At 44.0% G+C, this 143,294-nt stretch overlaps 5 protein-coding genes across 6 annotated transcripts; 2 read left to right on the top strand and 3 right to left on the bottom strand.

The window, feature by feature from the left end:
- Positions 1-49,545: 49,545 nt before the first annotated feature.
- On the bottom strand, positions 49,546-66,373 carry prdm10 (PR domain containing 10). The gene is made up of 23 exons (XM_080845243.1): positions 66,344-66,373; positions 63,209-63,368; positions 62,716-62,880; positions 62,361-62,420; positions 62,139-62,243; positions 61,707-61,911; positions 59,999-60,240; positions 58,693-58,893; positions 58,433-58,505; positions 57,974-58,091; positions 57,771-57,888; positions 57,108-57,395; positions 56,256-56,600; positions 55,783-55,938; positions 55,383-55,562; positions 55,017-55,127; positions 54,443-54,643; positions 53,884-54,027; positions 53,270-53,437; positions 52,553-52,693; positions 51,963-52,125; positions 51,353-51,450; positions 49,546-51,091 (listed from the first exon to the last, which is right to left on the bottom strand). Exons 2-23 carry the CDS (start codon positions 63,275-63,277, stop codon positions 50,921-50,923), a joined length of 3,522 nt encoding a protein of 1,173 aa, XP_080701369.1. The 5' UTR covers positions 63,278-63,368; positions 66,344-66,373; the 3' UTR covers positions 49,546-50,920.
- A 1,216-nt stretch (positions 66,374-67,589) lies between these two features.
- Positions 67,590-111,617, bottom strand: aplp2 (amyloid beta (A4) precursor-like protein 2). 2 transcript variants are annotated; one of them, XM_080845244.1, is made up of 17 exons: positions 111,310-111,617; positions 91,666-91,839; positions 91,025-91,157; positions 83,082-83,194; positions 82,027-82,244; positions 81,570-81,805; positions 81,075-81,242; positions 78,471-78,604; positions 78,304-78,378; positions 77,953-78,111; positions 77,299-77,427; positions 75,983-76,082; positions 74,831-75,004; positions 71,871-71,956; positions 70,638-70,715; positions 69,588-69,743; positions 67,590-69,474 (listed from the first exon to the last, which is right to left on the bottom strand). In XM_080845244.1, exons 1-17 carry the CDS (start codon positions 111,382-111,384, stop codon positions 69,373-69,375), a joined length of 2,310 nt encoding a protein of 769 aa, XP_080701370.1. In that variant the 5' UTR covers positions 111,385-111,617; the 3' UTR covers positions 67,590-69,372. The 2 variants fall into 2 exon arrangements, with proteins under 2 accessions (XP_080701370.1, XP_080701371.1); XM_080845245.1 differs by lacking the exon at positions 81,075-81,242.
- A 7,412-nt stretch (positions 111,618-119,029) lies between these two features.
- st14a (ST14 transmembrane serine protease matriptase a) lies at positions 119,030-126,281 on the top strand (the record flags this gene model as incomplete). Its single annotated transcript, XM_080844657.1, has 19 exons — positions 119,030-119,074; positions 120,773-120,932; positions 121,031-121,161; positions 121,244-121,314; positions 121,548-121,723; positions 121,803-121,835; positions 121,925-122,156; positions 122,479-122,618; positions 122,739-122,842; positions 122,951-123,063; positions 123,175-123,305; positions 123,508-123,612; positions 123,800-123,907; positions 124,219-124,335; positions 124,535-124,657; positions 124,768-124,951; positions 125,171-125,469; positions 125,649-125,785; positions 126,117-126,281. 19 exons carry the CDS (start codon positions 119,030-119,032, stop codon positions 126,279-126,281), a joined length of 2,574 nt encoding a protein of 857 aa, XP_080700783.1.
- A 3,272-nt stretch (positions 126,282-129,553) lies between these two features.
- dhx34 (DEAH (Asp-Glu-Ala-His) box polypeptide 34) lies at positions 129,554-137,382 on the top strand. The gene is made up of 16 exons (XM_080845329.1): positions 129,554-130,385; positions 130,496-130,807; positions 131,033-131,287; positions 131,793-131,895; positions 132,157-132,374; positions 132,541-132,715; positions 133,154-133,347; positions 133,515-133,616; positions 133,922-134,182; positions 134,306-134,479; positions 135,002-135,107; positions 135,211-135,317; positions 135,447-135,689; positions 136,620-136,805; positions 136,890-137,043; positions 137,222-137,382. The coding sequence occupies exons 1-16, from the start codon at positions 129,693-129,695 to the stop codon at positions 137,359-137,361; spliced, it is 3,423 nt and encodes a 1,140-aa protein (XP_080701455.1). The 5' UTR covers positions 129,554-129,692; the 3' UTR covers positions 137,362-137,382.
- Positions 137,383-140,366: 2,984 nt separating this feature from the next.
- Positions 140,367-141,701, bottom strand: spred3 (sprouty related EVH1 domain containing 3; the record flags this gene model as incomplete). Its single annotated transcript, XM_080844334.1, has 2 exons — positions 140,367-141,329; positions 141,516-141,701. 2 exons carry the CDS (start codon positions 141,699-141,701, stop codon positions 140,367-140,369), a joined length of 1,149 nt encoding a protein of 382 aa, XP_080700460.1.
- Between the last annotated feature and the right edge of the window lie 1,593 nt (positions 141,702-143,294).

Below are 143,294 nucleotides of genomic sequence, written 5' to 3'. Positions count from 1 at the left end.
ACACTTATAGATGTACACACAAACACCAATGCCTGGAAGCACATACATATATCTGCACGCACACATGTACACACACACACACACACACACACACACACACGCACACACACACACACACACACACACACACACACACACACACATACACACACACATACACACACACACACACACACACACACACACACACACACACACACACACACACACACACACACACACACACACACACACACACAAACACACACACACACACACATGTACACACACACACACACACACACACACGCACACACACACACACACACACACATACACACACACACACACACACACACACACACACACACACACGCACACGCACACACGCACACATACACACACACACACACACTCACAGACACACACACAGACACAGACACATACACACATCCTGTCGCGAGGTCCCCTTCAGATGTCATATGATAGTCAGTGTAGAACCAGAGTAAAACCAACTCACCGGCAAACACAAACACCCAGTGTATGTGAATGTCTGTGGCGTATGATGTCCACCTCTTAAATATGCATCTTTGAGCTATCATGCATGTTTTGAGATCTGTCTCCCGGAGGCCGTTCCATGTTTTGTTTGATCTAATCTCACGTGTCAGGCGGTAGGGAGCTGAGATGCCCATGGGGTAGGGTATTCCCCTGACAGCACACACTGGAGAAATCAGGCACAGATGTGAGAGTGCGGCGTCGGACACTGATGTCTTCATAATAATCTCACGTCTTTCCGCCGGCGCTATCACTCCACATACCCTCCCTTTCTCCATCCCTCATGCCACGGAGAGCAGCTCAACCCGTGAACAATCGGCTCCATCCTGCAGGCCTCGTCTCTCTCTTAGGCCTATTATCCTTGCCTGTTCCAGAGGCATAAATTGCAGCTCCTTAGGGGAAAGATGGATAGAGAGAGTGAGAGAGGGAGGAAGACTGAAAGGAGGGGGGAAAAAAGATGAGATGAAGCCATCAGAGAGGGCTCCCGTTACATATAAGCTCTCTTGGACAAAAGTCACCAAGAAAAGAAAAACAACCCTGTTGTTGAGCCGTTCTCATTCAGTTTAAACCACGGATGGCAGATTACGTTACAAAAGCCTCTTGTTGGCCAGACTCTCCTGACCAGCGCCTTGTACGGCTCCTCAGGCTGGTGTGGTGACCAGTCAGCAGTCTGTTAGTGTCACGGGCCCGTGAGCTCCTCATCAGGAGGCACGGTGGGGCCATTTATAGGCCAATTAAAGCAGAATAAAAGCGTTCTCCACAGAGGCCCATATTTTACAGTGTGGGGCTTGCTCCCTTCTTTAGCGCCCACCCAGCAGCAGCTTCTGTGGCCTCGCGCCACCTCTGTGCTCCCGTTTGCCCTCTCAGCACTGCGCCTGAATCTGTTCTTCTCTCTCGTCTTCTCATCCTCTCGCATCTTCTCTTGTTCCTCACACACCCAGCCTCTTCAGGAAAATCTATTGTGAGATGTCAACATGTGAGATACTTTACGGTTACTGAGTTAAACAGAAGCTCAGTCAATCTCTTTGTAAAAGAACTTTACGTTGGATACTTCATAAATGACTTAATATCAGATGTTGTGACATTTTAATGACGATAGAATTAACTTATTTTGTCATATGCTTTATAACAAGAGAGGAGAAAGATTGAAGAATTGGTAAAGACTGAATTGCTTGGGACTGACCTACTAAAAAACAACAAAAAAAAGCAAAGGGAATTTGAACATGCGGGACTAATTGAGCAGAGAAGGGCAGAGGTGGATGTGAATGCTCCCATCTGCTGGGTGACGGCAATGGACAGATTGATGACACCAAGGGGAGCATTGAAGAATATCAGGTTATTAAGGATCATCTTGGCCTTCTAGTAGGAAATATTTGCTTAAAGAAGGTTACAGAAGATCACAAAGTGCCAGGTTTTTTTTCTCCAGCTAGTCTTAAACACAAGCCTCATGCCCATCAATCAAAAGCAGAACTGGGTTTTTCATGGGAAGATCTTTTAGGCTGTGTATTTGAGAGGCTTAAGGTAGAAGATGAATGAAGCAAATGACCTTTGTCCTCGATTCAATTGATTCCCTCCACATTTGGTTTGGTCCAGACACTGTGACTGTCAAAACAGCATCCACTCTGACCCTGCTATGGGCCCAGAACTCTATACCTTGACCATGAGTCCATCTCTGACATCCATGTAGACACCAGAAAATACACCTAACTTTCCATCTAGAGGTTAACTTGAGGGTGAAAGGTCTTCAGTCAGGTTAAGGACAGTACATCAATGAAATTGTCTATCTGTCTCACAATATTGACCATCACATTGCTTTTAAAGGAGATTGCCACAGCACCTGAGATTCCTTCAGTGTCCCAGTGTGGCAGCCATGGAGCTGCCTGGTGAGGGGCCCTTGTGGAATTCTCCCGGCCTGTGCCTGAGTGACTTAACTAATCTCTTTTCTTTTAATGGCAGACGGATATTAATTCCAGCCTCTCTGGCCCCAGTCCCGCCACCTCTGACCCGCACAGTAATCCTCCTGTCCCATCGGCTCATTAACTCGGTGGGGTTCACACCTCTGCCCATGTTGGGTCCAGCTGTGTGCTTTGCCCAGCACAGTCCGAGGTTTGTGGGGAAGACTGTCACAGGCCTCCGTCTCTGATCTCAGGCCAGAGTGCGGTAAATTATCACTGTGGAGGTACCAGTGAAAAAAAGAGCCTCATTAAAACAGCCAGTAATGAATGGGGAGTGCATGAGGGGCTCCCCAGGCTTGTTCCTCTGCCCGAGTTAATGAGCCTGACCTCGTACCATCTAAATCAGCAAATGCTATGGATGTTGGATGAAAGTGTGGCAGTTTGCTGCCCTTTTCATTGTTCAACTGGTTTCTCTTTACATTCTCTCTGTATCATTGACACTGAAATAGACGGCTACTAGACTAGAAAGCTCAGGCTTTTATGACACCCTCTGATATTAGATGGAATGTGGAAAGAGGAGTTGGGATCAAATAGGATAGAACATGAGATTTAATTTTTTGAATCATCCAATGAACAGATGTCATGCATGTTCAGTTTCATTAACAGTATTTACTGGAAATGATTTCAGATGATGTACTTAACTCCCCAGTCATACAAAGGTCATTCAGAGTTCAGAGCATCACTGCTAGGATGCACACACCCAAATGTACACAGGCACACAGTCAGGGGCACACGAATTCAACATATCAACCTGCCCACAGAAATGTGGAGCCCCGCAAACACAATCTAACAAACATGCTCATATTCATTAGGGCAGAGCTGGATCTCGCTGCAGGAAAGCTAATATTGGGCTTGGTGGTTTGGCCGTCACGGAGGATTAGGAGACGGTGCGTGGTGTGAAAGAGCCTACTCTTCAGAGCCTTATCACTGAGAAGAATCAGTCCTCTGGGATGGGGGTAGCCATCGGCGTTTGAGAAAGACCACATTCACAGGGGGAGTTTTTGGAAGAGAGCAATTCTCATGCTTGTGCCTCAGCTTCTTCCATCCCACACGACATGAGCCAGTAGCACTCAGGAGCCCTGGCCTCCACCACAGCCCGCCTCGTAGTGTGGAAGACCCAGGGCTCCACCACAGCCCGCCTCGTAGTGTGGAAGACCCTGGGCTCCACCACAGCCCGCCTCCTAGTGTGGAAGACCCTGGGCTCCACCACAGCCCGCCTCGTAGTGTGGAAGATCATATCCATCTCTCAGTCTTCCTGTCCTCTCACATCCTATCCAAACCATCAAGATGGACTCCCTTGCATGATAAGATATCCTTCACAGAGTGTGATGTTGTGGTCTTGAAGAATTTAGGAAGATACTCATCTTACTCTGTCAAGTAGGATAAAAGTGAAGGAATATACTTGAACAGCACGTTACAGCATTTACCTTGGGCGTATTTTATATGTGTCTCAGTGACTTATGGCACACCTAAAGAGAAAAAGAAACTTAAGTAGAGTTCTCTTTCAGACTTCTGACTGAATGCCTCAATCATTAGAGAAAATTGCAACTGAAACGGTTTGATTTGTTTCATCTAGTAAATGGAGAGAGACAGAGGAGGAGGGAGGGAAGAGGAGGGAGAGCAGAGCGGTGGCCGGGTTAGAAGCAGAGTCTGTTGTTCCTCCACATGTCCACAGAGCCCCGCACCAGGCTAGATAGATAGTGACGGCTTGGCAGTTGGTTTTCATTAGGTGCTCTGCACTTCAGACTCAAACATTACTTCTCCTTCATGACAAAAAAAAAACCTCCCCCCCCTACAGTCTCACAACCAGGCGGACTCTGTGAAGGAAAGGTACAAAATTGTTCTTGAAAGTGAAAAAAAAAAAGAAAATGGCCACAGGGAACAGGTTTTTTCCTATGTATTTTTTTAATATCCTCTTCAGACTTGTAGTCTCCCCTGCTTTCTTTTTTCCTTTTAAATAAAAACCCTGTTGTCTGCCCCGTGGGGGCTTCACAGGAATGCTCTCCCTATATAGGATATGTGCCTTTATATTCTGTTTAATGTGTGCCTATGGGCCTTGAACTGCGTCTCAGAACCAGGGGGATAGGGATACGAGGGGGACTGGGGAAGGGGGTGAGGGTGAGGGTTGCATCCAAGAAAAGGGAAATGGGTGGAAATGTGCCATGTTTGTTGCCCTGTGCGCATACCGCCACACTATTGAACACCAATGAAATAAGGCCCAGATGTGTTTTATTGGCTTATACTTCGGTCGTCCGTGACCCGGGTGGAGTGCTTGGTCATGTGCCATTAGGAGATGTATAGGCTCTTTCCCTGGCCCGAAAACGTGCTGTTGTATCTCAGGCATGGTGGGGTTGTGGGGCGCTGCCAGCCCACTCCCCAACCCATAAACACCAACAGACTATCAATGTGCTCGCGGGCCTCTGCTCTCTTCCTGTGCATTGGAAGTCAAGGCATGCAGTCACCTAGGGCAGCACCGCACTTCAAAGCCAGGCTGCAGTCACTCTGGCCTGATCCTCACGGAGGAAGACAAGGCCTGTCTGTTCTGTGGAAGGTGTTGACCTCTCCCCTCTGGCTTTAGCTCTGCCAATGTTCATTACTTTGATCAGGAAGAGGAAAATAGTCTCGAGACCATTCCTCTTGTGTCTGTATGCCTTGTATGACTCATACAGTTATTGTTGCTGGAAAGCTGTCATCTCTGAAAATGTTAGTCCGGTTTAAACGAAAGAAAACAGGATGAAGACAGGCCTCCAGATGTCAATCAGTATTTAGTTGACCAAGTCATTTATGAACAAGGACACACTGTATGCTGTACTCACTGCCCTCTCTTTACATTGGAAATGCTCTGACACTCGGACTGTTTCTGCATTTTTTTCTGCGTCTGCGTTTATTAATAATAACATCTACCGTCATGTCAAACTTCTATCTGATATGTATCTGGAAAAGGGAAATAACATAATACTAAAAAATCGAACTATGAATCTTGCAGGTTGCTTAGATGAATGTCACAATCTCTTTTTTTTTTCTCTCTCTCTCTCTCTCTCTCTCTCTCTCTCTCTCTCTCTCTCTCTCTCTCTCTCTCTCTCGCTCTCTCTCTCTCTCTCTCCTTCTCTGTGTATGTGTGTGTGTGTACCTGGGTGCATTCTTGCATCTTCGTCTGTTTTGTGTGTGTCTGTGCCTAAGACTCCAAAACCCTTGCTTCCTAAAGACACAAACAGAAACTGACATGCTAACTCTTTTAGCAGACACTGTGCTATCAGATAAGTGCGATAGCCGATACATTTCTCTGGAGCCAGAAAGCTGTCCTTTTATCTAACAATCTGCAGAATGAAAATAGAGAAACAGTAACTCCACAAATACCAACTTGCTTGCACTTCTGTTTGTAGTTCATTTAGTGAAATTTGATTCCCCCAAGGTAATAAACAGAACTACATTTTTTTCTGTGTACCTTGGCAATAGATATGTCTTGTAGGCCGATGCCCTGTAGTCCTGGAATTCATAAAAGTAAACACAAAACAATATTGAAAGACAAAACTGAGGTTCACACACTGTACTGTACATGAACATCAGTGATAGCTATCCTGAGGAATAATTTGGTTTGTAATGCTTAAAATTAAAGTCTCCTTAATCGATAAAGCATTATCTACATTAAATAACTAATTATTTTGGCAATGCTAAGTTCATGGTTTGTGCCAATGTCATGACTAATGCCAGTTATGTGGTAATACAGCTGCACAGCACTAAAAAAGTTTGTGAAATTTGATTTAAACCGGTTGTAATGAGACTAACATGAACATACTAAATATCTCATGGCACATACTAGATCTATTGACTGTTTGATAGTTAGTATGTCATGACAGCCCCTTGAATTTCTCACATTAAGTCACACACTAATAAGCTGTCATAGTATCAAACATTGTGAGTTCGGCCTATTTCTTTAATGAAGACAAGACCCCTGTCGTGTTACTGGACACTAACTGTCAAGATGAAATCAAAATGGATGACATCATCGACTCTGACATGTTTATAACTACTAGCCTTATGACAGAAAGAATTACTAAAATGTTCCCTACATTTACACATACGTTTGTATATCTGTTCTGTAACATGCGCACATGCTCGCATCTGCGTCTAAGTAAGCTCTTTTTGAAGGGTACAGATTTATTTCTCAGATTTATGACAAACCTGCTTTTCCAAGGACAGACTGTGCTCTAACTGCAAGCAGGATGTAGCAGAGGCCAAGCTTCATTTTCTCATGCATTGCACTAAACATTCAGAAAAATGCAACTAACAGGAGAGGTTCTGTCTAATTTCCTGCCTGTTTGTAATAAGGAGAAGCTCCTCTATCCTGTGGGAGACGAAGGAAAGGCTACTTCTCACTGCTGAGCACCTAAACTGTCACTGGCTGAACACAGAGTTCAGAGAGCAGAGTTTGGCTTAATGTCTTCTTATTTCTCATGCTTTTGTTGTCAAATGCTTTGCTGATCTTTTTGTAGCTGTTGACTTTTCATTGAACTGCTTTACATAGCTGTTTAGCTATTATTTCCTTTCTGTTTTTGGTGCTACTTTGTCACAGTTAAGTCACTAATAAAGCCCCACGTGAAATGATAGTTATGTTAAAGTGTGTGATGGCTAGCATGTGTTTTACAATGGCAATGACTGCAAGCTACAACTCCAACTTGCTCCTTTATATGCTTTATTAGTTCATATAAGGGTGTTGGAGACAGAGAGAGAGACAAGAGAAAGAAAGAGAGAGAGAGAGAGAGAGAGAGAGAGAGAGAGAGACAGGAAGGGAGGGAAAGAGTGAGAGAAAGGGAGGGACAGTTATGAGACCATCTTGCAGTGTGTGAGTTGGGAGCTGGAATCAATCGCACCCCCTGCTGCAGCCGCAACATCTGCCTGTTCAGCGGAACCAATCAGAGGCGAGAGCCTGAAGGCATGACGAATCAGGCTGCTCGCTGATCTTTTCATGGAATCCTGAGGTGGAGCTAGAACAAAGACCTGTCCTCTCCCCTCCATCCTCTGCTCTCTGGCCACCCCACACCCTTCCGGCTTTGATATCTTAGACCCCCACATGGGGAAATAACCTTCCCCCATTCCTACACACACACACACACACACACACACACACACACACACACACACACACACACACACACACACACACACACAAACACACACACACACACAATCTCCCCCTGTGCATAATCCTGCGAATCATGACAGAAAAATGATGGCCTCAGTGTCCTGACCTTGATGGCACATGTGAAACGAGGTCTTTTGTGTTCATAGCTCTATCCCCCTGTGTTGACTGAGCTACTCTTTGATATCCATCCACACTGGGATGACATGACAGCGGGAGGAGCTTTTTTTTTCAAGAAAGGTCATCTTCAAGAGGCCCCTGACCCAAACATGTCTGAAATAGGCAAGTGGATCTAAATTACATACTTCAGCTTAAGGCAGCACTTGTTTTTTATTCCATGTTTACTGCCTATGGTGCAAAGATACAATGAGGGCCATTAAAAAGATGCAGGTCAAAAATAGACAGAGAAGTCTTCTTACTCACAGAGTCATGCCACATGCCAGAATTGCAGTGAGGAGCAGATAAAATCAAAAGTGGGATGTAATGACAGATTGGCACGCAGTCATTAAGGAGGAGTCAATAAGATCTATAGACAGACAGAGGGGACAGATAGGTGGCACAATCAGCAGTCACTCCACAAGTCAGACTGAAGTAATGCCACGACTCTCAATGACCAAGCTAGGATCTGGAAAGTAGTGAAATCAGCAAGGTAGTTATAAGATGGATGACAGGAGGGGGAGATCCTGGGGAGAGACAGGAGCCAGGAGAAGTGGGAGTCGAGGTGGTGCTGACGGAAGGGGTCCTGGAGAATGTGGCACGGCTCCCAGTGACGGTGAATGCCTGCGCAGTGGTTGCTCCCAGTCAGAGAGTAGGTTAGACCTCAAGGGGGGATAGTATAACACACCACAGAAAATAAGTTAGTGTTCCGGCCTAACAGCATCACTGCACCTTTTCACCAAGTGTTAAGGATGCCAAGGAGGGTCAGAAAGGGGAAAGTTGGAAGACAAGGCAAAACAAGACAAGACAAATGAGCTGTTTTCCATTTAGGCGCTCGTGTCTATTCACTCACACACGGACACTCATGCTCTCCCTTTCTTACGTATCCTTCTTTCCATTTTCTCTCTCTATTTGATTACAGCTCTCTGTGCCAGTTGTTGTGAGGCCCTAATGGCTTATTACTGAGGCCCTAATGGCGTATTACTGGACTAAGTGTGCAAAATGTTTAACATTGATGAGTTAGACCCCTGATTCAAGCCCACAACACTTCTTCACAAATAGACGCTGAGCAGATAAAGAGACCAAAGCTGAGAAGGAAAACGGAAGAAAACACTGACAGGCAGGCCTCTCGTTTCAGATCAAATGTTCTTGGAGGCCGGGGGCATCACCCAGGACCAATGTGCCCTCACCTTCCGACCAGCTGCACTTGGTTCACAGATGCCTAATGGGTGTAAAATCAGGGCCCTCTCCTGCTTGTTGTTAGCACTCGGCCCGCTCTCATTAGCCAATCGGCTGGCCTTTCATCCGCCCACATCTGTCAGCTCCAATTAACCTAATTGGTGTTTCTGGGGAAGAGCCACTGGCCCGCCGCTACTTCTGGCCCCTCTCTGGCTGCACTTCCCCCGGGACTCAGGCCCGCTGTGCATCCCTCGGCCCGACAGATAGCGGATTCCTCCCTTTGTTCTACACCTGTGATGAACTTCACGTGACCCCAAATGAGCTTAGCATAGCCAGGCTGGCTGTTAGTCCCCACTGTCAGAAAGCACAAGACTATCACTAACACTAGCACACACTCGGGGATTAGAGGGTACATCTGCACTGCGAGTGTTGGAAAAAGGAGAAGAGCTGAGAATTAGGGAAGGAAATGAGGGAGAAAGAGAGAGGATGAAACAGATAGATAAACAGAGCAAGAGATAGAGGGAAGAGGGACTGAGTTAGAGGTCGGAGTTCTACGTTGCCACAACAGCAAGGAGGGAATCAGACAGAGAGAGAGAGCAAGGAAGAAGGGAGAGGGGTGGGGAGGAGTTGAGTGTCTGTGAAACCAAAACTGGCTCACTGAGGAACTTCAGTCAGGAAGGCAGGGTGGCTGCTGGGTAATTTATAGCACAGAAAGGCTTGTAGGGTGAAAAACATTATTTTAGCGGCCCCCACATCCTAATAGAAGCCAGATGTGCTTGGATTAACAAAGACCATTCTCTCTCTCTCTCTCTCTCTCTCTCTCTCTCTCTCTCTCTCTCTCTCTCTCTCTCTCTCTCTCTCTCTTTCTCTCTCTCTGTCTATCTTCTCTTTCCCAAGTTCTGTCCTCATTATGTTTCTACACAGCATGCTGTACAAGCTCAATAATCCTACAGATTTCTCATATATTCCACACATTCCCTCCTCCGTATCTCAGATTCGACAAGAATACTTGTCTTGTCGTCACCCCAAACTCCATTTGCTTGTGAAGTCAAATCAGAAAGGCTGTTGGGAATGTTCCTAAATAAATGTGTCCTAACTGCAAGAGACCATTGTTACAGCACAGCACGACACACTGTTGCTGTCCACATTGCACCATTTGATCTATGTTCCAATTAAATGCCCTCAACTTTTGACAATTCAGTGCGAGAGGGACTGTATGTCAAGTCACAAAATAGAGAAGGGCCGTCCGTCAATGCTTGGGTCAAAATAATTGGAATGCTTTGCTCTTTGATGCACGCTGCTAGTAAGGACAGCTTCATTGATATGAATGGGAATGATTATATACTTTTGTTGTTGTCTCTTGCTTGCGACGCCGGCAATTAGGACATGGAGTAAATAGAATCTCTGTCCCGGTTACTGTCACTGATGTCACCTTGTTCCACAAGCTGACATCATCTTCACCATTGAATGAAGGCATAACAGATGTCACATAATGTTGACACAACGAACCATGAATAGTGCATACAAAACTGTTTAAATATGTATGTAAACATTATGTATGAAAATACACACGTTAAACATAAATAAACTGTATTGATTTGATTCCAGACATATGTTGTGTTTTTTTTTATTTGTGAAAGGCAGACTAAGCGGTAGTAGTTATTTCATGACGTCCCTACTCCTGAGTAATCTACAGACACAACCACAGGGTCTCTGCATGGGAGAGGAGGGCAGCTGGCGTAGGTCTGTTTAAATCAATGAAACAGCACCTAGTGCTGCTGATTTCCAAAATCAACATATTATGTATTTTCCTTTTTTCGTTTCACTTCTATTAGGTCTCTTGTGAAAAGCTTGTTGGAGTAGACCTACTTTACATATTTCTAGGAAACTGGCTACTACCGGTCTTCTGTGGGGATTACACACATCCCCATGAAGTGTTTCAGCACCTGTTTAAAAGCTGTTTTGATTCACTGGTATTCACAATCACACGGTTTCGCTTTTTGTTTCTGAAAACGTTTTCATGAACGAGCACTTTGATTTATCTCTGACGTCCTGTCTCTTCATTCCACTTCCCATTCTCCCAGGTCCTCAGACCAATCATTCTTCTCCATCCCAGCGTCTCCACTGAAAGGCAAAGGTGAATGTGCCTCCTTTTCCCCAGTGCAATTCCCAGACGGTGTAACGGTCTTCCAGTCCACATGAGGCCATCCCCACCATGTCCGCGGTTAGCTTTTGGGTCTGTCTGCTGAACTTTTGGTCTTGTCTCTGGATTATGTTTTGTTAATTGTAATTGATCCTGTTTTTCATTTGGTACAGCACTTTGGTACATTTGTTAGTTTAAAAAATGCTTCATAAATATACATAACTCGACAGTGTGTGTGTGTGTGGGTTTTGCATGTGCATATTCGTGTGTGTGTGTGTGTGTGTGTGTGTGTGTGTGTGTGTGTGTGTGTGTGTGTGTGTGTGTGTGTGTGTGTGTGTGTGTATGACAGTATGGTGCAGCAGACGAGAGAAAGAGTGGCACTGCGTCTGCGGCGGGTGAAACCCTAGCCCTCTGATCTCCACACTGCATCTCCTACAACCCAGCTGTCACTGTGCCTCTGGCATCCGACTCACCCTCACACCCCCTCCCTCCGCCTTTGAAGACTGCTACCCAGGAAATTGAAGGCTGCCTTCAAACAAAGAGAGAGAGAAAGGGAGGTGAAAATAAGTCAGAGGCAAAGAGAGAGAGAGAGAGAAAGAGCAAGGGAAAGAGAGAGCGAGAGAGAGAGAGCAAGGGAAAGAGAGCAAGGAAAAGAGAGAGTGAGAGAGAATGGAGAACAGTGGTGGGTGGGGTAAGAGAGACATTTGAAAGAGAAAATATGAATCAGTCTCTTTCGTGTTTACACAACACTCTTCTATTCCACACCATGCTCTTTTGTTGACATAGTGATATGTTTTATGCTATGTGACGTCACTATTCAGTTCACGTTGAACACTTAACTCACACCACAAGCACACTCACACACTTTACATCCAAAGGAAACCCTCCAGAGAGAGAGAGAGAGCACAATATGTAACTTCCTGTCATAAACTGAGGGACAGCCCATAAATTAATTAAATTCATGTATGTTCATAATTACAGTATTTCTCTGTTCCTAAAACACATTTTTTCAAAGCATGCCTCGGTTTCTCTTAGCTCTAAACACAGAACAGGATGCAGTCTAGTTTTTTTGTCCTTTTATTATTTTGCATTTTTCTTTCATTTTTGAGTTAAAACATTATACAGTTACAATATTTTACAACAGAAGAAAGCGTACAGTAACACTGGAGATGAAAATGCATAATACTCCTGATAAGGCCTTCATACTAGTGTTTTCCCATTTCATTAGTGTTTTCCATTGAGCACATCAGTATTCAATCAATGCTTAGAATGTCTACTCAAATAATGGTCTGTGTTTGTTGTTTGAAAACAAAATGCCCTTTTGAGGTGATATAATAGTGTTTTGAAACCAAAGTGTCATTTTGCAAGAGATATAAAGGGTTTTGCATTTTGTGTGAGTGGTTTTGGGATTTGTGTTTAGAGCTAAGAGAAACCGAGGCATGCTTTGAAAAAATGTGTTACAGGAACAGAGAAATACTGTAATACAGTATTTCTCTGTTCCTAAAACACATTTTTTCAAAACATGCCTCGGTTTCTCTGAACACTAAACCCAAGTGCCAACTCCCTAAACCAATTCTGCTAAACTTTAAGCACAATTCTCTGCTTTAAACACAGATTTCAATTGTTAACCGCACTTTCTTCAAACCACAACACACAATTCTCTGCTTTAGACACAGTTTTCAATTGTTAACCACATTTTCTTCAAAACACTAAACACCATCCTCTCTACTTTGCATGCTTCATCAATGCCAAAACCTCCTTGTGTTCAAACAGAAAACACTGCTAATCAAATGACAAAACTTCCATTTCCAAAGCTGTTGTGCAATTTGAAATCAACTTTAGCTCCTATTTTGGAGAACAATTTATGGCAACATTGAAGTGAGTGGTGATCAGAGGGGCAGAGGAGTGAGAGTAAGAGGAGGAGGAGGAGGAAAATGATGAAGAGGAAGAGCAAGACGGAGAGCCATTACTGTATCTCTGATGAGATTCAGGCCAATGTGTTCAACCATGTGGTCAACATGGGTTTGACCATGCAGGAGGCTGGCAAGGCTGGCCAGAGGGTTCAACCAAACATAAGCCGCTTCTCAGTTGCACCGATTCTCCGGACATTCAGAAGAGAGAATGGGTAAGAAACACTACTATGACAGTAAAACACTAGTTTGAATGCCTTACTGTATCAGGAGCATAGTATTCTTGTATTTGTATCTGTAGAATATTTTACATTGTACTGTATTTGTAAAATTACAGTATACGCAAACAAATACAAAGTGCAACCATTGATGACCAAGACATATTCCTAAACATCAATACAAAGAGCCTAGCCACAGTGGACCATGTTCTAAGGCAGAACATCTCGAGAATGAAGCAGGTGTACAGGGTGCCTTTTGACAGAAACTCTGATAGAGTCAAACAATTACAGTATGATATGACTATGTGCAAGTAAGTCATATACGTTTCCACAACTGATTACGTCCTATCAGCACAGAAACATTACTGTACTGTATTGTAATCCAATCAAATGTTCAAATCAAACTGTATTTTCAGATGTTTCACAACACAACAATTGTCGATATTGTCTTGAGCAAGAGCAGGATGCAGTCTAGTTTTTTTGTCCTTTTATTATTTTACATTTTTCTTTCATTTTTGAGTTAAAACATTATACAGTTACAATATTTTACAACAGAAGAAAGCGTACAGTAACACTGGAGATGAAAAGGCATAATACTCCTGATAAGGCCTTCATACTAGTGTTTTCCCATTTCATAGTAGTTTTCCATTGAGCACATCAGTGTTCAATCAATGCTTAGAATGTCTACTCAAATAATGGTCTGTGTTTGTTGTTTGAAAACAAAATGCCCTTTTGAGGTGATATAATAGTGTTTTGAAACCAAAGTGTCATTTTGCAAGAGATATAAAGGGTTTTGCATTTTGTGTGAGTGGTTTTGGGATTTGTGTTTAGAGCTAAGAGAAACCGAGGCAAGCTTTGAAAAAATGTGTTTTAGGAACAGAGAAATACTGTAAAAGGACAAAAAAACTAGACTGCATCCTGTTCTTTCTCAAGACAATATCGACATTTGTTGTGTTGTGAAACATCTGAAAATACAGTTTGATTTGAACATTTGATTGGATTACAATACAGTACAGTAATGTTTCTGTGCTGATAGGACGTTCAGTTGTGGAAACGTATATGACTTACTTGCACATAGTCATATCATACTGTAATTGTTTGACTCTATCAGAGTTTCTGTCAAAAGGCACCCTGTACACCTGCTTCATTCTCGAGATGTTCTGCCTTAGAACATGGTCCACTGTGGCTAGGCTCTTTGTATTGATGTTTAGGAATATGTCTTGGTCATCAATGGTTGCACTTTGTATTTGTTTACGTATACTGTAATTTTACAAATACAGTACAATGTAAAATATTCTACAGTAAAATACAACAATACTATGCTCCTGATACAGTAAGGCATTCAAACTAGTGTTTTACTGTCATAGTAGTGTTTCTTACCCATTCTCTCTTCTGAATGTCCTGAGAATCGGTGCAACTGAGAAGCGGCTTATGTTTGGTTGAACCCTCTGGCCAGCCTTGCCAGCCTCCTGCATGGTCAAACCCATGTTGACCACATGGTTGAACACATTGGCCTGAATCTCATCAGAGATACAGTAATGGCTCTCCGTCTTGCTCTTCCTCTTCATCATTTTCCTCCTCCTCCTCCTCCTCTTACTCTCACTCCTCTGCCCCTCTGATCACCACTCACTTCAATGTTGCCATAAATTGTTCTCCAAACTAGGATCTAAAGTTTTGATTTCAAATTGCACAACAGCTTTGGAAATGGAAGTTTTGTCATTTGATTACAGTTTTTCTCAATCGTTTTGCCGAATTTTTTCATTCACTGTTTACGTTTTCAAAACAGCTCACACACAGCCCGTAACAGAAGCTGAAATGACCAAAACACTGTATGATGTTTGCAGAATGACACTACATTCTCCAAAACTTATCACACACCCATCAAAACCAAACATTTCCTTCAAAACCTACAATTTGGGCTCAATTGAAAATGTATGTTTTCTCATTTATTTAACAACGGATAGCAAAACTCAAAATACAGCTTTCAATATCAACCTCTAAAACCATCACTTCAACTTTTGTGCAACACCCTCACAGTATTGACTATTTTACCACTGACAACGTACTTCAACTTGGGATTTGTACTGAGCACTCTTACTTAGGGAATATACTGTCAGAAAGTATTTGAAATCTGAAAATTTGTATACAGAAAAATATTGTAGTTCTATTTTTGTATTGCTGAATACTGTAAAAGGTTTTGTAAACAAGGTCCTGACAACACCATTGATTTACTTTTGTTCTGTGTACAAAATGGCAAAGATTGTGACAAAAAAAGATTTACTGTATTGCAGTAATTTTTTACAGTAACATTTTCCACAAAGAAAGAAATCAAAATGACAGGCTGCAATATGCAAAAAAAAGTCAAATATCAAACAAAAAGATCCATAAAGCAAATGAAAAGCCTGTAAATATTGCATTTTTAGGGATTGTCTAGGTGGGCCTGACGATAAGGCCACATGTTTTCATCCACATCACAATTACTGTAACATGGTCAATTACGGTTGCCCTAATTTCATTTGAGCACCTTCTAGGAGCATGTCCCCTCACAGGGGCCCCTCTACCTCGACCACGACCACGACCTCAACCTCTTCCTTGTCCTTGTCCCCGTCCTCGTCCTCGTCCTTGATCCATGGTTGCTTTCAACTTCAATCTATTGACCTCTTTTATAGTTTGAGAACAACTTGATATGTTGTGCACAGAGAGTTTACACAGGTGCTGACGATATTTAGAATTGAGAGGGTAGTTTCAATTGGCGGCTACTAAGTGTCTTCAATGTGTTGACATGGTTATTCAATTAGGTTTTGTGTCTTTCTCTGAGAAGTGTTTAAACTGTTTTGAAAAGTGTGTTGAAACTCAAAGAAATTTGCGTGAAAGCAATGAGAAATGGTAAACCCATTTGCCAGAGAAGACTCTTGCTGTGCAAAGAAGATGTGAGCATTAGATGAAGTTGACCCATGATTCGCTAAATGCCAGAAAACGATTGGGAAAAACTGTAGCAGTGTTTTCTGTTTGAACACAATGAGGTTTTGGCATTGATGAAGCATGCAAAGTAGAGAGGATGGTGTTTAGTGTTTTGAAGAAAATGTGGTTAACAATTGAAAACTGTGTCTAAAGCAGAGAATTGTGTGTTGTGGTTTGAAGAAAGTGCGGTTAACAATTGAAATCTGTGTTTAAAGCAGAGAATTGTGCTTAAAGTTTAGCAGAATTGGTTTAGGGAGTTGGCACTTGGGTTTAGTGTTCAGAGAAACCGAGGCATGTTTTGAAAAAGTGTGTTTTAGGAACAGAGAAATACTGTAATATGTATTAATTAATATGTATTATTGTTCCCACTTCTCCCTTTCCCCTTCTGATGTACCCTGTATATAGATATATGTATTGTATTGTCTATGTAATCACTTATATATGTATTGTTTATGTAATCACTTTTATATATCCAGACCAAATGCTTTGGCAATACTGTAGAACGTTATGGACATGCCAATAAAGCTTCTTTTGAATTTTAATTTTAATTTGAGAGAGAGAGAGAGAGAGAGAGAGAGAGCGAGAGAGAGAGAGAGCGAGAGAGAGAGAGAGAGAGAGAGAGAGAGAGCGAGAGAGAGAGAGAGAGAGAGAGAGAGGAACAGCAGGCATCCCATCACAGGGAGGAGTTGGTGTGTGAAGCCCATCCTCAGGATGACATCCTCTCTACTCAAGATCTGTTTTGTTAGTAACCCCTGTGCATGACCTCTGACCCCAGTCAGGTCTTGTCCAAAGGGTCCAGGCCAGTCCTGTTGTGTTTGTATGATTTGCCAGTGATAACGGCAGTCAGCAGTTGTGTAAAAGAATCATTTGAATTACCAAGCTCCTGTGTGCAGCAAAGCTATCAGAGAGTACATTTCACAGGCAGAGTTTTTGGGGGTTTTTTACGCAGAAAGATTTAAAGACATTATTAAGAAGTAAAGTGACCATCTACATGTTGTCTGAGGGACCAAATAGACCAAGTGGAAAAAAGAAAGTCAATGCTTCTGTGTGTGTGTGTGTGTGTGTGTGTGTGTGTGTGTGTGTGTGTGTGTGTGTGTGTGTTTGGTGTGTGTGTGTGTGTGTGTGTGTGTGTGTGTGTGTGTGTGTGTGTGTGTGTGTGTGTGTGTATGTGTGTGTGTGTGTGTGTGTGTGTGTGTATGTGTGTGTGTGTCTGCCTGTCTGTCTGTACACAGGCATGCATGCCTATATGTGTGTACTCTGTTGGAACCGAGTGCAGATGGTGACATTGAGTAAGTGAAGCCCAGCATGGGCAGATGGGCACAGGAGGAAAGGTGGGGGACCGAGAGCGGAGCCAGGACCTGGCTGGTGTCTGGCACTGACACACCAGCAGCCTGCCATGTCCTGGTCATCAGATGTCTTTTTACTGGCTTCCAAATCCCTCTATAGAGCTGGTCTGAAATCAGTCCCAAAGTCATTTACCCTCATTGTCACCATCACTGGGAAGCACAGTATGTAAACAATCCCTTTGGTCACTCTTTGGTCTCTAAAACCCAACACTAAAATGATATTTACCATAAAAACTATATTCTATTTGCAAAAGGGAAATGATGTGTGCACAGCTAACAGTTGCTCATTGCCATGTTGTCTGTCCATGGAGCTGGCTGGGTGAATGGCGGTGTCTGTCCCTGGAGCTGGGTGGATGGACGGGGTAAGGACCTGTTGTCTGTCCCTGGAGCTGGCTGGGTGGTTCGATGGCGGTAGTGACAGTGGCTTAGATCACAGTTACATGAACTAACTTTCAATAATGAACATGAAACAGAAAACCATAAATAGGGGAGAGGAGCAGAAGTGTGACAGTAAATCTATGTATGAATATGTGACTGTGTGCCAAGAAAAAGAGGAGGAGGAGGTGAGAGAGGGTGACAGAGAGAGAGAAAGAGAGAGAAAGAGAGAGAGAGAGAAAGACTATTTTTGTGGCACTAGCTAAAGGAGAAAGCTGTGAAGATAAACCATTTTAAGACCACTGAGGAAGGGAGAAAATAATTGTTGGGAATTGTTGGAAGGGGGAAGGTGTTTTCAAACTTAAATACACCAGACTACATCAGTGCCTCTTACACTTCTCCTCCTTTCTTGCCCTCCATCAACAGATGGATCACTTTTACCAGTAACAGTAGCAGCTGCAGTACAGTCTGCCCTCAGGGCCCACGCAGAGAGAGAGCGAGAGAGAGAGAGAGAGAGAGAGAGAGAGAGAGAGAGAGAGAGAGAGAGAGAGAGAGAGAGAGAGAGAGAGAGAGAGAGAGAGAGCAGCAACAGCGCTAAACGCCCCTACAGTCAGGGACAGCAGAAACTGAATACTGCCCTGTAGTGTAAAGTTAGTGTGTGTGTGTGTGTGTGTGTGTGTGTGTGTGTGTGTGTGTGTGTGTGTGTGTGTGTTTGTGTGTGTGTGTCTGTGTGTCTGTGTGTCTGAGTGTCTGTGTGTCTGTGTGTGTGTCTGTGTGTCTGTGTGTGTCTTTGTGTGTCTGTGTGTGTCTGTGTGTGTCTGTGTGTGTGTGTCGGTGTGGCTGACTGTTTGGCTGGCAGTCTGACAGTGTAAGGTCTTGAGTTCAAAACTGGGGTGCCAATAGCCACGTCCCCAATCCCACAGACACACAAACACACAGACACACAGACACACAGACGCACACAAACACGCACGCACGCACGCACGCACGCACGCACGCACGCACGCACGCACACACACACACACACACACACACACACACACACACACACACACACACAGGCACTACTCTTTTAATGCAGCGTTACAATATACAGAAATACACATTTCTGAAGTGGTGTTGGATTCTGACTCTCTGGCAAACTCAATCACAAACACAACCACAACCACAAACACAAACACAAACACAAACACAAACACAAACACAAACACAAACACATACACATACACATACACATACACATACACATACACACCCACACGCAAGGAAACACCTTCATACAAACAAACAGAAAATCCCAGAGGAACCCCAGGTATCTGAGTGGAGGTAATTCTCCCTCTTCTTCCTTCATTCCTTTAATTCTCTCTCTCCCACTTTGCCGTGACTGGTTGCGTCTCCAGGTGCCTGGGTCAAAGGTCGAGGACAGCGGGATGGAGGGTCAGGACCTGCTCTCTGTGGAATTCAGGTGTCGCTGTAGCGATCACAATGAAGCAGGGCGGCTGACAGGCAGGCAACCCCTGAGGGCCATAAAGCAGAGCTGCCGGTGGGGAAGGGGGACGGGGAAGGATGGTGGGGAAGGAGAGCAAAAACACTGAAATGGGATACAGGTTGGAGCGCTCACACACAGACACACACACACACACACACACACACACACACACACAAACTGACCCTCTTGACTCCCAGGCTGTGGTTCACGCATACACTGGCATTCTATCCTCAGGGGGTCTGTTGCTGCAGCTTGTCGAGGGGAGGACACCGACGGGAGATGTGGGGCCTCTCGTTATTTTTCATCCAGGTGCCTAAAAGGATGAGAGGAGAAGTGTTGGACTATGGAAGAGGCTTGACTACAAGGTCCTCTTGACCAGCACTGACTATATGTTGGGACAGCAGTAATGGAGACCACACTGCATGGTCCAGCGACTTTGCCTGGATCAGTATCATTGTTTTTTGTTTCCAGTTTGCTGTTCTCACCCACCCAGCATGACATAACATGGTCTTGAAGGTCCTTCCTTTCTGTGGTATGTGTTGAAGACCTACAGACTCAGATTTGTGTGTGTGTGTGTGTGTGTGTGTGTGTGTGTGTGTGTGTGTGTTGAAGACCTACAGACTCAGATGTCAGTGCTATTGGGATTGCTTCAGAGGCGAACACAAGCAAGCGCAATGTCAAATGAAAAAAAAAAAAGTTTTATTTCTCATCTGTGATTTCATCGTTACATCATTTATTTTCATTTTACACCTCCACTCAGGCAATGACTTAAGACCATTACATCATGGATATTTTCTGACTTTTTTCTGTTCGTTTCCAATGTCCAGCTCAGTTGTTAACCTTCTGGGTGCCGAGAGTGCTGAGAGAGCTGAGCGGTGGAATGTCTCCGCTCCGTCAGGTGATCTATGGGGACGCAGGGGGCTCAGGTGTGTACTAAATAAAGGCTTGGCTAAGCACACACCCCTCTGTAGGGGGGACATGTGGAGAGGGATTTGGCTCTTAGCCTTGGGGAGGGTCACAGTCTCTGACTTCTGACCCTGCTCTGAAAGAAGGGAATTTGGGGTGGGATGATGTGCCCCTGGTAGACTGGTTCCAGACAGAGACTCTCTCTCTCTCTCTCTCTCTCTCTCTCTCTCTCTCTCTTTTTTTTTTCTCTACCTCTCTCTCTCTCTCTCTCTCTCTCTCTCTCATACACACACACATTCAACACATACAGAGGGAGAGAGAGAAAAAGTAAGCCAAAAAAGTTAGCCAAAAAAGAAAGCCAAAAAAGAAAGCCAAAAAAAACATCAGCATATAAAATGCTGCTAACAACATGTAACCCAAAAAAAGAGGCTAAAAACATTTTGCCATCCGTGACATTCAAGTGAAACACTCCCACGGTGACGGCTGCTGAGGTCAGTGGTGTCAGCCGCACCTCACCCCTGGCCAGAGCCTGACGCCGCCTGCCCTCTCCTGCCCACCTCTGGGCAGCTGCATCCGGCCGGCGCTTTTTCTGCTTTCATGAAACAGACGGTTCAGCTCTCGCTTTCTGCTCTTTCCGGCCCTGCGTCTTGTCTCTGCTCTCTAACGCAAACAGGCTCAGGCAGACGTGCCTCAGTCTGAATGCCGATTGCAATCTGGGCCCCATGCCGCTCTGGAGCCGCTACAGGCGTTTGTTCATCTCGTTGCTGTTGTTCACTTTCTTCTCCAATCTCCAGTTAAGGGCCCAGATGACCCGCCGACCCCTCCCACATCTGTCTCTGCCATGTGCCCTCCAGATGTGTGCATGCCTGAGCCGGTGGGGAGCGGTTTCCGTGCCAGCACATCTCTCACCAGAAGGGGTCACTGCACCCAGCATTGCCCCTACCAGCTGAGCACAAAGACATCAGGACGTCGGTTGTCCTTTTTACTAAATTAAGTTTTATTTCACTGTTTGTTACAGTGGAAAACATGGCTGTAAACGTCCATCGGTCAAACTCATCAGGACAGCAAGACAGACGGAGGAGATGGGACATATGGCATTGAGCACATCAGAGGGGCTTTCAGGAAATACTTTTTCTCCATGGCTCTTTTAAAACATGACCCATCATCATGCGTTACACACACATGCTGCCTAGAGAACAAAGAGGAAATATAAAGTGGATAGTTGACTCTAGACATGAGTACACATGAAATAAATAGTCACTGAGGGTTCATCAAGTTCTTGTTTTAGTTCTTGTTTATGTACCGTGAAGACAATGTGACTAAAAGAGACGTACTCCTTTCTCTTCTTCCCTCTTGCTCCGTCTCCCTTCATAACTGCCAGAAGCCCCTTCCCATCTGAACGTTCAATGTCGGTAAAAAAAAAAAAAAAAAATTGAAAACTTTTTTTTTTCAGGGGTCCTCACTGGTTCTGGCAGAGGTCCAGGCAGCAGCCACTCGAGAAAGTATTACATAAATATTGTTTGTCTTTTAATGTGTTAAAATAAACCCTTCCCACATGGGAAAGGCAGACGCTCTCTTAATGATAATAATCATTTTAGCGGCTGACTGTGAGGCATGCTGAGCTCCCTGTCCAAATACACACACCACACCACACACATATACACACACACACACACACACACACACACACACACGCACACACGCACACACACACACACACACACCCGCACCACACACACACACACACACACACACGCACGCACATACACACACACACACGTACACACACGCATACACTCACATATAAACACAGGCACACTCTCACAGGCCTCTGTGCTGTGACCTCCCATTCCTTTTGGACCACTTCAAAAGTAACTGCCTTTTTGATCAACTGCACTCTCCACAATACTTCCACAATTTTAAAACACTATGATCTCTGTACGACATCTCTTAGCCTCATAGCTTTCTCTCCCTTTCTCTCTCTCTCTCTCTCACACACACACACACACACACTCACACACTCCTTTACCCCTCTACTTTTTCTTCCTTTCTCTTTCTTGCCCCCTTCCCACATAGTTATGCTCCAGCACACATTGCCTCACACCCTGCGCTCTCGCTAGCCGAACACACTCTCTCCCTGTCCAATTAAGTATGCTTAACAAGCTTAGCCTCTCTGTGAAAGGCAGGTCTACTGCTTCTCTGTTGTACTGGCAATTATTGGTCAAGTCTTCTGAAACAATTTGTGCTTATAACTGCTTACCACTTTGTCATGGATCAGCTCCTCCATGCCTCCGCCTCACTGTGCCCTCTGTCATGTCCCCCCCCCCCCCCACCCTTTTCTTTCTTTCACTCTCTTTCTCCCTCTATCCCTTTCTCTTGCCCTGTCACTTGCTGCCTTGTTTTAAGCCGAGTGAAAGAGCTAAGAGTCTGAGGGAAAGAGAATGAGTGAAAGAGAGAGAAAGTTCTCTTCATGAAGTGTTGTGGCGGGGGTGGTGAGGGGGGTGGGGCGCTGCGAACAAGCCAGCGTTAGAAAGGGGGCCATTGTGGGAGGCTGGCCCGCAGACAAGCTGGTCATTCAGACGCGGCCAGCCGTGTACAATGGTTAAACTAACATCATTGACATTTGGAGTTGCCCAGGCTTTCATGTGAGAGAGTGGAGGGGTTGATGAGAGGAGGGGGCGGGAAAGGCTAGCTAGCGAGAGGAGCAGTATTGGGGAAGGCTACTCCACCGGCTCCACTGATCAGAAATGAATGTCACAGGCTTCGGGGATCACCAGTGCCTGCCCTCTGGGCTTTCACGAGAGGCTAGAAGAGGGGGTTCTGTCAGTCGGAGGTGACAGTGGGTCGGGCGCGGAGTGACACACGAGATGACCATTCACCCCTTAAGAGTCTCCACAGGCCAGGGGCGACACCACGAGCCCTGCAGGCCACCCAGGGCCAACAGACACAGTGTCTGAATGATGAATAGGCAATATGATCAAAACTATGGGATGGGTTGGAACGATGTTTCATTCCAAGACAGGAAAAGAATGAAAGATTAAAGATTAGTGATCCTAACACTAACCCTAATCCTAGGTGAGTACAGTCCTGAGACTAATGCCCTCTGGACCCTGATTTGAGGAAAATCTACTTTCAAAATACTTGACAGGACAGAAACATTTATATAATTTTTTTTTTTGCATTTGTTTGCGAGCTCTCTCTCACCCTCCCTTTCACACGCACGCACATGGGGACACACAGGGACACACACACACACACACACACACACACACACACACAAACACGCATGCATATGCAGAGTCTGAAGGGAAGCTTATTATGGTGGCCAGTTTGTTTAAACAAGCCTGGCCAGCGTATGAGGTAAATAAGGCAGGACCACCTAGCCTGCACTCTCTTGGCAGGAGTGAGCAGGAGCCCCTGAAGCAGGTACAGCCCTCATCGCCATTCTCCATCCAGCTCCATTGCCTAACAAGGACACTGCTGTGTGGAGGGATAGACTGCTCTGTCACACTCACACATGCATATTCATATACAGATGCACACATATGTGGGCACACACACACACACACACAAATACAGACATGTAATACATGTTCACAATCACACCCCACCACAAGATATGGATATACACACAAGTGCAAAATGATACTCTAACACATTAGCAAAATGAAGGCTAATTGCACAGGCTATGCACTCGGTCTGTGGTCTCAGGGTGGACCACCCCGCGTAAATAAGAAATGTTTTCCACTGGACTCGAACATGAATTACCATGACTCCTTTGTGTTTGTTTGGGAAACTTGTTAAAACATTTGTTAAATAAAAATACGCTATGAGAATCATCTTCATTGTGAATCCAGTTGGGCCCCAGACTGAGGAAGATATCACTACCTGTTGGTCACCTGGTGTGCTGATCCCTCTGCTGCCAATTCCATGTATGACACACATTCATCAATACATGTCAGGTTCCTCTCCCACATACTTTCTCTTACATAGCGTCAGCACGTAAAGATTAAAATGGAGACAGCCTCAAGTTAAAACCCCCAGACAACATAGCTGCTTGTTTCTTTAAGCTTCCATGCTCTTGCTTCATAACGTTATCCACAGCAGCCAGGCCAGGTTGTCCCAGACTAGCCTGTTAGGATGATTGCATTTTTCATGGTCAGCCTCCGGCTTACCTCCAGCCCTGCCGGAAGAGCACAGAGCTGAGATATATTGGTTACTTAGAAATGCAGTGTTCTCCTGTGTTTGATGACAGAAAAGGTCCAGATTAACTGTGCCACAGTAAATAGCTAAAACATCTTTGTCCTTCAAAAAGAGTTTTTCCCATCCTCTCTACATCTGGCAGAGACATTTCTGCAGGATGAGACGGCGGTTTGGAGGGGGGGAGGGATGGAGAGAAAGGAAAAATCATTTTTATAGGAAATCCAGTGGCTGAGCCATGAAGGCTGCGGTTCCAAGACAATGGTTATGATTCTCATAGTCTCATGAAAAAACTGCTCAGCATAATGCCAGGAACCTTTAAAAGACATTGCATAGTTTAACCGCTGTCAAGATAATCCTTCAACTCAATTTGTAATCAGTCATATCAGAATGTTTTGACTGCGCAACCCTGTGAGAGGGGTGTGAAATGAATCAGAGATATGCTGTGTTGTATTTTTCCATTATCAGCCGACTTTAATTTCACATGGGGATAATTTTCCTGGGGCTGTCGAGTTTCTCATTTCAACGTGACAGATGAGACAGCACTGCGGAGGCATACTAAGAGCACCGCTGCCATGTTGATCATTTAAGGTGTAGGAGAACTTTATAAGGTTTACATGTTTTTTAAGGGGCAGGATGTTACAAAAAAAGCTAAATTAAAGTACTATGCAAATAAGATAAATACCCATAAGAAAATAATCTAAAAAGAGAAGTAATTATTATCTCCTTAGATTTTTACAATAAAGTTTCTCATCTCATTTTTGTGGCAAAATGTTTCTCAACATGATTCTAGGGGAAATATCTATGATGAAACTAATACATAAATTAAACAATAATGAGAGTCACATCTAGGCTCCTGAGCTGTCAAAATTCTACCTTTTAGAACAAAAATGTTCCGAGTAGAAAAAGGCAATATAAATACTAACTTTGGCATTTCATAGCCAAACTTGTCAAACAGAAGATTAGATCCATATTTATGTACATATTTAGACAAAACAACCTGTTTTTCACAGAGTAGTTTAAAAGACTCACACTGGGCCCATATGAGAGTCCTGTAAGCTAACACTCATGGTCCATACTTCTGAAACACTCATGGGCCAGCCCAAGGTTAGCCTTTAGAAAAGGTGCAGATGGTCCGGCATGAGATGGCTTACAGTGAACCCATGTGGGATTTCTAAGGGTTTCCCCCAAATCATTTTGACCACAGTAATACCACAATGGCTAACATACCATAGAGGTGCTCTGGACCCAGAACATACCAATGCAGCAAGTGGGATTTGTTTGGGTTTTCTGTATCCCACAGTCCCCACAGGACACCTTCAGTGGGTCTACAGCATGTCTGCTGGCTGGAATTCTCCTAATGATTCATCACATGGCATATTGTGCAGTTGGAAAAAGAATGTAGTCCAGATACATCTTACAATATGACATGTAGTTAACTTTTACGGCTGCTGTCACACAGTTTGTACAAGGCTTAAGGGCTCTGGAAAGTATATCTGCTCCCTCAAACTGGCCATAACTCAGGTTCACCTTTAAAACTGAATAATTAAATTGTCTTCTTTTTTGTGAGCAATATTCTTAGTGAGCTAAACGACAGGTGGATGGTCTTTTTGGGCTGGGAAGAAGTGTTCTTACTGACCCAGAGGGCTCTATTCCATCCCCTGCACGAATCACTGACAACAGGTCAAACTTTATAGAGAAAAACTCTATTTACTCAAACTGTTGGAAGCTCTGCCCAGTGAAGATTAAAAAAAACCTTTATCCGATTTACTTACCTCAGTGACCCAATTGTTTTCTTTTTGCCCCTTGTTTACCACATTTCCAAGTCTCTTTTAATATTCTCCCCAAATGTCAATGCTTTGTTTAGGCTTATTATTTATTCTCTGTCTCTCTCCTTCTATATCTTGTTCTCCTTCTCACTCACTCTCTCTCTCGCTCTCTCTCTCTCTCTCTCTCTCTCTCTCTCTCTCTCTCTCTCTGTCCTTCTATATCTCTCTCTCGGTGATGAATCCTGAGGAGCTGTCAGTGGAGTGGCTCTGGTCGTGATGAACTATGGGCCACTGGGCCGGAGGAGGCCTGTCTGTTGTCTGCAGCAGATGTTACTGTTTTGTCAGAATAATTTGGTGGGAATTTTCATGAGCTGCACTAAGGCTGCAGCTGGGATACAGGTGGAGGGGGAGAGGGTAGGGGCAGAGTCCGGAAACCCCCCCTCCCCCTGGGGAGACCTATGGGTGAGTTGTGACAGAGCTCTGCACAGGTCTAGAGTCAACTGGAGTGGGGTCAACAGACAGAGAGAAAGACAGAAAAGAGAAAGGTGGACAAAACATGGACACATCAGCTATTTCACAACTATTTTCCCATTGTCAGACTTCTTGGCAGGACAATTTTATAAGTGCATAGTCCAATGTGTTTTTCATTTTTGTGTGTGAGAGGCAGGCAAAAAATGGGGAGTGTGATCCAGAAACCGTCTCAACTCTGAATAGTGCAGGGGAACAGGTTAAAGTACAATCAGCTATTGGGAAGAATTCAAAAAAAGAAGAAGGAGGAAAAAGGAAAGGAAAGAAAGCATGATTAAATTAATGAATTAATAAATGAATGGATGAAAGAAAGACAATAAGGAAAAAGTGAAAAGGGAGAAAAGAGAAAGAAAGAAAAGTAAAGAAAAGAAAAGAAGAGAAAAGAAAGAAAGAAAGACACACTGAGCGGCAATTACCTCAGCTCTTGGCAGGGGCTCTAATTAAAACCAAACTTGTTTCCCTCAGTGAACAAACACGACAGACGCTAAGCAGAGGACGTTTTTTTCCACCCTGCCAAAATATTAAGTGAGTGCAGGTGCCTCAGGAATGCCAGAGAGGGTTGGGGCAAAAGGGAGGTGACCTTTCTCTTTTCTCTCCCTCGGCACTCTCAACATCACCCACATGCAGCCTGTTTGGTACCGTACTCTTTGGATATTTAGTACAGTTCCTTATTGAAATTTGAGTATTGGCATGCATTGTCAGCATGTATTCGATTTTTTTTCTTTTTCCATTCTATGTTCTGCATGTACCTGATTTGCTGCAGTCCCAGTTTCAGATAGTTATGAGGAACAGACAAAGAGGTAATTTACGAACAGACATTCATCCTACACACACGTGCATATGTACCGACCCTTTGATTTGTAGGCTTTCTTGGGTTGTGAATCTGAACTAAATGATAGTGAAAGCAGCAGGGAGAAGAGGATGGGGGTTAGGCAGCCATAAGCAGGACCAGATGCAGGGGTCCTCAGTGCTCCAGGGCCTAGGATGAAGGACAGTCAGAAACTCACCAAAGCCCCTCACGGGAACAAGAAGAGGCTTGGCAGTGCAACCCAATTTCCTATGCTGTGGCCTCTACAAAGACAGACGCCACCCCCCCCTTCAGTCTTTATCCAACCCCCCATCACACATATTTCCCCAAAAGACAGTTCTGAATCTTATACACAACAGAAATGCTCTCTCAGTGGAGGCCTCAACAACACAGCTCCTGAGGTTATCCCCTCACAGACCTGAAATGGACAGGGGACACCTGATGACAGTGGCCACTCAGCAGCCTGGCCCGAACTTCTGCCCCTTCTGTTTCTGTTTGAGAGAGAAATTCTTCACTAGCTCACTGATTGTGCAGTGGTGTTACTACGGCAATCTGAATTCGGTGAGAATCTAACTTTGCATTTGCCCTGAGTTTAAGGGAGTCTTATTTCCCCTCCCCGGCTGTACTCAGCCTCGTTTCGCCCTGGGCCCAGCCCACCTGGCACAGGGTAGCAGAGGAATTTTCCACAGGTGGGCTAGGCTGGGGGCAGACACAGGCCCACCTTTGTCTGCCTGCCAGCTGCCGTGCCCTGGCCGAAGCTTTGAAGCCACCATGCTCATGAGGGCTTACTACCGGTTGTCCATGTGCAACAGTGACCTAAGGCAGACCGGGCCACTGTGGGATCACTGTTGGCACATCCATGATGAGGACAGGCACACAGAAATCACACACTACTGCGGGTTAATACATGCTGGGTCCTCGGTGCCTTCTGAGTGTGCAAACATGGTAGTTTTTTTTTAAGTCTATGGAGTTGCTTTCTTGTAGGGTAGACTGAACTGAATTAATAGAAAACTTCTGCTAGGCCAGAAAGCTGATCTATCCTGAAGAAAATCCCGTTTCTCTACATTTGGGACAGGATAAAGGGCAAGAGACTGATTTTAAGGGACGTGTGTTTAGAATGTGAAAGGAAGGTGGGGAGAGGATGCTCAAAGGGATCCACAGTGGCCTACCGACACAGAGCCATCATTCACATCCAAAGAGGCCAGTGGGAGGGACTCGTGCCCCAAGCCCAAAGGGTTCCACTGTGGGAAGCTGACGTAGGGCTCCTGCCCCAAAGAGGTCCCTCTTGGGAAGCTGTCATTAGACCCAAGCTGTGGTGAACATGGTCTTCCAACATTAAAGCCCTCTTTGACCCGTGGTGGGTTGATGTGACCACGTTTTAAGCACACTTACTGGTCACAGGCCTGTATGCTTAAAGAGGTGGGCTTTTTAGTAGCTCTTCTGCACTCCAGAATCAAATACTGTTAAAAGAATGAAGCAAATCTTTCCACCTAGAGCTGTGAGGGAGTCTGTACAATCTAAACCTTTGATTTCCTTCTCAAAGTACAGTATACCAATGTCTCATGACAAGGAAATGCATTGTGGTGTTTGGAACACAGTAGTATAAACCAGTTCAAATTCAAGCAGCAATAATCCCATTGAATAATCCCCAGCACTGTCCCATGCTCCAGACGCTATCATTCACTTCTGTATACGTCAATAGATTGTTTTTCTATGTTTAGGGAAAATGAGCGGCTGCCACTTAGTGGTGGCACAACTTTTTGATTGTGTGTACCATGGCCGAGCTTCTTGGGGGCGCTCCTGGGTCCCGATCTCAGAACAGACATTGTGAACGCAGACAAAGTATCAACAGAGCATTCTAACTGGAAAGTTGTGTGGGCTTTACAGTTAGGAACTACATTTGGTATGTGGTATATATGGTATATGGTCCCTGACTGCTTTTTAGGTTGCCATTATAGCATGGCAAGTGTCTGGTGCCAAACAAACTCTATGGTTCACATTATTGCAGTTCATTGAGACCAACACAGATTGAGCTAACCAACTGCAGAAAGAAGTCATCTTACCTCACAAGAATGAAATTTCAGAAGACCCAGATGGCCGACACACTTTGGAAGTGGTATGGAAATCATCTTTACCAAGTGTGCAGTCAATTGAGCTATGCTGGGATCCAAACCCAGCGCTTTAGGTGAGAACTCCCTTAAAAAACCCATATTTTATAGACTTCATCTAGCAAAAGTACTGAGACTATATTTTTCCACAGAGAGCTGCATTAAGGTTCAGCTATACCCATCGCCACAGGCCCAATGAGCATTGTGTGCCCCCCCCAAACACAATCCACTCAAATGCCAAGCGCCCCCCTCCCCTCCCAAATTGATTAGCCAAGGAAAAAATACTTAAAACTCTTGCTCTTGTGAAGAAAGGTACGCACCGTTACTGATTTTGTAATATCACGGATCAGGAGATTCCACTCTATGACTCATCTTCTGCTTTTCCAGTGGTGAGTGAGTCCACATGTCCAGAAAACACATTACTGTGCTATTATAGTTTATAGTTATAGTTTAGCTATTCAGCAGACACTTCTGTCTAAAGCGACTTTCAAAACAAAACAGGCGAACCCTTACAAAACAAAAGTATCAGGGTAACCCTTTAGTTGACAGCCTAGAAATGTAACTACTGTGCAACACATAGTCCCACCAATAGGCCTCAAGTGTTATTTGTATAAATAAAACAATGTCTATAACGGTATAGCCTATACGCCCTAAGGTCCAATTTTATTCATACTGCTAACGTTGTGTGTGTGAATAATGAATGTTCGTTATGTGTGTGTGTGTGCATAATGAAGGTACATAATTGGGTTAGCAGTAACTTAGGAAAACCAAATGCCACCCTGCTTTGGGTCGGCTTGGGCTCGGTTTTGAGTTCCCTGCAGTGGTAAAGTGTCTCAGTAGATGAGGATCTGAAGGTCCAGAATAGGCCAAAAAACAGGATCTATTTCTGAGTGTGGCTTTGTTGTACTGTCTACAAAAGCAGTGGACAGGATCTGTTTGTGTTTTCCCCTCGGCCACTGTACTCTTGTGAATGAAGTACACATGCTTGTTAGGACTTAAGTATCATAGTGTGTGGAAAATACAGTGTTGCTGACTCTTTTAAATCATCTAGACTTCTAGTGTAAATAATGGGTTTCATGTCCTCGGTTACCTCAACATCTCAGATGACAAAAACCACATAACCCAGGAAAAGAGGAAACTAATGAGGGTATTCCATCCTACCACTTAAAAGTGCATTGACGTTACAAAATAACAATAGAGCTCAAACAGCCAGAACAAAATCATAACCTTCTTGTTCATGTCACATGGAGAAACTTAATGGCAATCTAAATCTTCTGCTGTCCCCACATATTCTAGGTCAAGGTCATCAGGTCAGACAATCTTGTGGGAACTCCAAGGAACTGAGCTGAAATATTTTAGCCAACAGTACAATGGCTAATGTCTGCGTGTAGAAATAGAATCAATCTGCATCAGCATATGGCCATGAGAACTGTAAGCATAGCTGAGAATTTGGACGAATAGTTTTGAAAGGAACCCTGAGCAAAGCCATTGTGCTGTTGAGCGTTGGGGAGAGCTTGGCCTTCAGCTCTCGGCTTGGTGCCAAGCCCCTGGAACCCGAGAGTGTGAGGCGGCGGCGGCGGCGGCCGGCAGGGTTACGGATGGTTGTCTATGCTAAGTACAGTTTGACCTGATGGGAGCGGCTGGGGGATTATTCCTGCGTCGAGAGAGAGAGAGGCTTTACCCCCCCATCCTGAAGCTGGAGCTGGCCTCTTGCTCCCTGCTGGTGAGGTAATTAAAGCACCACAGCAGTGGCACGGTCACACCCACGCACCCAAATCCTGCCAGAATGAGCCGATACCCGGGTCTCCGTAATCCTGTTTGTGACCATCGTGAACCACTGGAACCCTGGCCGGAAGACAGGGGAGGAGGGCAGAGCTGGACAATAACACAGCAGAGAGAAAGGGGGACAAGGGAGGCGGAGAGGGAGTGAGAGAAAGCAAGAGGGAGGAGAACAGCATTCTTGCGTTCTCCCTCTCTCCATTTGTCTCTCCTTTCTCTCTTTATGTTAAGCCAAGCCTCAGTCTTAAGTTTTTTTAATTAGGTTTTTAATTATGGTCCTTTCTGGATTTGTAGATTTCATTTTTTTCACCTGCATGTATAGTATACAGTACCGTGCAAATGTTTTAGACACCTAAATGCTGTAATGTGAGGATGCTTTAAAATTACATGAATAGTTTTTACTATAACAACATAGGAGGGGCAGTAAACCAAAAAACAATATTTGGTGCCCCTTTGGTCACTTTGTCTTCAAACCAAGATCAGTTGGCCTAAAGGTATACTAGGACAGTGTTTTAAGATATCTGGCAGGTAGGCTGTTTCAAGCATTTCAGAGAACTTGTCAAATTGGATTTAGTCTATCGTGATTCTTTCTGTCTCCTCATGTAATCCAAAATTACACTTGAATCTTGGTTTCACTGTATACTTCACTATTTAAAAAAAGACTGTTTGAAAATATAAAATGCAATATTATCTATTGATGTTTGCACAGTACTGTATATGTGAGTGATCGAAGGAATACTGGTATTTGTGAATTAATCAAACTATTCATTAATAATACTTTTCTAAACAAGATCAAGTTTCGTTTGATTATCCTGCTTATGGGATTTTGAGACTTTATGTCCAAAAGCACAAATGTACATTTTCATCAAAGGCTACACGGCAAAATATCCCACAGTTCAATAACAGGAAAAATCTCTGCAGGTTTCTCGTACTTTTGCGTGACCTGAAGTTAAACAAGGCAAAGTTTATTAAATGTTCACCCGAGTCCCTTCAGATGCACACACATACACATACACACACACACACACTAATCCTCCACCTCAGGGGGATGGAGCAGGAGAATAGGGCGCAGTTGTCGTCTGTCTCCCAGTATCGTCCCCCGCATCTCCTTAAGCCTCAGGGGTTCCGCCTGGACTCGGCGTGTTCTGGACCCCGCTTTCCGGCTGTGCAATCCAATTAGCCCCCTTCATTAAAACGCACAGTGGGAGAGTTAGGAACAGTGGACTCTGCACATTCACACACACATAGACTGCAGACACAGAGTTACACCACCCAATTTCTCTCTCTCACACACACTCACACACACACACACACACACAACTATAAATCAACAACCCCATGCACCTGCACGTTATGACATGCTTGAGGTGAAAAAAAAAAAATTGAAGATACATTGTTTGCTTGACCACCACAGGGCTCATTTGTTGACGTATTTCCAAAATGTCTACCTCATGCAATTAACACTAGCACACGGGCATCGGAAAAAGAGAACTCACTTGAACAGGGCTGTGTTTCCATGATGTGATGTCCCCACTGGATGTGGCAACAGAGCTCCCCACTGTCATCCCATTACAGTACAAGCACTACCTCAGCCTGTTGGAACTCAGAAGCAGATCCACGCCACCCAGACCCTGCCTTTCTCGACGCAGGCCCACGCCGGGATGAGGACAGCCTGGTCCAGCCCAGGGCCTGTGCAGGCAGAGCGAGGCCCGTGACCTTCAGACATGGTGAGACGGAGTGAGAAGTCACAGGAGGAGAGGGGGGGGAGGTTGTTGGCAGAAATTCCTAATTTGCACTCTCGCCAGGATAAATACTCCTCAAACCTCCCATCTCCCCATGTCTGGTCCTCAGGCCTCCAATAGCCTGACTTCAGCTGTCTCTGAGAGAGGTGGAAAACATGCGCTCAGCACACACTCGGACATGTGCATACACATTAAATACACACATGCACCATTAAATATGTTCAAGGGGAAGGTACACAAGGACGACTCCTTCCAGCGAGACAGACTGAGTTTTTCTCTGTTTTCCCTCGCTGTGCAAATTCTACACGACCCAGAAAAGAAATCATAAAGGCGAGCCAGAGTGCTGGACACAATGAACTTTTTTTCAGCACTTAAACAATGGACAGCATCTGTATGCGTGTGTGTGTGTGTGTGTATAAATATTGAACTTCACGCTGAGTCTTCATGTTTGTGTAGGTGACAAAAGAGAAAGGAGCAAAAGTACACAGAACTGCATACCATGTTTTAGAGAGGGAATACAATATCCAAATCGTTCTTTTTTTTTCAACTGCAGCACTGAAATTGAGGAAAGCCATTCCCAGTTTCACATACAGTATATGATTAAATTCAGGTGTGTATACTATGGAACCCAAGTACTTTTTAATGTTTATTATTTTTTGACAGATGAAGAACAATGTTTTAATGCAGTTTTTTTTCTTTTTAATGCAGTTGGCCTGGCACATTTCCTGAAACACTGTTGACATTTTCAGAAAAGTAAGTGCATTTCCAAATCCAAAACCATACGTTTTGGTTATGTGGAACTGCATTCCTTTTTCCAAATATGTCACATTACTTGTCAGTGCCATATAATCAGTGTCAGTGATAGATTTAATCACATATTTGGAAAAAAGAATACACTGCCATAACGACATAATGTCTTGGCACTTTAAATGTTTGACTTTGATGGTTCTAAACAAGGACAAAAGGACATTCTAGGCACTCCTTTATTCATTAACACTATTTACAACTATTTACTACTGAAACCTAAACTAAGAGTTATGACTTACTATTAACAGTGGTGCTTTGTAAACCACATGAAGTGTTTGGGGAAATTTGAAAATGTCAAGATTGGTTCAAGTAATGTGCTAAACCACAAAAACTGCAATGCTGTCGCTCTCAGTCTGTCTCACTCCTCTCTTTTCTCCAGCAGAATGCTGCGTGTGGCTCTCAGTCTGTCTCACTCCTCTCTTTTCTCCAGCAGAATGCTGCGTTTCACTCTCAGTCTGTCTCACTCCTCTCTTCTCTCCAGCAGAATGCTGCGTGTGGCTCTCAGTCTGTCTCACTCCTCTCTTTTCTCCAGCAGAATGCTGCGTTTCACTCTCAGTCTGTCTCACTCCTCTCTTTTCTCCAGCAGAATGCTGCGTGTGGCTCTCAGTCTGTCTCACTCCTCTCTTTTCTCCAGCAGAGTGTTGCGTTTCACTCTCTGTCTGTTTTACTCTTCTCTTCTCTCCACTCCACTAGAGTGCTGCGTGTGGCTCTCAGTCTGTCTCACTCCTCTCTTCTCTCCAGCAGAGTGTTGCGTTTCACTCTCTGTCTGTTTTACTCTTCTCTTCTCTCCACTCCACTAGAGTGCTGAGTGTCGTTCTCAGTCCGTCTCACTCCTTTCTTCTCCAGAGTGCTGCGTGCGCCACAACAGGAAAGGGTTACACTGCTCCCCTGCATTCCAGCTGAAATCACAGAATCAACAGGCATGAAATTCATTTCTCACATGGTTGCATCTGCGCCTCCTAATCATAACCTGGGCTGACAATTCAATCACCTCCTCCCTCTCTCCCTCTCAGCTCATCCTGCCCTCTCTGCTCCCCTCCCCAGCCCGACCCCGGTGACTCCCCCTCTCCGTCTTATTACATAGGCAAGGGCCTTCCACTCATTAGAGCCAACCAAGAACAATTAACAACGCCAGACATAATTACAGTAATGGCTGTAAGGGAGTCGCTGACCTGGTTCTCCACCTCACCCCCCAACCTCCAAACCTCCCACACAGGAAGAGGGGGGCAGGGAGGGGAGAGTGGGAAAGGATATGGTTTCAGGAGGTTTGAACACAAGCGTACTGGCCAGTGAGCGCCCTGATTAAAAAGAAAGACAAAATGAAAAAACAAAGCATGTGCCTGCGAGGGGTTTGGGGGGGTGGGGGGGGGGATGAAAAAAACTAAACTTTTTATACACCCAGATGGTCCAAGTACTCAGTGCTGGCAAAACCTTGGGGCTCTAAGATCACTTCAATCCATCAGAAACAGGCTGGAAGGCAGTGCGAGTGATGAATGTGTAGTCAGGTAAATGGCTGCATTAGAGTAACGGCTGATTACAGCAATTTACTGTGAGTCATGCCAGGTCATACTTTCTAGGCCGCCGGGCTCTGAGGATGGTAATCCCTGGGAGGGGAGAGGGGCCCAGAGGAGACGTGCTCCTCGTGAGGGCTGGAGCAGGGCTGAGGGAGGCACCCCTGAGGGTGTGATGGTGAGGGACGCCCCGGGAAGCAGGTTGCAGGCCAGGGGTGAGCAGGGCCTTGGCAGTCTGGCAGCAGTGAGCTCGAGGCCCCGCTGTCCCTGGATTAATGCCGATCATTTGGGAATGAATCTGAACTCAGACCACACAAGCAGCAAGATGGGGAGGGGGGGGGGCTATAGCAGGGGAGAATGAAAGTGAGAGAAGCCGTGTCCTGAGCAACATTGCTTCCATGCTCATAGACTTTGGCTTTTGAGAGAGGCCTCTCTTTCTCTCTCTCTCTCTCTCTCTCTTTTCTCTCTCTTTCTTTCTTTCTTTTTTTTCTCTCGCTCTCTTATTTCTTGTCCCATGGTCAGGATTAATTGTTGCTTCTTTAGGTCAGTCCTTTACTTGTCTTAGCATTGGGGTGACACACTGTCCAGTCTTAAAAGTATAAAGAGGGGGGGCACTGTGGCGCAACCAGTAGCCCCGACCACATCTGGGCTTGATGCCCATGGAGGACACAGGTTCGATTCGGGCCATTTCTTGTCCCACTCTTCACTTCAAGTATTGAAAATAAATCTTTAAAAACATTTTTAAAAAAAGTATAAAGAGAGTGAGAAGACATTCAGGACAAGACATTCAGGACAAGTCCTCGCCAAACTCGAAAAGCCTACATGACTGTGTCCTGTCATAGCATATGTGCTATGAAGAATTCTGTTGTCTTACAGTTTCTTTTATCTATGGAGCTGTCATGCCCATAAATGCATTCCTGAAGGTTACCCAGAGACTGTGGAACTTCCTTATCATGTCGTTTCCATGCACATGAGTCTAAGCACTGGAATAGAGTGATCCCACCCCAAACAAAGTTCACCAGTGAGCAAGTGAACTCTAGGAGACGGTCGGTTTGAACACTGATAGACTTGTCTGCTTAGTGCTGTGAGGAGAGGCTGGCGGATTGAGTAATGGTAAATGAATCACAGGAGCAGGTCAAGGTAGGGGGGTGCGCTGACCAGCCAAAGTGCAGTTTGAAATGCTTGTAATGCTGGTGCATCCACTGACATACTAACGTACTACTAACACAATACTAACGATTCTGGGTGATTTCCCTGGGATAGTGTGTTAAGTGATAATGAATACAGGGGCTCATCCCTCCCAATCAGATGACACAGAACCAGGTCTCCCCATTCAGCCCCAGAAGGGGGGGTGTCCGGCCCATGCTATGTTGTAGTATGGGGAGTGGACAACAGCGGATTACTCTCCTCCATCACAAAGCCTGAGTGACACACTGACTTACATTCACAAAGAAGCACACGGAGCCTTGAGTGACAGGAGCCAGCCCCTTCTCTAAGCGAGTCAGCTCGCACAAGACTGAAAAAAAAGAACTGATATGTCAACCGTTTTTTTTTTTTTTTTTTTACTTTTCCTCTCCCTCCATTTTAGTTCTACTGCTGGTCCAGTTAGTTCCTTCATAGCTAGGTAATACATACAAAGACCTCTCTCTTTCTTTCCTGTTTTTCATTTCTCTCTCTCTCTCTCTCTCTCTCTCTCCCAGCCGCCCCCTTGCACACAGTGACTCCTCGGGTCCAGCAGCCTGCCTCTCTCCACAGCAGCTGCCAAGAATAAGTCAGGCAGCCGTGGGGCCCCAGGGGGAGCCCCCTCTATGCAGCGCTAGCGCTCCTCCAGCCCCAGCACTTACCCGACTCAGTTCAGCCACTTGGCTCTGTTTATTTAATACTCAGTCAGCTGTGGGGAGTGGGGTTAGCCACAGCTTATAAAACTCAGTCAGCGTGACCGAGATATACACCCCTCCCCCCTCACACAAAACACACTTACTCATACTCACACACACACACACACACACACATATACCTTCATACACAGAGAGACATGCTTCTTCTATCACACAAAAACAATATCCTAAAAAGCACTTCGGACGTGTGAACAAGGTATACAGTGCAACCTCAAGTTAGTTAGTATGCAAGTATGCAAGGAATATGCATGTATGTCTACAGGCATTTTGGAGATCGTTTGTGTATACATTGTTTGCCAATTTTCTGATGCTTGATTATAGAGGTGAACAATGAAAAACCTTTTAAGCAGCCTAAAATGGCAACTATTAGTTTAAACCTTTACAGGAGGCCGAGTAGTTTGAACATTTGATCCTTAATATTTGTCGAAAACTTGTGAAGAATGAGAACAATGTCTACAACTGTAGAGCACAGTCAAACACCACCTGTCAAACAAAAAGTTAAAAAATCTGAGATGCACAAACAACAGTGGATACGAGCTACCACAGGATACCAGCCTCACTCCAAACATTCCAGAGCTGAGGAATCAAGGCCTGGAAGAGCATGTTGCAAGAGGGGGGGAGGGGGGCTCTCATTTTCACTGCACCCCACTGACACCCCAGCATGCTCCATCTCTGCCCTGACTGGCAGACTCCATGGCAACCCCGAGGGTCGGAGGTCACATGGAAGGTTGCTTTTATCTGCTAATGAAGTCGGTACCTGGGGGCTCTCTGTCTCTCTCTGTCTCTGGCCCTGTCCATCCCTGCAGGCTTCACGCTCATGGGAGGACAGAGAGGCACCACAGATGAATGAGGCAGTGCGACACAAATGCCATCTTCACTCATCTCCGAGTACACTCACATGGAGAACTCACGCAGGGGGCTGGGGGGTGTTTCATACCAAATTGTGTTGCCTGTTTTTTTTCAAGTGTTCACATGCAAATCAATCAACAATCTCTCTGTGAACTACATTGTGGATTGAAAGGAACAATTGTCTCTCCAGTTGAATTGAGGTGCACGTTAAGTATCTGGATTGTTTTTGCCCACTGGTTAATGTGCTAATAGTGTTTTTATGGTTAACTTGTGATGGACAAGTTGACAGCACCATGTTAATTCGTCTGTGTGAGCAGAATTTCTCCACTGCCCCCTGTGCACTCATGACTGACAACAACACCAACATTTTTACCACTCAAACATTTTCTCCAAAACCAATTTTTTTCCTTCAATTTTTCAGCCCCAATTTTTCCCCTTCCTTTGCAAAATAAGAACAAAAACTAAAAAAGGCAACAAAAACTTTGAAACTTCCCCTGATACTAAGCACACATTCATCCTCTCATTCCAACTCACGCACACACTCATGTTCTTGCACACACTCACGCGCACAGTCATGGACTCACGGCACGCCCCCTGTCATGTTCGCCGTGCTTAGAAAAAAAGTCCATTAGCTCCTGATTTAGTGGCGGTGTCATGCAGTCCCCTTTGTGAGCCGGTGACACGCACTGAATAGGCATCAGTGTTGGCCACCCCCCCCCCCATCCTCTGAGACTCCGCTCTGGGGGGAAATGAAGGAGTTGGGAGGCTCAAGGGTGAAGGGGGCAGGGATGGGGACTGAAGGGGGGGGATTTGCTTCCACATGTGTCAGTGTGGTGCAGTCTTTGTCGTGGACCTGCCTGTTTGTTTAGCCTTTCCTGAAGCATGGCCCTTACACACTGGCATACCGCAAGTATCTTTTGAGTGTGAGTGTGTGTGTGTGTGTGTGTGTGTGTGTGTGTGTGTGTGTGTGTGTGTGTGTGTGTGTGTGTGTGTGTGTGTGTGTGTGTGTGTGTGTGTGTGTGTGTGTGTGTATATGTGTGTGTGTGTGTGTGTGTGTGTGTGTGTAGAGGGGTGGAGATGGATAAGAATAGGTGCATGCCATTACAGAGGGGAAAAAGTCAATATAATGGGAGTAGTTTGAACAGAGCAGAAAGAAGGCTACGTCAATAAAAGGAACTGACTTTTGTCCATTTTTCAAAGTCTCTTCCTGTTTAACTGTCCTAGAGCAATATACAAATTCTGATAGAAGCACTGGTGTGGGATCAGTTGTTAACAATCAATTTAGGGTTAAGTATTCTCAACGGGTGAAAGTATGTGTTACTTGGGGTCAAAGGCCAGGGCTTGACTGTTCTTGCCGGCTACATGAAAAACAAAGCTACACAAATATTTAGGTTACCCAAAGAGTGCTTCCTTGTGATCTGAACCGCCAGCAGCCCTCTGTTTCCTTAATGGTTTGTAGACTCCAATCTATAAAGACATGCTGTCAGACGTATCTTGTTTCCTCATTGATGCGCAGGCTATGACATAAGAACATAAATCTTGCTAAAACCTGTTCTGCTCGTGAACTGCATTGTACTGACATCTTTACAACAGCAAAACAGACAGACAGTATATTTGCAAATTGATTGGCCTATTATTAAGATGATGGGCAAAGTGCTCTTATATATCCTAATGATCGGAACAACTTAATTTGCAACGCTGGCCTTCCTAAAATTCATAAAACATTTTACTGAGCTTTTTAGGGACTTCCCCAGGAAAGGCATGAGTGGCAGAACCACATCGACATATCACCCATTAACCAATCATCATAGTCATACTAATATAATTGCCTATAAACATTCACGGACACATTAATAAACTCTTCTTCTACCACCATCTGTTCATGCATAGGCCCAAAAAGTGAAGGTTACTCCTAATGGACAGAAACTACTGGTCCATTCATGTTTTGTTTGAAAAGGTGATGATCAAATGGCACCAAGTAGCCCAGTTTAACACCTATGACTCCATAAAGAAGCAGTTATGACCACATGTTGGGTCCTTGTGATGGTGCCAGATCAATCACGAGAGGAAATGGGGTTATGGCCCTTGGCGAACTACATTTCAAATCATTTTGCTAATTGCAGACATCTGCACCTTGCATTTTTCACTTCGGCTCGCTGAGTGCAGCTCTCCGTTCTGTATCCAAGAATCTCTCTTAATGAGCACGCGACAGTCATCTGGTCTTCTACCAAGTCCAAAATCACTTCGCTTCAATGCTCTAGGAGGCCTTCACATGGCAAGGCTCTCTAGTTGTGAGAAATGTGAAAAAGAGTAAAAAACTACAATTTCCACTGAATCTACTTATGTATGTTCATCTGTGCTCTCGAAGTAGCCCAGCTAAACACAAACTACGTTCTTACAATATTCTCAAACTAGATCAATGTTTAGTGAAGCAAAAAAAAACTAAAACAATAAGCTGCGGTGAGGTAATTTGTGAACTGCACTAAGCAAATGATATTTGTCGTTCTCCTTTTCTCCTCTATATGACGGCGTTTGTGAGCTGCTCCCATGAAGTCTCTGCCGTTCTCTCAGTAGTAGATAACCCAGGGATGACATCAGAGCAGAGCAATGCCTGGCATGAGTATTTGGGGTGTTTCTCTCTTCCTCTGCCTGTCGCATGAGAAGTCGAACAGTCCGTTAGGAGTTACTTTATTTGAATGGACTTCGGCAACATTTGCTAGAACACTACTGTGTAATCTTTTCAGAGAGGATAGGTCGGCGTTTAGCTCCCATGGTTTTAAATGGTGGGCCCACAAGCTCAAATATATGAGATTTGCAGATTTCAGTGACTGGAAATGTGGAAAGAAAAACAACACTGCAGCACACACATACACACACACACACAAACACACACACACACTCACACACACACACCTCTCTTTGCACAGAATGGTATGTTTGTGTCCTTGGTGTTGTGACAGCTTCTGTCCTAGGGCGCTTTTGCACACATTCCATTCAGCCCCACTGCCCCATGGGTGATGTCCAACCTTTTCAATTAGTTCCCAATATGATGGAACCCAACAGGTGCAGTCCCCAAAACCGCTTTCAATTAGGCAGGGGGCCAACAGAGCCAGTGGCACTCAAGCCACACTCACGCATGCACACACAAACAACCACACACACGCACACACAACCACACACACATGCACACGCAAACAACCACACACAAGCACACACACCCACACACATAAGCACACACAAGCACACCCACGCACACACATGCACACATTGTATTCACACTCTTGTACATTTGTCAGTGTAAAGGTTTTGGTGAAGGTCTGGAATGTGTGTTGCCTGAGGCTATGGCCAACCCGCCTCATCCACCTCATTCTTCTCTTCTGTTCCTCATTATTTCACATCAAGCCTTTCAGTAAATGAGTCAGTGCAGCCTTCATAAGGACCTGGATAAGGAGATGTCTCTTCTGCAGATGCATGAGCATATTTGTGCTTTTACCCACCAGCTGGGATTAGAAGCCATACAAACTAAAAAAAAAAAACATACTGGGGAGGCATTGGCAAGGAAAGGTCAAGCAGAAATCATACAGAAATAATTGTAATTTGTTCAGAGGGGCTGAAGACTCAGCACATCTCACTGATCACGTACTGGAAGAGGAACTGAGTCACATGTGCATGATCTCTCAGAGTCGGCAGATGGGGTTGCAATTAAATTTAGATCAAAGAGTTTTTCATTCTCAAGAGCAGTCAGGAGGTTTGCTCAGTTTTGAGCAATAACAGATATACTTGCCCCTTCGACCTTCCATGGTCCTCTCCCCCTCTAGGTGCATCAGAGTGGCATCGTTACTGAAAGACAGGGAGCGGGAGCATCTGATAATACCTCTCATCCACACCTACAATAATCACAAGGCTTAATCCAACCTCTCAATGTAACGGTTCCTCATGGCCTTATCTATACATAACTCCATATGTGATGCTACTCACTTGGAGTACATGAGAAAAAATTCATAAGAGAGACTGAAAAATATTAGGTCAGAAAAAAGGAGAGTAAAAAGAACACCTCATCCCATACATTCTCAGAGGAACAGTTAAAGAAAGCATATGTTTTAACCATGAGCAGATTTTTTCCCCCCAATAAACACTTGACACGGTGGAAAAGCTCTGCGCTATGATCTGTGATATCACAAAGGAAGGAGAGAGATGATCGCAGGATAATAGCAATGCCTTGGAACTGCCAAGCGTGAGGGCTCATATAAATTGTTCAATGTCGCCTCCTAGTGGTTAGTATAAACCTTACTTCAGGTGTAATAAAAGTGAAAGTGATAAATAATAAATTATAATGGGCCTACCTGCTTCATCATACTGTATATCTAAATAGATTGATTAAATGGCATGTTATATGGTATTATGAAATGTACTTCTGTGCCATTTAGTTTGGGTATTAAAGCTACAATCAGTTCAATCAGTTTGGTTATGTTTGGTCATGTTTGATTCAGCTTTAGCAGGTTGAAAGCATTTTCCTTCTATCAGCATACAACATATATTCCACTGTGTTTGCAGGAACACCTTTGGCAGTTCTGAAATACCAAATCTGGTTCCTTTCTATCTTTTCATCTCCCTTCTCTGCACTCATCCTTTTCCTCGTTACTTCTCTGAACCACACCCAAGTTATGAAGGCACACCTTTTCTCACAGAAATCAGAGAAACAAAAACAATGTACATTAAAAATATATATTTTAATTAAATACAATTTACCCGAGACTTTCCTGACTTACAAAATAGTTATCATCACAAAAAAATAAGACTTCCATTGCACAGTTAAACATTATGTAATTTCTTCATATAAAAGCGTCTTGTAGAAACATACAAGATCCCTTATTCAAGTATCCATGCATTTTGTCCTGTGTGCACACAAAAGACTGCAAAGTTCAAAGTTCACCTCCTTCTTCTTCTCAGACCACATAATCCACCAGATTTCATTCTGAGGAGGTGCTTGGCTGATTTTTCATCAGTGATTTCACTCTGAAGACTGGGATCCTTCACAGAGCCGTTGACATGCTGGGAGCCAGTGGTCAAGCTATGAGAGTTGGCAGTCTGCTTATTGTCTAAACGTATTGCTTTCTCAAGTCCTTTCAAATGAGCCACAAATGTAGATGTCTGCTGCTCCACAGACGTTAAGCTCTGAAGGACTTCATTAAACTGTGGGAAAGGGAAATGAGATTCAAGAATAGAGATTTAAAACAGTATGATAAAATGTTTTATCTCTGTACAAAAGTGTATTTCAGACTTTTAAAATATGATTAAATAAATGCAAACACTCTCAATGTGTATCTGCTCCAGTCCAAAGCACTGGTGTGTACCTCGTCATTGTTAGCTTGCAGTAGATCTGATGTCCAGCTTGAATGCAGCAGCTCTGAGTGCATCGTCTTACTCAGCTCAAGCCAACTATGGTCTAATTCCTGTGATGGCAAGCCATAAAAGCAATCAAAACCAAACACTGTTAACATCAAAAAGTCTTTTGCACACTAATGCAATGTGTGAGTGTCTGTGTGTGTGTGTGTGTGTGTGTGTGTGTGTGTGTGTGTGTGTGTGTGTGTGTGAGTGTGAGTCTGTGTATGTGTGTGTGTCTATGTGAGTGTGAGTGTGAGTGTGTGTGTGAGTGTGTGTGTGTGTGTGTGTGTGTGTGTGTGTGTGTGTGTGTGTGTGTGTGTGTGTGTGTGTGTGTGTTAGTGTGTGTGTATGTGTGTGTGTGTTTAAATGTGTAGTTCACCTTAAGGATCTTTGAGTTGGCTGCCAGGCATGTCTGACACTGATGAACCCTGCTCGTGGAATGGTCCAGTTCTGAACACAAACACTGTCCCCCCACAAGCATATTAGCAGCGTGTCATAAAGGAAAGAGAGACAAAAGAGCACTGGGCAAGATACATGACCACAGAGCAGCTGATACACAGGTGAATAGAACAGAATATATTTATTTGTCATTGCACGCAGTGCAACGAAATTGGGGTGGCAGCTCTCAGACTTCAGTGCAATTGAAAAGTAAAAAAACTAAAACAATAAAAATATATACAATATAACTATACAGATTTACACTATAAATACTCAGTTCAAGTAAAAACAAGTAAAACAACACAAGACATATTACACAACAGAGAGACAAATACAGGTCAGTTTTGTGCATTGTAGCTCTTGGATAGAAGCTGTTTCTCAGCCTGTCTGTTTTTGCTTTGATGGTCCGAAAGCGCATCCCTGAGGGCAACAGTTCAAACAGGTGGTGACCAGGGTGTGTTGAGACTCTGAGGATGCTGTGGGCCTCCCTGAGGCAGCGTGTTCTATAGATGTCCTCAAGAGGTGGAAGAGAGCAGCCAATGACTTTTTGTGCGGTGTTAATGACCCTCTTGAGTACCTTTCTTTCTGCTGCTGTGTAGCTTACAAACCACAGCGAGATGCCATAACTCAACACTGACTTCACAGAGCAGCGGTAAAAGGACACTAACAGTTCCTGTTTTAATGTATTCTTCCTCAGGAAATAATTTAGAAACCTCAGGAAATACAGTCCCTGTTGTGCCTTTTTCAGAAGTGCAGTAGTGTTATTTTTCCAGGAAAAGTCCTCCTCAATGTGAGTGCCCAGGAAGCTGAAGTCCGATACCCTCTCCACTAGCTCCCCATTTTTGGCTGCATGTCCGATTTTTTCTTCCTAAAGTCGACTAACAGCTCTTTTGTTTTGGAGGTGTTAAGGACAAGATTGTTCAAGGTGCACCATGTCGACAGCCTTTGCACCTCCTCCCTGTATGCAGTCTCATCTCCTCCTGAGATGAGCCCCACCACAGTTGTATCATCTGCAAACTTAATGATGGCATTGCTTGGGTGGGTGGGGGTGCAGTCATGGGTATAGATGGTGTAGAGTAGGGGGCTCAACACGCAGCCCTGTGGGGAGCCGGTGCTGATGCTGAGAGCTGAGGAGAGATGGGATCCTACTCTAACCCTCTGGGAGCGGTCTGTCAGGAGGTTTTTGATCCAAGTCCATCAATTTTGTGACCAGTCTGCTTGGTATGATCTATTGAAAGCAGAGCTGAAGTCTATGAAGGGCAGCCTGGTGTAGTTCCCTCTCAGTTCCACTTGTGTAAGGTGTGTAAGGTGTGGAGAGCCGTGGCAATAGCATCTTCAGTAGCCCTGTTTGCTCTGTATGCAAACTGGTGGGTGTCAAAAGTGGGTGACAGGATGTGATGTGACTCCGGACCAGTTTCTCAAAACACTTCATGATGATAGGTGTCAGTGCCATTGGGCGGTAGTCGTTAGGGGTGCTGGTAGTGGTCTTTTTTGGTAGAGGAATCAAGCACTGGGATAGGTGGAGGCCAACTCCAAGACACAATGTACACCTAATAATACATTAACTCTCCCTTACGCTGCGTGTGTGTGAGTTGCTGTGAGGGCCTCTTACCTGGATGTCCCTGAGCACCAGGCTGGGGTCTGGGGGGCCGCTTGTTTGCTTGGGGCTGAGGGTGACCCTGATGTGCAGCTCCTCTAGCTGGAGCCACTGTTTCTGAAGCTGGGCTCGTGTGTCCCGCACGCACGCCTCAAACTCAGTCTGTAACCGCTGTAGGCAGTGAAGGGCCTCAGTCCTGCACACACACCACACACGCAAACAATGTTGTCCACCCAGATAGAGAGGAAATAACAGCCACACAATCGCGGTCATTGTCAATACTGTGCTAAAAAGGGGAGTGGTCAAGATTTTTGTGGAGCTCAGTGGAGATAAAGTAGAGTAGATTTATAGCCTTTTTTAAGTACATAATGTGTGGTCATCAGTGGTCACAAAAACAGGACTCAAGTCTGGACTGCATCTGACTATGAATATAACAACTCACATTTAATTTGCATTACATAGGAATTCTACCTTAAAAAATAGTTGCCCGCATTGTTCAATCCTGCCTAACCTGAAGATGTGGCTGGCACTGGCTGCAATACTTCACACACCCATGACCTTAACCGCTAATCATGTACTAAAAGCCAATTACATGAAAAGGTAAGTTCCTAAATATAAAGGCATTCATTCACTCTCTATACAGCGCAAGGGACAGTACCAGAGGAGACGGAACAGTTCATGAAAAATCAACACCAGAGACCCTAATACAAAGCATGACAGAACTATGACTGTCCTTTACTGGAAAAGACTGTTTGTTTTCACTGTTGCCACAGAAACGTTAAAATGGTCAATTTACGCAATTTCCAATAGTCTAATAAATGTAGTCTAATACATGTTTTAAGTTATGCAAGTTCACAATGTATTTGTCATATTTAAAGTTGAATGAGCCTAGATGTTTGTTTTAAAGTAGGCTTGACCACGCAATGTGAAGTTATATGGCCTCCTCCTATTCATGAAGACAGGACACTAATCTTTTAGGATCAAAATAACTGCCCAAGAGCGGTGCCAAAATCCCTTCCAAGTGAACAGACTCGCCTCTGACGGTTTTGGAAAAGATACATAAAATGATCAAATAAAAAGTAAAACAAATTACTTGTCATTTTAGCACAGTATTAAATGTACTTACATGCTGCCACCTAAATTTAAGTAAAAATATATCTACTCAACAATTTGAGAGCAAAGGAGGGGTAGGGGTACAAATTATTAGAAAGCGATGTCTGAAAACGATATGCCATCAGGATGTAAATAAGGATGCAGGTGTTCAACAAACATGAGGAGGAACACTGAATAATCCCATTCTAACTACCCTAACAGCACACGGAACACTGAATAATCTCATCCTAACTACCCTAACAGCTCAAGGAGGGGTGACTTTTAAAGGGAAACCAACTGGTCAGGTTTAAAAAGTAAGATCATAATCTTTACCTTCCTTCTAGGTATATCTTTATATCTTTGATCCTATCTCGTATGGCATCCTCCTTGTTCTCTTCCTGTTCATGGTTCTCTTGCAACAGCGGGTCCCAAAGGATATCTGCCGTCTGGATTGCTTTTGATATTCTCTGTCCAAAACAGTAACATAACGCAGGGCACAGTATGTGATGGAAGTCACCAGTGAGAAGGTGTCTTGCCCACAAAAAAGTCTGATTGACTGCCAACAAGTGACTAATGACTGCATTACAAATCAGCTTCTGCCACATTCCATTATCCAACCTCACAGCATTACCAAGCAGTGCTTACAAGGAAGTGATAAGAGCCAGGATGGGAGTGGTGTCACTCTCAGTCCCATGCCCTTTTCTGGGCAGGATGGTGAAACTGACCTCCAGCCTGGAGATGAGGGGGAGCATGCTGAAGGAGGCATAGGTGTGCTGGGGCTCATGGAGCAGGGAGAGCACCAGGCAGTCAGTAAGGGCCTGGACCGCAGGGACTGGGTGCCCTGCAGCTCCCCATCCAGGCACACTGAAGTTTAGGAATTTAAGTCAGACATTTGTTTATTTTCAGTTATTAGAGAAGAATAAGGTCATTTTAGAATACGCTGCAATATAATACAATACATTCCCATATACCAGATTCACATTTTAATTCAACAGTATTTTGAGGCTCACCATCTCTGTGTATTAGTGGCACTCTTTGTTTCCATCACTATGTGATTGTGCGCTGAAGGAAGGATTTCTTCCTGCAGGTCATCTGGTGACTGGCAGGGAAATGTACATGGCAATTAATAGAATTATTAGTAGGGATAGGCGCGCTCTACTTCAAAAAATATATATAAATACGTTTTCGGGTGCGAGTAAAAGAATGTTAACTATTAGTAGAATAAAAACCGCACTCTCAAGCTTTTCTCTTTAGAAATAAGACCAGTTTATTTTCGTACAGACGCGTTTCGGCCTTACGCCATCGTCAGTGTGTGAACACTGTACGCGTCTGTACGAAAATAAACTGGTCTTATTTCTAAAGAGAAAAGCTTGAGAGTGCGGTTTTTATTCTACTAATAATTAATAGAATTATGTCACAAAAAAATAACAACAGGAAAAAACACACCCTCCACATGTGTAATAAATAAAAAAACAGGATGTATGCTGTGGCAGAGGCTCACCTGGTATTCCTGGGGTTTGACACTGGAGTTACTGACCCTAAGAGCCAGGATCCAAACGCCCACAGCTAGGCACAGACCTGCAGCCAGCAGCACCCTGCCCCCCACCTCAGCCAGGCCCAAGTAGGGGTGCAGGGGAGACTCCTCTTGCACCACCAGCCACAGAGCGGCTACGGGGACAAGGCAGGACCACGCTGGCCTCCACCCCCTGGGTCCAGTCGGACGTGAACACAAACGAGAACCAGGTAGGAGGAAATGAGTAGAGGCATTTTTCAATGAGCATTGAAGTTTGATGGCTTATGAAGATTTCTGCATTAGCGATGTCTTCTTAGAATTATGCATTTCACCATCACACAGAATCACCTAAACTCAACTTACAACACACTGTACTAAGCATATGCTGTGTATTTGCTAATGGGGTGTGTGTATGTTATCTGAGAACAGCCACGAACGCTGTTGTAGGATGTAGGACACAAAACGGACAGTGTTTTACTCACTCGATCTGCGCCGTCATTCGTCCTCCCTGTGCTTATCCTCTTTAACGTCAATCCGATATTTAGCACTTCACCTCCTCACCTCCATCTGCCATTGACTGTGTCCAGGTGAGGCATTAGTGTGGTGTACCTGACTAGAACTACTGCTTTGCTTAACAGATCCTCCTCCGATTAAGTGAAGGAGCTGGACCGGCCCAGCTAGCACAACCTGTTCTGTTGGTTGATTAAATCCATTGTGGCTAAATGTTGTCTTTTATTCCTTTGTTTTCTTCATTCCTGTGCTCAGGAGTGTCTGGAATGCACACACATGCCAAACCGGTCCCTCACACTTCACCAAGTTATTTTAAGAGGTGGCACCTAAATCACAAATATAGACGTCAATCACAACTGTACATACAGTACTGTAAGTGCTTGGTTATCAGGACTTTGATCTGGTACAAGTAGTACTGATGAGGTTTTAAACTGTGTACAAATTGCTCATTTAAAAGTTTTTTTGCAGATTATCCACTGGTATGTTAAAATGGAATAAATTACCTGTATTGTTCAATTTAAATTAATATATTCAACAGAGTTTAGAATCCCAATTAAATCCATCACGATCAGTATTCCATTTCGTCTTCCCTGTGACATTCAAAATACAAAAACCATGAAAACGCCAAGCAGCTGAGACAACCCGTGTTTCTAAAAAAACATCTGTTTAATTTTCAACACAAATTACAACAAGGATGAGTTGACTTGGAAACAAGGACAGAAGTACCTGTACAGGGAATTCATAATACAGCTATTTCTTATTTTTACATTGTACAAGTCCTTTCTGACAAACTGTCTTTTTATAAATATTCAACAGGAGTTTCCCTTTTGGGTAGCAAGGAGATGGGCATTTGAAGATGGCACCAGCAGTCAAGTGCATCCAACCAAGTCATTTCAGAATATCAAGACAAGGTGTACACTACCCTGGGAAAAAAACAATATGCCCTCCAGCGTTAATTGAGACTCAAACTGAAATGAAGAAAATCTCTTTCATCAGTGCAGATAAACCTTGTAGTCGGTGTGCTGTCTTCCACTCTTTTGATGGGTGGGACGTGTGAGTCTGATCGGTGGTGACTGATTTCTAAAAGCTTCCATCAGATACTACATCAGAATTCCCCTTGACTCTTCTAAGAGAGCAAGCTCCACATCCGTCCTGCCAACTGCAGGTCCTTGGCAGAGGAGGAATTATAATTTATGGTTGTTATCATTTATAGCAGGAGCAAAAAAAAGGAAGTTTGGCCTTTCATGCAAGCATTTGCTTCCAATGCTCAGTGATCTCCTGAATACCCATAAACAAAATTACATGCCCATGATCAGTCTTTTTGGATTTAAATCTAGGAGGAGATTATCGTAAAGGAGGGAGAATGGAACCACAAACAGCTTGCATTTCCTGTCAGACCTTCTGCCTTCTTTGTGCCCAAAGATGCCATCGGAGAACCGGCCAGTGCGACATGTTGTCTGGTATTGGCATGATGTTGAGTTCAACAGCACCCGGGGCCTGATGAACAGCAGGTCAGAGGATCAGAGGATAGGTCCAAAAGAGCCGGTGAAGAGTTGCCTTTGGAACCGCTCTGCCAGAGCCCCACCAGATCAGGGCGGGATCCATCCCATTAAGCGGCCATCAAGGGTGTCGCTGCGGCCATCAAGGGTGTTGCTGCTGCACCTGTCATCATATGAGTCACCTGGCACCTGTGCAAGTTTAACTACCAGCTCATCCACTGGCCACTTTGCCCTCTTCCAGTTAGGCAGCTTGCATCTCAGGATTCCTTGGAGAGCTAAGAGCGCTCTGGATATCCAAGGGACTTCAGGCCCACGCAACTGTGTGTCAGTGTGTCTGTCCACCTCTCTCCACTTCTGTTCGGTTCAGGGAAGGAGCGTTTCTGTGGTTACCGCTGCATGCTGGAGACGCGGTCAGTCTTACGGTCTGACGGCTTATGTGGATGTGGTTTAGGTGTGTGTTTGGGCTCTCAGTCTTTCTGTGCATTTGATGCAATTCGATTCCTTGGGGAGGAACACTCTGTGCGTTGTGTGTGCGTGTGTGTGTGTGTGTGTGTGTGTAGGTCCGTGTGCGTAGATCAAGGTTTGGTGATGTGGACCTCGTTGGAGCCGTTGGTAGTGGTTGTGATGATGTACTGCGTGGTGGCCGGCTGCTCCAGCGACTCTTGGTGCCCCTGAGCCCCACCGGCAGCCGCACCGCTTGGCTTCCCCTCCAGCTCTGCCTGGCCCTCGGAGATCACATAGCGAGTCTGCACACACACACACACACACACACACACACACACACACACACACACACACCCACACACACACACACACACACACACACACACACACAGCGCACCAATGAAATAGGGAATACGTCAACCATGTGTATTTACTTTCTCAAATCAAAACGTGAGACACCAGTCCCCTGGCAATCCCGTGGAACAATGGCACTGCGTCAGTGGTCTGTTGTATTGTGCCACCGTGATTAGAAGTTAAAAGTATAAGATCACACTTTCACTTACCGTCTTCACCTGACCGCTGTTCACACCAGTCCCTGGGGTACTGGCCTCTGCTATCACATACTGCGCATGAGGCAGCGCCATCATCTGAATCTCTGAGGCTGAAAACACCCACACAAACACACACGCAATTAGAAATGTCACCCACCTGAAAGGTCCAGTACGATCTAATATAAATTGCTTTTGCACAAATGCATCAATCACAGTATAACATCCATGCACCTTGTGTCTTTTTGTTTCATGTCATGATATCTGTATGACAAAAGGACTATTTCCCCTATTTAGTCCTCACCTTAATCCTTTACTTGTGGCATTGCATCTCCCTGACCTTGAACTCTGGTATCCAACATACAGCAATCGTAACAATTCAATATTGCTGTAGTTGTAACAGGCCTAACAACTTCACTCATTAAACCTTACCAAGTGATTTACGTGAGACCACATGTAATAGAATCGGTCATGCTAGCATTCTGTAGCTATGGCAGTTTAGTTTATCATGGTTCATGTTACCAATTCAAAATCATATGGTGAAACTGGAAAGAGGTCTATAATTACGATCCTAGACTCCATTGAACTTCAGGATATGGTTATCATTAAGGGTAGTTAAACTTACGATAACTCCTGTAGTTCCAGTTGCTGGGTAGATAAGTATGCTGAACAGTCCCTTGCACCTGATTTGAGGAGGTCTGTAGCGTGTGACTCTGGGCCAGGGTCACAGGGGTCAGCTGGGTGGGGCTAAGCTCTTGAGTGGTCTGCTGAGAGGAGGGGCTAAGAGGCTGCCCAGATACCGGCTATCAGTATAGGTTGACAGAACAAACAAGTTGCCAGCAGGTATTTGTGTGAGAAGAACATAACTCAAATTTTAATTACACTGATAAGATGATGAGCTTTGAACTTTAACAGTAGTAAACTATCTGTTTCAAAGGGGATATCAGAGAAAACAGCGCACAATCACTAAAGATACCGTGCTAGATTCTGGACACACGAATGAGAAAATACACTTGCTCATTATTTGCCAAGTTCCAGCTGTTTTATCTAATGCTAATCTGACAGAATGGCATGCTGGAGCTTTAGATTGTAATGTCCTTTAGAAAGGTGCATAGTGAAACTAGACAAAGCATGTACATGGTGTGAATAGCTGATGCAGTGCCGTGTGATTCAGAGATGAGCTTGATCAGTGTGAGACGTGACTGTGTGGCTCACCTGGTTGCCTCCCTGCACAGGGCCACCCGTGGGCTCACCCACCTGGATGTGCTGCACCTGGATGGAGTGCTGGCTGTAGCCATGGGGGTCGTGCAGCTGACTCACATCCACCGTGGAATGCTGGGAGTGGGGAGAAGATGCCTGGACAGGAAGAAAAAAAAACATGTTAAATGTTAAAAAATTTAAAATTTCTGCAAAGAATTTAAGGGGTGTCTATTTCTGTTGTGTGAAAGGAAGGAAAAAAAAAAGGACCTTTGCTTTATATCTCTAACTGAAGAAAGAGAAAGAGTGAGAGAGAGAGAGTGAGTGTGTGAGCGAGAGAGTGAGTGTGTGACTGAGAGAGTGAGTGAGTGAGTGAGTTTGAGAGCGAGAGAGAGAGAGAGTGAGTGTGTGAGCGAGAGAGAGAGAGAGAGAGAGAGAGAGAGAGAGTGAGTGAGTGAGTGAGTGAGTGAGTGAGTGAGTGAGTGAGTGAGTGAGTGAGTGAGTGAGTGAGTGAGTGAGTGAGTGAGTGAGTGAGTGAGTGAGTGAGTGAGTGAGTGAGTGAGTGAGTGAGTGAGTGAGTGAGTGAGTGAGTGAGTGAGTGAAAGAGAGAGAGAGAGAGAGAGAGAGAGAGAGTGTGAGTGAGTGAGTGAGTGAGTGAGTGAGTGAGTGAGTGAGTGAGTGAGTGAGTGAGTGAGTGAGTGAGTGAGTGAGTGAGTGAGTGAGTGTCATACATACCGGGGCCACCTGCACCACTTGCAGTTGGATATGCTGTGGCTGTCCTCCTGCACCGGACTGAGACACAGGGATGTACTGGATGCGCTGGTAATCCCCCTGTCCCGGCCGGTAGTCTGAGCCCAGCGTCTGAGACAGCTCCGTCATGGCCTGGGTCAGCAGGTCTGTGGTCTGGAACACATACATACAACCAAGCGGAGTTATTCATTATTCAGCACAATCCATTTCAGGCTAAGCTTAAGAAAATGTAAACCAATGCTGGTAGGAGACCTCAAGCGCAAATAAACATAAATAAAAGTAAAGCAAAAAACTACAAAACAGTATAGATCATGATTCAAAACGTATGTGTGTGTGTGTGTAAATAAACTCTTTTTCATAAGACTAACAACACCGTCATAATCATGCCATGTACTTAAGTCTTCTTCATTCATTATTTCCAATAATACCTGTCATACTCTCAGTAATTGTTATGACCGCTCATAAAGTTTGAAGGTAGGAATAGCTTTTTGGCACGTGACATAGGTTATGAGTATATCTTCCATTATGAGAGCCGTCTTCATCATTACCATCAACGATAAAATGACACAATTAAATCATTGCATGTTAGCGTGTCTCACCACAACGGCCTCTGCGGTGGTGCTGTCGGTGGTGATGACTGCAGGGGTGCTGCTGATGACAGCCGTGGTCATGGGGGCCTGGATGCTGTTGGCCATCTGGGCAAACTCTGGGTGCTTCTTACGGATGTGCTGAACCATCTTAGTCTGCAGAACAAACAAACAAACAAAAACAAAATCACATACACAGATAGAACAAATATCTCCCATAGTAACGGCACCAACCTGGGCCTTTTTCCTGTCCTTTTGGGTCTGTCTTTTTATTTGGGACAAAAATAATCTAAATCTGTCTAATTTAATCCTATGGAGCAAGCAGCAGCATCAAAGCAAACTGCTTGTTTTCGCCACTGACAGGCCCATAATGTTATTAAAACTGTCTGGCAATCTACAGTCACCAGTTTATCTTTCTCTTCTTATTGTCTGGTCCGGAAGAGCTAATAAATGATTTTTTCTACAGTTCCTTTAGCTATTGAGGTAAACAGACACAGGTCTATTGTCTTAGTGATCCTTTCCATGTTGTCAGATGTGCATCCAGATGTATGAGATTACAATGACAACTCACTTTACTGCTGTACTGCTTGGCACAGTGTGGGCAGCAGACGGGTGCCGTGGCGATGGTGCCCGTCAGCTGGGTGTGTGTGCTTAGCATGGGGTCAGGCTCTCCTGGGCCGGCTGGGCGGAGCTTGCGTATACTGGGCGGGAGCTCCGCCCCTGGGTGGTTCTTCAGGATATGTGCTTTTCTCTTACTAGCACTTTTATACACCTGCAGCAGAACACACACACACACACACACACACACACACACACACACACACACACACACACACAAAATGCACAAAGATGATGATCAACACTCTGAGGGATGAGGCATTTAGCTGTGGTACTTGGTACAATTATTTTTTATATCAGATCAATTAATTTCACATGATGGCAGGTCTGGTTATGGATTAACATTTACGCAGCCATGCAACATTTTAAAGCTGCACTCTTTATAGTTTTTATCCATTCAATTATTCAATTCATTTTAAAATATCGAGTTCAACTGCAAACAGATTGCTGGTATCTTGCTGGACTACACTGATGTTTTTTAACTGGGTTATTGATGTGCTCAATATGGAAGGGTGGGTGTGTCTGACCTTGTCACAGTACTGGCAGAAGTAGTCCCTGTTGGGCTTAATGATGGGCAGTGTGAGTTCAGGCACCTCCTCAATCCGCATCTCTGGGTGACGTTTGGACAGGTGATTAACCTAAACCGATGCGCGTACACACACACACACACACACAGACACACACACACACACACACACACACACACACACACACACACACACACACACACACACACACACACACACACACACACACACACACACACACACACACACACACAGATTGAACGCTCAGCACACAGAGCAGAGAGACCATATTGACCCATGCCTAAGCGCTGAGGGCCACTGGGACACAGGGGCGGAGGAGAGGGTGGAGTGAGTCGAGTGCTTTACCAGCATGCCCCGGCGACGGAAGCCCATCATGCAGAGCCGACACTTGAACATGAAGCTCTCAAAGTCGGTGGTTGGCACCTTCTGCTTAAGGGCCTTGGAGCGGTGACTGCGGTCCGCTTTCTTGGCCTCGCGCTCGGGGTTGTGCATGCGCTGCATGTGTTCACGGAGTTTATCTTTCCTCTGACAGAGAGAGAGAAAGAAAGAGAGAGAAAGAGAGAGAGAGAAATACAGTGAGACATTCCAATCTCATTCTTCTCATCAATTCCACCTATTGACATCAACATCTACTAAGTACCCACTCTGTCTGAAGAGTCTTAAGTTTTTATTTTGAATAATTTACACAACATGCAAGGATTTGTGTGTCCTGATTCAGATATTAGAGAAGAGAGCTGCTCTGCACCTTGAACTGCTTGCCACAGACGGAGCACAAGAAGTCCTTGCGGTCGGAGTGGCGGAGCATGTGCAGCCGCAGCTTGTCGGGCCGGCAGAAGGCCTTGTCACACTCGGTGCACTGGAAGATCTTCTCGGAATGGAAGCTGCGCACGTGCTTTTTCACCTGAATAGGGAGAGGAACGCACAGTTCAGATTGGAGCAGATGTGACAGCTCAACAGCGAAGGGTCAACTGGTGTACCTTTTCCCACACCAGAAACGAGTTCAAATGGTGAACCAAAATCATCAAGTCATTAGAGATCACCATTACAGATCAAAATCAAGATGGTTAGCTGAACACAGAAGATAGTAAGTGTCCGCTGCTGGGTTTTGAAATGTTTTCCACAACTAATTTATCGGCATTGATTGGCAGTGATGTGACTCCATGTGATAATAACAGAAAGTGTGTGTATTCGATCAGTAGCCTATGTTTGTTGGTATACCTGAATGAAGTCGGTGAAGCTCTTCTTGCACGAGGGGCAGAAGAAGCATCCATCCACCATATGGATCCTGACGTGGTCTTTGAGCAGGTCCAGTCGGTCGAAGGAGTCGGTGCAGAAGAGGCATGCGTAGGTGCGCTGCTCCGCATGCAGCTGCAGGTGGTCGTCCAGCGCCCCGCTGCTCAGGAAGCCCTTGTTGCAGACGTGACAGGTGAGCGCGCAGGAGTCGCGCCCGTGGAAGCGCATGTGCTGGTCCAGCTTGTCCTTGTCTCGGAAGGCCTTACCGCACTGGGAGCACTTAAAGGGCCGGAACGACTTCCTGATGAACAGGTGCTGAAGCGCAGCATTCTGCAAAAAAAGAGTCGGAGTCAGTCTCCCGGGAAAAACACCAAAAGCCTGCCAATGGGTGAGGAAAAAGGGGCACTACAGACTAGCTTGTGGGAGAGTGTAAGGGGTTCCAATTGTTCACGGCCCTTAGTTTTCAGAGAAAGTAATGGTTTAGCATCCCAAAGGCAACTGTGTGCTGACATTTGCCTAAAATCTGGACAAATACATGAAGCACAGACTACATTCCACGGAGATGGAGGAGAAAACAGATGCGATGGAGAATGGAGGGGAAGCCAATGTACAGTCAAATGTCACGCGGACAAAAATCACATCGTGCCGTGACACCAACATTGCCTCTCTGACCCCCTCCAGGCATTTCGTACCTGCAAGTCCATCTTTTAGGAGAGCCATTTTTGAGAGAGAAACACACACACACATACATACAACATTGTGAAATAACTCTAAGTCACTAGCTAAGACAGGCTATTTCAGAGTGATAGCATGACACAGCGGGCAGAAAGTTCATACCCGTATCCTACGGGCTCGCCGCATGTCCTGGGATGTGAGGTGGGGGTCTGGCTTGATTACAGGAGTCGGGTCCTCCTTGAGGGGCTCCAGAGGGTCGTCTGGTGGGGGCACTGTCTGGTCACTTTCCCCATCTGTTGGGGGCTCAGCGCTCGGCGTCTGTGGCTCCAGCCTGCCTTCCAACTCTGAGTCAATGGCTTCTGACTCAAGTTCCACCACCTTCAGACCATTCAAGGCTCCATCTGTCCTGTCCTCATAGGACAGCTTACTTTCCGGGAACACCAGCATATCCTGCCACAACAAAGTATTAAACACGTCAACAAACACTAAGAAATAGGGATAGACAGAAGGGATAGACAAGAGATAGATAAGGGATAGACAGAGAGTGATATACAGAAAAAGAACACCTCAAAGAGCATCACTTTTATGCAACCTGACACAAAGATACCAAAGGTCTATTTATTAGCTTAGAGAAGCACTTCCTCCAACCACTGATTAAGTTTTCAGAATGGCTACAGCTCAATCTGCATTAGCTAGATCATTGAAAAAATTGAAGTGCTACAAAGTTCCACCAAATGATAAATGACATAAAACAAGACATATTTATGGTAGAGTATTTAAGTCATAGCATGTTTTAAAACTGTTTAACACTTTAAAGTTTGATACCCTTGTCTTCTCCACACTCTCTGCAGGGGTCTCCAGGCGGATGAATTTGGGCGGTCGCCCCGGTCTTCTGCCAGTGCCAAATCGCTTTCGACCCCTCCCTCGACTGCGTCCCTTTGGCCTGCAACACAGAAAAAGGATGAAGAAAGGCCAGGACTCCAGCTGATCTAAATATAAGTACGTATCATATCCTGAGGCCAGTTTACCTATTGACGAGGTCCAGCTTGTCGTCGTGCATGTTGAGGTGCTGCTGGAGTTGCTCAGAGCTCATAAAGCGACGGTTGCACTCGTAGCACGGCCAGTTCTTCTCCTGCTCCCGCAACACTGAGCCACAAAGACAACAGCTCACGCTCACACGAAGTACCACAGCTCACGCTCACACATAGTGCAACAGCTCACGCTCACACATAGTGCAACAGCTCACGCTCACACGTAGTGCAACAGCTCACGCTCACACATAGTGCCACAGCTCACGCTCACACATAGTGCAACAGCTCTAGCACACACATAGTGCAACAGCTCACGCTTGCACATAGTGCCACAGCTCACACTCACACATAGTGACAAAGCTCACCCTCACACAAAGTGCAGCGACAAAGCAAAAATCCACTCCTCCGATTCTCTCCACACACACACACACACACACACCAAAAAAAAAGTCTCACCTTTTCTTTCCTCTTCGGTAACATCATGAATTTTCTGATTAACAAACTCTGCATATGAAGCAGCATACCACACCTAGCAATGAAGAAGGTATCAGTCAGTGACAAAAGGAGCACCCAGGATGGAAACATTACAGGCAGAACTAGGGTGTACCAATCACAGTAGGTTTTAACCATTATTAGGCAGTTTACCCCTAACATAACAGTTTAAAACATCTAGCTTTGGTCTGCTGGTGTCATTCTTAACCAACTGAACCTCTGACCTTGAGCTCCTGTTTGGGCTGGATGTTCTTGATGGTGATGTAAAAGATCTCGGAGCCATACTGGTAGGCCACCAGGTTCTGCTCCAGATGATTGAGGGCTGGTCTGACAAACATCATCCAGTTACTGTGGTCCTCATCTGACAGGTCCAGCCATACGTCCTCACTTTTGTCTCCACCTTTATCAGAGTCCACTGCGTACATCTGAGGGTTGATGGAGGGCAAAGAATGTGAGGTATTTAATTTGAGTTCTCTACTCCACAGACAGACCTCTGTCTATCAAACATAACATATTCAAGCCATAATATCTTCAGTGTGCCCCACATCAAATCAAAACATTTCATTCAACAATAATAATAATGAATAATATCATCTGTTTTAACTGCAGCATGCAAGAACAGATGATATAGTTCAAACATACAGCGCGAGGACACTGCCTGTTTTCGCTGCAAGTCTCCTCAAGTACCGATAAGAGGCTGCTGCCACACTCAAGTCAAGGTTGAGGCTAGATGTGATGTCAGCACTTGATGGTATTTGTTTTTAGTAACAAAACTTGGTGGAGACTCAGCCTGAGAATGCTCAAAAGATTCATTTATATCTCTGATAAAACATGGAATCAGTCCAAGTTAAAGTATCCTACATAGCATAAGGAGCTTCACCCCATAGCTCTGACCTGCCATTAATATGTAGAAGTCTGCTACCTCTGAGAATGTCACACAGTTGGTTTCACAGGGGAACTTGTTGATTAGCATATGTCTCAGAGGACTGTATTCATGGGGGTGGGGACATAAGGAATTCACATGTAGCAGGACATTTTAACCTAAGTCCAATTAAAAGCAACAAACACAAATGGATTGGATTGATTATTGATTATAGTCAATCATTATTAACTCTGATCCTTAATTCTGATTTGCAACTCCTTCACACTTAAAGACAACTGGTGTAAGTTTGGTTTTGTAGTGTGGTGATGGTCAAGCTATCAAGGCTGGCTTCCCTCTTAAAACCTAACAACTTGTCATCCTTCCTACTCATCTTTGGGATTTTCTAGATGAATCAGCTTTGTGAGTGTGGGTTTTTGCCCTCAAGCAGCCTTGTACTGGTTTCTAATCGTTCTTGCCTACGTCAACACAAAATTCTCCCATGGTTATCTTGAGATGTGTTTAGTCATATAGGTCTGGCCTTGTGTGACTAAGGTGGGTCAACTAGCAAATACAGACAGTCAGACACCGTCAGTCAGACAGGGCCGGACAATACAGGGTAACTTTAAATGTGAAATGGAGGTGAGTGAACTGCGGAGGGGATGTCTTACCTTGAGGTGGATGTGAGAGTCCTTCAGCTGGTTCTGCCGCCTCAGAGGGCCCTCCACCGGCCCAAACTGGGTGCGCTTAGGGATGCGGCGCTTGGAGAAGACCCCGCCGACAAACCGGTCGATGTAGAGCACCAGGGGCAGGCTGGCACGAGCTCTCGACAGGACAGGCCGGTTGGGGATAGGGTGCAAGGGACCATGCTTCAAACACACTGAGGGGTTTGCCTTGTTACACTCTTCACACCCTGTTCATGGACATAAAGAAGGAGATGCATTAATGTCGGATTTGTGTTTCTCTTTTCAACGCAAACCTAGGCACTCTGCCATGTCTGTAATGACAATGAAGAAAAACATATTAACAGAGGTGTTTGTTCCAAATTAGTCTGTTATACTGATAAGCTAGGCTAAAACCAAAATGCCAAGGTATCCATCTCAACTGGAACATCATCAGAAACAAAATATAAATCTTCTGCGAGGAAGACCAGTTTTGGTTAAACAGCTAAAATGCCATTTTGAAGGCAAGGGACCATACTTTGTGCCTCATATTACAATACTCAACTAATAATAATTGCTCTCACTTGACATAAAAGAGAATCGGATCTCTAAACTAGTACCAGAAATACAAGTTTAATTTAATGGAAATACCAAACAATTACAGTAAAGCACCACTGAATTATTTGTGGCTTTATAGAGCTATTCAATCACACACAAGCTTTCTGCCACTCTGGATGTCATCTGGATAACACATACTCTGAAGTCTGAATACTGGAAAAATCTACATGACAGAGGCTCCATTCCTCTGAGCTGAAAGTGTGCAAAATGTCATGTGAATTTCACAATTTTTGTGGAACATTTTTAGAGGTCTAAATGTCTATGGCAGTAAAATTCCAAAAACCTCACAAGGCCCACTCACACTGACAAGATCTAATAAATAAGTCTTGAATAAAGTCAATGCCTTGAAGATGAATTATGCACATAAATGCATGAGGAGAATAATGATAAAAGGAATGAGGGATTTTAACACGACTCACTGCTTTGTAAAACAATTCATCACAGAGGTACTGGGACAACACTTTAACCCATTACTATGATGATGAAATATAAGACAGTTAAGCCCCATCAAATATAATACAATTAAGCCCCATCAAGAGCATCAAATACATTTTCAATGAGGTAATGGCCGTCACTGTTTAATCTTACAGTAATTCCTCACAGTACAATGACTGCAGCTGCAGGCCCTTACCACTCTATTTGGCATGCAGCTCGCTCATGACCCTGACCACTCTATTGGGCATGCAGCTCGCTCATGACCATGACCACTCTATTGGGCATGCAGACGCTCATGACCCTGACCACTCTATTGGGCATGCAGACGCTCATGACCCTGACCACTCTATTGGGCATGCAGCCGCTCATGACCCTGACCACTCTATTGGGCATGCAGCCCGCTCATGTCCACTCTATTGGGCATGCAGCCGCTCATGACCCTGACCACTCTATTGGGCATGCAGCCCGCTCATGTCCACTCTATTGGGCATGCAGCCGCTCATGACCCTGACCACTCTATTGGGCATGCAGCCGCTCATGACCCTGACCACTCTATTGGGCATGCAGCCGCTCATGACCCTGACCACTCTATTGGGCATGCAGCCGCTCATGACCCTGACCACTCTATTGGGCATGCAGCCCGCTCAAGGCGCTAGGCACTCACAGAGGCTCTGAGGAGTGAACGGCTGCGGAGGTCCAGGCTCCCAGTCGTCAAGGTCTGAATCGTTTCCATCGTCGTCGTCGTCATCATCATCGTCATCGTCGTCTTCAGAATCCACCGTGGAGTCTGTTGCCGCAAGAGGACTGGCGGCGGAGTCTTCCACACTCGTCATGGAGGGCAGGGAGGGATGAGAATCATCCATCTGTCCCTTGGATTGCAAATACAAACAAAACAATAAAACAATGAAAAAAGGCAAACCGCAAAATAGATCAGCAAGTTTGATATGTTTGACTGTTCAAATATTCTACACAGCTGTCTTTTTTTACGCACAGTAGTTCATGAATCAGTGCTGGCTCCGATTTCACTACTCAAGTCCATTTTGAGTCCATTGTGAAGAATTTGTGGACGGGGACTGCAATTTAGGAGCACCCTCACCTGTGCCACAGGCTCCAGGATCGCCTGAGGACCATCAGCTACATTGCTTAAGACATGCAGGTTGGCTGTGTTCATATTTTGACCACTTGGAAGCAGGACTGTCACCTTTAACAAGAAAAATACATTCAACATGCAAATTCAAATAACACATTTTCAAGGTCAAGAAAGGTTTATCTAAACAGGTCATGTGGATGCTGCATTCAACTGTCAAGGCTGAGTCACCTGCTGGGTGGTTCCATCCTGCTGGATGTAAGCCACTTGAGGCTGGTCAGCAAACACTGCCTGGAAAACCAAATGTATGATATGGTATGAAAAGAAGCCTGTATGGAGTGCATTCACACATTAGAATAGGAGAGTACAACTCCTGCTCATGATGTAAATCCATTTTTTTTAGACAATCCAGAGAAGCCAGGGGCTATATTGAGGTTAAGTCCACTTTTTTCTTTGACTTTGCTCTACATTCCCATCCTTATTCCACGCAATGGGAATCCCAGAAACTGCCCATCTATACCTGTATCCCAAAATATGGTGAATGCATGATTGACTTTACATATGGCCAAAGTCCTCTGAGTCGTACCTGTGCCGTTCCATCCACTGGGTGGATATACACCAGCGTGTGTTCCGCTGACTCCACAGAAGTGTAAGAGCTTCCATCTGCAGTATACACCACCTGCTGCTGGCCCCTGTCCTGCTGGTCCCCACTGTACACAATCTGGGCCACTGTGCCACCTTCAAAGTGCACCTGGATATATCCACCAATGGACATTTTGGGGGGCAAAAAGCTTTCAATAACAACACTTTAATGTTATGTGGATATTGCACATGAGATCAGTTGGTATGAAAAATGTATCAAATTCAAATATATCAAATACATGTGTGTGTGTGTGTGTGTTTTCAAGCACAAATGTAGGCTTCATGGTTGTAAAATACACAGTGGAAAAGACTGCACCTCCACCATACAGTCAGTCTAAATCTTGTTGCATTTTTATTCAACTTTTTTGTCACCAGAAACTACTTATTGCTGAGCCTTTAAGTGTAACAGTGTTGATGCTCCGGACATGGACACAGACCTGAGTGGCGTTGCCAGATTCAGCATTAGAGGTCTGACTCCACATAGATGACTCCTGCTTGGTTTCCATGACGACACTGTTGGAGGTTTTTGTGGGTTCCTTTTCACCCTCACCTAATTATGGCACACCTGGAGTAGGACACCATCCAGGTTGCAGATGGCTGAAAGAGACGCCTAGGTCAGAACAGATCTCCTTTCTTGAAGGGCTGTTGTTGTAACGTTACATATTCAGTCTATCAACGTATAGGAAGTGCGGCGTAGATAAGGGGGTTGCAACAAATGTAGCTTGTAAAACAGAGAATACACAGTGAACGGATTATGCATTGGGTGAGAATCTGATAGGGATATCGTGTTTGGTTCCAGTGAGGCCATCATAAATGTCTACCGATGTGACAACGTGGGTCAATTATACATGGCATTTTGTCTGACGCTACAGGACAGCGAAAAAGGTGCTCAATGCGACCATTGTCTTAAACAGGCATGAAAACGGGTAAGGGGTGAAAAAGGTGAGGAGGATATTACCCCTCTGGGGGGGTCCGGGGGCGTGCCCCCCCTGTAAGTAAAATTTAAATATTCCATATTTTAAAGCGTCAATCTGATGAAGTTTGAGATGCTTTTTTTCCAACCTGGGGAGAGCTGGAGAAACTTAGCTTCAGCCATGAGTCAAAAAATATTTTGGCCTCCTTACTTAGTATTATGCAAGCCATTTCATGCCAGCCTGTCACTGGGTCTATCATTTACAGTATATGAGGCACAATGTGGTAAGGGCACCACAAATGGCTTAATGCATAGCCCCCACGAGAGATGCCGTAACTTAACTTGTCTACTCTTCCATCATGATTGACAGCCAATACAATGTTATGTAATTCAGATTTCAATACATTTTATTGGCGAGGCCCTTCGCGTTAATATTTCCATGCACTCGCATCATCCAGTTATTCAACATAATAAATCAGCAGCGAAAAAAACAATACAATCATATATTCTTTAGAAGTACTAAATGATGCAAAATGTAAGGATCTCTTTTCATTTATGGAATTCTTGTCAAGAAAATATGATTCTATTGTTTTTTTAGCCGCTGATTTATTATGTTGAATAACTGGATATATATATTTAAAAATATGTTAAGCTCCTATTAAAGTATCCATCTATCTACTTCCAGTGGCACTTGCTCTTGACTGCTTTGCCTCATAGCTTGGCGACTTGGCCTTTTTGAGCAGAGCATCACTGAAGCCTTCCATGTGACAAGAGTCCCCTTTGCAGCCATGCTCACCTTTCTTGTCACCAAAGTGCTTATCATGTCAGTGCTCAGGGTTGCACTGTATTGGGTCTTGTTTATGGTAACGAGACTGAAAATGGTCATCTGACGTCATGATTTGTTTTATACCTGCAAGGCTTGTAAGTTGACTGGCTGAAATAGTAGGAATTATTTGAACAGTCTGTAGTCAAACACCTTTGCAATGGTCACTTTGCCCCAACAGAGCGATTCAAAGTTAGAACAGGGAGTCTCCGTGGCGTTTGAGTTAATGTAGCTAAATTATCTTACTCCATCAGTTATTCACACCGTAGCCGTCTCGTAACCAGGCTAATCACATCATTGCTAACTTTTTCATACTTGTATCTGAAGGTTATGCCCCTTGAAATGAATCATCCCGTTAAGTTACCGAACACATGTTTTAACGTTTTATATGGTAACATTACGGTCACACCAAAAAAATGCGTCCAGCAGGGGTTCCAAAATTGTCCGGGATTTTGCCTCGTCGGATATTATTGTTTCTCTGGGTCTTTCACAAATGAGTTATTACGTCTTTACACGTTTTGGAAAGGGTATCACTTACGTTCCACCTTCTTGCGCGAGCTCTGTCATTGGTCAAACTTTCCCAGTGTTGACAGATATAATTCATTATCCTCCAAATACGATCATTTTGAGCCTTTGATATGATACACAATTTACAATCTGGCAACACTGAGCACCTTGCCGCCGCCAGCACTAGTTCAGTACAAATGTACATGTCATCTGAATATGAAAAATATGTCCAACCCCCCCCCCCACACACACAAAAACAAAACTCATCGAATCTACACGATTCACGTAGGTCACCTATTTTGTTTTCAAAACGGCGAATTTCGCTGAAAGGTGAGTGATTCTCATGCCTGCTTAAATAAATCATATGGTTTTAAGAAGCACAATCTGAGTAAGTTGATATGCTAGCTGCTACTTGCTTTTCGTTTGACTTGGACCGGTATAGGTTGGTCACCACCGGTTTAGCTAGCCAGCTAGCTTGTTAAAGGCTAATCTATCTAGCTAGGTAGAGAGTGGTTGGGCTCTGACACTGAAAATAACATGAAACTGACAAGTCACCACAGAACATTTTGCAGTGGAGAAGTCAACAACCTCACTTGTCAACCAAATGTACAAGCTCGGCACTGTTCGCAAGGAACGGTCAGTCTAATAATTCTATGGGGGTAAACGACAAACGCGGACGAAAATGTGCGTTGGGGCGCAGGATAAAAAATGGAGTCAAAAGTGCTGCATCAAAGCTCGGTTGTAATGATACCGTCGATAATTTAAACAGCAATACAAATGATTTTAGTTGTACATTGGGTGTTTTTAGTCTACCCCCCTATATTGACCCCTAAGGTTCTGAGTTCCAAACGGACTATACCACAAAAATCTACGTCGCTTAAACACGGGCATTTGAGGCGTCCCTATACCCACATTATCGCACATAACACAGGCGAGAGAGACAGCGAGTCGGGACATATTTGCAGCAAACCTATACAACGCGACCAGTATCATGTAATAATTTGGTGAGACACCAATTACATTTTCGTGGGACCCAAATATTGAGAATAGACCCTCCCGTCCCCCCTTGTAGGCTACTTGGGCCCAGCCCTGTCTATGCTGTAGAACAAGGAAGGATAGTCTCCATTTTGGGTGGGACTAAACAACAACAACCACATTTGAACAGATCTATAGAAAGCTACATCTTTCCATCGATACGAACACAACAGAAGACTACCAAGTCTAAACAAATACTTACAGAAAGATTAACTGGTGACGGTAGTTTAAAGTTGGTTTGGTAATATTACCGCGTTTTGATTAATTTTATGAAAACGTACAAGTGGATCTTACCTCAGAATGGTAGCTGCAGAGATGGCTGCATTGCATATATTAACATAATCTTCCTAGCAACACATGTGGACCTAGCGGCTGGTTGGTGGTCTGTCGTGCTTCTACCTTCAGCAACGTATGGAGTTCTACCTGCCGTGCTTTTAATCGACCATCATAGAAAATTAAACTTTAAAAATGTATTTTGATTTTTTTTTTAGACTAACAACGATATTTGCTGGTAAAAACAATGTGCGCCTCGAAAGACCGGTCACGCTGATGACCAATGGGGAAAAATCCGCCATTTCTCTTAGACCAATCGGAAAAAATGTGCACAAACACTATCCAATAGAAAACCGAGGTTCTTGACGATTGCGCAGGTGGTTCTTCTAAATCAGAACTGTAACTTTATTATGAGAAATAAATACAGCAATGTAAAGGTCCCGTTGATCTGGCTATATAAAAGTCCTTCTGGCCACATGCACACCTTTGGAATTACTGTTACTTACTTCTTCTATCTGAAAGTATACTTGAATATGCGTTCTGAATAACTCGAACATCATGACGCAAAAGCCTGTAGATTATTAGATTATCAGAACATAATAAAATCAAGTAAATACAAGTGTCTACAGTTTTAAACAAGCTTGAATCAAACTTTCATTTTTATTTTATGGAAATGTATACTTACCCACCACATAGGCCTAGGCTACCATTCATTGCAACAGAAACCATAGCCAGTAGATGGTCAGAGCCATGTCAGTTTCTCTCCATTTTATACGTTCTATTAAAGAACTCCAGCATCTTCTGATTTGCACCACAGCATCTATTTTTTCTTCTCCCTTCTGGTTCTTTTCTGGTCCTGGCTGGATCCAGTTTACCCTCTTGTCTCGTCTTCAGTTTCTTGCCAGTCTGATGCATCAAACAACCTTCATGTAAACGTACATGCTTTATTAAAAATAATGTTTTTTTTTTTTAGGTATACTTATATGCTAACACTTTATTCTAAACGTCTTTTGTTTGTTTGTTAGTATACAGTATATTTTTTAATTTTAAAAGCTTACCTTTAGGCTACTTAAGTATTGGTTGCCAAAAATTGGGGTTGAATCATTCATTTCCATCAGTGATAGCCATTTTCAATATTAGTTATGTCTTCACAACATAAGTAAGTTTAATGCAACCTTGGTGATGTATTTGGTTCTGAAGAGGTCATTGGAATGTGTGGAGTGTGAGACTTCATTCGAGGTAATAATGAACACACGCCACTCCTAAATGGAAGTAGTGAGTTTATTGATGTGTTTCCCCCCTGCAACCAAATCAATTTCAACTGGAGTCAACCTACTTCTCAACTGATGTATTCCACTTATTAGTTGTTGTCACCTCTTAAGCCAATCCACCATCAAACAGGCAATTAACAAGATTCAAGATTTTGAAGCCATTTTGGGTGCATAGTCGGACAGTTACATACAGAGATACTGTCACAGGAAGAGAAAAAATAGAAAAAAGAGAACAAACTTAAAAATATATATCATTTCATATAAGAACAATGCACACCACAGGTTGTCCTCCATAAAAGTCATGATTGCAACATCAACTATACAAGCATACAAAGACATTACTAGGAGAGGAAAAAATGATTTAATGATTATAACTCTTTCTGTGCATCCTTGAACTGCATAAATATACACACTTGCAATCGTTCAGAACAATCAGTAAAGCTCTGATCTTGTCCAGGCCTCCAGCTTCTATCATCTTTTTGAGGTGCATTTAAGTTGATATAGATGAACAAAGTGTGAAACATGAAATATTACTTCAATTTTGAATAGTATGTTTATATCTAATTTATGCTCAAGGCATTTCTTCATTTGGATGGGGCAAATTACACATTGTCTCTGTCCTCACATTCAGTAAAGCAGAGTGGAGAAAACGATGTGGAGTCACCACTTCACCAGCGACTCCGGCAAACATCTAACAAGCAAATGTTGTATGTACACTTGACATTTAGGTATATGTGTGCATGCTTTTGTGTATGCATGTATGTTTATGGAATAATACCATACCAAAATACAAATTCCTGTCTCATTAGGGAAAATACACAAATTGATTGGTATGTTTGCACAAAGGTTTGTTCCAAATGATCTCAGGACACAGTGTCTGGCTGTGAGTTAGTGACACGAGGAGTGATCTTATTCATAAAGTTAAAAATAACGTTTGAAAAGGTGTTTGTCCCTATGGAAGACTGGAGGCCTGAACCCTTATGCATAAACCTCTCATGGCTTTTCACCTTCAGAAACCATGTGACCATCAGTACTTAGGTCACACCACTTGAAATCAGTACCTCAGCCCTCACATTAGCTCTGCGAAACAAGAACCATGTTGAAGAAAACACCTACTTTTTCATATATATGTATAGACAGACAGATAGATAGATTTGTTTATAATAATAAAAAACAAAGTAAATTAATTCAGTGATTTTCTTATCATATTTTCTCATTTCTTTCACTATACATTTAGGTCGGTACAAAGAATCTTCATATACAAGCAATCTATCGAAAAGGAAAAGGACCGTCTGAATGAGTGGACCATCAGCGGGACATCGGAGGAGTTTTTTTTTTTTTTACAGAGAACAGGCAATGTCTTGCTGTTGATTGTTTCTCATTTAGTCATATTTCACTATTTCAAATCGGTTTAGTCTGATTTGCCTTTTTACAAATGAGAGAAAAACATTTAAAAACAAGATAGTAATGCATCTAACTCTCAGATACTTGTGTGTAAATACAGAGAATTTTGCAGAATCACATTTTCCAAAAAATTAAAATCTCAGATACAGCGGCTTTGAAAAGATAAAATAAAAAGAGTAAAACATAGCTCAATGATACAACAGTAGAAGTAGTAGCATTATCTAAGAATTGTTTTTAATGGACCAGAATAGTCATTTCTGATGCATGAAATGATTTTGACAAGAGCAGTTGTGTTATTGGTCAGTAGTATGTTCCCCCTTTCCCCAGCCTCACTCTCCTTCTCTCCATCTACACCGCGCCACACGTTCTCCCAGATTAAATCTGCATCTGCTCCAGGTATTTGTAGGTTGGGTTCTCATACCCATGGTTCTGCATCTTGCTAAGGTGACGTTCCTCAGGAGTGAGCATTGGATCAACCTGCGAGAGTGAAGAATAAATCAGTTCAAGCTAAACTGAATACTGCTTGACAACTAATATTGTATATTCCCATGTTTTAAGTTCCAGTCTTCCAGCAATGACTGGTGGCTCACCTCAACAATACCATGGCTTATGGTGCCATACTGCCTCTTCCTAAGCAGAACCAGGCTGATCACAATCACAGTTGCTATGGCCACTGCGATAACAAGCAGGCCAATGAGAGCGCTGCTCCCAAAGCTGAAGTCCTCTCCCAGAGGACGGAAGGTTTCCTATTACAGAGGAGTCAGAAGAAAATAAACATGAAATGGAGAAATTACACAATTGAGCCATCATAATTCTAAGTCATCGATTTACTTATTGTTTATTGAGGTTTTGAAGTGGGACAACTGTCTTGAAATAACGCTCAAAAGATTTAGATCTGAAAAGACTCTATGACAATGCAATATTTCATGAACTAGAATCAGAATATTCATCTCTTTATCTTGGGTGAAGTCACAGATGGATTACTTAAGCAATGCTGACAACGTTAATGCCAAAAGCCGAAAGAAAATGACTACATCCCATAATACTCCCATAATAATACACAAAACATGTTTTATAATATAAACACAGCCATTTTTACACATGCATGACAGACAACACTAAGAAAGTTAAGCATGCAGCAGTCTTTGGTTTTATATGGACATCGTTGACTTACTATTTTATTTTTTAACCTTACACTGATATACTGATAATTACATATGACGTTATATTCCTTCAAACATATGATGTCAGGCGAGACCTATTGCCATGCCTGTTCTTTGACGCACAAAGGTTGTTAGCATAAAAACAGATGTGGAACACACGTATAGAGGAAATTAACTCATAACCACATCCATCCACAACAGACCCAAATAAGGAAAACAAAAACACACACACATACACTCACAAACAAACATCTACATATCAACACTCACAAACACATGCAGTGAAAAGGCAGTCAGACATTTGAACCATGATGGAAAACTTGTGGTAATGAGGGTGCAAGTTGCCGTCTTGTCTGCTCAAGCCGTGGCTGGTACACGGCGCCAGCAGAGGACACAAGCAGGATTCCCCCATTAACTCTAAAAACACAAATCTGTCTGCAGTTCCCAAGAGAGACCACTGGGGGGCACTGTACTCACCATCTCATCATCATGCATAACGCTGATTTTCTCTGCACTGTAAATCACTTCTTTAACATCCAGAGTCTCATCAATCACCTGTCGACACAGACAGGGCAGGCCAAGTTAAACTTGTCAAAGTAAGTAAATGCATGTGTGTGTGTGTCTGTGTGTGTGTGTGTGTGTGTGTGCGTGTGTGTGTGCGTGTGTGTGTGTGCGTGTGTGTGCATGTGAGTATATGAGATATGAGTGTTGTTGGTTTAGGTGACATCAAATTGTGCTTTTTCTTCCCTTTGAGTAGGATACATGGGCAGATTTGCAAAAAAACGGTTGTAAGAGATGTTAAACTGTCGTGAATTACAGAGAGAGAAAGAGAGAGAGAGAGAGAGAGAGAGAAAGAGAGAAGGGGCTATTGAAAATGTTTACATTTTTTCTCCCTTCTCACTGGAGGTCTGAAATGAACTGTTTGTATCATTGACTTAATGAAACACTTTTTAACTAAGCTATGAAATATCTTTAAGACTAAAAATAGGTGACTAACAACAACAACTGTGATACTGTGAGACGGGGAAAACCATTTTTTAAATAAATATGAATCTTGCCACCCATTTTACTGCACAGGATTCAGCATTTAGCCGCTCGGATGCTTCTACCAATGCTTGTGTGACTTGTGACAAGGTAAATGCTGACATGCTGACAAAAATATGCTGCATCAACAACACACATACAAGCAAACACACACACACATTCATTTACACACACACTCACTCACAGCATGCAAATTACAATAATTTTTGCCCGTCATTCAACTACCCTCAACAAGCATTTGGGCACAGAAACATGCAAATGGCTGCTGGGCTTTAGAAACAAGACCACAGAAATTCTGAGAGAGGAGGTCATTCCAGCGAACACAGCGGCCCATGGCTCCAGGAGCCATTTAACTCATTAAAAGCTTAACCCATAGGGCGCAGGAGGACAACCTAGTGCCAAGATTTAGATCAATCGTAAAGCGTTTGAATGTGATAGAACAAGCACACTGTGTGGGTTATTTTGTTTCTCCTTGCAGTGGTTTCATTGGAGTTGGGTGTCAGATTAGTATTTCAATTTAATTGACTTAGCCAGCTCTCAGATGCAGAAAAATGGGTGCAGGAGTAAGAGGTGACACCAGAGGTAAGACGGGCTGGCGTGTCTGACCAACGGTGTTGCAGACGCCACGACGGGCAGGCAGGCGGGCGGGAAAGGAAAAGCACTCACCACTTTGTCGCTCCCCTTGCTTCCCTTGCTGTTGATGATTCTCTCTTCTGCGCCGATCAGTCCATTTAGCCCAGACATGCCAGAACCTGTGGGGATCACCAGAACTCAGTCACACACGCACAAATATCGTTTTCTGACTGCCAGCTGTCAAGCTGAGGTGCAAGTGGCATCCTGTGTATTTATAAGTGAATGTGCCGGACGCACAGACACACAGAGACTAAAACCTCCTAGAAAAGTCTCGAATTGAACAAAATATGCATTGAGATATCAAATATTTGTAGATATCATTTGTTTCTTTTTGTGAATCCATAAATGTGCTCATCAAGCTGAGGCCTTCATTCATAACGCAGGATCCATTAATCTGTTTTGAAAAATCAAAGGTCCAGGCCACAGTCCTCCTGCACAAGGCCTAGCAGCATTGTAAAACCAACAGCACACACTCACCGACTCACACAGGGGTCCTTGGATCTGTACATGAGCTTGTTTTAATACCAATATTGCATGGTGGTCTGGGTTGTTACAATACATTGCTATTTATCAGGGCAACTTTTCCAAATCTTCCTCTTAGTCATGATAAAAATGGATGCTACTGTTCTGCAATGCATAAACCTTTACTCCTACAAATACTACCAATAATGAAGATGAAAATAGGACACCTTTGATGACCACTAATTCACAATTCACCCCGAAAAGAAAAATGCAGTCTTAATCAAGCCGACTTTTTTAAACACACAAGCGAAAACACACACATCTACTATAGTAAGGTTCTGGATTTATAGATGAGAGCAGATTTCCCAAGAAGAAAAAGAAAAGTCTAACTAGGAATCAGCAGGTTTCCCATGGATTTCCACTCACACAGGAAAAACCAGGATAAGTCAAAGGGTTGTGCTTCAGCACTGCAGGAAACAAATTGGACCAGCTTAAACTTGGCTTCAGGTCAATGAAATCGTGCAGCCCTCCAACAGGGCCGGCTCATTTAAAGGAGTTCTATCTAGGTAGGGAAGCGGGGCAGGACTGGGGCAGTAATAATTAGATAAAACACGGCAGAAAATGAAGTGAGAAGCTGAGGACAGAAGCCTGGAAAGCAACCCTCAGGCTTATCCAACCCTCAGGCCTATACCGAGTGCAGTGAGCTGGATTTCTAACCTTGAGCCAGTAATCTACTGCAATTTTTTTCCTCTCGTCACATTTAATAGAAACGAACCCCCCCCACCCGATGAATGACTGTACGAATGAGTGAGCATGTGAGGCATCACAGGAGGCTAACTAGACAAAACATGGGAGAGGGAGGAGAGCAAAGAGGGGTATGAGGAAGTTGATGACACCACAACATAAAAAGAGCCATTTTGAGAGGCAGTGGAGAGGCACAGGTGACAAACGGGATGGGAGGAAAAAAGAAGAGAAGCAGCAAAGCCACCAACCTTTCTTGAAGGCACGAGGGGGTTCAGACAGATCACCTAGGCATTGAGAGTGAGCAAACGAAGAGAAAAAAATGGGGGGGAAGAAGAGAGAAGAAAAAAGAGAAACTCAGGTGAGCAAAGAAGAAGGCAGTTTTGTCAAGCTGTGCCAAATGACTGAAGATAAGTCCTACAGGGCAGCTTCCGGAAAACAAAGGTAAAAAGATAACCCAAAAAGAGAGAGGGGGGGGGGGGGGGGGGATTTCAGTGTGGGCTTGCTGGAATCAAAGTCCTTTAGGGCATTAATGTTTGTTTCATGCTCTGCTTGTGATGTTCTGATAAACACCAGCCTACATTTCCCCCGCTGGCAGTCAGGGTTTCACTTTGTTCCCCTCTGTGTGTTTTTTTCAAAGCTCTTCTACTCGGCGTGGACACGGGGAACAGGCTGAGAAAATGGAGTATTGCGATGTGAGAGGGCCATTTTCAAAGCAGTTGGCCCCAGCTAGGCACCAGAGCCTAGGGGCCTTGTGATTTTAGTTGAACCTTAAATGATGTCGTGTTACAGGCAAAGCCACTGGGACTCATGTTAGCTCCGACAAGAACAGGCCCATGGCTCCCTTCCACAAGCCAGCAGATCTCTGCACACTTAGTGCCCCTCTTAGCAAACATTACAGCTCATGGCTCTCTCTGCTCCCAGCTCTACCATTACCTGACTTGTCCTAAGAGACCAGCAGTTCCCCCACACTATCAGAGGAGAGAAACTGCCAAGTGTCCATGGCTACAGGCAGAAAAACCTGCTTAACAGGGTTTTGAAAACAAAATGTTCAGAAATATAGTGGATTATTTCCTCAACTGTCCATGTGTTTGTAAAATGTGGTGTTAGCAAAAACAGCCAAAATCATTCATTGAACTATAGCTTCGTATACATTTTTTGTACAGTTTTGTACAGTACATCTTCTTAAATACTGGCATGTTAGAGCAATGAATGCTCATATAATCCATGGACTTTGGACAACTAACATTTGAGCTCGTTGTCCATGAATCCCATATTTCTGTTTTAAAGGCGACTTTTATGGCACCTGGAATAATTACATTGGGTGGTACTGTAAAGTTTGGGATACGGTATACTCACAACTATGTCTGACGGACGCTGAATGAAAACGGTTAACCATGTCTGGTGTGACATACTTCAAACAAGCTTTGTTTAATTTGACTCCATGGTGCTAAATGGCTGGGCATGATGCTAAGGTGGCTCAAAAATATACTTCCATGCATTGCCCTGCATCTATCTAGATCAGCTCCTGGTTTTTCTGGCTATTTCGCACCATGAACTGAAGTACATTTGCTTGCCTTTGGAATATCTGCATGGTCTGTCAGACAGAGGGGGATAACCCTGCCTATGTTTACCTCAAAAGGGTTCATGACTATCAGTTGTGGTTATATGTGCAACTGTCTGAAATAATAATGAACTCTAAAAGAAGGTGAACGGTTCACCCTTTCTGTCAGCTGTGACAGAACCAACAATGTATGGGCATCATCCCCAGCCTCAGACAAACAACTCACCCTCTGGCTCAGGATGGGACCCCAGAGAGTTGACCTGGAAGGGTCGGAAGGGCTTGCTATCAAAGGTGGGGACCTCCACACTCTCCTCCGATGACATGGTCACATCTGGCTGAGACTCGGAGATGGAGGACAGGAACTGGTCCATGTCAGCCTTCTGCTCTTGAAGCAGTTCATCTAGGGGTCCAGGAAATGAGGAGAGCAAGAGGAAGCCAGTCAGAGAGAAGGAGAGAGAGAAAGGAGGAGAGTGAGAAAGAGAGAAGGAGGAAAAGAAAGGATAAGTCTTTCATAAGCAGACTAAACAGTTACCAGATTATTTGAAATGACAATTACAAACATCTTTCTCCCCGATACCCTTTCATAACCTGCCAAAATATCTCTTGAAATATAACAACAGGTTCTCATAGTCATAGTATATGATATGAACAACTACTTTCTTCCAAAAACTCTACATAATTTCCCCTCTCTCTCCTGTGGTATGAAATAGACATGACCCAGTTCTGTCAGAGCCTCCATGTCTCTTTAATCTAGAGTTCCCTCAACCTCACAGTTTCTTTTCTAACAGAAGAAAGCGAGATGGAAAGAGAGTGAGAAACGAAGACAGTAGTTTTGGCAGCTCACTCCCTCTCAAATGAACCTCAGGCCCCAGAGACAGAGACAGAGACAGAGACTGGCTGGGGTGGTTGTTGCAGCAGCAGCAGCAGCAGCAGCGCAGCTTGTTTCGGTTTAATTGCACTGAATGTTGTGTGGAGGGGCTCTGTGCGGTTGGGATAAAGGCATCTCTGCTGAGACACGCACAGTGCCAGGCTGCCCTCAACCTCACTTAGGCAAGGGAGAGGAGGAAACGGGGCTTCATTTAGTCTCCAGCTGCTGCTCTGCTAATTGATTCACAGGAACAGCAGTGGAGCTATAGATTTTCATAATGGAATTATGCCCTCTATCCATAACTGGGTGTAAAAAAATGTCCCAACCTCCCAAAGTCAGAAAATTGTGTAGCCCACTTTGGCTTGCTCTGAAAATGTCCCCAGCGAGTGGAGCAGTGGAACTTGACTGATATTCAGAATACAACCGATTTTCCATCTAGAAATGTCATAGTTCTAATTATTCTCTCTGAACTCCATTAAGCCTTCAGGCCCCATCATCAGTGCCACCTACCAATTTCATCCTGGATCTCATCGGCAACGTAGGGGACTTTGTAGAGCAGAGACAGGCTCTGATTCATCCTCTCTTCGATCACACGCAGATGTGTCATCACCTTGGGAAAACACATGGAGATTGAGAAATCAATTCACTTTGTAGACTATAAGACACTGCAGGATGGCGATAACCGCGAGGTCCAATAAAAGAAACCTGAAGGGATGATTACAATGATATTTCATTATCTGTACGATAACAGCATTACGAGTCATCAGTCCTTTAAGCCGTATCCTTATTTTAATACTTTTCCCCAAGCTAAACCAAAATACCTAATTTAACTGCCCTACTTTCTGTGAAGCAGGAAACGAGATAGGAATCAGAAAATCTAGTCCGGATTCTGGCACATTAGAAAATCTTTTTTTTAAACAATCACACCCTGCTATGCACTGCTTACAGCAGCCGTGTAGTTTCTCAAAGCCAGCAACAGATGGCAATAATATGCCTTTCCAAAAAACAGAAGGGAGGCTCCACCCAGCACACACACACACACACACACACACACACACACACACACACACACACACACACACACACACACACACACACACACACTTACTCTCACACCATGCAATTTGTTTCTTTTCTTCTCAAGCTGCACATGGAAGAGAGAGATGCATATGTTTTTGTTGACAATGTTAATGTACTCAAGCTTCAATGGCAGCAAACTGAAGAGTGTAATCTTCATTTAAATCCAGATTAACCGGAACATCCCTAATGCAAAGCACTCGACAAATGAGATAAGCCATCGGGGGGTTCTTCCCATGGCTTTGCATAGACATTAAAATTTTCACAACAATCCATTTCTGTCTTAATGTGTTCATCCCGGTCTCCCTAACATTACTCCTGCACCAACCCAAGGTGGTTCATTGTCACTCAGATTAGCTGAGTGTCAAGTTCATCTAGTGTACCAAGGGATCAAGAGTCGAGAGGCCATCTGATCAAATCTCTAACACTGGTGCTCAGTAGCATTACACAAGAACTGTGCTATACTAATCTGCCGCATGCTTCTTGTCTAGTCATGCTAGCCCACCCACAGCTTCTAGCCTAATAGCGCTGTACTTTGCTCCCCGCCCTGCATGTGGTTTATATAGTCACTGAATTCCACACACTGGGTTAAGTCAGCACTCAACTGCAGATGGAATTTCACACTGAACTCTGCCGTTTCAAGGTGGTAAACATACATACATGTCCATCCGAAGTTGGGGTCCCCCCCCCCCGCCATAATGAGAGCCAATCATTACTGAGGGGAAATGTGTGTTATTACATGGGCGTACCTGGGACTTCATCTGGGCAGCCTTCTCTGGGTCCACAGCCAGGACGTGCTGGTAATGCCGGATGGTGTGCTGGCGATCCTTATTCTCGGCACGCACATACCTCTTCAGGGCCGCCAGAATGCGGTGGGGCTGAGAGAAGAAAGAGAGGGGTGTGCAGAGGAGTGTTACATGGCCATACTTTGCAGGCAGGACAGGTTGGGCTGTGTGCTACTGAGAGGATCAGTTAAAAAATGACATGGGGGGGATAATGAAAAAGTGATTTTCCAAAGTGCCTGAGGGGAGAGTACAGACGCAGCTCAATTCATCATGGTGATTTATTTTAAATATCCCCTGCAGACCTGGCAGGCTGTCACCTTTTTAGGCTTCACTGTTACAAATGCTGACCTTGATCCTGTATATGCAAGTAGACAGCAGTATCCGAAATGAATAGAGAGAGAATTAAATTACCAGAAATATGAATTATGAAATTTTTAGTGACACTATGCTAACTGTACTGAATCCACAAAACAAATGAAATATATATATTTAGGTTTGTTTTGCCTAACAAACCAACTATAGTGCTTCCTCGTCAGGCTGGGCTTCCAGCCATGCCCATCCAACTGAGTGAGTGCCCAGGGCCAGGCACCAGGACCTTGCTGGAGCTCTGGTTCTTACCTTTGGTGGGTCGGCCTGCAGGGCAGCCAAGTAGTTCTCCAGAGCTAGGCGGCGGCGGTCATTCAGCATGGCCTCCACGCGTGCCAGGTGTGTCTCCACCAGCTGCTGCTTTTCACTGGCTGCCTCCTCCTCCAGAGACTCCACCATGGCCTGGAAGTGCTGCACAGCACATGGGAAGGGGGGCAAGAGGGGCAGAAATGGGAGAGACAGGGGAAGAAGTGTTTTCCTCAGTCATGAATAATAATGGCTCCTTATACCCAAGCAATCAGACAGGGATGATGGCTCTCTATGCAGCTTTTGTTTGTGGATGGAGGTTTTGTTTGTTGATAGAGGGGGCTGTTTGTGGCTCACCTGGATAAGGGTCTGCCTCTCACCCTTGGGCAGGTTCTTAGCCTGACGCTCAGCCTCCTCCCATTCCTTCCTCACCTACGGAGACAGAGACAGAGGATGTAAATGTGTGTTGAAAACACCCCAATGGACCACTAAGACAGTCTCTGCGAGACATCTCCGGCCCTCACCCTCTCCATGCGGTTGCGGTGGCGGATCTCCAGCTGCTCCTTGGCCTTCTGGAAGCGGCTGTGCTCCTTGTCGTCGGCTGGCGTCTCGAAGTACACGTCCACGTCATCGGTAGGCTGTGGTGTGGGGGGTGTAACTGCACACACACACACACACACACACACACACACACACACACACACACACACACACACACACACACACACACACACACACACACGCAAAAGTGGAATAGTGAGATGGAGAGCTTGCAACGAACAGACAGCTGTCTAAAAGCACAAACGAGGAAAGAAGGCAAACGGACAGAGACAGAAGTTGAGGCAGCAAAGCAGCAGTCTCTCTGACACAAAGAATCTTCTTTGTCTTACAGAGAGAAGATCTGGAAGATGAAAGAGAGAGGAAAACACAAGGTGCCTCTGATTCTCCAAGGCAAGGGGTAATGCGAGAAGAGATTATTTCCTAGTTGCTCTGCAAGCTTAGCACTTTAAAAGGCAACCATGATCCGCTCTGATAGACAGCCAGATGACATTCCCATCCCACACAGAGGACAAATGGGCCATCTTAGGAACTGCTCTTCAGTCTCAAAAATCCTGCTGATTCAACTGCTTCTGCATCTTAACCAGTAAACTCCAATTAGTTTGATGCTGAGCTGCTGAAAACAGATGTTGTAATCGACTACAGTGCCATCACAGATCCTTCCAGAAGCAACTTGAAACGTAAAGGCTCTTTGGCAGACACAGCGCTTCTAGCAGGCAGAACATGACAGAGGACAGTGCAGGTAAAGAGGGAGCTGAACATGGAGGCAAGCAGACAGAGACAAGGGGTCCTTAGGCCAGGAAAAAGTGTGCATGGGTTTGCAGAAAACAGTAAGCTGTGGTGGGTAGTTCAGGCTCGTGTGGGGTAAAGGAACAAGAAGGGCAACAAATCTTTAGGAAGATATGTGATGTCTTCTCCGACTGTTTATACGGATTTATACAAGCACATTGTGCATGGTGTAAGGAGAGAGAAGGTTATATGTATGTATATACAGTATATAGATACTGTATGTTTGTGTACGTATATATGTACATCTAAAAAAATATATATATATTGTGGAAAAGTTCCGTAATTTAATTCAAAAGTGACACCATAATATATTCTAGAATCATTACACTTAAAGTGGCATGTTTCAAGCCTTTTTGTTTTAATCTTGATGATTATGGCTTACAGCTTGTATAAATATAAAATCCAGTACCTCAAAATATTAGAATCAAGAATTTAAAATACAGAAATGTCAACCTGAGAAGAGGTCTAATCAGCTAATTAACTCAAAACACCTGCAAAGATTTCCTGAGCCTTCAATCTCTCAGTCTGGTTCAGAACACACAACCACATTAATGGGGAAGACTGCTGACTTGACAGTTGTCTAGAAGACACTCATTGACCCCCTCCATGAGTCATTGCTGAAAGGGATGGGTGTTTGCAGAGTGCTGTATCACAGCATATTCATGGAAAGTTGACTGGAAGGGAAAAGTGTGGTAGGTAAAGGTGCACAAGCAACAGGGAGGACCGCAGCCTTGATAGGATTGTGAAGCCATGTCGATTCAAGAACTTCGGGGAGCTTCACAAGGAGTGGACTGAGGCTGGAGTCAGTGTATCAAGAGTCACCACGCACAGACGTGTCCAGGAAATGGGCTACAAGGGTCGCATTCCTATTGGTAAACCACTCCTGAAACAGAGACAACGTCAGGATCGTCTTACCTGGGCGAAAGAGAAAAAGAACTGGACGTTGCTCAGTGATCCAAAGTCCTCTTTTCAGATGAAAGTAAATGTTGCATTTCATTTGGAAATCAAGGTCCCAGAGTCTGGAGGAATAGTGGAGAGGCACAGAATCCAAGTTGCTTGATTTCCACAGTCAGTAATGATTTGGGGTGCCATGTCATCTGCTGGTGTTGGTCCACTGTGTTTTATCAAGTCCAGAGTCAATGCAGCCATCTACCAGTAGATTTTAGAGCACTTCATGCTTCCGTCTGGTGACAAGCTTTATAGAGATGCTGATTTCCTTTTCCAGCAGGACTTGGCACCTGCCCACAGTGCCAAAATGACTGGTAACTGGTTTTCTGCCCATAGTATTACTGTTCTTGATTCGCCTGACCTGAACCCCATAGAGAATCTATGCGATATTGTCAAGAGGATAATGAGATCCACCAGCCTCAACAATACATACGAGCTGAAGGCCGCTATCAAAGCAACCTGAGCTGATTGCCTCCCTGCCACGTCGCATTGATGCAGTAGTTTGTGCAAAAACAGCCCTGACCAAGTATTGAGTTCATAAACTCTACTTTTAAAGAGGTTGACATTTCTGTATTGTAAATGTTTTACTCTTAATATTTTGAGAAACTGCATTTTTTCCATGAGCTGTGAGCTGTAATCATCAAGATTAAATCAAACAAGGTTTGAAACATGCCACTTTATGTGTAATGATTCTAGAATAACTATGAAGGTGTCACTTTTTAAATACAATTTTGGGATATTCATTTTTTAGATGCACTTGTATTTATATATATATATAGATAGAGAGATAGGGGGTAGAGGAGCATGTCAGAAATCCATGGCAGCGAACTTACTCAGGCGCTTGCACACAGCCATGCAGTACTCCTCGGAGTCGAAATTGTTGCGGTTGCCGGCACAGCCTCCGTAGATGAAGCGCATGCACTTCCTCTGGCGCATGTCGAAGGCCCAGCGGGGCATGGATGCACGGCAGGGGCCCGTCTCAGCCTCCAGGGAGCACACGGCTGCCAGAGGACAGCAGTTATAGCCTCCCACCAGCAGGGGCAGCACTCAACACTGCCACTTCTCCACTCAACCATTCAAAAACTAGGCTAGGTTTGGGGCCAAGATGATTCTAATACTGACTATATGACTGTTAAAGGTCATATCTGGTTCATTCTAAAGCCTTTTAATGTGTCATGTAGTTACATTTGATGCCTGGTACGCGTCTTACTTTCAGATAGCAATGAAAAACATATACTAATTGCTGAAAAAAAGGAATCAATCTGGTGCTTGCTCCTGACTCATGTCATTGTTTAAAAGGTTCTGTAAAATAAACCCACTGTCCTTACCCTTAACATTCTCCTGAGTTTTAATCTGAATGTTTTCTTCAACCTCGTCATCATCTTCTTCTTCGACATCATCATCAGTCTTCTCTTTCTTCTCCATGCTCTCACGGTCATCCTCCTCATCCTCATAAACGTAGTGATAGTCGTCGTCATCATCATCATCACCATCATCCTCCTCCTCCTGCTCGTCCTCAACTATGTCCTCCCTCTGTGTGGGCTGCTCATTAGCTGGGGCCTCACTGCATGACAAAGGGTGGAAACAAAGAGAGGGGGAAGTGATTTTAGAGTGGTGGGCACTACTCAGGTTACGCTACTCTGTGTGATGGAAATGGAAGAGCAGCCCTCACAGGACAGTAGCCAGATGGTCCCGTAATTCATCACACATATACAACAGCTGTTAGCTGACACGAACACACACACACACACACACACACACACACACACACGCACAAACACTGACCTCTCCTCCAAGGCCAGATCATTATCCTCCTGAGGCTCCTCCACCTCAATCTCCTCTTCATCCTCATCCCCCTCTACCTCAGCGGGCAGGGCGGGCAGGGCGGGCTCCTCAGGGCGGCTGGAGGGGCAGCACACATACTCGGTCCCGTGGAACTTATCAATGCCACAGGGCAGCAGCATGCCATAGCTGTGCAACATCATGGTCCCCTTGAGGCAGGCCTGAGAAAGGGGGGACCACACGGAGACGGATGTTAGAGTGAGGAATGAGACAGAGATTGAAACAGACAGATACAGACATCGTCTTCCGAACTTCACTATCTAGATGCTCCAGACTGGGTGTGTGAGTCACTGCTTTCGATCGGCTCACATAATATGGGCACAGAGATGGAGTTGGACAGACAATCCTGAACGCATGCTTAATTAATTGAAATAGTCGTAGACGTCAATGAGGTAGTTTAGCTCTCATTTTATTGTGCGTCTTGTGGTTTTAGTGTATGTGTATGTGTAGAAGAAATTAAGCCGTATGAAAGAGTAAGTCGTGCTGAGCCGAAGGCATAGCTGCTGTGTATTTTGTGTGCGTGTTTGGTAGGCTGTGGCCTGAAAGGTGGGACGGGCCTGGGGATTAGCTGCATTATGGCTAATCTGACTACAGCCTGCAATGTGACAGCTTCTATGGCCACAGGCACTCATAGAGAGAGAGAGAGATAGCGAGAGAGAGAGAGAGAGAGAGAGAGAGCGTCAGAGAATGGATGGCTTCATTTATGCAGTGTTAAACCCAGGGCACTTTCCACACATCATAGGGGACCTGATCCTACCCACTTTGTGACAGTTACCATTTAAACCAGTCTGTTCAGAAACATCTGCTGTCTGGTGTGTGTGATGTAAGAGTGCAACAATCTCGAAAAAGTGGTCAGAGAAAAACTGCGGCCTAAAAATGACCACTTCGATTCTCTCATGCTGGCACATTCCATTCAGAGTTCACGCCCCTGCCATGTTTTCTTTTGTCTGTGAGTCATGGTGTTTGCCCTGCTCATTGTGGTCTGGTCGTTATCTCACCTCCTTGGCCACTCCGTGCCACTGCTGGTGACTAACGCACATGTCCATGCGCTCTTTGTGGAAGAACTTGCACTTCTCAGGGACCAGGAGGACATCGCTCACAAAGTCCCCCACTAGAACAGAATAAACAGAGAGAACAAGATGTCAGGAACAACAACAACAACAAAAAACAGAATAGAGGCTCTGTGGTGGATGTGGACCCCCCACACCTCCACCCCATCCTAAAAAGAGAATATTTAATGACAGAAGGCAAAAACCTGGCATCATTTATAATTCATGGCCATCTGATACTTTGATCTTCCTTCCAGCAGTATTATAAAGTGGGCAAGTGACACATGGATAGCTGGTCTTGTCCCAGGGATCTGAGCACACAGACATACTCAGTTAACAGTGGGCAGAACTGCAAGTGTGAGAGTGGCATTCCTCAACCTTATCTTTGTGGCCAATACAACACTACCAGTGCAGCTAGCAGGTCCAGGGTCATCACCCCCTTAAAGTCTAAGGAAATTGGACCATTCTGATGATATAAATATTCACCCATGTGAAATGAGCCACATCCATAATACTTCACATTTCATCAAGCGCCTGGTATATGAGATATGGTTGTTGATCCCCTCAGCATATGGTGTTGGGGTCAGTAGAGGTCAAGCATGAGCGTCTACTAACACACACGTCCAAACAAAGAGCCAGAGATGTCTGCAGGGTGATGACATGTGCAATGGAGGTACAGATGATGGCTCTCATAACTGCTTATTTAGCTGCCTGCCATAAAGCTTACCTCAGGCATGGCGTAAAAGAGGAAGACAAGGAGGGAGAGGAAAGAAAGAGAGCGAGACAGCGATAGAGAAGGCAGTGTTCTGGAAAATGAGAGGGTTTAGAGAAAGAGAAGGGAGTTGCAAATAGCAGAGCGGACAGCTGCTTGTCCCCCCTTCACCCCCACAAAAGCAAACACATAACGCGGTCACATAAGCACACCCACACACACACACACATCCAGACAGACAAATCCACACACTCCAGACCCACACAACTATGCAGAGCACTCCAACACAGACCTTCCACAGAAATAGGGGTCATCACAACAACAACCACGTCTGTTACAATGACAAAATCAGACTTGGCCACCATGTAAAAGATTTGTCTTAGTATGATTTCGAATTGCAAAAACCTCTCCCGTATAGATAGCAGTGCTAATGACAATATTCCCTGTGTGAATTAAAGTCAGCTGTGGACAAGCAAAATATGACCAGTCTTGAGTCTTGAGCTGATATTAAATGTGAGAGGGACGTCTCCACACAGTCTCCTCCTCTATTGTCCTGTCTGTCCTCTCTGTTGCTAGTTCACAAAGGTCTTATTTTGTTTAGGGTTCAGGTTGTTGTCAGGACCCCTGTAGCAGGTAGGCAGACAGACTATGGTCCAGTGTCTACTGGCTGTGCAGCTCGACCTCATCTCTCACTCTTATTCCAAATTTCGTTGTATGCAAATACAATGACAATAAAGGCTTTTCTATTCTATTCTATACTTCCTCTTCAGGTCTCCCCTTCAGCCACATAGTCCAATGTCAAACGCCCTTCCAACTCTGCTCCTCTACCACTCCCTCTGACCCTTTTCCATCAGTACCAGTCTCTCAACCATCAGTCTGCAGGGATGGACGCTACTCGACTCACTGCAGCCATGAGGCAGCACAGCACGCTCTCCTCCCCTTGAGCCCAGTGGCTCCACGCTGGGGGATTGGGGATGAGATTAGCAGCCAGGCAGCAGGGTAGGTTGTCTCCCACTGAGCCTTGAGCCCACAGCTATATGAAGAATCAATAATTGGCCAATGGCAAGATAAGTGATTGAGATCACTGAAATAAGCAATGTTGGGCAAGTTACTGAAAATAAGTACTTAGTTACAGTTACTAGTTACTTCTTTTAAAGGTCATTTAATTACTTCACCAGTTACTGTATATCAAAAGTAATTAGTTACTAAACAAAGGTGCCTTGAGGTGCAGCATATAATTGAATATGTGATTTTCAAAATATTAAGATCAACAACGAAGGGGACACAGCAATTATCGAAGCAAAAGCATACAGGTCTCAATCAAAAAATAAGAAACCCCACAACCCCAGAACCAGTGGCGGCTCCTGAAAAAATTCTCAGGGGGGGCAATGTTTTTGATAATGATTAAGGCGACCCATTCAGTAGGTACGTTAAGTTAGCCGATTTACTCATACAGCAATACCTTTTTGTCCACTATTGGCAGCAACCAACAGTAATATTTCCCCTCTTTCTACATAGCTAGAGTAGAAAGTTACAGGTGGAACACTATGGAAGAAAGTTACATTCAGGAGCCTTCATAAGCAAAAATGATGTGGCTCCACATTAAATGATCCCACTTTTTCATTATTCACACGTCTAAAATGTTGTATGATGTAACATAGCTAAACAGGACACATGAAGTCATCACATAAAAAATAATTCATAGTTAGCTCACACTGTGAAACCTATGAAAAGTGACAGTGGTATATAGAAATACAGACAGCGTTAGCCACTTCACGACCGCGATTTTCTTTCATTCCAATTTCCCTCCCTTTGTAGAAACCTGTTGAATGGATACATTTGGTCTAGGAAGTCCTAATTGTTTTTTTGATCAATTTATCTAGTACGCTGACTAAAAAGCAGTTTCTGTCAAAGAGCGGTTGGAGTTGTTGTACTGAACAGGTGCCATCGCATTGAGAGCTCTTTTTTATGAAAAAAATGGATTTAACATGGGAGTCAATGTGAGGGGTCTGGGGCAATTCTCGTTTCACCCGAAATCACCCAGAGGGGGCGGGGCCATTTGAAGCACGACTTTTGCCTTGACAGCCTGGCTGTTACCTGATTGTACAATGACATTCAAAGGCATATCAGACGGTCTAGTGGTAGAATCCGACAGAAAAAAAATATGAAATTTACATTTACATTTAGCAGACGCATTAATCCAAAGCGATTTACAAGGAAATTGTATTTATACATTAGGATTTTTTTTTTATTATTATTTTTCCCACCCCCCTTTTCCCATAGGCAGTGCGTCGCCCCAATCGCCCTTATGGACGTGCCGCCCCTACTCACAACCACATTAAATGCAACCAGCACGGCATTGTAGACTAGATTTCAGAGTCACTGTAGCAGTGTAGCCATAACGTAGCGATAGCTTGTAAAATGATGATCCTGATGCAATGCTATGGCTTTGTATTAGGTCGCAAGGTTTCGTTCAACTTTGACACAGTGTGTTAAGCTCCTGGTAACTGGTTGGTGTTTGCTATCGCTAGCTAACGTGCAATTTTTCAGACGTAACATTAACATTTTGATTTTAACATTAACACATTTGTATTAATACTAGTTGTCATGAACCATAACTGCAGAGGTGTAAAAAGTACTGAAATATTACACTCAAGTAAAAGAAATTTTACTTAATTACAAGTAAAGTTACCCATCTAAAAATCTACTCAAGTAAAAGTAAAAAGTAAATGTTCTTTAAGTAAAAGTTACTTAGTTACTTCCAACAACTTCATGGGGGTCGCTCCTATACAGTGCAGAAAAGGAGAAGAACAAGACAAATACAATTGAAAGTGGCACAATTGTGAATTCTATGGACAATTTTTTTCCCCTCAACAGTTATTGTGCAAATCAAGGTTGCTAGTGTTCCAAAATCACTCAAATAAAACAAAATCAACCTAAATGTAAGTATGAGGGCACTTGTTTTTAAGACAGAACTGAGGAATAATTTGATAACGGACTTTGCCAATACCCCGACCTATGTATAATTTAGACATGACTGCAGCAATAAAACTTATGTGTGTAAGGTTGTTAGAGCACCTGTAGTCGTTGTTAATAAATAATCTCCTAAAAAGCAAATGTGTAAGATAGCATAATATGCTAACGTACTGTAGCTTGCTTACCTTTTTAACAAGTTGGAACAGGCAAAGGCTATCTAGCAAGCTATCAGTTTGGAATTGTGCAAAACTACTATTGAATATACCAATAAACAGGACGTTCACAGGAATTTTGGATGGCCATTGATCTGCCCTTAAAAAAGGGTAACCCCCCCCCCCCCCCCCCATCACAGGGACTGTATGGAGAACTGAAAAGAACAGGGTCATTATTGATAGTTATAAATAAAACACTCAAATACAGCAATTCATTTGAGCATGGCATCATTCTGTGGAGAATATTCCCGACAGGGGTCATCCTCATACTAGTGGGCTTGAAATGATCACCCTTCTGCATTTTTTTGGGAGCGTCACAATAGGATGGCCCGACTGAATGTGAAAATTTGATAAAGGCCTGATTGTACTAAAATCTCAATATCCTCCCTTGTTGGCATCCCATCCTGTCTTTCTGTGTCGTCTCTCCAAGTCTGTTCTGTTCTCAGAAACTGCCAGATTCTTTGGGCAAAGATTCTTTAAACGTGGCAAACTGAGCCTGGATTAATGAAGATTTTAATTTATTTCATATAACTTGATGATGATCGTTTGTCTGTTCTTCATTTCTACAACTTAAAACTCACATTTTCTTACTCCAAAATCACTTAAATAAAACAAAATCAACCAAAATGTAAGTGTGAGGGCACTTGTTTTAAAGACAGAACTGAGGAATTATTTGATAACAGACCTATCTAATACCCAGTCCTATGTAATAATTAGACATGACAGCAGCAATAAAAACGTATGTTTTGAGCACCTGTTAGAGGTTGTTAGAGCACCTGTAGTCGTTAATAACGGATCTCCTAAAAAGCAATTGTGTAAGATAGCAAAGATTCTTTATTCTTATTTGTTAGAGGAGAGAGGTATCTGGCTAGCTAGCTAGGATGGTCTACATAACAATACAGTAAAGTATTTCACAGTCACTGTAGCGATAACTTGCTTGTAAAATGATGGTCCTGATGTAATGCTATAGCTTTATATTAGATCGCCAGGTTGTGTTCATCATTGATACAGATGTTAAGCTCCTGGTAAATAGCTGACGTTTGCTATCGCTAGCTAGCGTGCAATTTTACCAGCGGTAACATTAAAGGAGCCCAAAGCAACAGTAGGGCATCAAAATGGAAATATTCTGGATAAGACAATCTTTATGATATTTACATTTACTTCACCATATTAGCACATTTGCATCATTATTTGATACTTTGGGCGTTAAAAAGAGTGCTAAAACTAGCCGCAAGAGCGTAGCCCTTTATATATGGGTGCCACCAAAAAATCGAAAGATTTGAAAAAATTGACTCTCCCCACCGGCGGCGCTGGAAGCGAGATTTTCTATCAGTTCTTACCACACAACAACATCTCATCTTTGCTCCTTGAATGTCGATATGTAATGGTATGGTGTTATTGAAACTTACTACGTGTAAAAAACTAGAAATTGAACGTTTATTATTCGAGTCTCAAGCCTCTAATGTTGCCTCGGGCGCCTTTAACATTTTGACTGTAACATTAACATTTGATTGATTTTAGCATTAACAAATTTTTAATAATACTAGTTGTCATCATGAACAATAATTGTTTGGGGATGTTTTCTCAACTACATAGTTAGTTATCATACCAAGCGATAGCTTAGTTCGCACGCTAGTTAGATAGCCATCAGGCTTGACTTCAGCAGTGCTCTGCATAGACATATATGATGCTATGTATATACGCGTGACGCGACTCTCATGCTGAAAATGTCACTTAATTGTCGCATAGACTACATGACTTCACTCCCAGAGATGCAAGAATCAATCAAATATGTATGTTACTATTAATGACAAAATAGTAACGCACAGTGACTTTGACAAGTAACTTTAATCTGATAACTGGTTTGAAAATATTAACGCGTTAAATTACTCGTTACTGAAAAAAGTGGTCAAATTAGAGTAGCACGGTACTAAGTAACGCGTTACCGGCAACACTGGAAATAAGTTACTAAATAAATTACTTAATAACTAAAAAAAGTTTCTTAAAACCCCAGAATGAATAAATCTATTTCAAAATGGCCTCATTATATTTAGAGTAAATTATTATTAGATTGTCCGGCACATGTGAACACTTCGCATGGTGAACCATTTCCTCTGTATTACTCCTCCGAGCTTCTTTCGCTTCAGGAATTCCTCACCTCAATCATTAACAGATTGTAACTTTTCACACAGCCATGTTGCCATGTAGACACCTGATTAAACAAGACTGACCAGGCTGTGTCGGAATTCCCCAGTAGATTGGGATATTCAACACACTTTTACAGACATCTCAAAACGACTGGTATTGATGACACAAATCTTACCCAATAGCCTTTCATGTGAGCCAGACTGAAGCTTTGCAGGGAATGTTCCCATGATTGGCTTTCGCTGAACATTTGGCCGGAGTTTCAGTTTTGACCCGTGGTCACTTATTCTTAGCAGACAGATTCCATTATCACCACTGGTGCTCTACTCTCACCAAGACTTTAAGGAGTCATTGGATGCCTCTGTCTGTGCATCTGTGCTTCTCTGGCTTTCTTAGACACCATGACAGAGTAAGTTTGAAATCCCAATGAGGAATCAAATATATCAGCCAGAGATCAATATAGCACATCATAAAATAAACACAAAATCATTTCTCATATCTGAAGACTATTTTAGAAACTAGAGGGTAATGACAATGGGGAGCGGGAACATGCAGTAATTCTGCTTAATTGCAAACAGGGGGGGGGGGGGGGGTAGTGCTCTAATTGCATAACAGAGCTTGATTATGAATGATCTTTACCATCACTGATAACAGGCCCAGCCACAAACACAGGGCACAAAAGAGAGATGGCCAGAGCTGCAGATGCAGTCTGCTTTTCAGCAGGTTTACTATGCTCAGGACCTTGAATGGTTTTAGAACAGGAAATCACAAAAACAATTAGAAGAAAAATGAAATTAGCCTCTCAGACTCAGAGTGCAAACTAAACGAGCGGCATCTGTGAAATGTAAAATCTAAAGCATTTATCTTGTCACGGTGGGTACTGGGACAACTAGCTAGGCAAAAGTGCTCTGTGCTTATGACAGTCTATCAATCACAGCCGGCCAAACTACTCTGGTTCCACTTGTCGAAGAGTAGCATCAGCATTTTGCTGTACCTTTTCAGCTCTGCCTCCGTCCCTACTTCAAAACCTGCGGCGAAAAAAATGTAAAAAGGAAAAAAAGAAAAAAAAAACCTGCCTTCTCTGGTAGCCTCCGCTTGTCAGCCCATTTCACAGTCCAATGACAGCGCTAATGGCTTTCTCATCCCCTAACTCAGCGCCACAACTCAATCAGACAGAATGAACAAGGGAAAAGATGAAAGGAGAGGACAAGAGTGGGCTGGGGAGGACAAATTGAACAAGAAAACAGGAAAAGTGTATTCTGCTTTTAACATCACAAAATGTTGAGTACGAAGGACTGGACTACTACGTACTGTGAAAATTGTCAAGCAAATGCAGGACTGCTTTATATCATTGGTAAGAAAATAAAAGAGAGAAGGGATGGAAACGGGAAAACAGACAGGGAAGCTCAAATTATTCCCTGTTGCCATGGAGAAGAGTCACCCATGCTTAATGTGTCTGTTCTGCTGCACAGGGAACAGGAGTTTACCAGCTCTGACAGTTCATACAGCCCAGATGACTCTGTGGCCATGGTCAGCGACCAGAGACCAGCGGCAGTAAAGCCAGCAGAATTTACTTCTCAGCTCTGCAGTGTCATCCACTCCCTTCTCACTTTTTTTCACTCTCTCCCTCCCTCTCTGCCTTACAGCTAAATGTTGTGCTTAACCACACCATCATTTTTGCTTCTCATAAATGGCTTTCTATCCACCCTATTTCCATTCTCTCTCAGAGGTATTAGCTATCGAACAGCTTCAACATCAGCAAAAAATGCATATTTGCATTATCAGATAAAATACATGCTGGTTCTACCACTTTCATAAGTATATACATACACACACGTTATTATTACCTAGGCATTTGTAGGGGACCACATCGTGGGAATGACCCTTGCACTGTTTCTTCTGGTCCTTCTTGCACCAGTTCTCAATCTTGATGGCCTGGTTAGCTTCCACCACATTTGTGATCTGCAACTCAGGGTACATCTGGGAGAGGAAGAACAGAGAGAGAGAGATGGAGAGAGAGGGGGGGAGAGGGGGAGGGAGAGAGAGAGGGGGGAGGAAGAGAGAGAGAAAGAGAGAGGGAGGGAGAGAGAGAGAGAGAGAGAGAGGGTGGGAGGGAGAGAGAGAGAGAGTGGGAGCGGGAGGGAGGAAGGGAGAGAGAGAAATGCATCCAGAATAATCTTTAAATGGTATCCTGTCAGGTGTGAAGTTACACACAATTTAACTTCTCTGGAAATGCCATCAGAAATGCACAATAAAATGGATTAGCTCTTCTAGCAGGGGCGCATCTCATGTCAAATAATGGCAACACACATAATGTGGTGAAGAATATAGAGATGAGTGAAGGTGTGTAAGACTAGGGGGGAAGAGAAACCAGCACAGGCATTTACATGTGTTTATCTGACGAAAAGCTTCTTTGTGGGCCTACTGACTCTTGTGCGAACATGTAGATTAGCATAATTTTAAAATACAGCGTGAACTGCAGTCTCACCTCCTGACAGTACTGAAGCACGCCCTCTTTGGTACCAGCGCAACTCTTGGTTCCGGAAGGGTCTGGTTCCCAGCGGCCAGTCTGGATGTTCACGTGCATGTTCAGCTTCCCGCAGAACATGGCCACCTGGGGCTCGGCCACAGCGAACCCTGTTCCTGCATTAGCAGCCAGAGCCTGAAGGACAGAGAGAAAAAAAATTCCATTAGTTGATGAATACACTAGTTATAGATACAAAACTGGCCGTTAAATCCTGTAGGTAATCAAGTCATCTGTAACACTGGGCATTCCACAGGCTGAACTTATTAGTGTCACCCTGGCAAACACCAGGTGTTGTTTACTCTCTGGTCAATTATCCAGACTATGCCACATCTCAAGGACGCAGGCACACCGGGAGGGCAAACATACTCTATATATACCCCGGAAAACAGACACGCTGGTGTATAGAGTCAGGACATATGGTTGTCTTGGGGTAGAAGGGCTTCATCATTTATTTCCTTCTCCACACACCAGTGGGCTGCCAGGTTTTGAATTGCTGAGGAGCACATGAGTGGATCTGTGCGTGTGAATGTGTGTGTGTGTGCGTGTGAATGTGTGTGTATGTATATATGTGTGTGTGTGTGTGTGTGTGTGTGTGTGTGTGTGAATATGTGTGTGTGTATGTGTGTGTGTGTGTGTGTGTGTGTGTGTGTGTGTGTGTCTAGTGTGGCCTGGCACTCGGTCATGCTTCAGGACACATGCTCTTCCTAGGTGCAGTGGAACAGAAACACTCTCAGGATGAGGCTCTCTCCTGCAAATAGATCATTTACCCCTGGTGGCACATACATACCACCAAGCATTCTCAGGAGAGCAAAGTTCCACTGTCGTCAATCAGCTGCCTGCATGTCACAGCATATATAAGCGTAGGCACAATGCAAAGACTGATGTAGAAGAACAACAGCTTTTATCTTTTTTGGAGGCCCTATCTATCACATGCAATGGGGTGATGGAAACCCAAGCTTCCGGAGGGGAAATCAGCACCGTCTCTCCCCACCCTCTCCGTCCTTCCTACAGACAGGATGTGCCCTTACTTCCCCAGTGGTCCTACTGCTCTGCTTCCCTCCACAGGATGCAGCTCCACCCTGCCGGCTATTACTACGGACCACAAATACTGCTCAACACAACGGAGTTCTGCCATCATCAGCTGTGAGGGTCACAAAAACTTCCATACTAACCATAACAGGAAGGCTTTCATTAGTTGACCACCATGATATGCAAAGGGGTCCATTAAAAATGAAAAGAGAGTGTTAAAACAGAAGCTGTGCTTCACTACAGGAGGGAGCTAAGACCAGCAGGACCCCCTTTGGGTGGCATACAAAGACATTATAATTAATGAATAAGCCTAAACGGGAAAGAAACACACAGGAAGCAAGAGAGAGAGTGAAACTTTGACCTTAACAAATATGCCTGACTGCATGACTTCCTTTACATAATTAACTTGCTGCAAACAATTACCAAAAAAGTCAAAGAGATGGATGTAGACAGACAACACGGACTAATTAGAATCCATGGCACTGTACACCTACTGTGTTTTGGACTGAAGGCTTTCCTTTACATTATGTAAAATCAGTCCCTTTATTCTCTTACAGCAATAGTTCCTCGCCTTGCACATTGGCTTTTATCCATTTACTTATCTACATTCTTCTCCAATTCATTTAAACTCATACACAACCCACATGTCAGTTTTGCACGAAAAACTATGGATTGATGAATAACTGCTAGACACTCCAATAATATCCAATATATAATTAATCCCATTTTCTAAATGGTGCACAACGTTTCTGTTTATAAGTGTTTATTTTAAAAGTGTATATTTTTTTATTAATTATGAATACATTATTGAATCATATATACACATTCATAAAAACAGGCTAATAAGACTTAAACAGACTTCAGTTTGCACAGCCTACACAACTGCAGAAAGTGAGAACTCCCACAACCAACTTAAGTGATTGTAACCTCATAATTGTTGTACAAAGACACTTCACGTCTATAACCAACAATTTCCTCTAAACATAGAGACGTACACATCCAAAGAGACAGAACAGACGGACATAAAAGGAGAGAGAGAAATTATAATAGTGATTTTTAGCAGACAGTGCTACCGCTCACATTCTTGAAGTACATGAAATACTGAGAGAGAGAGAGAGAGAGAGAGAGAGAGAGAGATAGTGGGCAAGAGTGTTTGTTTATGTGTGTGTGTGCCTGTGTGTGTGTGTGTGTTTGTGTTTGTGTGATAGGAAAGAGAGAGATTGCTCTGACATACAACAGAGCCCATCCATTAGAGGTCGGCGAATCACCAGGGCCCTGTTTCCCAATGGCAATGGGTCAACTCCAGCGTGGCATACGCATCAACAGTTAGAGGGATAGCGAGAGAGAGAGACAGAGAGAGAGAGAGAAAGGAGAGTGCGAGAGAGAGAGAAATGAAAAAAGACGGAGACACACCAAAGTAATGTCTGGGAGGGCAAAGAAAAACAAATCTCATGTACGGTCTGAAAAGAGTCTCAAAGTGGCGGTTTTCTCCTCTCCCCTCTCGCGCATTCTTTTGTAAGGTCAAGCCATTTTGTAAGTAAACAGAAAGAATCATGCAAAGTAACTATAGATGGCAGCAGGAACGAGGACAAAAAGAGGAGGGAATAAGAGGAGGAGGGGGGTGATTTAAAAATTGACTTCTTACACAAAGGGAGGCACTACGGTGACGAGGGGAAAAGCCAAGTGCAAAAAAAAAAAAAGCCAAGTGCATCTTTAAAAAGAAGTGAGACGGAAAAAGGAGGGCAGATATAAGTTGGGGTAAGATCCGGATGGAGCCTGTGAGGCCAAAGCGAGAGACAGACAAACAGTCAGTCAGTCATATGCTCATCCTCCGCACGCCAGGGGGACGCCACTCACTGAGCCCATGTGTCTGCGTGCGTGTTATGGGCTCCCAACACGCCACAGCGGACAGAGCAGGACAACAGGGCTTTTGTGTGCGGAGCGCTGGCCGACTGGACGCTCAGCATGCCTGACCTCGCAGCTCCCCACATTCATTCTTCGCTCTTTCTTCTCTTCCGTCCCCTCCCTCCCTCTCCCTCACAAAACAAAACAACATTGCCAAGGCTCTAATTGACAACAACATCGGTGAAGGCTCAGCATCAAACCTCTTGCTCGATATGCAAAGGGCCCAACTGCAGACCAATCCCCTTCTCGTACTCATTTGAGAAGCTAAAGGCCCACTGTCCAATACTAAAAATATCAATCGACGCAATTAAGTTCTATTAAGTGAATATTCTACGCACCAGCAGGAGCATGGTTTCAGACCGCCCCATCAGCTGGTGTGAAAAGTGTAGGGGGTGGGGGGTGGGCGGAAAATGTCATCTGTGAGTCACAGCAAGAGAGGACAGAAGGAATAAGAGAGAAGGAGAGGAGAAAGAGCCAAGAGAGAGGGAATAGCAGAGGGAGACGCAGAGAAGACAAAGGCTGAGAGACTGAGGGAAAGGGCACAAGTAAATTAAGGCCTACAAATAGCTGCGGGCGAAGAGAGACTAATGGGCTTCAAGAGATTCTCTGAGTCTTTCAAATGTAGCTCAATATTCAACCACATCGAAGGAGGAGTGGAGAGAAATCTCCAAAATAGTAAAGGAGTTGCCATCTGTTTCACACCACCATACCTTTTCACACACACACAGCAGAGTTTAACACCACTGTTAAAACTGGCCCCACAAATGGCAAGAGCACAAACGTCTCCCAGGCAAGGACATGATATACTGGCCTGGCCCCAGCTAATAAAGAAACTCCCATAAAACTCCCTAAATAAACTTGAGCACATTTGCCTCTGCTTTATTTCTCAGTCACAAGCACACTACAAAGAGACATGGCATACCCATCTACCAAAGACACACACACACACACACATCACTTAACACAAGGCCACCAACCCCACACAAACAGAAAGACACACACACACACACACACACACACACAGAGAGTAGCTCAGTATACATCACTTAACACAAGGCCACCAACCCCACACAAACAGAGAGACACACACACACACACACACACACACACACAGAGAGTAGCTCAGTATATATCACTTAACACAAGGCCACCAACCCCGCAGGGCTAATTTGTTGTCAGAATTTGTGTGGCCAAACATTTTGAGAGCATCTATTATGAAGGAAGACACCACTTTCCATGTGTGTCACACACATAAACACACACACCCTGTTCTCTGTTTTGTCTTACAGTGCACATATAACATACATTATTTTTTTTCTTTGCCTATTTTTGTTTGTTTGTTACAAGGGTTAATCATTTAGTCATTTTGTCTCAACTACACTTAAATGTCTGAAGGATCTCCTCTCTACAACAGCAAGGTAATGGCCACATCTCAAGAGTTCCCAATATGCTTGCGGGACATGTGACCCGGAGAAGGAATACCTGCCACCACTCCCAATAAGTCCCTGTAATCCCCCGAGCCGAGATTTAATGCTTAAGAAAGAGACGGCTTGGTGAGAACCCACACACTCACACTCACACTCACACAGACCAAACAGGGGGGAAAAAAATGATTGAACAATGTCACAGCCAAAGTGTGGTCTGTGTTTCTACCATTCCAGTGAGCAAGCAGCAGATAACCCAGATTAAGCAGGGCTGTAACTGAAACTGGGACTAAACAAATAAGCCTTATCTGATAGCACAGGGCGGGGACTCAGGGGGAAGAGAGTGCAGGAAGGAGAGCCAACGGAGAACAGGACAATGGCATTTGCCTATCTGATTTGACCGGACCACGTGTCCCCTTCAAAAGGTTAGTGGAGTGACATCAAGCCAATAAAAACCCACGGAGGGGATACAACTGCTCGGCGCCGTCTGCCGTGCGGGACAGAGGGTCAGCACTCCTCTGTGCTGCCGTCGGGCTGCCCTTCTCCTCCTCGCACCAGCTTGTGGATGAGGGGGAAGTGTCCTGTGAACTTTCACAGCTCTGGCCAACTCTCCGCTGTTACTCATGGCAATGACGTCAGGAGATGCACACCGACAGACTCACACACGCACAAACACATTTCCCTTAAGCTCAGCCATCAGGGTGATTTCAAACTATAGTTCTGAATACACACACACACACACAAAGACACACACACACACAAAGACACACAAGCTGAAAGTCTATATTCTCTCTTCCTCTTGGTGATTCATGGAATTGGTAACTTCGTATGTGTTGTGTTTACTCAACAGCCCTTGAACTTCTGCTGTAGCTCCAGGGAAGAGATATTGGGCTCTGCCTGCCCCACGCCCACTACGCTCACACACAGGAGTGGCCACAGAAGAGAGTGTGTCAGAGCATGTCACAAGTCAAGAGGCTGGGCATGTTTGGGTTCTATGACCACTTCAGTGGCCCTTGTGTGACCTGCTCTACTAACATTTCTTGTGAGCATTCGTATAGAAACAGAGGCACTTGTATAAACCTATAAAAGTCCTATATAACATAAATACTACAAATTAATCATTACATTTGTGTTCCAATTGCCATTCAGCAATAGAAAACTGGCAAATGTCACTTTGAGCCAGACTACTTTACAGTCTACATACACTCACACACACACACACACACACACACACACACACACACAATTTAATTCCACATGACAAGTTCTATCAGGAATCACATTTTCTGAATACTCCAACATGTTTTAGCAGCTCAGCATTTCATTATGGGTGTGACAATTTATGGGTAGAGGAAGCAACGTCTTTTCTACTTTTCTATATCAGCAGGTTCTTGGAAAAGTCCATACACCACCAGCCTGTGTACATGTCAGATTCAACGGAAAACTAGAACAATAAGCCTTAGACATTTTTATCCTAAGCTCTCAATGGCCGTAATCAGACAGTGGTATTTTGCAGTTTTTGAACTGTACGATTGTTCTAGAAACATGTCAAAGATAGATGACTTTAAAAAATGACGACGACTTTTTTTTATTTATTTAGGGAAATTGTGACAATGTCCAGTGTCTAGGATTCCAGTGATGGGCAACACAATCACACAAAAACACACACACAAACATACACACAAACAAACAAACACACAGTGGAAAACTACCGGGACAAAAGCACAAGGCCCATTGTCACACAGCACCTGACCCAACAAAAACAGCTCACCATTACAGTGACAAATACCTGATGGGTAATCTCTGCCCACCTGAGAGCAAACAAGCACACAAGCACAACCAAGGTCATGTGTAGTTCGTTCTACTGCAAGTTGCAGTGTGTGTGTGTCTGTGTGTGTGTGAGTGTGAGAGAGAGATTTTCTAGTAATGGGTACTGCTGTGTGTGCAGGGGGAGATAACCTGGCTATTTTCCAGCACAGATTGTACAGACGTGAATGACAACTTGTTCCAATGCTCTGGGCACCATGGAAACCTCCAAGAAAAAGCATCCATGCTTTTCGCACAAAAAAATGGCAAGAACTGATAAAGAGCAGAAGAGAGGGCCGGGGAGGGGGGGCAGGCAGTCTTTATGGCACTGGGTTGGTAACATGCTGCAACCAGCAACAAAGTGTCCTGAAGTAGAATGGTACTGCCTCTTCATACAAACACACACACACACACACACACAAACTTTCAGTTCCAACAACAAAGCTCTGTCTCCAGCAGAAGGCTATGCCTACAAAGCAGTTGGTGCTTGAGAGGCACATAAATTAAACTAATGGCTTTAATTAGAGCAAAGCGCTTCTTCTCCTTTCAAACGCACTTGCTGTTTTTCAGTCTTTTTAAGCAAAATTGTAACAGCAGCTGCATCTTGGCTATTTTGGCCATGCAGCATTTGGGGCACCAGTGGGGCTCCTGTTTACAACACAGTGAGGGCCAGGGCCAGAGTCCAAACAGGGGCCCGAACTGCACTCAGCTCCACCAGTGTGCCCTTGGGCTGCTGGGCTGCAATGCAGCCAAGAAGAGCACAGATGGAGAGGCACATCTATTCAACACCGCCTCTACTGCCTCAGCCTCAGCCACCACATCCAGGCAGCAAAGGCCTCCACCACAGAAGCCTCGTCACCAAGCACAAGTTAGGCATGCGTGAAACACACACACCACCACCCTCACCCATGTGGGAGGAAAGCGCACGCAACACTGCTGGATGCGAGCCCCTTTCCACCCTGGCGTTGGGCGCATGGGTTTGTCAGTGCATGCGTGCGAGCTCAGAGTGGAGAGGGTGGCACATCAGTTCTCCATTTCCCTCTCCCTTCAGGAGGAAATGGCAGCGAAGCAGGACAGCACAGTAGGGATGGCTCAACTGCTCTCCCTCCCAGCACTTCTTGACACAGATTTTAAGCTGCATGCAGACAGAGACTGCGTCACATGATTATCATCCCACAAGGAAAACCGTGCGTGCACACACACACACACACACACAAAAAGAGACACACCTTAAACAGCCCATGTATCTTCTAAATGACTACGTGCTATGCATGTGTCATTAAATCAATTTTGTCCAGTGTCTTATAAATAATGAGCTGTCCCCTGTCTGTTTCTCATGTTGGGAATAGACTGATATGAAGGAGGCTTATCTGATAAGGGAGAGAACAGGAAATACAGCTGCCCTGCCCACTCCCTCAGAGTTATCCTTCTTCTTCCTACACACCGACTTTGCACTTCTTTAGGATATATTTGACAGGCCCAAGCCACAGTCTGGCCTCAGTGACCTTGTTAGAGCAATCACTGTCAGCAGACACGAACGGAGAGAGATAGAGGCCGAAAGTAAGAAGTAAGAAAAGAGAAGCTGAATGAGGAAGAGAGAGAATCAGGGTGATAACCCATTGGCTATATATTCATCGCTATTTTCAATGTATTCTCGTAAAACAAACACAGCAAAGGCCTCAAAAAACCCTCCTCCCACAAAAAGCCCCACTCAAGGCATCACAAAAAAAATCCTAAATGACACATTTTACTGAATGCTCAAATTTCCCTCCGAGGTCAAATTAGTTTCACTTTGAAGCATCTGCAGTTTCTGTTAACTGAAGACTGACATCATTTGTGAACAAAACAAATGTGGATGAGAAACAAACACAGCAAAGGTCACAAAACCCCTCCTCTCATACAAAGCCCCACTCATCACGGCATCAGAAAAACACACAAAAATCCTAAATGACACCTAAACTGAATGCTCAAATTTCCCTCCGAGGTCAAATTAGTTTCACGTTGAGGCATCTGCAGTTGCTGTTTACTGAAGACTGACATCATTTGTAAACAAAAGAAATGTGGATGAGAGTCTGTGTTTTCTTGTCCGTTTCATGAAAACATCTGCTTTCCTGCACACTCATCAGCAATGAGCCCTCTGTGCCCAAGCCTCAAAGCAACCAGTTTACACAGCAATTTACTCTTGCCCGTACTTAGGCTGTTGAATTTAATTATGTTTGTGCTTGTGCCTTTTTCAACAAAATGTCTGACTATAGAATACCCACACAAACTAGGCAGTGATACCAGTGTGTGCGCCCCTCACATGACACGAGACTATCGAAGGCTGATTAAATAATTTCATCTGGTCCATAGAAAGGTCAGAAAATGGAAACTTCTCTCGGCTAATATACCGATTACCTCTTGTGACTGGCATATTTGATTAAATCTATTGTGGTACTACGGGGGGAAATCATTTCTACTGAGGGAGACTGAACAATGCAACTTTCTCTGTGGGTCTCAAGCTGACGGAGAGAAGGCTGATAGTGCGCAGGTAGAACCCCCATTGTGACGGCTCATCTTGACGGAGAGGAGGCTGGTAGCGCTCAGGTAGAACCCCCATTGTGACTGCTCAAGAAAACCCCCAGCATGAGGGAACCTTTCTCCTTCTTCTCCAACTTTCCTTTTATCTGCATCCTTTTTCTAGCAGCAAACTTTCGCAACAGACTTCCCCTCCAGACCTCTTGATATGATTCATCCATTCACTCTGACCTCACTGCTTTTGGCTCTCCCTCTATTTGCTTGACTTTCTGTCTCCTTTTTGTCCAGTTGGTTTCTACCTTCTCTCGGTCATACATTCCACCCTAAATATATGTCTACATTTGCCAAAAATTGCAAACCCCAACCCCCCTCTCCAACCCCCCCTCGCTCCTCTGTCTCACTAAGCCGTGGGAGCAAGCGCCCCCCTCAGCCCTTTCTATCTGGGCTTACAGTCCACGTGGCCTTGAGAGGATTACATTCCTGACATCACCACGCCAGATGTTTACAACAAAAATAGCCAGAACAGCAGCTCTTATGCAGCAGACATGAACAATGACCACCTCTCTCCAAACTCTTCACACTAGAGTTCATCTGATTTCAGAAATCAAAGCCCCTTGAAGTCCAAGCCATGTCGCTCTGTGTTCCAATCTGTGCACTTAATTGGCTCATTAGAACGAACATCAGCCTCTAGAGAACAAAACAGTTCATCCAAAGGGCTCTAGAATGTTCTACAGTGACCACAAGGTTTCTCCTTTCTCTGTCCTTCTTGAGGTCTCCCCTCTCTTCGTCTTTCTATCCTCAGACTGATGCCATTAGCTGTTGTAGACAGGCCAGGCAGTTGATAAATATCTCACCAGAGTATTTTAGCATGATTATTTTTGCCAGGGACACTCCAGGCTCGAAAAGTTCAGCTGGAAATACAAGGCCCTAACGGGGTAGGGTTTTGTAATAAATGGCAGTGGTTCTACTGTCTGTTGTTGTGTGAGTTAATGGCAAACTGGACATCACAGGAGATTGGAGGTTTAGTGGAGTTCACTGGGAGCACTGTGTGTCTCTTCTGATGACTATATTCTATGCCCACATAGGTCACACAGTGATGCACTCAGCAGTTTCAATAATGGGGGATTCGCCCATATGCATACATAAACACTATGACTTAGGACAAGTTAGAAAACCTCCCCTTGACAGTTCTCTTATACGCATGCTCTTCCCTTAATGAGCTACTTGGGCAGAGGAGCTCAGTAGGCAGCCCAGAATTAAAAAGTGAAAGAAATGAACAGTATGGAGAGCAAAGGAGGAAAAGAAACTTAAAAAAACTAAACTAAGTGAGTCAGGAAAAGCAGAAAGACAGAACAAAGAAGAATGGGCCTTAGGAAAATGGTCTCCCCTCAGGCTACACTGCCATATCAATAGCTATTTGTTACTAAACACCACACAGGAATGTATGTGTAACTGTGTCATTAGAGCTGGACTCTTCCCATGACCTGTAGGGTTAAACAGCTCAGCTCTATGCTGATCCCTCTACCCTTTGCCAACAACTAGCTTTCCCTGCCACCAGCCAGCAGACCTATACACATGAACCTGTGTGTGTGGAGAGGATGGAACAAAGACACACAATTGTGTCATACAAACACACACGGGATGCATACACATCCTGTACAGTCTGTAGTCTATGATTGTACAATCTGTACAACACTGCTAGCGGTAACAATAACATATTTATATATTAAATACTTTCATGTACAATAATTTGTACTGTAACAGCACTTTACGTTATGATGTCACATTTTACTACATTCTGCTACATATTGTGTTCAAGATGCTTTTTTACAAAATTCCAAATAGTAGGTATTATCAATCAGTTTAAATCTTGTCACATTTTAAAGAGTTACTACAAACTGTATTTTTACAAGCTCTTACAAGCATAGAAATCACAAAGTGATACACATTCAACAATACAAATAAAAACAAAAAACAAAAGGTAAAACCCTGTACAAAATAGTAGTCTATAGTGGAATTGATGTATGTGGTTTGGATATGCCTACATGCTATTGAGCTGCACCTCACCCCCATCTCTGACAACGTTGGGGGATTAGAGATTGAGTCACTGGCTGTTAGGATTCCCTTTGTGGAATAATCCTCAGATATATTGTAAAGACATTCATGCAGTCTCACACAACACATGTGGTAAATTCTAGTTTCACAAGCCCAGATGTGACTGTCACTACGTGACGAGAGTTCACAACTCACAATTAAAGTTGTTTACTGGAAGACCTAGACTGGAAGACTAACAACAAACAAACGTCTGTGTCCCTCTATTTTTGCCTTAGATTTTAAATTTGGGTGTTTAAATCGTTGAATAATTCTGATAACCCATACATCATGACTGAGAGGCAGTGCTATACATAACTTACAAGCTCTCAATGAGACGAGGAGGAGAGCTTAATAGCTGTCTTAAACATTTGTATGGTTTTCTTGATGAACTGAGCTTGTCAGGATGTCTTAAGACGATACTATAAATACTATGTTATTTAATTATTATTGGACACTTACAATCAAAGGGCTTTTTTTCCAGTCAAAGTGATTTCAGACTTAGCTTTGGCTGAAAGACGGATGGTACTTATCACATCTGAAATGGTTTTGCAAATGAGACTAGTTCAAATGTGCTGTCGTTTATCAAGTCACCCATAGGAGGTTAAATAAGCTTAATGCACAGGATCTCGTGCCATTTGGGCATCATTCCAAAATGTGTGTTTGATGCAATCACAGATGATACAATTATTTTCCATTGTTCATTGAATTAAATCGTCTCTTAATTTTGCAAGATTATGCTGTGCGTCATTAGAGAGATGTTTGTAATGAGCCATTGTAACACAAATGATAAGATTACCTCCCCCGCTGTTAGTAAATAACTGCAGAGGGCAACACGGCCATGTTGAGAAAGGCAGCTTCACACAGCCATTGCCCAGCAAACAGCAATCAGCAAGTTCAAGGAGGATTCACTCCCTCACAGTCAGGCTGACACATAGGAGTGCAAGCTCAAGTCAGGGAGGAGGAGGGGTTGATATCATAGTGCTGGACTCTCTCCTCCTTGGCCTTTGTGTCTGTGATGCTCAACATCTGGGGGGCAGGGAGGTTGGCTGGGACTCCTCTGGGAGCGGAGGGGCTCACTGAGCTCCATATTTCTCTAGGCTGTGCTAAGGGAAGCCAGTGTCCTCTCCCCTCTGCCAGCAGATTAGTGGGATGAGATGGGTGTGGTGTGAAGCTCTTTTTCAGAGTAAACATCGAGGTAGAGAGAGAGTGTGAGAGAAAGCAGAGCAGCAGGGATGGGCAGGAATGTATTTCACTGTCTGAGAGGGTGTTGTTGGATATGTTTTTTTCTTCAGAATACATATTACCAAATCATTTTTAGAATGTTTTTGTGTGTCCCTAATTATTTATGTGCCCACACGGATGGAATGTGATTTGCCCTGGGTCAGGTTGTTCCTTTAGAGGATGCAATGTCTGCGCTTATCTGTCTGGAACATGTGTAGGCTACGTGCGAGCTATGCAGGAAGCTCTATGCAAACTGTGTGTTCACTCGCATGCTTTGGAAGACTGTGCAGGACTGCTTCCCCGGCTGTGATTAAAGATTAAGCGTCTGCTCACTTCTGTGTGTTGCCTGGTCTTTGAGAATTTCTACATTGGGGTTGGTGGTGGTGGTGGTGATGGTGGAATGAAGGGGAGTCTAGATAACAACCCCGTGGAAGAGAATGAAAACAGACCAAACAAACGAGAGGGAAGCAATGCGAGGGGGAGAGAGAGAGAGAGAGAGAGAGAGAGAGAGAGAGAGAGAGAGAGAGAGAGAGAGAGAGAGAGAGAGGTGTTTAGAGGGAAATTTATATGCCCTGCGGGAGTAGCGTGGTGGTGGTGTAATATGTGGAGCGGCTCCGCGCCATGTGCCTGGCTCCTCCCTAACTCCCAGCCTCCTCCCTTCCCCATCCGCTGAGGCGCAGCAGCCATGGCTGTCTTTGTCCTTCTCAGCGTCTCCTTCAGGCAAAGTGCTGTATCAGTGCAAAGCACACTGCACCGGCAGCAGCTCGAGCCCCCCTCTCAGGGAGTATAAGGTTACAGTGCAGCACTCCCGTGTCCGTCCTGCTATTCGGACATTTTCATCTCCCTTTCCCCTGCTCTCCGTGACGAAAGGGAACAGCGACGGAAGAAAAATGAGACAAAAAAAAGATTCCAGAATCTTCCGTTCTCTTCGGATGGGTGCTGAATTACCATTATGTGCTAACATGACATATGGAGGGAGACGTGGGGCAATGGGCCAAGATTCTTAGCAAAAACAGAGCATTGCAGAGGCACAGCAGGATGCCAGGTAGACAACCACTGGCTGGTATGCCAAGACAACCCCTCCCAATTGTAGGTTGTTCCTTGGCACAGAGATAGCTGCAGGGCAAGGCCAAGCCAAACACACGGTTACCATGGCCAATACCTACTGCAAGAGAGACATTTCCCAACCAACGCTGCTGGAACTACCCTGAGGGAAAGAGCTATGAAAAATAAGTGACTCAATATGAAATGCGTTCAGTGACTACATGTGCACACCCAAATCAAAAATAACAAAGACATTAAATGAGAGGGGAAACCACCAATCACTGCAGATGAGAGTGTCATTAAAGCAGAATCCAATGCATTTAACATGAATCAAGACAGCAAAGTCAGTCCGAAGAAAGCCTGTCCCAGACAGCACACCAGCCAAATGGGATCTCTTCATACACAATACAGAAATATTAAGAACACACTGGCAGCTCTTTGATGTCCTATGTGTTACCTTCCACCTGTGATTATAAACACATGCACAAAAACGTTTGCTTTTTTCGCTCAAAGGTGCAGGTATGAACTAGTGAGTTAGGCCATGGTGAGTCATTGCTCCACAGAGACAGAGGCACAGTTTCCAGAGGTAAAGGTGTGCTAGTAGACATACACACACATCTACTAGAGATAAAACACCAATCACACACTTGTCCCTACACACACAAACATACATATACTAGTGCTGGGCGGAATATCGACTATAGCTATATCGATATATATTTTCAAATGAGAGTATAGTTTGATGTTGCATTACATAACCCGTTTCTTCCATAAAGCTATACTAGTGTTCGCTCCTCTATCTCTCCCTCACACTCTCTGCGCAACCCCCGCCCCCACTTTCCCTGTGTCTGCGGAGGTCCCTCTAGACCCCATAGTGGCCAGCGACGGCAGTTCTATATTTCACCTTAACGGCCGCCAATGGCATCAATGTTTCCATGAATGTAAGAGTCGAAAATGGTACTTATATTTTCTACACCTAAAAATTACTTCAGACCCCTGTCAATAGTAGTAGTAAATTGTATCTTATATCGCTATTTTGAGAAATGTTCACGTCTTTAGTACAGGTCTTACCTCTGCTAGTCACAATTATTAGAAAGTTGAGGTTTCGTTTGGTGTTAAACAGTGTTTTATTATAATCACACGGGGTTATGACAGTATACTGTAATATTTGCTGGAACTGTCAAGACATCTTCTTAGCTCTCTTGTGAGTGTGTTTATAGCCTGGGTTTGCTCCTGACACAGATTGTTAATCATATGCATATAATGTAAATGCTTAAAATAGGTCCATTACTTTAAAAAGAAAATAATGTGAGATCAAAACCTCACTATTCGGACTATTCGTGCAGTTCAGTCACGTTCTGCAAAACAACGTCACTACAATAGGAAGTTAATGTCATATCATTACAAAGATCTGATTCTTATATTTTATTCAACGTGAACTTGTAATTGTCGATTCTAGCGCAATCTTAGATGTTCTTAATTAATTTTAGTATTTCACTACTATTCCCCGATATTAAATATAAAATACCTAAAAATAGCAGGATATCATTTTTGGTCCCTATCTCCCAGCCCTAACACCTGCACACTCTCACACTCACTAAGAGAGACACCCACTAGATGAGACATACATATTTACTAAGCTGCAGTAGACAGCTTTCATTCCTCCCCACCAGGCCAAAGCACACGGCACAGACACAAGGACACCTATGGGCACTCCACACTTACCATCTCACAGACCAACGCACAGTCCAACACACAGACCAACACACAGACCAACACACAGACCAACACACAGACCAACACACAGACCAACACACAGACCAACACACAGACCAACACACAGCACGCTCCAGTATGCAAACAAACCCAAACAAAGGAAAGGGAGTGGCAGAGCGGCCACATGGATATCATTAAGTTCCGAGGGAGATCATGCACACGAGATCAGACGGAAAGAGACAGGCTCCTTGCCGGACACAGATAATCAGGGACAAAGACCTGAAGCTCTGTATCATTTAAAAGTTTAGACAGGAGCAATGGCAGGCACATATGCCCAAGCACAAATAAACACACACACACACATACACATGCGTGCAGAGCAGAGCAGGGCTCCTAGACAGAATGCAAGATATTTTATTCATGTGCAAGAAAAAGCAAGCAGGAGCGATGACTCACTGGGCCACCCAGGCCACTCAGCTCTGGTACAGAGACTGATAAGTGGGGAGAGGAAGGGTGACATCCCTCTGCTGCAACATCACTACTCTGCTCTGCTTTGCATACACACACACACACACACACACACACACACACACACACACACACGGACACGCACGCACACACACACACACACACAGGCACACACGCACGCACGCACGCACAGACGCACCACACAAGTTAGTCTGAACTGGCTCATGGCACTAAATCCTGAAGGAAAATAAGCAACTGTTTCGAGAGCTACTTGTCCAGAGAAAAGTCAGACAGTGGCCACTATGTTGTCTTTCCAAAATGGCACTGGCCAAGCTACTAATTAACTTGGGTGTCCCATTTTGGAACATGTTTGCACCAAATGAGGAGAACAGAGACCAGCAACAGAATATGTCTGAGAAAACTGCTCTGTTGGACCGAGCAATCGTAATGAGACTCTGAGCATGCATAAGAGAGGCCACGCAACAAAAACTCTATCCTGGGCCGTACAACTACATGTAGCACAATACACTGCAGTGCAGAGAACTGCTGTGCCAAGGCTTTCACCAGACGCACAATATTTTTTTCTTCTTCAGAGTACCACTAACCTAATGCTGATGCTGACTGGGATGGTCTGCTATTAGTGTCTTGACCGAGAGAGGGAGAGGGAAAAAACTAAATAACACCGGATATTGTTCCCTGTGACTAAAATCTCTTGAGTTGAAAAGATTACATTTGAAACTTACGATGGGCTGTAGAACGCTTCGGTCTTGTGCAGACGCAACACACATGCAGGAGCTGGCACAGTATGCTCACTTAAGATAATTAGAGCACGCAGCACCCAGGAGGCAAAGACAGGAGTCATGAGAATGGGAGATTGTTGGTCGAGGCTACTATTTTTAAAACCCTCATATGCACCGACTGCACGGCTAAAGATGGTCAAACTTCAAATGTACGAAATGGCACCGAAACGGCCACGGCAGTGCTCAGAAAGAAAGAAAGAATCATGATGATGTCTCATCAACTTTCAGCAATAGTGTTTGGTTGTAATGCATGCCAGGAGAAATATTAAATGTACATGAGAAAGAGAGAGCGCAATGAAGAAGAGGTCACAAGTGAAAATCCATCCACTTGTCCGTTTGTGCTTTACACTAGCCGAATGATTACACTGATAAACAAATGCAGGTTAGCACAAGCCACCTGTACTCCTGATCCGCACGGCAACTACTGCTGCTGATCCAGTCAGAGAGGACTCACATGTTTTTCTCTGAAGCATGTTTGCACTCGTTAAGAGGTATAGTGGAATTGCCTGTGACTGTCTGTTTGTGTGTTTGTGTGTGTGTGTGTGTGTGTGTGTTTCTTGGTGTGTTTTCTGCACTGGAGCAGTGGGTAGGGTGGGACATGTACTCAGGATTACGTCTTTTTCCTCCCTCTTCAGACAGCTTAACTCAGGGCATTTCTTGCAGCTAAGAGGATTTGCTGGAATGCAAAGTGCAATTGGTCAAACAACTGAAAGTGTGTTTATTTCTATTCAGCCAGCAGATTTGGAGATCAGGAGGGCAGGCTCTGAATCAAAGGTATGTAGGCCTGGCCTAGAACTTCAGGTACACAACTAGTTAGATTTCTCTTCAACTACTGGCTACTGAAAACTCCCTTTGTTCCCCCAGTAGCTATTTACACCAACCAGCCATGGTCAGCAGTATTGTAATGCAAAAGCCCATTGATTTAGATTCATTTACATTATTCAAATGGCAATGACTAGGGCTGTGAAAACAAAATAATTATTCTCACAGGAAACAGTACTTTGGTAGAACCTTTTAGTGGGACCAAGGCCTGCCTTCACAACCACAAAGCAGATAAGGGGTTGTTCCTCCATTACGGCTTGGCTTCTCTGATATCCATCTATGTATCTCCATTAGCCTGCCAGAGACATGAGGGTATGAGGACCAGGAGCACATGTCACTGTGCTGTGACACTGCATTCAGGCCACACAATGAGCATTCACTCAGAGCCATTCATTGCTGCCGGGCTATCAGACACCACCATTCATGTGCATCAGGCATACAGATATCAAGTCATGTGTAAACACAAACACACACATCCCTAGCAGCTTTAGCACACTCACACATGCACCCACAAAAAAAAAAAAAAACACTCCCATTGGCTATGCGGTTTATCACATTAACACAAGATTTGCTCCTGGATCATGATGTGATAGAGAGAAGCGGCAGTAAAGGCTGTGCCATCATATATATGGTTCCACTGGAAGCACAAAACTCAACCCAACATTTTCTCCTTAATCTGCTCATTTTGTTGAATGAGGTAGAAGACTACAGCAGCATATTTTAGATATGACAGGAGTGTAGATCATCACAAGACTTCGATATGGAGTCATGCTACCAGATAACTGTCCAAATCCTTATTTTATTATATATTCTCCTTGTCTAGATCCTGTACCTGTTTATCACCCTGAGGAAGCTTAAACTCAGAGAACTGGACAGAGAACACATTCCTGTGATTCCACACTGCTTAATCTACAGTAAGTCGTATCAGCAAGTGCCTAGCAGTGAACGGCAATCCCTCCAACTAATCCACATCATATATGCCAAGATGGCTGCCTGCTTCCTGAATGAACTGTTTTTGTGAATTAAAATGTAGTCCCTTCCTTCTAACCAACACTGCTCGATCATAAACAGGTTTAGTTATAAACTGGATCCATTAGAAGGGGTCATTTATGGTCATATTCACAGCCTCTATAGGAATCAGAGAGGAAGTGAAAGTAAACAAACTAAGCCATGCAAAGGAAGTGTCTTTGTTTCTCCTTGGAGCTTGTACAGGCTGGTTATAACTTTGGTTCAAGGGCTGTGGTGTGGGCACTCAGCATTTCAGCAGGCCTATAAGTCTATCCACCTCAGCTGTCTCTTCATGACAGCGCAAAGCAACCCACACAGAATCCACAAATATCCCAGGCGTCAAAAGACTCACCACCCACAACACACACATAGAACACACACATAAACACTGAAAATTCTAATCTTTGTCTTCTACCAGTGTTTGTCTGACGCAGGTCTAATTAACATGTTCAGTTTGGCCGAAATATGTGAATGTGTTTTTACAAAGGCACACATCACAGGTTTATTTATATGTGGGGTAAAGTGATAAATCAGTGCATTAACATGTCACCATTAAATGAATCAACCAAAATGTGAATTATGATATATAGAATATATTGAGGGATTTTAATGATTTCTTTCCCTGCAGATCCTCTCATAGCAACGTGTTTTATACGCCCGGAGGCAGAGATGATTGCTTATAGGAAAGAGCAATGCAGCATCAAATGATTGAAGGTGCGCCAGTAAAGGTGGAATTAAGCTTATTTCACAACACAAACACAACTTTGGGTGCCCACAAGACTCCAGGAAAATGCCATTTGTGTGTTCTGAAAGGTTCTTCACCTGGCTAACATGGGATCAAACGTGATATACTAAGCCATTTCTCTTGGCATTAGGCCATTGGGATGGGTGGATGTTCAGGCCTTGTGCCTTTGCAAGTGAATAACAGTAGGTGTATAGGTTAAAACATTGGCTACAGGCTACACAAGTCTGCATATGAATGCATTAAGGACGTCAGACAGTAAGATGAATGTTTAGAAATAAATTCAATTATTAAATCACGCATGGCTGACATGGTTGGTTTCCGTATTCCCATTTTATCTCTTCTTTGCCTTTTGTCTTTATTGTACTGCTAGACTACCCAGAGAATCTATACCCGACTTCAAATAGACTACCTTGTGATACTGAGACAGCTGAAAGGATTGCCAAATGTAGGCTATTCGTGACTGTTATATCCGGATCAGACCACAAGAACCGCATCGAATATAACCCTTCGTCCGAGGGTAGGCTAGTTCTTCGCATATTTTTTAAATTACAGAATTATTCTCGAGGTGGCACGCTTAATGCATAATTAACTGTCCAGTCGTCCACAAATTGACAAACGTTACCTTAACGTATGCGCAAAAATACCTTAAGATACCAGACATTAGGTTACAAAAGTAAACCTCTACAGTAACAAATGTGTCGCATGATTGCTTAATGAGAATGGGCAACAGCCGTCAAATTATAGGGATGCTGACGTACCCCTGTCATAAATAGGCCTCTATAACATACAATAGGCTACTGAATGAAATTAAAATGAAATTAGAAAATCAGGTAAACCTCAGGTATTTGGTTAACGGGGAACAGTCTAATAAAATTATTTAATCCACTCATTAGAAACAAGGTTAACCTAGCTTACTTGATTTTAATATTGACTTGCAAAATGCCATGAAAAACGTGGAACTCCCTGTATAATTGTTAACCAACGTCAAAGTGCACGATATTCATACCTCAATGTATCCGGCCAGGGCTGGGACCACAACTATTCCCACAAAGAGAAGAGATATAGCGGAGATAGAACCCATCTTCCACGGAGGTCTCCACAGATTTTTATATGAGGTGACCTCTCCGTTGATTTTGTCGTGTAACGGCGAACTCCAAAGATATGCAGGTGGGATTGGTCCCTGAACAGTTCGTGTTTATTCTCTCGCACTGCAGCGAAAGTCCCGTAATTTTATTTTTCACCTGAAATACAGAGATTGCGGCTCATTCGATTGCGTCGGATATAGAAATGCAACGTCTTCGTCTACAGTGTGAGGAGGACACCGCCGCTCTAAATACAAGTATCTCGTTGCGCCGCCAGGCGACAGCTTTAAGACTTACCGGAAGTGAAGTCATCGACTCACCATGACTGAAGAAAGTCAGTGGTTCTAATTAAATAGTAGCGTCGAGTATTGGACGTGAACTGAGCACATTTTGGTTTATTTTGGGGCTGTACATTTTTTCTTGGAGACCTTTTTGCGTCATTTTGATAGGATACTGATTGTTCGAACATTAATAGGAGACAACTGATGCAGGCCTATTTTAAGCAAATATTGTTGCATTGAACAACAAACCTATTCCTACCTATAGCCAAACCTAGTATAAAGGTTATATTAACGTAACTAACCTATCTAATTAATTTGTGTATGCCTACACTCGGCCACACACACTAGGAATTAACGCGCCCTCTAGCACATGTTTAGTCTACTGCAGCTACCCAAACAGTTGGTGGGTTCCATGGCTTCAATGCCGAGCATTTAACGCTGGGAAACGCTCCTCTGAAATCTAGAGGTGGTGGGCTTTCTTTTTATTTCTTCATTGGGTCACTGAGATTAAAGCATAAAGCAAATGTAACTGCAACACTCTTTGCAACCCAATAAACTAGCGAATGGAGCAGGAACCAGGCTTCTCTCTGGCATCTTGCAGTTTATTAATAAAACCCAATAATAGATCAAATTGATGCAGATAACAGGAAAGGCAGACGGTCTTATAGCCTACGTGGGCACACTTGGTAGGGGTGGCAAATGAACAGAGCTAGCAACAGAAGAAAAAAAAACACTCGAATACGCACAGCACACAGACTCAAAAAGGATAACAGAAATGCAAGCTAACAGTCATACATGCACATCATTATAGGGGAAACTATCACACACACACACACACACACTAAAAAGCGCACATTCCCCCTTGCATGCTACAATAATAATAATAATAATACATTTTATTTAAAGCGCCTTTCATGACACCCAAGGTCGCTTCACAAACAATCATCTCATTACAATTACAATCATCTCATAGAAATAAATAAAAATAAGAAAAATAAAAGTCAGTCAGTCAGTCCATAAGCTATCTTGAAGAAATTAGTTTTAAGTCTGCTTTTAAAGTCAGTAATTGAGTCACAGTGTCTGATGTAGTCTGGCAGTGAATTCCACAACTTGGGGGCGATGTAGCTGAAAGCCCTCTCTCCCAGGGTGCTGAGGTTCGCCTTAGGGACATGCAGTAGGCCTGCTGAGGAGGATCTCAGTGAGCGGGCAGGAGTGTAGGATTCCAGGAGGTCAGAGAGGTAGGTTGGGTATTGTTGTGTAGGGACTTGTAGGCCAGGAGCAGGACTTTAAATTGAATTCGGTAGGCTACTGGAAGCCAGTGCAGTTGCATAAGCAATGGTGTTACATGGTGGATTTAGAGCGTTACAATCCTTGCTGCAGAATTCTGGATGAGTTGGAGCTGGTGGAGTAGCTTATTTGGGATTCCAGACCAGATGTAATTACAGTAGTCGAGGCGGGATGTCACACATGCATTCACAAGGAATTCTGCATTCTGCTGGGTGAGCGCTGGGCGAAGCCGTGCAATGTTCCTTAGATGGTAAAAGGCACTTCTTGACATACTGTCTATGTGCGCACTGAATGATAGTGTATATACAATGCTATAGCTGTGTGTGTAATACACTCTATGATAGTCCAGTTATTTATTTTTGTGTTCTCTTTTGTAATGACTGTATACATGCAGTATTTCCAAAGAAAATGGTTTACTGTGTTTATTTGACACCTATGAAAAAACTAATTGTGAAAAACCAAATGCTCACATCTAAGCCACATCTAAAGGACATGTCCTGAACATATCCTCTGTGGACACTGTTGTGGAGGGAATGTCTAATTGTGCTCTGTGTGTTTAAGCGTCTGAGAGTTCCAGCCAAGTGTTTCTATCGCACTATAATTTCAACCATTAATGACAGATATTATACATATTGTAGTGTGCAAGTGGAGTTGTTACTTGCGTGTTTTCTCTGTCAGCCTGTACATACTGTGTCATATCCGTGTATAAGACTATCTTTCTTTCTTGCCTTCTGTATGAGTTCCTGAATGGTAACCTTCCCTGTGTGGTTGTTCAATCAACAGCAAGATACCAAAGAGAAGCCTTCAGTTTCCCCCATTGCTACAATATTTTAAACCTAATGAGGGCAGTAGTAAAAACGTTTGGTGTAATTGAGATAAGCTAAAAGGCACTCAAAAACCTTGCAAACACCACCAACAGCCCAGTTGGCATTGAAAACAATGTTTTGATGTTTTGGTGAGTTTGCAATGTCATGCTGTGAAAGATTTTCACATGCTGTGAAAGATGTTTACAGGGTGTTCCGTCCTGAAACACAGAACCACATAGTACTGTACATAATTGAATGGCTAGTGGGAATGACAGGTGTGGTTATCTGTCCTTCGACCACACGACCATATACCATCATAGTGAATTTGAAGATGATACCAAAATGCTCCTGCAAAAATATGCCTCAAAAACTTGCAGACTGTTGCTTTAATCTTCCCACCAAGAAAAGTTATTAGCAGGTCAAAACACAAAACTGTTAAAGTCCAAAACTCAGCAATAAATTGCATGGAAATGACATAATTCTGAACAAAGGAACAGTTCCGAGGATGTTGTGTGTGGGCAGGTGGTATTTTCATTCCAAAGGAGAAGAATGCCGTGAACATAGGCCAATTCCGACCTATCAGTCTTCTTAATGTGGAAGGAAGGATCTTCTTTGTGTGAGTAGCAAGGAGGTTGGTCTCCTCTCTGTAGGCACATAGTTTGATAGATATTTCTGGAGTCCCAGATTTTTCTGGATGTTTGGAACATAGTAGCATGATTTGGCATAAAATTCTGGCAGCAGGGACAGAAGGCAGATACATCCATGTGGTATTTTTGGAACTGTCGAATGCCTTTGGATCAGTTCCACACAGTCTGTTGAGGAAGACATTCCGCTACTTTCAGGTCCCTGAGAAGATTTCAGCATTAGTCAGGGCATATACGTAGGACATGACATCACGGACAACAACTGCTGTGTGTACCCGTAGCCAAATTGAATGACGTCCTGAAATGGGAAAAGAGAAAAGTTAAACTTGTGTATGAAAGTGTAGAAGTGTTTCTATCAGTAAGGGAAAACTGCTGGAAAAGAGGTTTTATATTTATGATGATGTGATTCCTTCTATTGTAGAAAAAACTGTCAAGGAAGGTACAATTCAACATTGAGTCACCAATGACAGGTCTCATAGCTCCGAGAATTCATTGTTAGGCTATGAAGACTATTGATAAGACCTTACTGCCTGATAAATGTAAATTGTGGTGCTTGGAGTTTCGGGTTTTGCTGCGCTTGAGGTGGCCTTTGACTGTGTATGAAGTTGCTATTTTAGAGGTGGGGAAATTTGAGAGAGCTGTGGCTTTGTATGGAAAAGAAATTTTGGAGTTACGAATGACAAGCTTGGTGGAGGAGTTCAAATGTGCTAAAACCAGCCTGGAGATGACTTTGTTACAGTCTAAGGGTCCATAGTCAAGAACACTACTCCAATGGTAAAAAACAGGGAGGAATCTACAAGAAGCGTTTCATTGTGCACACGGTTCATTACACTATAGGGATGTCATTGTGCAGGTACAGAGTGGAAGGGCAGGATTGGGGCCATGAGGCAGATGGTAGCTGGATTTGTTCAAGGCTAGAAGCAAGAAAAGGACACTAGACAAGCAGCAGTGGCTTCTCAAGCAAAGCAAGGCCAATGACTGAACTGGCATGATGTTGAGATGAGGAAGATCAGCTGGGGATAACTTTGCCCTATGGACGTGTTGGAATAATTTATTTAAGATGAACAAGGATGAACTTACAGTATATTAATTGATTTATTTAAGATGGGATTCCAGCTGACCGTGGGGTTTTGAAATAGAAGTGGGTGTCCTCGGTTGACCCAGTCGAAGAAAATGGGTTAGGTACAATATTGGTATCACACTCTAAATCGAGTGGGGTCAGATGGGGACGTCCAATTTGATTGGCAGTAGGGGTAAACCAAACAGGAGATAACTGGGAGGTGTTAGGAAACCCTTTTAAAAATCAGAGCGAGAGTATCTTGTAAGAATTATCAGAAATTAAATATTTTCATTGTGTCCTTAATACGGCAATAAAGTCTGTGAGAGCAACACATCTAAGTTTCAAGTTTCTGATTGAGGTGGTTGTATTAGACGTACAACAAAGAGACAACAGATGCTAACCACATTAAATTAATCTTACATTCACTTAAAATGTCCCAACTCCACAGAACCTCAGGAAGTGTGGTAGGAGCTGCAAGTTGTGTTGTGTGTGGGTGTTGGCTCATTAAAACATACTTTGTCTGGATGTAAAACTAGGGTTGCTAAACATGGAGACATAATCAGGTTTTTTAATCATTTGCGTGTTTGTTTGAGAATAAATAAGTTAAGATGAAGTCTTTGAAAGGGACAATGACAGTGATAGTAGGTTTTGCAACTGTGGCGGAAAAGTGGACACCAGTCACATACAAACAGGACTGACAAATGGGAAAAGCGTGGGATTGGAGAATGCTGGCTGATGTTGGTAGACAACTTAAAGTTCCACAGTGTATTGTTGTGACTGGTATGAGACTAGACATGGTGTTCTGAGTGTAAGTATATTGTTTACTTTATTGAGTTCTTTTTTATGATGCATTCTTTCATTTGATACGCGGATCCGGTAGCGGAAGTGAGAAAACGAGGTTGGAAAACACGCACAAGACCAGTAGAGATATGTGTTAGAAGCTTTGTAGCTAAATCAACCACAACATTTCTGTAGGATTTTGAGGACCGTAACTCAAAAGAGTTTATAAGAAGTGGGTCTGGATTTCCAGACACAGCCGTGGAGCCTTTTGGAGGTGTCATGGGCCTAATTCAATGAAACACTGATGAAGGAAGGTGCCTGCTTGAAAACCCCAGTGAACTGCTCATGAAGGCAGCTTTGTGGATGTTGTATCCTGGTGCTCAGGCTTTATGGTTAGGCAGTTATTTTTGTGATTTGCACTTGTGAGCTACAGACAGCGCATGTTGTACGGTGAAAGAGTGTCTTTACTCGGATACTGCTGCCTCCAACCAGTTGTGTGTTGTTGTATCCTTGGTTGTATTCTAGTTCTGTTGGCTGCGGGCTAAGAGTACCTTCACATGACGGTGAGTCCTAAACCAATAGTGCAGGGAATTTAACATCTTTTCCTGTGTATAACTAAAAAATAGATAGTTGTGTCTCATGTTTAGGATGTCCAGTCATTAACACCAAGGTCCACAAAATGAGTATTTATGGGATAGATTTACGGGAACACATATAGATTCTAATATTCTTGGATGAAAACATCAAGAAGAGCTACTTGAGGCAAACATTTGCTGTGCACAAATAATATCAACAATATCTTTCAGCGAGAGCATCAATTTCCAAACGCCATCTGTTGCATATGGCACCATGTCACCTATCACATACTGCAACCTTTGAAGGTTCCAGCTTTGAGTGATTGAGCCTGAAATCTTCGGACCCTAAGGGCTGACTTCACATGGTTTGATCAGTAAAAGTTTTTATTAAAAAATAAAATTGAAAAATATCAGTGAAATTAGTGTTGGATGTTATGTTCAAAAGCTCTGGGAAATCAATGATCCATGTGATAACTGTTTTGATGGTAAGTCTGAAGATCAACTGTCAGACACTTGGTGAAGATTGGACAAAGTAAGCCCATGGAGTAGCAAAAAAAAAAAAAAACTCCTTTTAAACAACCCAAAATTGCAGAAAATCCAATGTGACGCAACATCATTGGGTGCTTTGATCTTGTCCCAAGGAATCCAGTACTTATAAATTCCCTCATGCAATTCAAGTCACATGCATGCATGTACCTCTACCTTTCACCTGTTGGTGGCATTAGAGTGCTTGAGAGACAGATATGAATCTAGCTGAATAGAGTCAAGGTAGTTGCCTAGACACTGGGCTTCTACAAAAGGACAATGCTCCACAGCATAACTCTAAATTCACCATGCCCATCTACTTCAAGAAACACAAGCAGTTGCTTTTGGAATACCCTGCAGTTCCCAGTTGAAAATCTGAAAATCTATCATTAGACATCTTTGGGTAGGCTTTTAACACGTTGTGCATGCAGGACACCACTTTTCTGTTATGCTTATGTAAATATTTAAATTTGTTTTTAATTGTATTGTATTATTATAGTTCATTTCTAATATGTAGGCACTCTGAGATTCTTTGGAATGAAAAGTGCGTTAAAAATAAAGGGCTGTCTACAGAAAACTTGTCACAATTACTTTTATTCTTATTTACAGTTACATTATTATCTGCTTTTAAGTCCATTAAATAAAAAAGTAACACAATATAAACATTTTAAGTAGCAGCCTCATCTTGCCTGTTTGCCACAGAGGGCTCTGTTGGTTTTACTTCAAAAATCAACTAAATATGTCATTTCCACATGAGGTGGCCAAACCAAAACGAAATATAAATCACACCTTACAGTGGGGTACATTTTTATAAAGAAAGTTTTGTTTATAAAGTTACATAGTACATTTTACACCCAAGAAAATATAAAATTTAAAATCATACATTAAACGTCTGGAAGGCTGGTTACATTTGAACCCAAAGTCAGGTCCTTAATGTGATGTGACTTGTTAAAAGAATAAGGATAACTATAAAGCGTTAAAAACAACACATGACTAGGTTACAGTAAACAAGTGAAGTCCCACATCCCTCTATAGATACTAGCAGGACCGGTATTGTGCGTGGTTAAGATGATTCACAGTTCTGGCCTGACAATGACTCAACAACACTATAGCTTCAACTGAAACCTATCTCCAGCCTTAATGTTACTGTGCAACCAACATGTATTTATGGCTTATTTCATTATGAACTCACATACTTTAGTGTTTTAGTGGTTAGCAACTCTTAATGATATCAGGATGATATCGGAATACTTAGCCTGCTAATGTATTTTTAGCGTCTCTGTTAGCCCAATTCTTTCGTTCAGCCCACACCTGGGTAGGAAGTCGCAGGTGAGTATCGCTCAGAGGACACACCCGCTGTAACTCAACCATCCCGGAAATTTGTGAGATCGCCATAAACAAGACAGACATTCAAGGTATTTCAATATCTTTGCTTTCCCTAAGATGGTTTAAATCATTGTAGCACCATTGTTTAAGTCAAATTATTGCTTTAACTTTTAGCTTATCTATTTTATCCTGTGTCAGCTCACCTTGGAAGAAGCACTACTTTCCACTACTTTGAAGACCGGAGATTGAACGCACCCATAAAAATTGCAAGGAAGAGTACGACTTATTTTAAGTGGGATTGAAAGACGAAGCAACCACAAGATAAGCTTTCCCCCTTTCCCTCTAAAACCTTTTGAGGTTATGGATCCAATGCACTCGGGAATGCGTTACACTCCGAAAGCCACGGTAGGTTTCATATTCGACATTAGTTTGTAGCTGATAGCCTACCTAAAGCAAAGAGCCTTCTGGCCTACCTGGAAATTTGGATATCAAATAGCCAGTTAAGACTGAATTGACTAATAGCCCTGCTGATCACAGGTAGCCTACTTGTTTTGTTAATAGAACGGAGTGTCATAATTCATTCATTTCCCTTACAGTTTTTGTACACGCTTTTATCACGGAGTTGTTTTCCTAATAGCATACACAACCAAATTAATCCAAGAAGTATTCCTAAAGCCTTCCAGGGCAAATTAGTGTCTGTCTGAATATGAGGACATTATCGTTCTAGCAGTGTAACTTTCTGTTTAGAAAATGTATCGTTAAACTGCCAGTTGGCCTTTACTGACCTATCAGTTACCTTGTTCTTTCATTTGTCTACCGCCGATGCACCATAGCCTGTTGTATCTTCCGAGGGTGAAACAGAAGTGGAGGCTCTAAAGTTTATGTATTAGTTGATCATTTTAATAAAAGCAATGGTGTCATCTACTTTGAACTACTCTCATGCTCTAGATTGTTCTTTTACACTGCTTCAGTGAGCAGAAGACATATATAGTTGTTTCCCCCTTAGCAAATAGTTGAAACTCTCCAGGTTTTTTATAATCTAACGTGCTGCCATCAGCAAAAAAAAGTCATAGTAGTGGTTGTCCAGGGGAAGGCGTGTTTATCTTCACTACTCCACACCAAGCAAGATTTACCTGATCCTTACCCAGTCATCATGATGCATTATAGGATCATATACCGAAAGGCCACTTGTACATTGGATTAATTGATTACCAGGAATTTAAGCACTCCATCTCCATTTTAGAATTTACTCCATTATATCATGTCAAATACAAAAAAAATGTGGTTTAAAAATAGTCCTATTATCACAAGTGACTTCTGGCTAAACCTGCCATGACTGATGATTGAACCTGACTTTGTAATTTGCTGTGTGGTGCCATGTAATTTGATGGGATTGAATAAATGAGTGTGATTAACCAGATCATGCAGCAGAGAGTGGGGTCAGAGGGCCTTATCAAGCACGATGAAAGGGTTCTGTGGCTTGCAGTCTACGGCTCTGTTCAGACATGATGTAGAACATCATCCAGTACTGTTCATGTGGATATCTCAGTTGAATGAAAATACAAGAAAATGTTTTAAAAAATATTTAAATTCAATATGATTTAAATACACCCACTTAAGTGGTGGTCTTTCATGTATACCTCTTAGCATTGGGCCGCATCTTTTAGTACATTGTGCAGCCCTTGTAATTATTGGATAAGATGCATAGAATTTATATATTTTTGTTGTCGGACAGATTTTGTCAACACTGGGAGCCAAACCTTTCCATGCTCCATGTGTAAAAAGCAGGATAAAATACAGACAATAGTTTGGTATTTTAAAAAATAACTTCTATGTAGGCACAATACCTTGTGGGATCACACACACCAAGATACCTGGGTGGAGTTAGTTAAAAACATCCTCAAGTATGCAAGTATAAATGTGAATAAAATCTAGGACACCTAGGAATATTTTACTCAGAACACTTAGGATTTGTAATCCTGCTTTGGTGTTTTTATTTTGCAATTCTAATCTTCCAGGTCTGTTATCACTTACATACATGCCTGGTCTGTTCTTCCTGCTCTGTTATCATTTACATATTTGCTCGTGCTTTCTATCCGCCAGGACCATGACTGGGACACATCAGTGCAGTTCCTGCCAGTTTCTGATTCCAAAAAACTTGAGAAGAAAAAAGGGCCCGGGAAGGTGGGAGCCGCGATCGGACTTGTCGTCTTTTTCCTGGTCATCTCGCTAATGACTGGGCTCCTGGTGTGGCACTTCCACTGTGAGCGCCCCTCTTCTTATTTAACTCTTGCATTCAACTCTATTGATTCTTTGAATGATGTCTAATGGTGACTAATGTTGACCCTGTCATCTTCGTAGTCCGTAAGGACGTGCGAGTAAAGAAAATGTTCACAGGATCGATGAGGATTACAAATCAGGCATTTCAGGAGGCTTACGAGGACCCTAACAGCACTGAGTTTAAAACTTTGGCCACTCAGATTACAACACAGGTAAGAAAAGACACCAAATTGCAGATATGTAAATGTATACCTGTTTGAAAGTGTAGTGATGCATTATTGTTTTGTCTTCCAGCTAAAAGAAATCTACTCCAAGACACCCCAACTGTCTAAGTACTATGTTGGGTCAACGATACAGGCATTTAGGTAGGTTGCTAAATCTCTGACGTGCTCTTGCATCAATTTGATTGAAATTTGCTGTAACCAGAAGAAGGCTTTTAGAATGTTTGTAATTCTACATGTTGATCAAGTCTACTAAACATCTAAGACTAAACATTGGAAGAGAATGTACATGACTCATCTCAAGCCTCAAAGACATGGGATGTTTGTAAGGTGGAGATGGGAAAAGTAGTACAAAATATGTTTTCATGTTCCAACAGCGAGGGCAGTGTGATTGCATACTACACATCTGAGTTCAACGTGCCATCAGGCCAGGAGGGTGCAGTGGACCGCACAATGTTCTCCATGGATCAGATTGTTGACAAGCAGCAGCAGCGGCGGAGACACTCGGACAAGCCATCCCGTGAACTGGTCTTTGATGAAATTATGACTTCAAGTACGTTCGTAGAGGTGCATTGATTTTTTTAAACTGATATGGAATGGAATCTTATGCATTATTATAATTATTTTTTCAGAATTGGACATGCGACTGTTTGGAACGCCCAAAGGTGAGTTTCTATGTGTAAAGATGATGACCACTTGAGGATATTCAAAAACTGCCAAAATCTCTCATTTCCATTTCCACTGTTCTCCACAGCACACAGCTATTACCAACACACCAGGTCAAATCACATTGGGATAGTGGAGTCACCTGGCTTCCCAAACTACCCATACACCGCCAACAATCTGGTCCAGTGGCAGCTCAGGGCTGACAGGGGAAATGTGATCAAGCTGGATTTTGACACGTTTTACTTGGAGGAGAACTGTAAAAACGACTTTGTAAAAGTATACGACTCGCTGGTGGCCATTGAAAGCCGTGTGATGGAAGAGTAAGTGTGAATTAAGCGTGAATTTCTGCTGACAGAGGTCAGACTCTCAACTACAAGGACAACCTTTGTTTATGTTTTTGTCTTTTTTTTTTTACATTGTACAAGTCTTAACACCATTGTTGTCCTTTTGAGTGTAGCACCCTCTGCTGTTTAGTTATATTGTGACCGTGTTAGAGATCCAGATTATGTTGAGAGTGGTGTGAGTGTGACACAGTGTGTTGTATGGATGTATGGAACTATCTTTTTTGGAATGTTTAATGACATTTTAGAAAGTTTAAGGACATTTTGAGTGTTGTTGGTATTGACTAGCATGCTTTTGTAGGATCTGTGGGTATTACTCACCCAGTGATCACCTGGCCTTCATCTCCTCTGGGAATGTCATGCTCGTGACATTCTTCACTAACGAGGACAGGAACTACCCAGGGTTCAGGGCCCAAGTCTCTCAGGTTCCCCGCAGTTCAGGTACGGAGGCCATGTTTGTGGTTTGTTCTTGTGGTCTACCTGTGTATCAGTGGAAATGCACCATGGATAGTTGTACACCTAATCGAGGGCCTAATAATATTTTTGTGTCAATGTTCTCAGCAATGCAATGTGGGGGCACACTCTTAGGAAACTCTGGTACCTTTACGTCACCTCACTACCCAGACTACTACCCCCCTCTCACCACCTGTGTGTGGAGTATCCAGGTGAGAGAGTTCATTTTCCAGGCCTCATGTTGGAATGACATACATTGAATAACTCAGTTAACCAAAAGCTTTTATCTTGACCTGCTTACCTGTTTCTTGCTCTTCAAGGTGCCAACTGGGAAGCACATAAAGGTGACATTTGTTAAGTTTCTCGTTTCTGAACCTGGTCAAGAGTCCAGTAGTACGTGCTCAAAGGACTATGTGAAGATAAATGGAAAGAAGTGAGGATTGTTTTATTTTAAGTATTTACTTTTGATTCAAGACTTCCTTTAAAGCCAATGCCTTGATTGATTGATTGATTGGCATGCGTTTGTGACCCCATTACTTCTCAGGCTATGTGGTGACTTCACAAATAGAGTTGAAACTGCAGATACGAATACCATGACGGTGGCCTTCTCCTCTGATGCATCTTATGTGGATCGTGGTTTCACCGCCACGTACGAGGCCTTCGAATCGAAGGACCGTAAGTAGAGAAACCCATGCACACACCAGACGATTGTATTGGCTGTGGCTTATTGGCATAATATTGTCCAATACTCATTCTGTATCCAATGGCTATTTAGCTTGGTATTGTTGTTTGGGATGATGATGGGTAAAGTTTTGATAATAATGCCTTATTCACACTTTTCCCCCCACCCTCTCCCTTTTCATTTCCGAATGAATAGCTTGCCCAAAGAAGTTCATGTGTGCGAACAGTAACTGCATCAGCGAGGAACAGAAGTGTGATGGATGGAATGACTGCGGAGACAACAGCGATGAGAAAAACTGTAGTAAGTATTGACAAGGCCTGTGTCATGCAGAACACTATAAAGTGCCTGAAACCCTTTTAGACTAGACTGCAAAAGTCACCAATAGGAAGCACTACTAATGAACACTCGAGTCAGGAATTCATGGCCGGATGGCTCTGGCTTATTTGTTTGTATGTTTAATGTTTCACTTTTAATGACCTGTGTCTAGAGTGTAAGACGACGCAGATCAACTGTAAGAATGGACTGTGTAAACCGAAGTTCTGGCTTTGTGACGGTGTCAATGACTGTGGGGACAACACGGACGAAAAGAACTGTGGTATGGCTTTACAATGTATTTCAGACTTGACTTGATTCTGGAGATGCTACGCCTGTTGGGCATAACCCAGTTTGTATGAGAGGCTAACACTGGTTTTATGGTTTAGATAGTAGTTTAGATCAGACATAGTTTTAACCTAATTCTATTTTTCGGATATATATGTTAGTTATATATTTACTATTATATATCTGAAGATCTTTTTTGAACACACTCTGCATCTGTCATGCTCTAACCACATAAATGTCTGGATAGCTGAAACATTCCTCTAGAGTTCTGCTTCCTTGTTGTCACGTCACAACATTTCTGTGCAGGTGCCTGTTCTAAAGGACAATTCACTTGCTCCAATGCCAAGTGTGTCTCAGAGAAGAATAAGTGTGATGGGAGAGATGACTGTGGTGATGGTTCGGATGAAGCTAACTGTGCGAGGTGTAAGTATTTCTCCTTATCTCCACAACATTGCAACCTTTGGCCGAAGAAGGGGTGTGTGTGTGTGTGTGTGTGTGTGTGTGTGTGTGTGTGTGTGTGTGTGTGTGTGTGATGGGGGGGAATTGTGAGATGTAGATAGAAAATGAGAATGTGCTTGAAATCTCTTTGAAAGATTCTCTCTTGCTTTCTTTCTTTGCTCAGCTAATGAAGTCACCTGCACTCCGTATACCTTCCAGTGTAAGGACAGGAAATGTGTAAGCAAACAGAACCCAGAGTGTGACGGCAAGGCTGACTGCAGTGACGGCTCAGATGAGGAGAACTGCAGTAAGTGTTCCTCTGTCTCATTTATAATCAGTATTGAGGTGGACTTAGTAAACTAGGCTGAAATGAGTTTGGATTAGGAGATTTTGAACGTGGTTTGCTCTATCTGACAGACTGTGGGAAGCAGCCCTTTAAGACTTCGCGAATTGTGGGCGGACAGGATGCTTCTCAGGGGGAGTTCCCCTGGCAGGTCAGCCTCCACATCAAGCGTTCCTCTCACGTGTGTGGAGCAGCCATCATCAGTGAACGCTGGCTTGTCACCGCGGCTCACTGTGTGCAGGACGACGCGAAAACCAGGTAACTTGTCTTCAAGAAACTGAAAACATGTACTTAAAGCAAATCACTATTTAATATAAGTGGTTTTAGTACCTTTACACTCAAATTGAATTGAACAGAAATAAGTTTGTGTTGTGGGACAGGGTATGCAAATTCTTTTCTGATGAAATGTGATCTACTTACACATGTATATATTATGCCATAGTTTCACATCATGTTTATGCTTGTGTGTTGGGATAGATACTCTCAGCCATCCACCTGGGATGTGTATCTGGGCCTTCACGAGCAGAACGACAAGAGCAAGGCAGTGAAAAAGGGCCTCGACAAGAGCAAGGCAGTGAAAAAGGGCCTGAAACAGGTCATCTTTCATCCTTCCTATAATGCCTACACGTTCGACTTCGACATTGCACTGATGGAGCTCGACTCGCCTGTTACCTTGAGCGACACCATCCATCCCATCTGCCTTCCCTCAGCTTCACATGTGTTCCCTGCAGGCAAGTCTGTGTGGATCACGGGCTGGGGTGCAACCAGGGAAGGAGGTAGGTGTTTGAGAGATTTTTATTTATATATTTTATTTTAAAAAAAGTTTTAAAGGTAGGCCCTGAGAGAGAATGTATAATAACTTTATGTGCATAAAAAAAATGGAACTCCTAGAATTCATTATGAAGTATTGAGTATTGTGTGTGTATTTTGGTGTGTATTTCTGTGTGTGTGGCAGGTTATGGTCCAAATGTGCTTCAGAAGGCTGAGGTTCGCATCATTAACGGCACGGTGTGTAACGATTTGATGGCTGGCCAACTGACCTCTCGTATGCTGTGCGCCGGAGTGCTGTCCGGGGGGGTGGATGCTTGTCAGGTAAAGAACGTCACAACTTCACATGCCAACATAGTGTAGAGGGGCCATTGGGTTTTTCAGGATGGTTAGCTCCAGTACGCCAACCTTGAGATATCTCAGCCCGCTTGTTTTTCAGTTTGCCCCATCTTTTTACAGCGTTTTACAATATTTATTCTCAAACCTCTGAGATTTTCTTTCCATCTTATGAAATCTCTTCTTTTATGACCTCCTGATGTTTCTCAAAGTGCCTCTTAGGTAGCCCTCATTATATTGCACTTATCCAGTACTGTGACCTACACAGAGGGAATGCTGATTGATCTGTCATTCATTTTCTCCTCTTTTGGACCGCTAGGGGGACTCTGGTGGTCCCCTGTCCAGCCTGTCTCTCCCCGGCGGACGGATGTTCTTGGCTGGAGTGGTGAGCTGGGGTGACGGCTGTGCTCGCAGAAACAAGCCGGGAATCTACACAACTGTCACCAAGCTCCGTGGCTGGATCAAAGAGAAGACTGGAGTTTAGTCCAGAGGAAGGGAGTGGTGAGCAGGACCATCAGGCCTATTTTTATTTGAATGAAATTGAAACACTTTGCCCTTGTTTTATTAAAATGAACACCATCACCACTTCCATACTGTATACTATGTCCCATACGCTACTTCAAAGAGAATTTAAGCTCCATATTTTAGGAACAGGTATCGTTTATCAATTATTTTAATTAATGTGGCCAAAAGCCATACAAAAGCTAGTGTGACATTCAGGCACATTTGTAAATATTGGAAAAATGGCACAGAAGGGGTTTTACGTACATTTTAAAGTTGTAAATAAACATTTTGTTTTCTGTTTTAATGTGTTTCATGAAGTATGTTTTAGTGACTTCACACTATATTCTGTAAAATATGATTGGTTCTTTGCCTGTAGGTAAGATTATGGAGGGACATTGTTACATCTCAAACATTTGCATCCTTTTTAAATGGAAAGCACTTTGCTAACCTATGGCATTGTCTTTTAAAACCTTTACAGCAGGGATTATTTGCTAATGTTTTTAAGTTTTGTCTGTGAATGATTTTTGTCGGACATATCATATGATTACAACTTTTGTTGGGCACCCATTCTAATTTAATTTTATGTAAACTGCAGATCAAAAGCATTCTTGTACATTGGATTTTTTCTGTCTGTCTGTCATGTCCTATGGGTTATGTTTTTCTAACAATTCTTATTCATTTTCCTAAACACTTTTTGTAGTGCCTTCTGTAACCAATTAAAAATGTCAGAAGGTGGAAATAAACTGGAATTTGATCATTCGAGTGGGGAAAAAAAAACCCACTTGTTCTTACCTCTACATTGCAAAGCACTGGAAGGGAAAATATTCTGAAATGAAATATTTGCTATGAAATTTTATTGCTTTATATGTCTTCTCAGATTCAATTTTTTTTCCACTTCAGTAATTTGTATTTCAGTTGCTTAGTTCAGCAGTGAATAAATATTTTTGGATATTGTACAATAAAATTGTCTTTTATTCTTTGATTTGGTGTAATGGCATCTATTCTCTTCTCACCCATGTGATTGTGCTGATGCACCATACATTATTAGTTGAACGATTAACTTTTACAAGATGTAACACAGAGTCTATTGTTCCACATAACCTGCCGATTATAGAAAGGCTGTTTAGTTGCTTATTTTACATAATTGAAAAAAACAATTGGACAACAATTTGTTCTTTTGTGTAGTACTCATATGGTGCCAAGTAGAGGATGGCTTTTGGCTGAGTGGTTGCCTACCTAACCTTGCATCTGGACTAGTATTTTTATTAAGGCCCAATAGTCAGTTGTCTTTTAAAAGATGGGCTACTTAGCATCAGCAGAAGTGTAACTAGTCTTAGCCTATTGAAACGATCGGAGTTGTGGAAGATTCCCATGGAACATGGGGGCAGGTAACTGACCAATGCTATTTCTATTTCAGAACTTGGTTCTATTTTGGGCGTAAGAGTAGGTGGAAGGTACGAGAGAATCGGATGATTGGGCGATACTGCTGTTACTGGCTGTGTGGTAGGGGTCTCAGATCAGCATGGGTTTGAAGGTAACTGGAGAATAGATGGGTTATGTAAGGGACATAGAGCACCTGGTTTTAATATCAAAAGTACAATAATGAGATTCAAGAGTGTGTTGAACACCGTATTACCACCATGTTGATGGAAATATGAGCCAGCATGGGGAGGCGGGTTGTGATTAACACAGGGTTGGCTAATTGAAGATATATTTATTCTATATTAATGTGCATGTGTATTGTAGCGTGCTGGGGTGTTTCCAGCATGCATCGAGTGTTGTGTTGTGCTGTTGTTTAGCTGTAAGCAGTCAGGTTGTGCATTCTTTTTGTGTCCAGTGTGGTGGCTTATATTCTGTTGAAGGTAGACATTCTTGATGAGATTACCAGATGCTGGGTCCCTGCTTGGCACCTGCCTGACTCAATGACCATTCAAGACCAGTAAGGAAGGGACTGATCATTGGTGCCACCAATCCGCCTGAACCAGTCCAGCCCTGGCGGCATGTTGAGTTCACCTGGAGCCGTCAACGGATCTGGCTGTGTCGGGGATGTCGAGGCCAGCCTCCACCTCCTCCGGTGTCCACCCAAGAGTGGAAAAGTGGTGGAGAGTGAAGAAGCTGCCCTGCTAAAACAGGGAAAGGCCACCAGTAAGGTTCTTTATCCAGGTCCAGATGGCAGTTCAGTTCACTGTAGCCACTTCCATTCACCACTGCCAGCTGAAGGAGCCTCTACATCGTGAGTGACAGCCCAAGTGTCCATGTCACTGCCGCATCCAGCCAGATGGGCCGGAGGGATTCGCCGGTTGCTAGGGACAGCGAACCCCTGAGGGGATGCTGTGTTGTGTGCTGAGGTGTTCCCAGCATGCATCAGGTGTTGTGTTGTGTTGTGCTGTTGTTTGTCAGGTTGTCCATAGGAGGTTAGCGTGTTTAACTGTTGCCATTTGTCATGTCATGCATGATGCACATACCACATTGGATTTGTAAAGGGGGTATATCTTTTCCTCAAATTCTTTTTTTAATTCTGTTAATTGTATCTATAAGTATATTAGTTTGTTTATATGATAATGATATTGTGTTATAATATAATAATATATAACAATACTCAGAGTTTATGTGTATGTGCATGTGTGTCTCTCGTCTATGTTTATGCTGATTTATGCCTTGTGTTAGTTTATCATTATCTGTCCAGTGTTCACCATCAGTGAGAGTGTCATTGTTATGTAAGAGATGTTCTTGGTTATGACTTCTGTGTGTGTGTGTGTGTGTGTGTGTGTGTGTGTTTTTATTCGGCTATTCTGGTATATTTGTAAAGATGCCACTCTTTCGCCAACGATAACGAGGGGATACGCTGTCCAGTAGGTGGCAGCAGCTACATTTCAATGTTTTGGGTCTACAAACAAATCATAGGAGAAGAAGAATTGCACTGGGGTAAATCTATTCAAAAGTTTGGACAATGTAATTATAGCCTACACAGAGTCCCTGTATTTTCGGATCTTGGTCGGGAAATCAGTAGCTAAATAAGATCAATAAGATCGAGGAATGTAGCTATCAGTGAATGCAAGCCAACAAGCTAGTGAGAGAATAGAAGGCAACGAGCTAGCTGGCTATTCGTAGCTATTGAAGTAGTATTAGGATAGAGTGAGCTAGCTGTAAGAGGTCCTGTCCTGTGTGCATTTTCACATAACTTTATCATATCTATTTAATCTCTGCAATATGATTCTTGTAGGTGCTTAATAGTAAAGCTTGCTGATTCTCCGATGGTCCAACGTTAGATGCAGCATGTATAAGGCAAATAGTGTGCCATTATGGTGTTGCCACTGAACGTTAACAGTCAGACCAAAGATCCTTGCGGCGCTCGTTGGAACCATTCAGTTCTTGTATCTTGTGCTTTGACATGGCATCGGAGAAGAGGGATGAGAGATGGGACTGGGACAGCCCCCGGTGCCGCGCACAACTAGATGAAATATTTTTCCGCCAACATGACTACATCCAAACTGGAAGCCAAGACCACAGGGATTTCTGGGCTTTCTTTGAGCGTTTCCAGCGGTTCAAAGCAAGGAAGGAGTTGTCGGGTCCAAAAGACAATAAAAACGAAGACCCAAATAGCAGCAAAAGCCGCAAGAGTGGGTCTTTAGACTTGGGACTGCCCAAGGAATACGATGCTCGGTATAGAATTAACATATCAGTGAACACCAAGGATGTAGAGGATAAAATGCAGGGTTATGGACATCGACAACGACAAACTTCCTCAGGCCCAGGCAAGCAGGAGATTACAGACTGCCGTTTGGCCCTACTCCACTTTCTGGATTTCTGCCAGAGGCAGGGCTTCAACAAGTTGGCCAAACTCCGTCAGGAGCAGAGGAGCTTACCTATTTTTCTCTACCGGGACAGGATAGTAGAGCTGGTTAAGGCTAACCCAGTGGTTGTAGTGGCAGGGGACACAGGTTGTGGAAAGTCCACCCAGGTGCCTCAGTACCTTCTTGCTTCTGGATTCAATAACATTGCCTGCACACAGCCACGTCGTATTGCATGCATCTCCCTGGCCAAGCGGGTCAGCTTTGAGAGTCTGAACCAGTATGGTTCTAAGGTATGAATTTGTTTCTTAACAAAACACTTTGCAATGTTGAAACGTTGCACAGCATTAATTCAGCTGTTTTATTGCACAGAACAACTCATCATGGAAATCTTTTCTTGTAGGTCGGGTACCAGATTCGCTTTGAAACCACGCGCACACTGTCCACCAAGCTCCTGTTCCTGACCGAGGGGTTGCTGCTGAGGCAGATTCAGAAGGACTCTTTGCTGGACCAGTACCAAGTGCTGATAGTGGATGAAGTGCATGAGCGGCATCTGCACTGTGACTTCCTGCTGGGGGTCCTGCGGGCACTCGTTAGCTCGAGGTCTGACCTACGATTGGTGCTCATGTCCGCCACCATCAATATCAAGCTCTTTTCAGATTACTTTCGTGGCGCGCCTGTGTTGCAGGTGCCAGGCAGGCTCTTTCCCATACAGGTATGCACATACATACAATGTCATACATCCATCAATCATGATGGACCGCAGTATGCCGGAAACCTCTGGATAATGCTTTTACTTTAGGATCTTGAGATCGCATCCTGCAAGTTGTGCCTTTGTATGTTTTTGCAGTGGGATAATTATTGTTGTCAGTTTCACTGTAGTGCTATTGCTGATTAGTAGTAGTAATTGAGGTCATGTTTTTGCATGTGTCTTGCCCAGGTGATCTACCAGCCTATCCCTCCAGAGGAGCAGGTCTCCCGCTTAGAGAAGTTGGACCCACGGCCGTACCTCCGCGTGCTCCAGGGGATCGATCAGCGCTACCAGCCTGAGGAGAGGGGGGACGTGCTGCTGTTCCTCAGCGGTGTGGCCGAGATCTCCACTGTGCTGGAGGCTTGCCAGGCCTATGCCACACACACTCAGCGCTGGATCGTCCTCGCTCTCCACAGCACCCTCTCTCTGGCTCAGCAGGATAAGGTGCTCAGTCACTTTACACTGGTCAACTAACCAGTGGAAGTCATTATTACATAAAACAGTCAGATATCTGGTAGGCAACTCTATTCCTTAAGTATGGGTTTTGGAGATAGAAGTATGACAATTGGGAGGGATGGCAATAGACAGTAACGCTGACTTACACTAGCACCTTCCCCACTCCCACTTTGGGATGCCCTCAATACCATAAAATATACATTTTGGAGACCCTGGAAAGTATAGGATTTCTTTCCTGTTTACTTAAATTACTCTTTAATTAACAATCAAGGCCATGCGGCCAGAGAAACAACCGGCAGGTAGAGTTAAACAAAAGGTTGCACCTGTGATGCCTGCATCGATGCAGACTCTGTTAACCCCTATAATAACCCACTTCCACTTTTTGCTAACCCTCCACCTGACTGAGGAAACAGAGTGGAAGGGGGTATGGAAAGAGTGTAGGGGTGGTTGTTAGGCCTGTCGTCTCATGACGTTTCTGTTATTCCCATTGTAGGTGTTTGATATATCTCCCTCTGGTGTGAGGAAGTGCATCATCTCAACAAACATAGCTGAGACTTCGGTGACCATTGATGGCGTACGCTTTGTTGTGGATTCAGGTACGTATCTTTGTGGAAAGAGGGGTGAATGTGTTTAACAAATTCTTTATGTTAGAGAATTGGCTGTAGGGTACTGCAGTACTTTTAGGTTGTTTCCCTCACACGAATTTGAGACGATACCAGCGTCCTTGTTTGTATGAGCCCGGAGAACCTGTATGTAACGGTTATATAGGCCTCTGGCTATTATGAAAATTGACCACATGAAAGGCTTGTGAATTTCAGTAGCTGAATACATGCTTCCCACCCCTGCCCCCCTCTCAGGTAAGGTGAAGGAGATGAGTTTCGACCCGAAGGCCAAGATGCAGCGGCTGCAGGAGTTCTGGATCAGCAGGGCCAGCTCTGAGCAAAGGAAAGGTCGAGCGGGCCGGACCGGGCCAGGGGTCTGCTACCGCTTATATGCCGAGTCTGATTACGATGCTTTCGCTCCCTATCCGGTCCCCGAGATTCACAGGGTGGCGCTGGACTCCCTGGTGCTTCAGGTACATAACATTTCCTGTAGTGTGATCAACTGAAACCTCTGAAATCTCAAACACATATCAGTAGAGAATTGAAAATAAGTGTATAGGGGGGTAGTATAGCTTTGGTCCATCACTTGGGTTTGTATCAGCTATTTATTGTGTATTCTTGTTTTTCTTATATGATAAGATGAAGAGTATGGACTTGGGAGACCCTTGTTCCTTTTCCTTCATTGACCCCCCGTCGGCTTCAAGTATCCAGACGGCATTGACGTACCTGAGGGAGCAAGGGGCTCTGGATGCCTCAGGAGAGCTCACCACCATAGGGAGGCTGCTGGCCTCGCTGCCTGTGGACGTGGTCATCGGTGAGGAGAGACGTCACATTGCTCTGCATCACAACACTTAGCTGCCATTCACCATACACTCACAACGTCAGCTAGCACAACGTCATAAATTGACTGCTTCAGTCTGATTAGTTGAAACCCGAATGGTGTTCATTTCAAAGTTTGAAGGTTGTGAAGTTTGGAAACTGGCTCCACTGTGAATATCCAACACACTAGATACTGAACTAGATGTCATTCAGTAAAATTCCAAAGAGGCGTAACTGGTTTGGCTGATTTATTCTGGCAGAAGTTGGCAAAGCTAAAAACAGATGGCCAAGTGCTAATTCAACTTCCTTTCAGACCTCCATCTGGCTCTATCCCTTACTTATTATATGCATGTTGGACATGCCATCACTCTTGGCAGTTAAGCACGTAGATGAAATAACTCACCGAATTTTGTGTGTGTGTTTGTGAACTCAGGAAAAATGCTGGTGTTGGGGTCCTTGTTCAATCTGGTGGAGCCGGTGTTGACGGTCGCAGCAGCTCTTACCGTGCAGTCACCATTTTTGCGAAGTGCCCAGCACAACCCAGACTGTGCTACAGCACGCGTGCCCCTCCACAGCAACCAAGGAGACCCCTTTACCCTCCTCAACACCTTCAACGCCTGGGTTCAGGTCTGTCACCTCAACTCAAAACTATTTGTTTGATTAGTGAGCTCGCTAACGGTGTACTTTAGACAGTCAGGATTCCAGTAATCAACCTTATTTTGCAATCCAGGGTAACATTAAGGTCTCGTGTAGCTCTCCCTCTCGTGTGTCTAACCTGACCGTGGTTTCCCCAGGTGAAGGGGGAGCGAGGCGGTGGTTCCAGAAAGTGGTGCAGGCGGCGTGGGCTGGAAGAGCAGAGGCTGTATGAGATGGTCAACCTACGCAGACAGTTTAAGGTATGACACACCTTTGTGCATTGTACAACTAAAATTGGATGGGATTGAGTACTCTTATTATTTTTTGCACATCTATTTACTTATTTCTGAAGAACAAGTGCTATGTCTGTGGTTGTTGTTAGAAGAATTAAAAACATATCTATGCAAGTATAGTTATAAAGACTATCTGTACATTGTGTGTATGTGTGTGTGTGCGCGCTTATTTCCATTGATAACATGTACGTAATCCGTGCTTGTGTGTGTTTGCCTATTTCCATTGACAACTTGTGTGTGTGTGTGTGTGTGTGTGTGTGTGTTGACTACAGGAACTGCTGAAGAGCCATGGCCTGCTGGAGGATCAGGGCACTGGCATTGTGACCCCTGAGGAACGCAAGCGCCGCCGGGAAAGACTGACGGAGCGGCACCAGTTGCACCAGCTCAAGCGTGAGCACGACCTGCAGGAGGGCAGCCGCCGCAAGGTGCTACGCCTGGAGGAGGGGACGGAGGACACGTCCGGCTCAGATGACGAGACGTCAGGAAAGAAAGGAAAAGACAAGAAGGCAGAAGGACAAAGTGTGGACATACAGGTGTGAGTTAGGCATGGATGCACAGTTGAAATGCCTGCAGTCAGGACGGCAATAGAGCAATGGTGTTTCTGCGCTCAACTTTTCTGCTGCTGATGGACTTACTCTCACACACTTATTCTTTAGGAGGTTAAATTTAAGCTGCGTCACAACGTTGACCAGCTCCAGGAGGTGGCCAGTGCCAGTCAGGACCTCCCATCACGCCAGCAGGCCCTCCTGAAGCTGATACTTTGCCGCGGGCTCTACCCACAGCTGTCTCTGCCCGACGAGCACAACGCCACCCGCAAGGACTCCGAGCAGGTCTGCCCAGTCACACAGCCACACTTGCACTTTTTCTTAGTCCATGGATACAGTTACACATTAAATCAAAGCTTTGTTACCAACCTCAAAAATAACTTGGCATATATTGTTAACTGCCCATTTCCTAACTAATTCCTTAACCAGTTTAATCGTACCCAATTTCTAAACTAGCTCATTTTTAAAGCAATGTGTAAGAAATCAATGTGGCTGTATGTAATCTTCTACTGTGTATTAGGTCATGTCTTGGCTCAGTATTATTTAAACCTATAGTTTATACATACATTATAAACTTGTAGTTTCAGTTTCAGTCATGAAATTCCGATTTGAAAAAGTCTAATTTGCCCAATTGCATATAGCTGCAGATTGAAACAGCTTTCAGTTTGAAAATGTGTGTTTTTGAGAACATGCTGTGATATGCTTCACTACAGGTGTTTAAGACCACAGGGCTAATGATTAGTGTAACATGTAATGTTCTAGAACAGTTCTAGGCCTATGCTAGATGTTTCAATTGGTGTGTTGCAGATCTTTCACACACGGAATAAGCAGGGGGTGGTGATCCATCCCACCAGTGTTTTTGCCAGTGACCCAGAGGTTCTACATGTTCCTGACCAGGAGGGGAGCCAGCCTGGTAAATAAGACCCTTGAAACCCCCTCTCACATCCACGTGGATATTACACATCTCATACACCTCTACTGTGTGCTTCTTCACCACTGTGCCACTCTCCTGGCAGGGGCAGATAAAGTCCAGAGCAGTAGACACCAGCTCCTGGCGTTCGTCACATTGCTGGAGACCAACAAGCCATATGTGTCCAACTGTGTGCGAGTTCCAGCCCTGCAGGTATGACACACACCACATCACCATAGATCATACTACTCTGAGTCTACTCGCTGCAGGTTCAACTGAATGTCCTACTATGTCAACAGGTTTCAGTTATTTTAAAAGATACATTTTCTTTGCCTTTGCCAGGCTTTACTGCTGGTCGCAAACTGTCTGGACAGTAACGGCAACTGCACGCGCCTGGTGGCAGACGGCTGGCTGGAGCTTTGTCTGAGTGACGGTGAGAGGACCCTGGGCGTCATCTCCTCTGCGCTAGAGCTGCGTGCCGAGTGGGAGCGCCTCTTACAGGCTCAGCTCAGCAAGAACAGGCCCTCTGGCCGGGACCTGGAAAAACTGAGTGATCGGCTGGTGCGCTTCTTGCTGTACACTGAGGTGATAAACCCTAGTTTTTGTTTTTTTTTACACTGTAAACCCATTTTATTACCACAGACTACCAGAGGTAAATTGTTAAACCAGAGCCTTTCAAAATAGCTTTACGCCAACAGCCTGGTCTTTTATTGTTAGCAGAACTATAGTGTACACAGTTTTAATCTATACCTTTAGTATACTTGTGGCTATGGCATCTGTGGCAACTAAATGTCATTGAGGTCCTATCTTTTGGAGGAAGACCAACTAGGCTTGAAGCCGAAACAGTGGCAGTCCTGGGTGTTTTGGTGCAACATGAAATGTAATGAATCTAAAACAGTTGGCCAGTGTCTATCAGGACTCTATATGTTGCTCACCCAACGTTTCGTGAAACTTTGCTCTAGAATTTGCTCCAATTATGTATCTCCTTCATCTGTAACGTTCATTTTGGTTTAGCTCGGACACTCGGTGTGTCAGCCTTTGTGTGCAACTGACCATACACTTTCTGCTGCGTCAGTGACAGGGTACGTCCAAGACAGTGGAGGGGTCTGATTTAGCAAGTGTGCCTTGAGAGTGTGTATCAAGACAGCATGGGCGTACTAAACGTGTCACATTGAAATTTAAAATGTAAAAAGAATATGTGAATTAAGATGCAGCCCACGATTCGGTTTCGTGAAAGGGTTGTTGATGGGCTCTTTTAATCTACCATGTAATAAAAATAAAAATGGACGCCCATGAATAGCAGTTTGTTCTCCTCCCCTCCTCAGTTGTGTACGCCACAAACTGCCATTACCTGAAACACACCCTCTGTGTCTGATTGATTTAAATCTCTCTCACTGCATCTCTTCAAATAGTTTATACAGTCAAGATGGTATTGGGACACTGTCCATTCCTCTCTGCCAACCTTTTTATCTGAAAGACCGCCGAGACACTAAGCTCATTATTGTCTTCCTGTAGGTGAACTACAGCGTGCGCCGCCTCACGGGTCTCCAGGCCCAGAATCTGTACGTGGGGCCCCAGCGAGACCCAGATCCTTCAGACGCCCTGGCTCTCCGCTCCGTCTTCCGTGGGGTGGAACCCAAGCCCGACCCCATCAAGGGAGGACTTCGAGTCAGCAGCTACTTCACCTACAACTGCCTCAGTGTAAGGGTTTCCTTCTTTTCAGCGATAGGTTGCCTGCATGAACACCGGACACGTGTAACGTTGCCTTTTCTGTGCTACTGGCAGGACCCCACGGACCTGTACAGTGAGTGTCTGCGCACGTTTTGGACCTGCCCGTTCTGCGCCCTCTACATGCCCTTCACGCCACTGGAACGCATGCAGCACCAGGCCGCCTGCAAGCCCCCAGAGGAGATTGCTGCACAGGAGGCTGAGGCTGAGGGTGAGTGTGTGGGTGTGGGTGTGTTTCCGCATCGACATTAGTACAGAATAAAATAACATGAAATGAATGAACAGTAACTTAATGCTGTGGGTCAAATGAATAAACTCATGTGTGGATGACAGATGTGCTGTCCTACTGGTTCAGGCATGATTCTCAAGCCAATCTTTCTCCCCAGCAGAGTGTGAAAGTGAGAAGGATGTTAAGCCTTCATCCTCCTCCCTGACTCGCCTCTACCACTGTGACATCTGCAACAAGGACCTGACACTCACTTCCACCGAGATTCTCAAACACAAGAGGCAGCACGCAGTTGCAAGCTAAGAAATACTGCTGCCAGAAGCTGCCATTGTGGGCCCAGGCCTCGGGTCTCCACAGATTCACCAGGAGATGTGGTTCAGAACATGCACAAGTCCCTGTCACTCCTGTTTATATGATTGAAGCTGAACCACTGGATGAGGATGGAAATGGGAACCACTTCCTCTTGTCAAGTCCCATATGATGTTGTCTTTAATAAATGTGAGAAAGTATGTTTTTATGAGACTATTTCATCTAAGAGTTTCATTATATTATTATGTGTTATTATAACACCTTGCCGTGCTGCATAATATGTGAGCTTGTTTTAAGTCATTACTTTCATTGATCATTTTTAGCCCTACTCTAGAAGAGCCCACTGTCACCACCTAGTGGACAGACACATAATCACAGCAGGTATGTAGTGCATGGAGTCATCCACAGGCGCTTGAGAGGTAAGGCCTTAAGGTCCGACAACACAGGAAGACCTAATATAATGAAATATGCTTATATACGCACTGTTTTAGCCTGTTAAAGGAAATTTCAGGGCAAAGCCTCCAGGTGAAGTGAAAGGTTAGTGGATGGAGCGTATTACTTTACTTTTTGTTACTTGTGCAGAGAGATAGCCACTTGTATGTGTGTTGATGAATTTGACAGACCACGGGGTGTATACCATAGGGATTACTCTTGCTAACCTCTTAAAAGTAAAACCATGCACACAATATTCAGAGAGCAAACATTTCAATAAAATATAGAGTGAGGGTTTAATTAATGATACAAACCCACGATATGTAACACCTCAAAGCAGCACATTGGCACAAAGTCAGAGAAGTAAGACAGCACAGAAAATAAAAAACCCGTTTCCAAAAATAATAAAGAATCAGAATAAATATCTCCATAAATAAATAAACAGGTAATATTTTTCATTAATTACTGTCAACTCAGAAATACATATTAAAATATGCACATTAGCAGAAATAAATTACTCAAATAAAAGAGTACTTACGTACGTACTTACTTGGAAATGATTATTGATTAATTAAATCAAAAGGCACATTTATTTAAGATGTAAGGATGGGGCCTTCTAGAATGATCTCAGCAAGGTTCTGATTTTCCCGCTTTTTGTGTTTCATAGTGTGCAATAACTGTACACTGTGTGTTTATTCTGTGTGTGCGTGTGTGTGCGTGTGTGTGTGTGTGTGTGTGTCTGGGTGTGATTCTCAGAGATATGGCAGCACTGTGAGACAGTGTATTGCACTGCTGTGTCAGTCATGATCCTCTTGGTCCAACATTGGAGGAAGGTGGTGTACAGCAAGTCCAGTCTGACACAGCTTAAATCTGTGCCGCTGACTGGCACTGCAACCTGTCACTCTGGTCTAAAACACAATCACTCTAATATAAAGTGATGTACATCGTTTGACTAATACAATTGTGTCACCTTGGACACAGTGCATGACTTGAACACTGTCTTAGTGCAGGGGTCTTTGTCGCGTTCAAATACGTCCCAGGTGTTCATTTCTTGCGATCTTAGCCTTTTCCCCAAATTAATTAAGTCACCTATTCCAACAATACTAGCAGTAGTCTTTTCATTCCAAATAATCAACTAAATGTTATGAGCTGTAGGATAGGTTAAAAGGTTACATAGCAGCTTTGGGAAATTATATTTAAAGCAATGTAACTTCAAAATGATAATCATGTCCTGCTGAGATCCCCATCATTTTTCACAGACTGGTATGACTGAACAGATCCACTCAGTGAGGGCTGGATGAGAATTTGAAGCCACCTCAGTTTACAACTCTGATTCACGGGTGGTGTGGACTGAATTAAAACACCACAAGGAGGGTTCTTTCTTAACCATTCCCAGAGAAAAAAGTTCTGAGTGACACATCAAATGTACTGACCCTGTTCTGTCTCTCTGTGTCCAGCTTTGAGGTTTGTGGGCCCTGGCAGCTTCCTGTTATCAGTCTGTTTACAAACGTCACATCACTATATTGTTCATTGCACTCTAGCCGTACCCTTCATACATGTTGACTGTAGGACACTGAGTCTAGGGGGTATTTCTGAATGAGTCTTTTTTTCCTATAAGGGAGCAGTAGTGTGTTGTGGTATTATCTCATCCACCCAGTGCATGTTTTTGTAACCATGTTATCAACACATATAAATAGTTCTCGTGTCCCCCTCTGTGCCGTGTCCTTACTCAGTACCACAGAGCTAGTCCAAATACCGCACAGAAGGCCTGGCCACTGCACAGAGCACCACTCCTGACTTTCCTGGTCTCCTACCAGAAGTGCCACTCCTCCACCCCACCATATAACCCACTTTCAAATATGAGGTAAAACTTAGTAAATAAGAGGTAAAGGGGATTGTGTTTTTCATAATAATTAATAAAATAAATAATTTCAAACTAAATAAATATAATCAAGTCAGAAATCGTTCCCCAGTGTTTTTCTGTGTGTGTGAGTAGGGAAGGGTAATCTGTCAAGATCACAAACGTCAAAGAAAATATACCCATAAACCGGTAAGAATACTAATAAACATTTGTTTTTTGTGTTTTCATCCTGAGATGAAAGAAATGAGAAACAAACTTCATGACTGAAACAGTTTACACATCATTACCACTTCCTCTACAACCCTCCCTCTACTCCCAAAGTAACCATCCAACCCAGCCAATTATAAGTTAGCTCAGAGAGGCATCTGGGATAGTAGAACTCAACAGCCCACATCTATAGGCAGGCTAGTGCCCTACGGGCACATATAGAGTTAACAATGGAATGCAGCACGAAGCCATGAGGTGGAGATGTGGGAGAGTATTACCATTAAGGTGTATGGAACGAGGTCTGGCACTCCAGCAGGGAAGGACTCTCATGTTTCCCACAGTTCCCTTTGTTCGCTCTTCTCATCCCTCGGCCCTCCGCATCTCTGGATCCCTCAGAAAAAACGCACATCCTCCGATCTCCCCAGACGTCCATCTCTCCCTCTCAGGCCCCGCCCCGCCCCTGCCATTGCTCGCCCCGCCACCCTCGCGGCCCCCAGCCTCACCGCACCGCCTTGTGCTTCCCACCGCAGCAGCCGCACCTCTCTCCGCAGCGCAAGCAGGCACGGAGCGGGAGATAGCAGCACATGCAGGGCACGAAAAGCGAGAGCGCCAGCAGCGCCAGCCAGCGGGCGCAGCACAGCGGGTGCGGACTACCGACCGGCGAGTCCTCGCACGAGCACGGCTCCCAGAACTCCCCCTCCGAGTCCGACATGCAGTGGTAGAGCAGGCTCTCGGCACACCACACACACGTCCACTGCCGCAAACAGTGCAGCGCCGGGTCAGGAGCGTCTCGGCAACGGCCCCGTCCGTTATCGGAGGCGCTGAAGACCGAGCGGCAGTACACACAGCGCGAGGAGCACGAGGACAAGCCCTGGGGGCAGGGGCTGTCTTCGTCGGGTGAGATGGCGTCCCCTCCGGCCACGCTGCTCCTTTCCCCTCCTCTCCTACGAGTCCGAGAGCGGGGCGTGGCCAACGAGGTGTGGATGCAGCACGGCGAGGGCGAGCCCTTGCCCGTCTCCTGGGGCGACCCCCCCGTCGGAGACATTCCTGACACGGCGTTGGGCATGGATGCGCAGGTGGGCGAGGACAAGTGGCCTTTGGGGTCCAGGGCGATGGTGACCTCGCAGCCGGCCGTCCCCACGCCGGCCAGCTCCTTCTCAAAGCGCACCACGCACACCTCCTTCTCTGGTCCGCCCCCTACAACCACACCTCCTGTGAGACCACCCACTTTGGTCCGTGTGGCCCCAGCCCGCCGATAATCCTCATACCCACGTGAGCCCCACAGGTCCTTACAGGGGTCCTCCTCCAGGAGAGAGATGGTGGGGGAGAGTGGTGACAGTGGGGAGGAGGGAGGAGGCGCCTGGGGAGGGGAGGGTGGTGCTGGGGGAGGGGGTGGTGGTGATGGGGGGTTCAGCACAGCTGTCACCGGGGAAAGCTGCTGTTGCGCCGGCCGCATGTGGATCTAAAGGAAAGGAGATAAAGCAACCACAATACGCAGGGTTACGTTCTGATGCTGCTCCAGCTTATGCTGCCTGATGTAATTTACTAAGAATTACTATTCTAACTCTCTTAGAATAGTGTATCTATGGCAGTCCAATTAATTGTAAAAAAAAAAATGTTTTTGATTGTGTGTTTGTTCATTAATTACCTGGGCAGGGGTCTGTGAGGTGACAGCATGCACTGTTCCAAAGCCAAAGTCCTCTGTGGCAGATCGCACAAAGCATGTAGAGGACGACTCGCTAGTCACTATGGTGATGGGCTTGGGCAGCATCTCCTTCCTGCTGTTAGAGGACGACTCACTGCCTGTATGAGACTGACACAGACTGCAAGTCATCACACTCATACACTTCCTCATAGCCACAGTGCATATGAGACTGACACACACTGCAAATCGTTGTATTCATACACATCCATACAATATCATTGCCTGCATGAGACAGAGGTTCTAATCCACTTCAGTCTTCTCCGACTTCACCACCATCTTGCTGACTTTCAATGTATCTCAAGTAGAAGAGCTCACTGACTCACAAAAATTCATGTCTATATACAGGACCTACTTAAGTGAGCTACTTTGTAGACTTGACCCCCCCTCCAGTCAATCTGAGGGCTTAGAGTGCCCTCAAAAAAGGGGGGAAAGTACAGTCAAAGTACTGAGTGCTAGATTTTTCCAGAGTAGGACGGACCTTGAGATATGTCACACAGAGTATTGACTGAAAGTCAGCTAACTTGATCACAACCTGTGCGAGACAAACTGAACAACTGCTTTTACGAGACAAACTGAACTTAAAACAAACTATAACTCTTACTTCACCTTTTACCCCGAATGACAGCTAATACTGTTTCAAAGAACATTTCAAAGTGCAATATTGCTGTTCTGTACTGCACCCAATGCAAGGATGTTGGTTTAACATAATCATCTGTTTCTAAAAGACATTTTTGATGACATTTGAAATCAAAATGGCCCGAGACACAGTCAAAAAGGTACTCACTGCTTGACCGTCATCCTCTGTGTCTCCCTCCTCTGGAGTCGAGGAAGAGGGAGAGTCTGATCCTGCGAAACAAGAAAATGGAGGATTAAAAAGAAGATTAAATATAAATCTACCAAATGGGGTAAAAGTGTTGGCTAACTATTTGTACCTAAAATAATAATTCTACAACTGAATAATCATGCGATTTGTGTAAGTAAATATTTCACATAACAGCTACTATATAGCTGCATAGAGCATTTAAAGTTCTAAAAAGGCCCCTTAATAATGCAGCTTTGACAAGCCCCCATATGGCACCATAAATACATGTCTTGCCAACTCTTGTTTATTTGTCACTGCTAATGGAAGAGTATCTGTCTGTCTGTACCTCTCTCCAGTTTGTCAAGGACACTTTGAAGGCCCCGCTCAAAGGAGATGGCTTCAGCAGGACTCTGGAAAGTAAGACCAAACTTCCTGTCTTCCACCCGCCAGTGATGGAAAATGGGGTTCACCTTGTTGTACACTAGGCCCCTCTGCACAGCACACTCCAGCACAGGCTGCACAGATGTGGAAGGGGAAAAGGGTTACCGAACCATCACAAACGAAGGCATCTGGACAGGCCAGAAACCTCCCACAAAACACACACTGGGTTATAGAAGAATGGGTGTTCCTGTGGTGTGCACAAATCATTTTGGAAAGTGGACAAGAAAAAAACAAAACAGCATCTGAATCAGAGGACAGGCCTTAACACACACGCACACACTCACTGCTCGATCGCGCAGCCGTTCTCCATGTATGATGTACTCTCTCCGCCCCCGTCCATCAGGACTCCGCCCTTTACAGATGATCACATGACTAAGGCCACCACCTCCAAGGGGCACCCAACCGCCGCTAGAGTCATCTCGTGTCATGACCACTGCACGAACACGCACACTGTTAGGGAAGTAAGAGGAGTGAGTGCA

This window comes from Sprattus sprattus (genome assembly GCF_963457725.1).
Source record: "Sprattus sprattus genome assembly, chromosome: 9".
Lineage (NCBI taxonomy): Eukaryota > Metazoa > Chordata > Actinopteri > Clupeiformes > Clupeidae > Sprattus > Sprattus sprattus.
This window is presented reverse-complemented; position numbering and strand designations above follow the sequence as displayed.

What these genes read in the sequence shown, in the direction of transcription:
- prdm10 (XM_080845243.1), bottom strand. Translation starts at nt 63,277, where the DNA reads ATGGAAACCAAGCAGGAGTCATCTATGTGGAGTCAGACCTCTAATGCT. An exon ending in TACCGAAGAGGAAAGAAAAG is followed by an intron (nt 58,092 to 58,432) that starts GTGAGACTTTTT and finishes TTTGTGGCTCAG; the next exon opens with TGTTGCGGGAGCAGGAGAAG. An exon ending in AGAGTGTGGAGAAGACAAGG is followed by an intron (nt 57,396 to 57,770) that starts GTATCAAACTTT and finishes TTGTTGTGGCAG; the next exon opens with GATATGCTGGTGTTCCCGGA.
- aplp2 (XM_080845244.1), bottom strand. Translation starts at nt 111,384, where the DNA reads ATGGGTTCTATCTCCGCTATATCTCTTCTCTTTGTGGGAATAGTTGTG. An exon ending in AACTCAGGAGAATGTTAAGG is followed by an intron (nt 81,243 to 81,569) that starts GTAAGGACAGTG and finishes GTCCTCTGGCAG; the next exon opens with CCGTGTGCTCCCTGGAGGCT. An exon ending in GCAAGGGGAGCGACAAAGTG is followed by an intron (nt 70,716 to 71,870) that starts GTGAGTGCTTTT and finishes CTGTGTCGACAG; the next exon opens with GTGATTGATGAGACTCTGGA.
- dhx34 (XM_080845329.1), top strand. Translation starts at nt 129,693, where the DNA reads ATGGCATCGGAGAAGAGGGATGAGAGATGGGACTGGGACAGCCCCCGG. An exon ending in CCCGCAAGGACTCCGAGCAG is followed by an intron (nt 134,480 to 135,001) that starts GTCTGCCCAGTC and finishes GGTGTGTTGCAG; the next exon opens with ATCTTTCACACACGGAATAA. An exon ending in GCTTCTTGCTGTACACTGAG is followed by an intron (nt 135,690 to 136,619) that starts GTGATAAACCCT and finishes GTCTTCCTGTAG; the next exon opens with GTGAACTACAGCGTGCGCCG.